Raw genomic sequence first — 137,973 nt, 5'->3', positions numbered from 1 at the left:
TGAGATAGGAGCCAACTCTGTAAATGCCAGCCACAGCATGGGAGGTTTGATAGGCCTTTGCTGTTGCTGACCACAAGTGACCAGAGACAGGCATACCTCAGGGGCTGTCTTCTCAGGAACTTTGTCATAGTCGATTTGTCTCTAGGAATGGGTTTAGCACGGACCTATCCAGGAATTTTGGGGAGAAGCTGCCACCTGGGATGGGAAGCTTCTTGGGCTGGCACCAGCCTAGTTTGTAGTCAGGACCTTAGCCTTGAAGATCCCAATCCAAACTGTCCGAAAAGTCTTACGCCCAGTCCTTCTTCACAATAGCAAATAATGAACAGACAGTACCACGATTGCGGTCAGCAGGAGAAGGGAGAGAAAGGCAGAGGGGCAAGTTATCCTATGGATTTCCAGTCCCCCACACCTCTGACCTGGGAAATCCTGCTGCCGGTGCTGCCCAAGTACAAGCCAGCCCCCTCCGCCGTCACGAAGGGCCTGCCCCTCACAGTCTGGCCTGCTGTTTTATTTCTATGGCAACATTTCTCCTGAAACATTTCAGAGAGAGCCTGGTGCGGTGTGAAAATGAAGGAGGCAGCATCCCCCCACTCTGTCCCCTGCGAAAGGAGTGGAGGGAAGACCCTGCCGCCTCGCCTTGCTCCCTCCATGGTGACCAGCGGCAGCGGCAGCATGATGGGCAGCTGACCCCCTAATACGCAATTCACTTAATGGAGCCATGACATTCCCAGCCCTGCTGGGAGGGTCGCCAGGGGCTCAGAGCAGAGCTGCGGCCAGCCAGGTGTCCTGGTGTGCTTTCTCTGCTCCTTTGCCCCCAAGCAACGTGAGCACAGCCCTCCCCTCTGCCTCTCTGCTGCCTTTTTTTTGCTCTTTTCCCTGACTTCATCTTTGTTTTCCCCTTTCTCTCCTCTGCTGCCCTCCTGCTCTGGGCCATGGCAGATGTCTGCAGCCTGCTTCTACACACACACAGAGGGGTCAGCGATGGGGCCACTCAGGATTTGTCTGGTTTTGGTCTCTTCTGTAACAACATGAGTGGTCATTTTTGAAATGAGAACTGGTGACAAGTGGTTGTTGAAGTTTGGTTACGTCACAGGTGTGAGGCTGACTGCACCATCATAGACAAGTTCTCTGTATCTTCCCCCATTCCCACAACAAGAGGCATTATCTCTTCCTTTCCCTGATCCATGCCCTTTCTCCAATTTGCTATGTAACTGCAGTGTGAGTATGGGGACTGGAAAGCAGACAGGAGCTGGCTAATACCATTTAGGACAGACAGGTGCTCAGATCCCTGGAGAATCTCGACGATGCTACGAAGATGCAGTGTCTGCAACAGGACTAGACTCGGTGGCCCCAAAAGTCCTCTCCTGTCTGTCCCCGTTGTTCCCATGACCAAAAAGCAGCCTCACGTCTGGGTTGAGGCGACCCAGCATGCAGCTCACTGCCAGACGCTGCCATCAGCGCTGAAGTTACGGGTAGCACAGGGTAACAGTGAGCGATACTTTTGGCAAAAGCAGGTAGGCAGGCAGCAAGTCAGTGGAAAACAGGAACACAGTCCAAAGTAGCAGCGCGATCATAATCACCCATAACAACGGAGAGAAATTGCAGGTGTAGAAGGAGGCTGTGTGTAAACACTGCTGCTGCGTGCCGTTTTGCACAGTCCTTCCCCTGCCGTGTTAACACGGCTGTGCCCAAGCCCGCCTGAACTCGCTGACAGGAAACGGCCTCGGCGCTGCTGCCTCCCTGGCATGCCAGCTCCCTGGGCCTGAGCAGGGCCTGAGCAGGGCTGCGTCCCATCCCAGGCGCAGCTGCCTCTCTGCAGTGCCACGTTGGGGAGCAGAGGGAAAAGGGGGGGGGTGGATGTGGTAATGGCCTGCCATAGCACATGTATCAGGTGGGGCTTAGCCTGGGGTGCGCCTGCGCTGCCCTCAAAAGACTTGGCATCGTTCAGGAGTGTTTGTTTAACTGGACTGAACAAGCTGTGATCATCAGGTGTTTGCCTGTTTCAAAATACTCAAGCCCCTTTCGAAAGAGTGCAGTTTTGCAGCTTACCTGGGACCCTGCTTAAGCTGTTTTCGGATGCCTAGTGAAAATGAATGGAAGCAACTTTCCCATTACTTGAAGAACAGGAAGAGGTTAGGATCATGTCAGGAGACCAGCAGCTCTGTTGGGGTCTGCGTTAGAGTAGTTACACTGCATTGTGGGGCTTTGGGGGGCCACATCTTTTTTTTTCTTATCGCCAATCCATTACCACTGAGCGGCCAGACCCAGCTTTGAGTTCAATCCCCTTGTGCAGTGTCTGAGTGCTGAGCAAAGATTGCATCCTCTCCTAGATGGTGGCTTGGCACAGAGAGGGTGTCGCTGTGGGGATTGCTCATTCAGCACCTTTGTTGCTGCTGTTGTTGTTATTATTATTATTATTATTATTATTATTATCATTCATAACCTATTTTTAGGACTCCGCTTTGCCAGGCACTTTGCATAGGCACAGGGAGAAAATCCCTGCCCTGTCAGGGTTGCAATCAAAGTGGACAGACAGATGACGTTAGCCCCCCATTAACCCCCCCTTTTCCTGTATACGAATAACGAACCTCATCCTGGACTAGCTGAAAGCCACCAAGCATCCCCGTGCAGATTGCCCTCATGGCCAGGCCAACACGGGCTTCAGGATGGGCTCTGCACCAGGGAGGAGCGACAGGCCGCCATGGCCCAGGAATGCTGCTGGCAGCACCTGCGCGTGGGCAAGGGGCTGCACCGAATCCCGCAGCGATGCGAACAGACAGCGATTCCCCAGAGCCGAGGAAATGGGGACTGACCCTGGTCTCTGCATGCCTTGACCACATGGTGTCTGTGTCCCTGTGAGACCCACAGTTCATTTCTGAGGGTACCCCCAGACTCCCTCCAGAGCCAGCAGGCTGCAAGCAAAGCTGGAGCACGGGGTGCCAGGCCAGACGCCGTCTCCGCAGTGTAAGGTGCGTCTGATGCTGGGCACAACTACGCTGGTGTTTCTGAGCTCCCCGGGGACACGGACGTGCAGGAACAGACATCTACCGTCCTGCACCTTGGCTTGGGGAGGCTAGGGGTGCGAGGGCAGGTCTCCGATGGCAGGGGGGTTAACCTCCTTCCCTTTTTGTGAGGCTCCTGGAAGGCAGGATGCTAAATAAAAGGAGTTGCTGAGCTTTCATCGACTTTTAGACGCCCTGCCCATGTTGTGCAGTCTCTTCTGTGGTTATAAAGAGAGCAAGTGAAGGGAACTATATATAGGTGTAAATGCAGATCTTACTTGAAAAGATTTAGTGCCTGTGACTGGCACCTCTTATCTGAGCCAGGAGCGTATGGTAATAGTGTGGTTCACTGTTGTGATTGTATGATGAGTTTTGTGTTATTATTTGGAGCATTTCTAATAGCCCCAGCTCTTGGGGTGGGGCGACTGGGTAAGGTGCCATTTTCGCTTTCATAGTGGTGCTGAAAAGCTAGAGGATGCGATCTGAGAGCACTCCAGTTGTCTGGGAAGTGGAAACCTAGAGGATGCTACATATGTTCAGTTTTTAAGATCTTGGAATTTTCCCACCCATCCTCTAGGGTCCAGTTCATGATTTTGGCAGGATGGCTGATGCTGTGTATCTCAGCCCTAGTGCTTTCTTTGGGGAGGAATGGGACATGCTCTGGGTTCTGGCTGCTACAAAACCCCTGCTCCTTTTTGGCCAAGAACAATATCCAGAAAAGGCCTTTAATCCTTTAATTTCCCTGTGATGCCGGCAATTAAGATAATACCCATCTATCTCACTCCATGGAAACAAGCGGGGACTTCTCCTGTCTGTCACCCCAGCAGCATCCTCTTCTTCCCTGCTCCCATCCCTACTCTGCATCCCCCAAGCCCCGGCCTCTTGCCCTCCCCATTTCAGAGGCAGGCCGGCGCGTGACGGCCAGCGCCAGCCCTGTGGTGGGTCCCTGTGCTCTCGCCGGGACGCTGTGGCCCCTCTCGGAGAAATCGTTGCGTGGCCTGGGCAAGCAGAGTGGCCGTCGACATGGGCTCTGTGTCATGCAGGGAGGCGTAGGAGCCGAGGTGGGGATGCTGTAACCTTTCTGTGTCTCTCTTACTGACTTTGTCATCCTGGGGATCTTTGTGTATGTCCCATTTTTATCTGTGTTTTCTCCCTTTCTTTCTTTCTCTCATTCTCTCTCTCTTTCTTCTCTCCCCCTCCCGTCAGTATGTGGGCTGATCACTGCTCAAACTTTTAATTCAGATGGTAATTGGAATAATAATACGGGCAGAATCCTTCTGGCTCTGTTGCTGCAGCTGGCTTCAGGGAGCTATGAATAGCTCTGAGTCACACACTGAGATGGTTTAACTTCAAATCATTTTGTTTTGTTTTCATATTATCCATCCTCAGGCTCCAGGGCTTCGCAGGGAAAAAAAAAAAAATCCCCCCTCTCACTCCACCCCAAAATACAAACTGGACCAAGGCACATTAATAAAATCCTTGTTTAGAGAACAGATCACCTAAAGAAACCGGTCAGCTAATCATGCCTTGCAGGGCAGATGGGGACTGTTGGCACTTACTTGATCTATTTATAATTATTGAACGAAAAGGCAGAAGTGTGTATATAAAAATGGTATAGAGTTGATTACAGCTTCCTCCCCTCACCTTCCATATGTCACTTTCCTTTTTATATGGTAAAACTCTCCTGCACAGTGACTGTGTCTTTGCGTGTGTTTGTACAGCACCTAGCACCAAGCCCTCCCGGGAGCTGTGACCATCGTGTGGTTTAACAATAACCGCAACAGTGATGAGAATTTGGGCGCTGCCTCTTGCAACTAGATAGACCAAAGGCACCACAGCAGCAGATATCTCATTGCATCAAGCTTATACTGCCCCATAAGCTCCGACATTGACCCCAGAAATATCTGGAAAGAAAGGAGGAGCTCTCTAGAGGTCAGACCGTAAGGCTGGAATTAGAGAAGGTGGAGAGGAAAAGCAACTGCAAGATGAACGTAGTTGGGTCTGCAAGGCCCTGCCCCAAGACCAGAACAGTCCCCTCTTTGCTGTGGGTGTTTCCATCCAGACTCCCCAAGAAGTGGGCAGGCATCTGCTATGCTGCAACCATGCCTGCACTCTGCATATGGATCTGTTGATCCGGATCGCAAAACAAAGTGACACCCTCCATGTGACTGTGACACAGAGCTGCTGAGAGGAATAAAGGTATGAAGTGTGGCACGACCAGTTTGGTGGTGCAACGCAGTGGCCGCTGCGAGAGCTGTATTGACCACAGACAAAAAAGAAGCATTTGCCAGACAAGGCCAGATAAAGCAAAGAATAAAAGTGTAAAAATATCATGGGATTTTTCCATCATTGTTGTTCATGGTGTATGTCCTAGAACATCAGATATGGTTGTTATAAAAAGAGAACTGGGGGAGTGCTTCAGCGTGGACATTTCTGTTCTGTTTGATGAGAATGTTCCATTGCAAATTTAAGAAAAGATTGACAAATATGATCCGTTCTGGCAGGAGTTGGAGAAAACCTGGGACGTGTAAAGCGCTGTACCAATAGAGTGGGGTGTACAGGGATCTAGTGATGGAGGCATTGCATCAGCACCATGCGCACTGCCTTTATTATTAGCCCGCAGATCCTTTGGAAAGCGACAGTGAGAGGCACCACTGACACAATGGCGCCGAGGACATCCTGATTGCACTCATGTGCTCAGGGTCAGAGCAGTGCCCGGGCTGCTGGCGTGGGCTGGCGAGTTTGCTTGTGCAGCTAAAGCATGGCACACAGTGTCAATTGAGGAGTCAGGAATGACTGCAGTATGGCTGTGCTGTTACTGGCATTGCTAAATATAGGGCACTGGGGGGAGAAAATTGTTTGGGAAGGAGGGAAGGGCAGTCCAGGCTGCAGCGTTGGACACGACTGATTTGTTGGCCCTGCAGTCTTGTGTTATGAGGGTAGGATAGCTGTGGTCTGCTGGTGAGTGGCGGGGGTGTGGGGGGGGAGGGAGTGTGTCAGGCATAGCTGGGCACTAAATAGCTTGGGGGTAGAAGCGTGTGTTCATAGGGCCCTGAAGACCCACAGTTTATACCTGGTTGATGGCTTAAACACTGCAAGATAGAGAATATGATGCCCAAGCTGCAGCTGCACCCAGCTGCCTCCCAAAATGCTGGGGGGCTTCCTCGGGCAAAGTAACATGTGGGCATTCAGGTACACCGGGTATGGGGGGGGCAGAGGGATGGAGATGAATCTGTCAGGACTGCAGTCTCCTCCCTAGCATCTCCCAGGGTGCTCTCACCTGCTGTGCCCTGCACTGCATCCGCCAGTAGGTTTTGTCCCATGTGCAAAGAGTTGCCACCAAACCCCCAACTTCCCCCCCTCCAAGTGTGGGGAAGAGCCATCTCCAAGAAAGGACCTTTGGCATGATCCCATAAGATGGGGATTTTCACCACTGTCCTCAGCCAGCCTCTCCTCCCCCTGGTCCGTGCAGCAGGCTGGGCCCCAGGCAGCCACCAGCATCCCACGCTAGGAGTGGCTGAGCATATCTGCTGGTTAAGGACAACATTATCATCCCTCTTTTGCTGGGGAACTCTTTGGGCCTTTCCTATTCAGCCTGTTTGTGTTTCACATTTCAGTGGAGGAAGGTTACCTGCTTCTTACCCATTTGCTATTTGGCATGAGCAATGAGGAAGATGCCAGAGAGTGTGGGCCCAGTTTGTACGTGTAAGATTCAGGCCAGCAGACAGGCTCTTGGCTCCTGGCATGGTCACTGGCCCCTGACATGGCCACCGGTCTTGGAGAGTTGTGGACCCAGTGTTGCAGGCAGGGATCCCCAAGAAACCAACCCCTAAGGAGGAAGCGTGGCTACGTCACTGCCTGGAGTAGCTTCTCCGAGGGGCTAAAGCCTGCCAGCGGCAGCCCCAAGCCCCAGGGCTCCTCGCTTGTTTCTCTCTCCCATGGCGGTACCGAGCATTGTGGGGGTGTGTTGGGGTGGAAGTGGTAAGTGGGTTTATTTTAGTTTGTCTCCTGGCTTGTGTCGTTCCTAGTTTGCGGCGCCCAGTATTAGTAATGCTTCCCTATGCCAGCTGGCAGCACAGGATGAATCAGATCAGCTGCACCACAGCATGGACCCATCCGCGGCCAGCCTGCTCCAGGGCGATGCCTCTATCCAAGGCGCTGGTGCTTTCCCATTGCTCTGGCTCGCACTCCTGTGACTCCTGTCCAGTGGGAAACACTCCCCACCCCCTCTCACAGTAGGCAACAAGGGCAATGCCTTTAGACCAGATGTCCCAAAAAAACCATGTGACTGTGAGAACATGCCTACTGCAGGATGGTCTAGGAGAAGAGGACTGCAGTGTGCTTGTGCAGTGACAACAAGCCACGGACACTGCCTCTGGGGTGGATTTTACAGGGTTAAAGGTTTGCTTTGACAGATTTCTGAAAAAAGTAAAAAGATGTCTGTCTTAAAATCAGATTCACGTTCTCTCACTGCCCTTGATCCTCTCATAGCATCAGTCTCCACTCCTCTGACTGTGCTTTATTAAGCACATTCCTGCTTCACTAGCCTTGTCCCCTTCTCCTATGTCTGACCAGTGCTAGCCTTGGCATGAAAATGCCAGCAGCGTTCTCTTTCCGCCAAAGACCTCTCTCTCCCCTCATCCTCCCCCCAGACAACCTGCAGTCTGCCAGTAGCCTGCTGGACATGATCCCCCTCCTGCCTCATGTTGCCTGTCCAGGATCTGGCCCAGTCCCTTTATTCCGTGAATGTGCTAGGTTTCAGGTTGCTTTGCAAATTCCTTTCTGCTCACTGACAGTATGAGTGAACAAGTGCCGGCTCTGCAATCACAAGAATTTGGCTCATCTCAGTGTTAGAAAGTACTGTTTTAATTGATCAGTTTCTCTCTCCCCTAGTCATGACATCACAACATGCAATGAAGTCACATGATGACATCATAGATCTTGGAGGACTGTGGAGATGCCTGGTCCTCCCCTCCCTGCAACCTCCCCTCTCTCTCCCACACACCTGAACACACTGGTGATCTAAATGGAGGATTTCTGTGCCTGCCTGTTCCCCCATGAGTGTTGCTGAGGCTAAAGGAGCTGCTGCAGAGATTGGCACAACAGTTGCCAGTGTCATCTGCCTGTGTGACCTGGGCTGAGGGTAATTTGGATCCTGATGTTTGCCACAGCCCACAGCATCCTGCAAATGCCACGACCGCTTGTCATCTCTGGGACACCGGAGAGGGCCTGCCCAGAGTCTCAAGGCCTGGATAATGATGATGATGATGATGACAACGAAGAACCAAGCTACCCCTGTCACTCCACACCTCCTACATCCCAGTGCAAGGGCCATGACAGCTCAGGCAACAGTCAGCTGGAGGATCCAGGTGAACCCATTCCATTTTCATTAAGGGGTTTTTTAAAACCCAGGCACTCTTGCACGGTGAAAGATGAAGGACTGAAAAATAGAATGTATGCCAAGAGGTTGGCCAGGCACGCACTGGAACTTGAAGAGGATGGTCAGGAGTTTCAGGAACCATTTTACAAAGACACGGGAATGTCTGGCAGCTTGTCTGAAGATGAGGACAACAGCTGGAACAGGAGCTACCACCTTCCTGTGCATGAAAGATCACATGGGTCCAGAGTCACCCATATGGCACCATCCAGCTCCTATGACTCTTTCCAACATAATCCAGGCAAGCACTTGGAGGCAGAAGCGTTTGCCCCGTGGGTCCATGCCAGCAACCCTTATCTTGCATACCCAGAGCACACCAGGGGAGCAGAGCCCCATGCGCTCCATGAAGAGTCCATCGGGGACAGGGAGTTCCCTTCCCTGCAGCTGACCTATGAAGAGCTCAGAGAGGAGAACTGCATGCTCAGGTGGAAGATCTGGAGCATGCAGAGCTTCTCAGAAAGCCAAGCACACACAGTGAGGAGCCTAGAGAGGCGTTTGAAAGCCAGTATGGTCAAAGAGGAGAGAGAAGCTCAAGGTTTAGAGTCCTTTGTCCACCAGACTGAACGGAGTCTCCAGCTGATGACCCAGAGGGCTTTGGAGGCAGAAAATAATGTGGAAAAGTTGAAGCGGGAGATGTTTCTTCTCCAGGGAGAGCTGGAGAGTTTCAAGGTGGAGAATGAAAACCTGAGAGCTGGCCAAACTACTGACCTGGGAACAATGAAGCAAAACATAGACATCGCCTTGCAGAATCTCCACAGGATAGTAACTGGTGCAAACTGGTCCATCAGACAGCTGGTGTCTGGAACAGAATTGCTGCATTTTGTTGCTGAACTCCTCAAATCTACAGGCAAGATTTCCGAAGTTGAACCAGAAGATGGTTTATGAACTAAATTCTCTGCTAGTCCTGTGGATGAATGTATGGACTGAGACCACAGGTCTCCCACATCAGCCTGTACTAAAAACACTTGCTTTCATATGCTGGAATGTGTGTGTGAATAGGCAGCCTTTATCCTTCATAGAAATACATTTTTTTGTGATTAAATATGAATTTCAGGTACTGATGTAGTTTTAGCTGCTGATGCTCTGTTCTGGCATTGCAGTGCTAGAAATTCCTCCCTCTCCTCCTGCCTAAATATATCTTAGGCTTTGGGCTACAATGTCCAGTCTACAGTGGGCTCTGCACTAGAGTCCATGCAACAGTTTTGGCTGACTTGATTTGAGTTTCTTTGTGGGATCCAGATTTATTGCATCCAGCACAGGATATATTACTCTTTAACAGTGTGCACATCCCTTAGCTTAATTGTACCAGCTGGTATAAGAGGTGATCAAAGCTCTTGCTGTACCTGCATTTCATCTATTTGCTGTAACTGCATTTCATCTATTTCCTTTGCCCCTTTCTGGTGAGCTGGGGGAGGTAAGGAGCAGAGATCTGGGTGCTGTTGCATACAATTACAATGAACAGAAGTTCCTTAGATCCTCTTTCCACTTCTTTTGGAGCCAGCCACTGTCCAGCCCTTAAACCTGAAGCCTTTTTGGAACTTTTGCCTCCATTCCTGCAGCCAGGGAGGGGGCAGGTTTGTTCAGGAACTTTTAAGAAATTGTGACATATCCAAATGTGAGTTGTGAAGATGCCTTTCCTCTAATACCAGTGTCCATGCTGGCTAAGGGTGCACTTGATTTATCAGGGCTGGTTAAGGATGACACTGGTTGGAGAGGATGCCCTTCTCTTGTCTGGAGCTGGCATAGAGGAGTGCACTTGAATTGCCTGCCTTTTGTCACTTGCTAAAGAAGTGCAGCAGGGCAGGACCTTGCAGTCCAAACTCCCCATGTTATCACTGAAGATACGTCAGCTTAATCCTAGCAGGGCCATCTCTGGGTACAAAGTAACCTTTCTTCATCACCTAGACATCCCTCAACTTTACTGATGAATTTAAGTTTACTGACTGCAATTCTGCTGTAGGCTGCCCAGCTGCACAACAGTATCTCCCACATTTGGCTGTACCAACCCTTCTTAAAGACTTGGATGCTGTAGGGTGGTGAGGGAGTGGGTGCTGACAGAGCTCCGTGTGGCTGTTTTCACTTGGACGTGCTTTTTCCTGAGGTGAATTTTTGGGCAGATGTTCACTTTTACCTGAATCCAGTGAGTGGTGAACTACAAAGTTACTGCCTTCTCATGGTCCCATAGTGTCCCTAGTCTGAACAACCACAGCTGAGTTGCCACAGGGCTTAAACTGCCCCAGTAACCTTGATCTATGGAGGAGAGACTGCTGTTTAAACTTCATCCTAGACATGACAACAGCAGTGCTTGTACATCAGAGGTGATGTCTGGAACTCCTTACTTGTTGCTTTCTAGTCTGTGTTTCTAATTTGGGGAAAGTGGTGGTCACCTGTAGCCACATGAAGCCGTGTTCTGCAACAGTGATGATGAGACAAGGACGGTTCTCATCAGCTTTTTCATCCTTGACAATATCACCTGCTGTTCCTTTCTCCTGTCCAGGCACAACCACTTGCAAGGAGCTCCAGACCTTGGATTTGACCTAGAAATCCTTTGATTTGACCCAAAGATGGCAACCACTAGTTGCTTGTTGGTGAGGCTGGGAGTGAGTGAACGAACTGGCTGTGTCTGTATTCTGTGCTCTGCATTGGCTGCTGTAATCCAAAGGATTATGCATGGGTGTACAAAGCCCTTCCTAATCTGTGAGTCATCACCCCCTCACTGCATTTCCTTTCCCAACAGCCCTGGCTAGGCGGGTTAGGTCATCTCTTGAGTCTTCGGTTTCCTAGTTCTTCAGTTCAGGAGGGACTGGGTCAGGACATAACATCTGCTGGACATTCTCCCAGGGCTCTACAGCGGAGCCCCTCCTTGGCTGCTGTATGCAGGGCACGTTGCAAGGTCTGTTTGCTCTAACTGGCTTCTCCTTGGCTACTTCTAAACTCTTCCTTTACGTTGGTTCTCCTTTTCGGCTCTACAAATTGCTTTTCTTCTCTTCTTTAGAATGGGGGGATGTTCTCTGCTCCTTGGAAATAAATCTCTTCTGGGTCAGGCTGGGCTGACAGTGATACCTGAGGGCTGCTGTGTTTGTCCGTGCTTCAATAGTCCATGTGTGTGTGTAGGTATTTATACTGGCTGAGCTCTTGTCCTAGTGTAAGCTATGATATTAATATAATGGCTCAGGGCAGGGGCCTTGCAAGCTGCTCAACTGTTGCATCCTTGATCTGGAGATTGGTGGCTGTCCTGCCCTGTGACTCTCCCTGGGTCAGATGCAAGGGGCTTCAGCAGGCTGGAGAGTGCAGGGGCTGAGGGCTGCCACGGTGTGTGTGTGAACCAGGTCTGTGTCTGTCAGCTCTTTACTTGCTGGAGCTAGGCCACGGTGTGGTGTCCCACAGAAACCACCATGCCCCTCCCCAGCAGAAAATAAAAGCCTGGGAGTTGTGTGCCCTCCAGTCCTGGCCTGGGATGGATCTTTTTGGGGGAGGCTTTGACAGGGTTTTCCTTTGTACTTCTTTGTAAGGCACATGCCCAGGAGCAATCGCAATGACAGCACAGGCCTCAGCTCACCAGAGGTGAAACCTAGATTCGCCTTGTCCCATATGAGTGCTGCTGCATGAGATCCCACGTTCACCCAGCTCCCACCGCCCCCTGACACCTGATGATAAAGCAGCCATGGGCAGCGTCCGAGTCAACCGGTGAGTAACCTTCATCTCAAGGACTGTTGCTGTCCCTGTTGGCCTGGGCCTCCTTGTCTGGTCCCTCCGACTCTTATCCGTGGCCTGTCTCATTATATTCCTCTCAAATTATCTGCCAGGGACTTTTCCACTCCAAGTTAAGGCTCCCTTCTTCTGCTCCAATCTGAAGGATGACATAGGTGTGGGGAATTCTCAGGTCTCAGCAGGGTCAGCTGCTATAGAGGAGGAAAAGCAAAGTATGGACATGGTGCTAGACACCAACCCTGGTCAAGAAATCATGGATTTCAGCAGCACTGCAGAAGCCTCATATTACCACAAGACACAATTCCAGCTGTGTATGTTTCCCCCACTTCCTTTTCCAATGAAAAGAGAAAGGTGGATGATTTTGGAGCTGTTAGGTTGCCCTGAAGAAACTGCCACATTTAAGCAAGAAGTAGCTGGCACCAGGTTGGAGGAGTCTGTGTTGGAGGACTTCAGCTGACACGCCAACACTGGTGTGGGGATGGGGGGTAGGGGCGGTCCTGCCAGCCCAAGGGGTCCTGGGAGGCCACAGCTTGATGATCACAAGGGGAGAGTCGTTTTGGTGAGTCCCTGCACTTGGGAGGCAGTCGCTTGATTTTCTCAGTGGTCAGAGCATCTACTGTGTCCACAACCTTTAGGAATATCTGTGACTTTAGACTGAGCTGTGTGTGAGCTCTCAGGAGCTGCTTTCTCCTTGTGGGGGAGAGGGGAAGGGATGATGCTGTCTGCAAAGGAGGGTAGCAGGAGGGGCAAGCAGCTCCCAGAAAGGGGGGAGTTGCTCCCAGCACTTTGACTGTTGATCTCCAAATTACACCTTTAGCTGTGGATGCGGGATGCTGGGAGCCACGCTCGTTGCTGTAGCAACAGAATTGTCCTGAATGCAGGAAGTGTATAAACATTGTCAGAGACACACAGTGAAATCAGTGGGGAGAGCAGAGGAGAAAATAGAAACTCCCAGCCTTATATAATCTCAGGGCCAAAATGTTGCTAGACCACAGGCACTTGCTCTCAGGCTTCTTAGCTGTTCCAGTTGCAGTCACGATTCGAAGCCTTGGTGTCCTTCCTTAGATCAAAGGCCAGAAAGTAGCACAGTGCTGCAAGTTTCTCTTACTTTACTGCCCTGTCAGGACTTAAGATTAGATTTAACCTCCTGGTAGCAACACAGCAAATATTGCAGCTGGGCTCCACCAGTTTGGTCAATGACGCATCCTCATGCAAGAACCAAGGAAATGCGCTGTCATGAACTTCCTCACCACAGTGTCATAGTGGGAACCCTGCTCTGTCAGCCATCCATGTTCCTCCTGCCCTCACTGTCTCGGTTATTGTTGTTCTTTACATATTTCTACATGAAATGTCTGTTTCTTCTCTTCCAGGTACAGCATTGTCTCAACTGAAGAGGATGGACACAAAGTCTCTGCGCTGGGCAGCATGAATGGGCACAGCCGGAACGGGAAGGGCCATGCCCCCCGGCGGAAGCACCGCAACCGCTTTGTGAAGAAGAACGGCCAGTGCAACGTCTATTTTGCCAACCTGAGCAACAAATCTCAGCGCTACATGGCTGACATCTTCACCACCTGTGTGGACACGCGCTGGCGGTACATGCTCATGATCTTCTCTGCCGCCTTCCTGGTCTCCTGGCTCTTCTTTGGCTTCCTCTTCTGGTGCATTGCTTTCTTCCACGGTGACCTCAACACACCAGCAGTGGCGGGGGGCCCCTCTCTCCTCAAGCCCTGCATCATGCATGTGAACAGCTTCTTAGGGGCTTTTCTTTTCTCAGTGGAGACCCAGACAACCATTGGATATGGCTTTCGCTGTGTGACTGAGGAGTGCCCACTGGCCATCATGGCAGTCGTGGTCCAGTCCATCGTGGGCTGCGTGATTGACTCCTTCATGATTGGCACCATCATGGCCAAGATGGCAAGGCCCAAGAAACGGGCCCAGACCCTCCTTTTCAGTCACCATGCGGTCATTTCCGTGCGGGATGGCAAACTGTGCCTCATGTGGCGAGTGGGCAACCTGAGGAGGAGTCACATTGTGGAGGCCCATGTCCGGGCCCAGCTCATCAAGCCCTACATGACAGAGGAAGGGGAATACCTACCCCTGGACCAGCGGGACCTCAATGTGGGCTACGATGTGGGCCTCGACCGTATATTTTTGGTTTCACCCATTATCATTGTTCATGAGATCGATGAGGAGAGCCCGCTCTATGGAATTGGGAAGGAGGAGCTGGAGACGGAGAATTTTGAGATCGTTGTTATCCTGGAAGGGATGGTAGAAGCCACAGCCATGACCACGCAGGCACGAAGCTCTTACCTCGCTAGTGAAATCCTTTGGGGTCACCGTTTTGAGCCAGTTGTGTTTGAGGAGAAGAACCACTACAAGGTGGATTATTCACGCTTTCACAAGACCTACGAGGTGGCTGGAACACCTTGCTGCTCAGCCCGGGAGCTGCAAGAAAGCAAGATGACTATCCTACCTTCTCCCCCACCTCCCAGTGCCTTCTGCTACGAGAACGAGTTGGCTCTTGTCAGTCAAGACGAAGATGAAGATGATGACGAAGTGGGTGTGGCATTAGGGGGCAGCACAAAGGAAGAGGGAGGTGTTATCCAGATGATGGATTTTGGAAGCCATCTGGATTTGGAGCGGCTCCAGGCGACTCTGCCCCTAGATACAATTTCATACCGCAGAGAGTCAGCCATCTAACTCCTCCTGCCTACCCGTTCCACACCTGTTGCCCACTATCTCCTCCTCTGTTCTGCACCCTTACATAGCTGAATAAGTCCCTTCCCCACCAAAAATGCCTCCCGTGACCACCTCTCAGCCCCTGAGTACAACGAGTCTTGGAGTTGCTCTGACGTACTCCCTTTCCCATGAAGACATACTACCTGGAAGGGGAGTGAGGATACACTACCCTCCTTCCAGTGTGCATAACTTGTGCTAGGACCCATTTCTTTACCAGAGACAGGAGAGTAGCACATCTGGTTTCTAATCTCTGGAGAGGTGACAGTCCATGCCCTCCACAGACAGACTGGGAGCCACGGCAATTGTTTCTGCTGCTTAGACAATGACAGACTTTCTGTCCCCTTTCAACATGGGTAGGCCCCATGGCTATCAAGAGTCATGACTGTCACTAGGAGAGGAGTGATACCTAAACGGTGACCAGATGAGGATGGACAGGAGAGTTTAGGAATCCTGGAGGGAGTGGGGAAGGATCTTGCGGGAGGGGTTTACTTGCATGTTTATTGCTTGTTGCACATGACTCTTTTTTGTATATACAACAGATCAAGAACTGAAATCCATATTCTTCCACTGTAAATGCCAAGCTAGGAGACAAGGACGCTGTACGTAGCCTACACTGCACTCTCCTTGGCTTTTGGCATCTGTCACTTCCAGAAACAGCTTGGCTCCACACACTCACACCCAGTTCTCCCAGTCCTTCTGAAAAATGCTTTCTGCTTCTCTCCCAAGATGCCTGGCAGAGGAGGCAGGGCCCTGTGTTTGCACACTCAAACTGTTCACTGGCACAGAACCACCGGGACGACAGACAACTGACCTGACTGGACAGCAGACACTCTACTTGTTCCTTTCACCTCCTCTGTTCTTCTCCCTGCCGCCATCAGCTGTAAAACTGAATTTGTAACTATTTATTTTTAATAAAGTCTAATATCCCAGGGGGAGGTTTGGAAGCAAAAGAGCAACCCCAAGGCTGCAGGCTGGTATAGTGACTGATGAGTGTTATCAGTGCTAGCATCTGCTGTTTGTACGGCATTAGTGCCTGGAAGTTCCAGTATGAGGGCTCCCTTGTTGTAAACCTTTCTGTTAAAGACCTACACAAAGAGGCTCAAAGAATTTGCCCTGGGAGAAGACATGTTGGATACAAAATGTATGGAGGGAGGGAAGCATTTGTGTTAAAATTATCAGTAGTGATGGGTCAAACATTTCCAGCCTGCTCACTTTGGAAGCAACAGGAATTTTGCCTAAGGAAGGACCAGCTGGGTTACAGATATGTTTGATGAAGAGGCAGAGACATACAAGACACTGCTCTAGACGAAGGGTTCAAAAACAAAACAAAACAAAACTTCTCTTCTGCCACAAGGCATATAAGAACCGGGGCAAATGAAGGGAGGGCAACAGCCAGAGCTAGAAATGTAGCATTGCTTTGCTATCATTTCACAGAAGACATGAAAACCTGATGATTCCTTTCCTTTGGGAGCAGCATAAACACTCCTTCAAAACTACAGAGGACATGAGGACAGAAAGATAAACAGGTAGCTAAAGAGCTGCTCTGAGCAACCGACAGTTGTGCTATAGGGGAACTGGCTGAAGGAATGACCTGCCACTTTAATTCCTGATCTACAAAGCATGAAATCAGCATCTTGGTATCATTTTGGAATTAGGAGAAGAAGCAAGAGAAGAGGGGAGGAAGCAGAAAAGAAAGGAAGGAAATAGAAGGAACAAGAGGGAAAAATAGACACAGCAGGCAGGCAAAGGAGGAGGAAGGAAAAAGAAGGGAAAATGAGGAAATATAGGAGAGTGTTTGAGAGAGAACAGGGATAGACTAACAGGATGGGTCTGGGCCCAGACTTGGCCATTTCTTTCCCGGCATGTAGGTTCTGCTGTGGAAAGCTGCCCTGCATGCACACAGTGACTCTGAATGTGCTTGTTTGATTTGCATCCTAAACAATGATCTGAAACCTCAGCAGACTGGCCGAATCCAGGCCTTTGGCAAGCCTTTCAAACAGAAAGAAAGAGAAACAAGCAGTAGGATGAAAGAAGAGCAGACAGGTGACAGCTGAAGAGAAGAGCATCAGGAGAGGGGGAGAGAATGGAAAGGAAACAGTTTCTGATGCCTCCCTGAGTGTGACAGCAATGATTCATTCATCCTTCTCCTGTTCTGCAGGGAGTGGGGACAGGAGCTCATGGATCCCAGCTTTTCCAATGTATGACTTGATACACAGCCTCATTTTCTACTTATCTTCCCATGTGTATCTCTGTCCCACCTCTCTCCTCCCCATTGCTAATTAATGAAGTCCCTCCTTCCATCTTTTTATTATTCATTTATTTTCCCTGGAGGGAATAAACAGGGGCTGGTATTGATCTGCCTTTTAATATAGCTTTTAGAGTCTGGAGCCTGTCACTGGACATGGCAGTGGAAACTAATGGACTGAGAAAGAAGGACTCTGTGTGCCAGGACATGGGAATACAGGACACAGCCTGGGATGGAGGCCCCAAGAAGAAGGGGAGGCCACACAGCTGGGCACCCACTCATCGAGCAACAGTGTCCTTCAGAGGCAAGCAGCCCTGGAGATGCTGAACGAACCTGGTGGGCATCAGGCTCAGGGAGTTTGAAGGCTGCACACACGTTCCACAGTTGTTGGTGCACAGCATTCCGCACCTGCACACACGTGCCCTTGGCAAGGTGGGCAGTGGTTTGCAGGGATTAAATGCTACAGCTGGCACAATGCACAGGGCTCGGCTTGCTTAAATGCCTTGGTTCAGGCGTGTGGGCATGCACCCAAATAGAGCTAGGAGCTGGGCACAAAGTTCACACTCACAAAGGATGTGTGCAAAGACATGGGGCTGGCAGGCAGAGGCGGCAGCTTTTGCAAGGCTGATCTTCAGGCCGAAACCTACCAAGAGAGCCAGGCAAAGACAGGGCAGCAGAAGTGTGCCCGGGGCCAGGTGCCAGCAAACACAGGGTGGCAGTGATGGCACACAAGCCAGTGCTGCCACCCTCCACGTTCAGGCAGCAGAACTCTTTCGCGAAAAATGGAAAAATGTCACCATAACATCAAGGGTATAAGTATCATATGATCACCTTTGTTTGCCAGACCCCCTCTGCAGCAACTGGTGAACCTGCTGGCCCTTTTCAGCCATGTTTGATATCAAGGTGAAGCAGACACTGAAAAAAGAAGCTGAGGCTTTAAGGAAAACCCAGCTAATACCTTGCCACTCTCAATAAAATTAAGAGAAAGCTGGCAACACCATTATGCCGTTAGAAAGGAGCGGAGAGAGAGCCAAGGAGAACCCAAGGGAAGAGCAGGAAAAGAAAAAAAAAGAGAAAGGGGATGAAAAGAGGAAGAGAGTGAGACCCTATTTTTAGTCTGGTTTCCTCAGGAAATGAGACTATTGCGTTCGCACTGTCTGCCTATCCATCTGTCAGTCTGTCAGGCCCTGCCTCGTCACTTTTGAACCTGTTGGCCCAATCTGAACGAATCCCACAGCCGTGCGGTGGCTCGGAGAGGATCAAAAGCTCTTGGAAATGTTGTGAGCGTCTGTGGCTGTGGCACTGGGGAGGAAAGACCTGGATGACTGGGTGTTACTGGCATGGGGCCATTGGGAGGGGATGCGGGACCTCAGTGCGGGGAGACCCGGGGAGGCGCGAGGTTTATTCGGCTCTTTGTGGTTCAGACGGTCACAGCGCAGCCATGTGGCATCATCCCCCACGGCCCTGGGAAATGGCGGGCCAGCTGAGGTGGAGTGAGTGCCCATCCTGCCACCAGGAAGCCGCTCGCCCCCGTCCCACGGCAGGCTGCCCTGGCCCCGGCACCACACAGCCTGCGAAAACGGGCCGGTGGCGCCCTGGGGCCTGGTGAAGAAGCGCAACCAACGGGCGGCCTACCGCGTCGCCATGGAAACCGCAGCCTGGCCGCACCGCGCTGAGGGCGCCCATTCCCAGGCCTCGCCCTGGCCCCGCGGCGTCGCCTCAGGTCAGAACGTGGCCGCTTCCCTCGAAACCCGGAGTCCCACGGCATTTTAAGGATTAAACCCATTTCCACCATCTGCTGCTGTAGAAAAACCTCGAAAATGTGACTCCCTAGGAACCACAAAGCTGGTCCAGTTGCTTGAACACTTGGGGTCTCCACATCATTTGCCCTGGCTGCTTTTAAGCAGAAGGGACCAGGTCTCTTAAATTTTTTAAATTTGGCGGGCTCCCTTTCGCGGTGTGGAAAAGCATGCCGAGCACTGCCGCAGGGGTGTGAGAGGCCTGGCTGCGGGGGCAACCCGGGAGGTGAGTTTTAAGCGCAATGCTGGAAGCTCGTGGAAACCGTTCAGCCCCCCATGGGAATATTGCACATGGCTGCCTTTCCCTTGCTGCTCCCACAAGGACTCCTGGGGGGATTTTCCCTCCCTTCCCTGCTGGGGCACGCGGAGTCCATGGCACAAAGATGGAGAGGAAAAACCAAAGTGCAGGGAAAGCACAGGTGATGGTTAAACCAGGGGCATCTGCCTGCCAAACGCTCTTCTGAGAGCTGTGTTGCCAAAATGGCATGTTTCTCAGGTAAACCCACGTGGCGGTGTGGTGCAGTCGCTCCTGATAAGAAGTACTCTTTTACCTCTGTAAGTGGCACTCATGCCCCAAGTGCTTTGCTGGTACATAGAGGTACTTAGATAATATATACTTCTTATACAGGTACCTCTGTACCCACATGCTCAAATTACAAAATACTGGCCCACAACTACATGCTGCACATGCCCACATGCATATGCCATATGTGCCAGCATAAACCACCCTATGCCACAGCTTCATCCTATAATCACCCAAGAACCTACACACAAACTGCATACAACAGCAACATTCACCTCGACTAGCAGCCCTCCGGCTGTGTCTTGGGGACTGCTTTTACACGGCCCGTGAAAGGCTGCTAGGACAATCCAGCTTGGAAGGCTTTGGTTGCTGTAAAGAAGAATGGAAAATTTTAAGGGGTCTGCAAATCAAATCTCACAGCCATTTACAACTAGAAATACACCCAGTGACGCACAGAAACACTTGATATTTTGGCCATGACACCGGTACATGTGAAACATGGAGCATCACCTTTCAAGCAGGTGACACTTGCTTACCCTGTGCTCTCCAGGGAAGACAGTCCTATTGCACGTCAGGGCACAGTATCTCGATGGCTCCCTCCTACAGTATCTGCTGGAGGGAACGCTTCCTCAAGACTTTCCCCCTAATCCTGAGGAGCTGGCAGCTTGCTTTTACGGAGGGAGACACTGCTTATCCACTCACAAGCTTTATTTCTTTCCTTGTCTTACTATTGAATTATTTCTTTGACTTTTTATTGAAAGCTATTCTAGGAGATGAAGAACTTTTTCCCCTATGAATAAGATCCAGGCAGGCACTGGTTCAGATCCTCCACGTCATGACAACTAACTGTGCTGCTGTCACTCTTGCCAGTTTTCAAATGAATGTTGTTGTTGTTTTAAATGGCATTTGAGAAACTTGTTTCATGTTTTATTTTTGGTGACACTTTTAGTCAACCCTTTTGAAAAGAAACCATCATTGGCACCTTTCAACTCATCCAAAACTTGCTCAGCAAAATATTTTGATACACACTGCAGCTAAAAATATTTTCCAGAAACATGATAATAATCTCAAACAAGGAGAGAATGAGTTTGGATTTCCATGATCAGGAAATGATTCTGAAAATGTTCTTGCTTCAGAACAAATCTGTTCTTTTTCAACCAGCTCTGTTTTGGTTGTGTCTAGGAGTGCAATGTAGCATTCTGCCTTGTATCTTGCATCCAGGCTTCTGATCCCAGTGTGGTAAAAATACCTCTTCTATTTACTTCAAGCTTCAGCAGGCCATCTACTTCTTTGCAGAAGTGCCTGAGGTGTCTCCCAGCTTTATATGGGAAATATAAAGTGGCCATGGTTTTAACTGTCACAGAATTAAAAAAAAAAAAAAAAAAAAAAGCCTTTCCTTCAGAAGCTATTAAGGGCTTGCTCTTGCTCCTGCTAAGTCAATGAGACTTTCGCCATTGACTGTGGTAAGAGCAGAATTGGGCCCCAATGGAGTGCCACTACTGGAAAACCCCTGAGGCACCAGCCGTGTGCTAAATCTGCAAAGTTGGGACAAACTATTCCAGGCTGTGGAAAAAGGGGAGAGGAAAAAATACAGGGTGCTGGGCCTCGGCAGAGCTGAATTCAGCACTCAGACATTGGGTGGTATTGGGCCAGGCTTGGAGGGCAATTGCAACAGGCCTTCAGGCAGGTAATGGCTATAGCATAAGGAAGGGGAGACAGGGTACGAAATCCGTAGATGCAGCAAACTGTGACGTGGAGTCCCACAGCCAGGTAATGCCAGGCTGGCCGCTGAAAAACAGGAGGAGCTCAGATGGTAGAAAGTTCCTGGAGGGGCTACACATCGGTTGTTTCCCCTTCTGCCAAGTTCAGCCCTCTCCAATGCCCTTACATGCCTGTCTGCAGGACCCAGCACAGTGAGGTTTAGTAGCAAGACTTAAACTGGGGGAACATGGCCATTGCCTGTCCTAAGAGCACCATCTAGAGAGGAAAGCAAGGCTTGCATCCCTGCAGGTCCCAACTCCGTGGAGTGTTTGAAGGCTGCACTCAGGGCTGAGTCTTCCCCTGGAGCAGTCCTTTGCACTGAGGTGGCAGGGGGTGCTGCAGGCCAAGCTGAAGTCACACTGGCAAAGCTGTGCTGGGGCTTAGGACGGGCTCAGCAGGAAGTATTAGGTGTCAGAGCTGGAGGTCAGAGATCAAAATGTTTCCTTTCTGATCCTGGAGACAACGCAGGCTCAGAAAGGACAGGCGCTGATTGCCAACATTTTCACAGCCGTGCAACTCTGTGTTGGACCTTTAACCTGTGGTAAAGATCAGTGTGTCTGACAAACAGGCCACAGCTTTCTGCTCCATGCTATCAACTATCAGCTCTGTAAAACCTCAGCAGCTTTCACAGAGCAGCCACTGACTTGAACAGCAGTTCAGATATGCACTACCTCTTTGATTTCTTCTCCAGGCAAGGTCTACAAGGCTATTCTGGCCCTGAGAAGTTAAGCAGAAAAAAGAGTTCAGAGTCAGGTCATTCTGCTACCAGCCTGCCCTTCAAGCACCACCTCACAAGCCCATCCGGTTGCACTTGCTCAACATGAGATTTGCTCCCCTTTCCCCATTATTCAGTCCCTTGAAGTGGCACTGACAACTTATGGCTGTAGCAGAGTGTTGCTGTCTTTCCCCTGCCACAAATAGTTGGCCAGTGCAATCCCATAGTGGGAGAGGGGCAGTAAAACTGCATGGAATTGGAGAGGTACACCATTTGATGTGTCCTCGCCAGCACAGGGGCTGGTACACAACTCTCAGGTAGAGGGTTCGCAATACCCTGAGAGTTTTTCCGGCAACCAGTCTTTTCCTAACCCTTCAGGACATTAGAAAATGACATCCTGGCTTGCAAACTGCCCAGAGTCCCTGCACTTTCTAGCTAATGTGTGTTCCTCAATCCTGGGCTTCTTCCAGTTCCCAGGGAAAGCAACAGCAGCACAGCAGTCAATGGGCCATTAGTATATATACTTACCTTTGAACACCTGCCCTCCTGGGAGGAAATATTTTGGGGGTAATCCTTCTACTCTCTGAGCAGCCTTAGTTCTAGACATATAGATCCCAAGACACTAGCTATTAAAATTAGGTCAGAATGGAAGGAGGAAATGTGTGTTGCTAAGTGGAATGATGTGATTTCAGTGCCCTGATGCCTGCGAAGAAATTCAGAATGGACACAAACACCATCCTGAAATAGTCTGTGAGACACTGGATATTTGAACTTTAAAAGTTTTTGGCCTCTGAAATTAGCAGGATTATTTTGGTGCTGGCCCCAGTTTTGAAATAGCACGTCTTGGAACCTGGGAGCTGGTAATATTTGAGTCTCTGACCATAGTGCATTGATAGAGTTGTTTGAATGTCCTAGCGCTACAGTCACTGAAGTTGTCAGCTGAAGCAATGAAGGCCTATAAGATATGAAGTCTAGTTACAGAAGCTGTGCAACTGAGAGAATAAGGAGCTTGAAACTGCGACTGACAGGTGATTAGGTACTCACCCAGCAACAGACTCCCTGTGTCTATCAGGGACCTAACAAAGGCCTGCACATCCCTCCTGGTGTATTGAACAGAGGAGGATGAGCTGATGCAGAAACTCCACAGAACACTCTGAAGATATACATAACATGACCTGCAGCCTGCATGTGCTTCTCGTACAGATAAAATGAGGAATCAGTTTGAAAGTGGGTGCAAGCACATGACAGGTGATGCCAACCTATAGCAGACTGCTTGATATGACAGAGAAGGAGTTGATTAAATGTATGCAAATGGAAGCCAAAATATAGCTATAAACTGCTGGATAGTTGGTTACACCCTGTGCCGTTTCCTCTCCAGGACACAGTGCTGTGCTCCCTAGCAATCGGGTTGCCCTGAATAAAGAAACTTGTGTGACCAATCCAGCGCCAAACAAGGCTGTGCAGAGAAACCGTGAAGAACTGTGATGAGAAACAGCTCTGGAGCAGAGTGTTGCAGCCATGGGGTGAGTGCTGCACCCTGGAGTGTCAGGAGTATTTGGAGGCCCTGCAGTGTCTGAAGAGCCAGCATTGTTTGGTGAGCTGGTAGCAGCCGATGGGACAGAGCAGTCCGGAGTCAGCGGAGGAGGGAAGTCATGGGAAGAGCAGCTGGTAGTGATTGCTGCAGAGGAGGTATGAGGTGCGTTGGTGGAGCTGTAATGCCTGGATGAAGCTGTATGCTCCCTGCTGCTCTGTTTGAGACACATCTCTCCTGCAGCAGTCGAATGGCCCCACAAGTTCCAAATGCACCATAGGAAAAAACAGAAGCAATTTGTGAAAAACACCGGATTTTCTGAGTTCTTGTAATTATTTGATGATGTGTCCCATGAAGAAGCCTTCAGAGCCCTGAGCTCTTTCGTGGCCCCATTGTGCTTGCTGCTGCACAGGCACAAGAGAAGAGGCAGTTCCTGTTCCAGAGAGCTTCCAGTCTCTGTCAGAAAGAAATAAAAGGGGGAAGGGAGCAGGCTGACAACAAGGCAAAGTGACTTGCCCTAGATCATGAAACAGACAGTGACATGAGGAGGAATTTAACCTGTTTCTGTGGGTTTAACCTGTCACCTCTCTGCACAGCTGGAGATGTCACAAGGGATAAACAAATTGGGACTAGTTCCTAAAATAGCCCTCCCTGCCCTCCCTGCATCCGCAGCTGCAGTGAAACTGTGTCCAAGATGCTGTGTTGTGAGGCTCTCTCTAGGTATGTGCACAAGTCCCATCGCCTTCATATCACTGCCTAGGACACCAAATGGCAGCTCTGATCGACCAAGGGCAGCGCATGTTCCAATCTTGGACAGCTGCTGCCTCCAAGCATCCAGCTGCAGGAACGAGGAACCATAGCATCACATTGCTTCCCCAAACTTTACCTGCATGGGGCCTTACAGATACAAATCAGCGCTTTGAAATCATACCCAGAAGTCAACAAGAGACTGTGGCAGGCTTGGATGAGCATGTCCTGGGGTTCCTGAGGAGTAACAGCACAAGGCAGGCAGGCAGGCAGGTGCTGGCTATGCCAGTTCCTGGGCAGCCCGTAAGCACAGCCTTTTGGAGAGAGACGGGTGAGCACTCTAAGCTGGTCCTGGAGCTGTAACAGGCTGCCTGGGTTGCTCTGCCTTTGGAGTGATCCTCCTACGAGAATCAGTAATCTGAAGTGAATTATGCCAGACCAAAAGCAGAAACAACCCCTCCCCCCCCAATCCTTAGTTCTTGCAGGGAATGAGTCCTCAGCTGCCTCTTGTCCTTCACTGTGTGGGACTTGCGGTGAGATGGCCTTCTGTTAATCGGTGCCCTGTGCCTGGTGTTCAGATAGCGAGGACAGGCTGTCCCTTCCAGAGAAACCCCTTGCATAAGAATTAAAGAGGAGCTGGGCTAAGATGCTGAACTAATCCACCAGGGCATGCTGGGAAGCTGCATTTTAAGCCATTCTCCCTGCCCTCCCATCTCCTCGTATGTTGTTTATCTCTCCTGTCCCTCCCACAGCAGTACGTGAATTATCCTGACTGGGCAAGCTGGTTTCATAACCGCCTGAGCTGCCTCCCCCCACTCCCTGAGTCTGCATGGGAGTTGCTCGTACATGGGAGGTTTTTTAGTTACCACTGGTTTGTGCCATTGTGAATAACAAGCCCACACAAATGCTGCTCCCCTCCCCGCCAGAATCTGCACACTGCACATGTATTTTGCTACTATGGCCACATGTTCACTCCCATGGCACACGAGCACACACTCCCAGCACACGCTTACATCGCAAGCTCCTTGCAAGCGCACTTCACACACATGTGACACTGTTCGATCTCACCAGTATGCGCCACACAGACAAAACCAATATGTGTGACATGCTGCCCCAACAGACCGTACAGGGGCTCCCCCTGTTACGACATGCTCATCACCGATAGCCAGGATGTGCGCATGACACCACGTCCTCCTTCAGCTGCACTTCACACAGGGCTTGCACCACAGGCTTGCAGTTCACACTTGCCACTGACACAAACAAATGCACGGCACATACATACCTGATGTGTTCTTGTCACACATGCCAAACGCGCACCACACACACATGGGCATCATGCAGTTTTTACACACAGATCATAGGATAATTCAGGTTGGAAGAGACCTTGGGACATCTCTAGTCCAGCCTCCTGCTCAAAGCAGGGTCAGCTAAGAGGTCAGACCAGGTTACTCAGGGCTTTATCCAGTCTGGTCTTGAAAATCTCCAAGGGTGGAAACCACACAGCCTCTCTGGGCGACTTTTCCCCATGCTTGACTGTCCTCATATGGAAAAAGATTTTCTTACACCCAGTTTGGACCTCTCTTGTTTCAACTTATGCCCTTTGTTTCTCATCCTCCTACCACATCCCGCTGTGAAGAGCCTGTCTCTATCTTCTACCAAGACCCCTAAAACCTTTTCTGCAGAGCTGCTCCCAAGGCAGTCAGTCCCCAGCCAGTCTTGTTGCCAGGTGCTCTTCCTTTCCAGGTTTAGGGCTTTGCACTTGTCCTTGTTGAATTTCATAAGGGTCCTGTAGGCCCACTCCTCCAGCCTGTCTAGGTCCCTCTGAATGGCAGCCCTGCCCTCAGACACGTTGACCGGTCCCCTTCCCGAATTTGGTGTCATCTGCAAACTTGACCAGAGTGCACTCCATCACCTCCTCCAGGTTATTGATAAAGTTGTTAAACAGGACAGTCCCAGGATAGACCCCTGTGGTACCTCACTTGTTACCATCCTCTAGGTAGAGTGCAACCCATTAACCACTATCCCATGAGCCTGACCTTCCAACCAGTTTTTTACCCATCTGGTTATCTAGCCATCCAGACCACAATGCCCTTACCTAGATAGATACAGCAATTTTATGGAAGACGGTGTTGACAGCCTGGCTGAAGTTGAGGTAGACAACTTCCACTGCTCTCCCCTCACCCACAAACTCAAGTCATTCTATCACAGAAGTCAATCAGGTTGGTCAGGCATGACTTATCCCTGGCAAATCCATCGTGACAGTTCCCAGTCACCATCTTCTCCTTCATGCATGCAGCAATGTGTTCCAAGAGGATTTGCTGAATGATTTTCCCTGGGACCAAATGGTGTCCGACCAGCCTATAGTTCCCAGAATCAACCTTTTGGCCTGTTTTGAAGATGGATGCAATATCTATCTTTCTCCAGTTGCCGGGGACCTCCTCTGATCTCCACGATTTGTACTTATGTATTCAGCCTCTCCTGCAGCCAGCTTCCCAGAAACGTGATTTCACAGTTGAATTGCCTCCCATCCAACCAGTCCTGTACTTTTGTCCGACCTGCAAATCTTCCTGAAGGGGCAAATGCAGCTTCTCAGATCTCAGCTGCATTGCTCCCACTGTTTCTAAGGGGGGGGAGGGGCTGTATTTCTGAGCCCCAGGGCCAGGTTTGGGGCTGCACATCCTCTCACTAGAGGTTTAGAGATATTCACACTGATGCCAAAAGCCATCCCTGCTGCCATGCAGGAAGGGAGAGGGGAGCAGAGCTGCCTTGATCTGCCATGTCCCTCCTGCTCCCACCCCTCCTGGGAGAAGGTATGGGGCTGTCCCAGCTAACAGCTCTGCCCCAAGTGGTGGTCATGGGGCAAAAAACAAAGCAGAGAGAAGGTCCAGCTCAGTCCCTTTTCTCCTTAAAATAAGAGGGCTGGAGTTTCTTACAGTATATGCTGCTTCCAAGACCTGCTGGTGGGGAGGAATCCAGGAGACTTGGTGAGGCAGAGGTGGTGCCTCCCCTGGATTGCCAAAGGGGGGCTGAGCTGGAGAGGAAGGAAAAGCAATGGGGGTGCAAAAAGGGACTGGAAGTCCTGCGGTTAAAACACTAGAGAGAAAATGTGAGCCCTATTCCCAGTCCTGCCACTGACTGCCTCCATGACACTCGGCAAGTTGTGGCAACTCTCCATCCCCTGTCCATGACACCGAGGCTGGGTGCTGGGCCAGAGTCTTCAACCATTCACTGGGTGCTCAGATGCCCGGATGCCTGGGGGTCACTCAGCAAGCCAGTGAAGAGAACAAGTTTGTGTATCTTTGAGCAAGATCCAGCCAATTCAGCCCTGAGTACAGCTCCCGCCAAGGAACCTTGGCCCTGTCCTGTAGCTCTCTGTTACATCTGCCCTGGCCTGACACAGCTTTGACGGTGCACCTGACTATTCCTGTTTGTTTTTCTCCATTAGGTCTTTAAAACAACAACAACAACAACAACAACAACAACAACAACAAAAACAAAGCAAGCCAGCGTAGGTGTAGTAAAGACAGTCAGTTGCAAACTGACAGAAGCTGGGAATACCACGAGGATAAAAAAGATGAGGTATATGGAAAAAAACAATAAAGGCCCTTAATTATAGGCGTGGCCAGGAGCAGCTCCTTCTATTAAGGTTGCTGATACTTCCCCTTTGAAGACCCTGTTTTTACTCGCTTATAACTTTGTCACAGTTTCACCTCTTGAGCAGAAATTTTCCGTAACAAGTGGCTGCCTCAGCTTGAATTGGGTGTATTTATTTAGTTCTTTCTGAAAATTTTGGCTGGGTGCTAGATTTCCTGGGCTGGAAGAAATATATATATGGTTTGGCCCAGGGTACTAAAGCCCCAGCTCTTCTGGGCTCTCAAGCAAGGGCTTGGCCTTGGGCAGGAAGTCAGGTTTTCTATCAGGGAGGCTATGTTTTGCCAGCTCTGTGAAACACCACTGCTTCCCCCCACAGTGTGAACAAATTATGTATCTTTGCAAAATGCAAGAGGAAGCCTTGTTCACAGCTACATAATACTGGCCTCTGTTTACTTGCCCAACACTCCCTCAGCTTCTAAGGCTGGCACAATGGCGTACAGGCCTTCCCACAGAAGAATAGGCCTAAAGGGACCCAGAAGGGCTTTCCCTTTTAGGGTTGCTTCCTGCTACTCTGAGTCAGGCACCAGACTGAACCCTCTGATGCCTCACTCTCCCAGTCACCTCTCTTTTGGCTTCTGGGAAGTCTGGTGGAGGAAGGCCCTCGATTTGAATAGGGAGGGGATGAAACCCAAAGGGAAAGGAAGAGGGAAAGGACCAAAAATCTGAGGAAAAGCAAATGAGACTGGGAGTTGAAGGGAGAAGCTGGGACTGGTTGGGCAAGGGGTTAGTGCCTGGGAACTCTCAGAGTGACTTGGACTGGCTGAGCAGGAGAATTAGGAGCCAGGGAGAAGAGAGCAGGGCTAGTCGGGACAGCGAGATGGGGAACAGGAACAGGAGAGGAAGGTGATAGGCAGAGGGTCGGGCAGGGGGAACAGGAAGAGGCAGGCAGTGCTCAAACCATTTAGCTGAGGAATGGGGGGCTCTGGTGGCAGACATGGACTGGGGATGGAGGGTGCTGAGCATAGGACTGACTGCCCAAGGAGACTTGGACTAACGATGGGGAGCAGGTTATGTGGAGGGGAGGCAGCATGTGGTGGGAAGATCGGGACTAACTGGCCAAGGACAGGAGAGCAAAGGCCCAAGGGATAAGGACTATGGATGTACGTGTGTGTTGGGGGGGGGGGTAATTTTGGATCAGCAATTTGGGAAGCAACACTGGGACTAAGATGCATTAAGAGGAGGGGAGAAACAGGCTGGGCACGCAGCTAGGCCTGACTGGTACTGTCTGGGAAGGAAACTGGGCCTGGCTGTGCACTAGGGAAGAGACTGTGAATGAGAGGTGAGATAGGATGCGGAAGGGGACAATGACTGAGCCTGAAGCCCAGGATTTGGTGAAAAGCCTAAAGAATGGAAGCCAAAAATGGGAAAGCTGGAAGAAATGGGACAGAGGGAGCAACAGATATAGGCTGAGCCAGAGACAGCTGGGAGTGGTCGAGGGGAGCAAGAAGGACAAGCCATATCAGCTTGTGTTTGTGCGACCACAGATTTCTCCAGCACCTGAACAAGATGCCATGATTCCCAAGTCTTACTACTCCTGTGCTGTCACCCCAAACACCTCCTGACAGCATGTCTTACCTCTCACCAGCTCTAGTCCTCACTGAGGACAACAGGCCACTGCTGCTATCTGTTATATCAGAATACACATTTCTCATCATTGAGAAATGGCAGCAGCAAGGCTGTCCATGCAACTGCCCTTCAATGTCCTCATGCATATGAATTACAACAGAGTCTTTAATTACACAGTCACAGACCTATTTTCCACAGAACACCTGCAGCACACAGGTTAGATGGTGCTCTGGGTGAGTCTGGGCTGTGTCACGAAGGAGGCTCTTTGCAGGGCCCCAGCATCTTTTTTTTTTTTTCCAAAAGTGTGAAGAAAAAGGGGTGACTCATTGCTGAGACAGTTGTGTTTTGGCCAGCATCCCTGCCTCTGCTGCAGATTTCCTACCTGATGCTGAGCGAGTCACTCAGAGCAACCTTTTCAGAGGTAGCTATTAGCTGTGTTTTATTTATTTTGGCATTTTGCTTTGTTTTTAGTAATGTACTATCCTGGGATCCTGATGTCTCATTTACAGGAGTGTTTATCGCTCCCTGCTGCAAGTGCATGGGGACTTACACTTGGCTATACAAAAGGCTGTAAAAGGCAGAGTGCTCTGGCAAAGCTCACAACTCAGTTCAGCATCCCCACATTACAGGCTACTTTTGACCTTACTTCCAGGAATGCTGGGTCCTCCTCTCTAAAATGCTACTCTCTTGCTTGGCATGAGTATTGAGAAGGCAAATCTATTATTATTTGTGAAGCACTGAGAAACTAGAGTGTGAGACCCTGTGAACATTAATCATTGTTTTTAGAGTAGGGGCTGAATAGTCTGAAGTTAATAATTGTGAGTTAATGCTTTGAACAACAAGAATAAAGCAGAATACTAAACAGCTGTCCCTTAAATAATCACCTGCCAACCTGAGCAGGAGTCCTGGGACAAGAAATGCATGTGGTCTCATATTGACTGGACCATAATCCATATTATTGCTATTTTGCCCTTGCCTAGGTTTTGAGGATTGTGCTGCATTAGTGCTGCCCTTGCACAGCATTTTGAATGTGATAAAGTAAATCTTGTGGTTCCTGTGACACACAGGTAATCCTGTGCCTCTGTTATACCAAGGGAGCAGAGAGTGGCTGAGGTGCAGCCCCACCGTAAGCTAGTGCGGGAGGCAGCCAGATCTATGCTCCCTAGGCCAAGAAAGCTTTCTGCGGGCACAGCTGACACATACATACAGCGCTGTATATATCAGCTCCACAAAAGCAGAAGTTCCCCCAGCCTGGTGAGAATTTGCCTCAGGGACTCTTGGGCTGCTGGGGGGGTCCACTCTGTTGGATGTGTCTCTTGCTGAGGGTGCCTGCCTCCTCAGGAATCTCTACTCTTGAATTCCAGGTGGAAATGTTGTTTTTTCTCACTTCATATCTTCTTGCTTTCACTGGCCTTGAAGAAGTGAAGCTTTGACCCAGAGCTGAGTTCTCCACTGTTTCCCTGATTCCCCACACTTTCCTAGCACTGGCAAATCTCTCTGTGGTCTTCAAAGAGGCATGTCTCTCTCTGGATAGTAGATGAAATAGGATTTTCCTCACTGCAGATAAGGCAGAGCTGCCAAATATGACCTGGCAGTTTTCTGATGTCTGCTAGGTTCCTTGGAGCTCAGCTTTCCTTGAGAGAGCTTCATTGTGCACAAGTTTTTCACTAGGTGCCATGAACCCAGCTGCCTGATCAAAGAAAATCATATATGGTGACTTTGGAAAGCCACCCAGCAGTGACAATGTCAATAAACAGGGCAACTCTGGTCCTCCTTCTCCTTTCCTATGCAAGGAATGAAATGGCCAACTGATGATGTTGGCTGGGTGCCCACTGAGATAAATCCCCCTTGGATATAGTAGCCAGCGAGCACCTTTCCAACTGCTCCAGGCACTCAGCAGAGCTGGGCAGTCTCTCCATCACTCAGCTCACAACGCATCACACTGGGTTCCCACTGTAGTACCGCAGCATGAGCACTGGGGACTGCCCAAGGACCTTCCCATGCTAACAGAGGGGCACCCAAGGGCCTGCCAGGACAGCCACCCTGTGCAGCCCATCTTCTGCCTACCAGCCTTCAGCAATAGCATTCCCTAGGTCACCTAGGGATGCTTTGGCCACGTTCGGACCCTGTGAAAGGCAAATGCCAGAAAATGTTCCAGGTCCAGGTGCCCCAGTCACTGAGCTAAGGGGCCTGACTGCAGCATGCCATGACTCCCTTCCATGCTCTGCACCCAAGATCCTTCCCAGGAAGCCAGGGAGAATGGGTGAGGCGAGGCTGCCCAGGGTCTCATCCTGGCAAGAAGTTAGAGCGCGGCTGGGGCTCACTGTTGGGTCTGGGATGTTAGACAGCCTTCCAGGTGCTGTATTTTAGGTAAAGCCTTAATGCACATTTGTCATCGTATTCTGGTGCCTAATACAGGGCTAGATACGGGGGGATGTTCACTTTTGGGGGGGCACAGAGAATAAGAGATGCTTGTGACTACTGCTGAGGGCCAGTTTGGTAACTGGAGAGGAATGGAGATGCCCCAGTAGAGACTGTGAGTGTGGATTCTGCCAGTCCCTCAAATTTCTTCCCTTCCCTTGCCATGCCCCACCTCTTTCCAGTCAGGGTCCAGCTGCTTGTGTCATAACACCTATCTTTTTTAGACATTGGGGCAGGAATTATCTGTTTATTACTGGAGCACTGAAAGCCCTGGTGGAGATAGGGTCTCCACTGGCTGCCACACACAAAACCAAACAGCAGTCCCTGACCCTGGGATAAGTCACTTCAGAAGAAGAGGTGTAACTAGGCAATGCTTGGAGAGAAGAAGGTGGGTGTTATTAGATCACATAGTTAACCAGGCTAACAGCACTAAAAGCTTGATTACAATTCAATTAAGGGAATGTTTCTAATTAAAGAGTTCTTATTTTAAGCCCTAAATGATTAAAATAAAGGTAGCAGAAGTGTCTGTACACACATTCTTATTTCACCCTCAAGGGCTGTGTCTACATTTGGGATTTCTTCAAATTCTCTCCTGCCACCTCAGCTCAGGCCTTATGCCATGACCGCCAGCAACAGTGGGAGAGCTAGTGTAGGTAACATCACCCTAAACTCTGCACCCACCTGCCATGCCAAGAGCTGACACAGCATCTCTCAAACTGGGGGAAGGTAGAAGAAGGTGCTGAAAGTATCCCAGAGGGGAGAAGAACAAACATATTGCTAGCTGTAGCTGGGAGAGAAAGGATGAGCAGTGAGAAGAGGGATAGGGAAAATATTCTGGGTTACATTGACAGTACCTTCTTTGGTGTAAATGCCAGTCAGTGAAACAAGCAACATCTCTACAGAAGACTCCTTCTCTCCTTGGCACTAGGGATAATTTGCTGTGGGCCTCACATGGCCCACTGGCCTGGGAGTTTGCCACCGAGCAGGAGCACCTTCAGACTTTCCCAGGATCTGATTTGGACCTATCCTTCCAGATGCCCAGTCTAACAGAACCTCCTTTGCTTATTGGTTGTGTGGGCCTATCTCAGGCCTTTTGGCAAAGGGGAAGTTGTGACTTGCGTTGAGCTCCAGCAAATTCCACCTCAGCTGATGTTCACCTGCCAGGGGTATGAGGGCAAGTCCTTGGCTGAATTCAGCTCCCAGCCTTTCGCAAGGAGCTGTATGTTTTATTACCTATCTTCCCATCTGTTCACTGTTATGTAAGCTGTGAAACTACAGAAGTTCAATGGAGCATGTGTAAGAAAATGTCATTACTATGAAAAACTCAATTAAATTTTAACTTCTAAGAATGGAGACAAAGTTCTGTGATAAAACTAGCCTGGCAGTGATAGAGAGCAATGGTGCAGATTTCCAAAGGCTTGTGTAAAACAGGACTATTCCCATATCTCAGTGGCCCATCAAATCAGTGTTCATGGTGACTGGTTACAGACTTGCTGGATGGGAGGGAGGAAGCAGGATTCAGAGGACTGTAGCCCATATTCTTGGCACAGCTTAAAGCAATGCATGCTTTCTGGGTTGCATGATGCTGGTGGAGCAGCACAGGACAGTGGAGTGCATCTAGTTGTGCTTCGTGATCTCAACAGCCTATGTTTAGTTGTGCATTTCAAAGTTGAGATAGACTCAGAAAGGGACACGTTGTGGGGGCTGCTGAGTACAGAGACACCCACCTCTGACCCAGGGGTGCCTCCGCTGCTGATTCCAAGAGGCCGGGAGAGTGTTCAGAGGGTGCTGCACTACATGCTCGTCCTACTCTTACACTCTCCCACTTGAGCTCTCCCCAGTCATGCTTATCTACTTCACCCTTGGCCTGACTAAAGGAATTGCAGTTCTTGACTTTACAATGACTCTGCCAATGCAGCTCCACCCTAATGAGGGCATCTTGGTGTCTGCAAAGCTTGGAAGTATCTGGCTCTTGCTCTACAGTGCCTACATCTGCTCCCTTACTTCTCACTTATGTTGACCTCCAAAGTCCTCCTGCACTCCTGGTCCTAGAGCTGCACTACTGCACCTCACTTCTGCATTGCCATCTGCAGCCTATTTGCCTACTTACCCTTTTTCTAAGCATCTTTTGGCTCTGCCTTTCCTACTGCCTCACTGGTGCCTCAGCAGCTCTGTGAGCGTCCCTGAGTGCTTACTGAAAAAATCCTCCTGCCTTTCCACTCCTGCCTCCTCAAGTGCCAGCTAGGTCCCCCCATCTGGACCTGGTACAGGTGCCCTTTCTGTCACCGGCACAGCTGTATGCATCCTGCTAAGTGCCCCACGGCAGAAGGGTGAGTGGGTCCCAGGGCTCACAATGAATTGCCGCAGTCCTGCTGGCTCAGGGAGGACTCAGAGATGACCTGGTATGTTGTTATGACATGTTCTTGTCTGCAGCTGCCTGTATCATTCACAGAGGCTGGATCTGCCTTCATTCGGAGGCAGAGCTGCAAAGGGAAAGGGAGGAAGGAGGCTGCAGACACTGTTCCTTCTCCTCAGGAGCCCGGCTGTGCGGGTTGAGCAGGGGTTAAGCCTTGTTAAGGAAATTGGAAAAAGCCCTTTTATGCTTTGTCAGTTGAACTGACCTAAGCCCTGGGTCGCAGCTTTCTTGCTCCTCCATTCATGCTGCTCTCAGGCAGGCTCTGCCAAGGCACCTGAATGCTCATCTGCAGGAGTTTTAACATTGCTGCCCACCAACTCCATGTGCTGCCTCTCCTCTCACCTGCACCAGCCTTTCCCATTTGAGTCCTGCCCCAGCATAGACCCTTCAGTCACTCTTTGCCAATTCAAACCTAACCTCCCACCTCCTCCAACCTCCCTCTAACCCTCAAATGCTTCCCCTGCCTCAGCTCTGCTGTTACACCTTAGTGCAGATCTGAAATACCCTGGCTGCTCCCCCCCCCCCCGCCCCAGCTTGCTTTCTCCATCCCCAAGTGCCACTTCTCCTGCCCCAGACCTGAGCATTCAGCTCCATCAGTGCTAACTGTAGCATGTGGTTCCTGTAGACAGAAGGTCTTCATCTTCAACCCCTTCTCGGTAAAACCTGCCCTCTGCTCTTCCCGTGTCTCCTTCTGTGTTTTCCAGAAGAATGATTGCCCTTTGGCACCCTATGGGGGTAACAATACTTTGGTGAGAATTCGGTAAAGGCCGGCACTGCACTGGTGTGTATGTTTCTGTGCATTTTCCAGAAGGCTTTCTTAATGTGTTTGTGGGAATGTAGCAATTTTGTACATGTTCTGTGTGTTTGTAGGTATAAATACTTTTTTATAAATACACCCTAACAAATCTGTGCCCTCACCAGGAATTCAGAGCGCTCCCTGTTTTGTTTGCAGCGATGACTTGGGCTTGCACAGCACCAGGAAGAGAACACAAATTTCTTTCCTCCAACAAAGCCCAAGGCTCCTGCCACTGAAGGGGGAGCCTCGGTCAGCCGGGGAGCACCCACGGCACAGCTCCGTAGGTCTGATTCCACATGGAAAGGGGCATCGTCATCCAAACACCTCAGGACCTGGGCAGTATCCCTCTGTTTGCGCTTATCTGTCAGTTGGCACCTTCCTGTTTCAGCATGTGCTGCTGCGTTGTGTTTATGTGTATGTGTGGACCTCTCTATGTGCACACATATGTGTACGTGTGTGTTTATGTGCATGTTGACATTTATAAGTACTTTGCCCAAGGGATGCCTGGTGTTTCCAAGAGGCTGGGGTTGCAAAGCACTGACCCTCTCTAGCAGACATAACAAACCAGGAATCGCTTTAACATCTCACAGACCCCATGGCCTTCTTGCTAACCCCCTGCTTCATGTTTGCATGCACCCACATGTCTGAAGAGGGCCATGGATGTCCTGGACCTGTCCTGGATGTCCACAGATCCTGTTGTGGGCACAGGCTGGCGGACAGGGCTGGACAAGCCAGCCGAGGAGACCCCACATCCTGGGGTGATGACCCCAGCACGCAGCCGTGAGGAGATGACGCCCCAGAAGTGCCCGAGGGCCCCATCCCGGGGCTGCCCCACTTCCCCACACTGCAGTGCCCGGGGCGGCCATGGACGGGCCCGTTGCCCCCCGGGGCACCCCATCCCGGGGCTGCCCCACTTCCCCACATGGCAGCACCCGGGGTGGCCACGGACAGGCCCGTTGCCCCCCGGGGCGCCCCGCCACCGCTGAGGGGACACCTTCCCCGGGGGAGCCCGGTGGCCACTGAGGGGAGACCTTCCCCGAAACCCCGTGTGTGGGGGCAAGGCCTCCCCGCCGCCCCTCGTCGGGTGGCCCCGGGAGCGAAATGGGCGGCGGGCGGGGAGAGCAGCGGGGAACGGCGGCGGAGCGCGGCGGGCGGTTGTGCCTTTAACGGCGGGCGGGCGGGAGGAGGGCTGGAGCTGCGCTGGGTGACATCAGTGGGTTTGGCTCCGGGGCTCAATGGAAACTGGGTGAGCGCCGGGCTGTGCCGAGCACACGCCGGCTGGAGGGGACGGCGAGCGGGCGGGAGGCGGCAGGCAGCGCCGCGCCGCGCCGAGCGAAGGAGGGACGCGCCGGGCACGGCCGCCACCAGCCCTCCCCAATCCTCCGTCATCCTTCCCGCCGCGGCCGCCTGGCCCCTTGACAGCCGGCGGAGCAGCAGCCCCACACGGCCCCCTTCCCGGCAGGGTGGGTATGGGGGGCGCCCGCCTCCATCTTGGGGCGCAAACCCCGGGGGAAAGGCGGCCCCTCCGGCTCTTTGTGTGCGCGGAGGGAGCGAGCGAGCGAGCGAGGGAGGCGCGCGGGGGGGGGGGGAGGGCAGGGCAGGGCAGGGCGCCGGGCCGCGCCGCGCCGCGCCGCGCCGGGGGACAAAAGCCCCTTTGTGGGGGGCGCCCCCTCGGCCACGGATTTTGGGGGTGCCCCCTCTGCCCTCGGCGGGGCTCTGCGTGCCGGGGGGCTTGGGGAGAGGGGGGTGGGCATGGCGGAGGAGGGGGGAGGCGGGTGGCGTGTTGTTTTTGACGAGGGGCCGTGGGGGCCGAGGGCTGAATATCCTCCGGTTTGGGGCAGGCGGCTGGGAGGCTGCTGGGATCTGCCTCTGTCGGCAGTGTCTCTTTGTAATTTTTAAACACACACACGCACAGATGCCTTCTGCCTCCCCTCCTCCCCAGCCTCCGGGAGTCGGCTGTTGTCGGGGGTCTTCCGCAAGGCAGCGCGGCGGCCCCCGCGTTGTGTATTTATAAAGTGTTATGCCTGACAAACAGGGTGTGTGTGTCGGTGTGTGAGGCTGGGGGGTGCTAGGGATCAGCCTTTTGGGGCGGGGGGGTGCGGGGGGGGGAGAAATCGGTATTTCCTTTTGTGCACGGCAGAGATTGGCGGGGAGGGAGGGGAAAGGGGATTTATCTTGAACGGTTTTCGCCTCCCGGGGTGACTGTGGCGAGGAAGGGGGAGGTAATCAGAAGTCCCGTGCCGTTTTCGGTGGTGGCTGCCTTTTTATTACCGATCAGGAAAAATAAAGACCGGAGTAAGGCTGTCTTCGGGTAGTGTTTCGCCTGTAAGGGCTGGGGGGTTATCAGGGATTTGTTTTGTTTTGTTTTGTTTCTTCCTAAAATGTAGTCTAAATGCACGTATTCGCTCTGTGAGTATGTGGGGCTTTTTTTTTCCCCCCTCGTATCTGCTGCTAGATCCTCTCCTTTTGTAACTGTGAAAGGGGCTGGGGGGGCTTGTGTTTGATGTTTTGCATTTGAATCAAAATGTTACTTTTCTCCTTTTTTTAGCCAGCTGAAATTATTTTTTTGCCTACCTCTTCCTTTATTCCCTTCACACACACACACACACACACACACACACAAAAGCCATGTAAAGCCTTTATGATCTATGGGCAAAGCAGCCCCCGCTCTACACACTTCCCCTTAAAGCCGGAGCTGTGTTCAGCTCGGCAGCCTCCATTATGTAGCTGCTGAACTCACTCTATATTTGGTTTTCTTTGGCCTTTGGTAGCCTAGGTATCTTCTCACTTCATACCTCTTCAGGTGGGGCTGAGATAACTCTCTTTTTATTTGAAATGGTTTGCGTGTCTTCCGTTGGAAACTGTGCTGACACACCAGGGTGAGATCAACTATATTGTGTGTTTATGTAATGGCCTTTGTGCATGTACATGGGTATTTTATATTATATAAAATGGGATTGGTGCAAAACTGTGTGTATGGAACCAACATGGGTGGCCACATAGTATTTTTGAGGCTGTATAGTATATTGTAGGTGTCTGTGTAATGTGGATATTAATGTATGCAAACACTCATGCAGAACACACACTTGCTTTAAGGTTGTATGTGTGTTAATCCCTTATGGAAAACTAAATGGTTTAACTAAATGATTGCCCTGCAGCCCCTGGGAACATTACCTTGGCTGGAGAGTACAAGAAAGATGGCAGGGCAGGGGGGAGTAAAGTCTGCTGGTGGTGGGGGGGTAATCTTCTTTAAATAATATATATGTATGTATATATTATTTTATATATAAATATATATATATTTTTTTCTTGTTCTTTTTGTAATAGTAGACCTGAAGATCATATGATAAAGGCAGAAACTGTAGATGGTGGGGGGTATGTGTGTGAAGTAGGAGGCAGTCAACAAATCTGGTAAATGTCTGAACTCCTAGAGCAGTTGTTGAGGGGTGTGCGTCCGTGTGTGTGTGTTCATGTGTGTCCTGCCCCCTTACCATGAATCCATACTGTTGCTATCTGGCTATTTTCCATGCAGGTTTTCTAAGAGTGTGTGTGTGGTGTTGGGGGGTGGGGTGGGGAGATGAGGCAAAATGACAGCTGTGTGTGACCATGATTTTTCACTCCATTGTCCTGCTGTCCCCCACTTCACCCTGGAGCATTTTTTAGATTCTCCTTCGGAGCCTGTTGCTTAATCAGCTAGAAGGGCTGCTGCCTGGGTGTGTGAGAAACCCTTCTTAACCTGGCTCCTGTCTGTCCCAGAAGGGTGGGACCAAATTTAGGCTTGGGACTGTAGCATTGCAGAGCACTAACCACTAGGCCGCTGTGCCCAGTGTGGAGTGGAGCCCACTGAGACCTACTGCCCAGCCTCTGCAGCCTGCTAGGCCCTACTTGCCCGACTGGGAATTGGACCTGAACAGAAATGCTAAGGGTAGCAGGCCTGGGCAAACACAGCTGTAAAGGAAGGAGGTTAGAGAGCTGTCTTTATGATGGTAGTGTGACAGGTTCCTGGGGACACAGACCTTTGATCGTTTATTGGAGTAGGAGTGTAAGTGAGTCGGATATATGCTAATGTGGTTATACGGAACAGCAGGCAGCGGATAAAAATCATGTCTGGTGCTGCGCCCTCACACAGGTACGCCCGCCTCCCTGGTTCAGTTCCCAAGGCTCTGCCTACATTCCTTGTAGTAAGAAAGTCAGAAATAGCCACAGGGTTTTGTAGTCTATAGACGTATAGAAACCCACATGCATAAGTAAATACTAGGTTAGGGGACTCCACCTCAAAGTGTTTTGTATGTGGTTTCTGGTGACAGGAGCTCTGCTTTCAGGATTCACAAATGTCCCTGAATGCCTTGATAGGATTATTTCCCTGTGTGTCTCTGCAGCTCGTCCATTCCTCTTTCTGTAATCCCATCTCCCAGGGCACAAGCAGCAGCTCTGGGTTTATAGTAGGCCCAGAATCCTATAGCTGTGATTATTTTGTGTGTGTGTGTGTGTGTGTGTGTGTGTGTATGTACACATGTGTATTTCACTCACAGTGACACAGAGCCATTCCTTCTGTCCATCTTTCCTTCAGTGGTGCTTCTTTCCCACTGTGTTCCAGCAAGGGAAAGTTCCTCTCACCTGCTTGTGAAAACATGAATCATTCCTCACCTTTCCTGTCCCCAACAGACTCTGTGTCTGCATTTTGTACGCTAATAATATGGCATTGCATAAATTAAGAGTGTGGCAGATTCTTCTAAAAGGAGCCACGTTCTCTGTGTTGGTGGCTGGTGGCTATGGAAGGGATGAGGGAAAAGGGGCTGTTAACAGGGGAAACTCTGGAGCTATGTTTGGCAGAGGCCTCTGCAGCAGCAGGGCATGGGTGAGGTTGGATGGTGGAACAAACTCTGTGGCTGTGGGCCTTTTACCTTGTCAGTTCTCTGTGGAAGGTGAGTAGGCCAAGTCTAGGCATGTTGATCAGGTATAGCAGGTCAAAGGGTTAGCTAATCACCTCAGGTAAAAGGAAGGGGAAAGACCTGAACTGCTAAAAAAAAGGTGTCAGCAGACCAGGGTAGATAACACAGAGAGGCTGTGCTAGAGCAACGGAGGCTGTGATCTCATCAACAGAAGTGTGTGGAGATGGTGTTTCTAGTCAGTGTGGGCCTCGCCAAGCTCAGTTTGCTGTGGTGTTTGTTCCTTTTCCGCTTTGCCAGCCCCCACCCAGGGACAGTGGAGTCACTAGCAGAGAGTTTGTCTCTCAAAGCCCTTGGTTCCAGTGTTTAACCACCCTGGGGCGCTGGTCCAGGCCTGGATCAGAGAGAAGCTCCTTCTTGTGGGGCTTATGCCCATCCCTTCTGGTGTCTCATGAGGTTAGAACTGTCCTGGTGCCAGTTATTTTAGGTTACTGTGGAGAGAGCTGGTACTGCTCCTCAGAGTGTGAAACAATTGCCCGCTGAAACCTCTTTAGGAAGGATTTCCTGCTCCCCCAGTCTCTGAAAAAAATGGTGGGAAAGAGGTTCAATCTTTCTGCATTCCCATAAAGGGAACATAATATTCCTGAAAGGGTCGTGTTCCTGCAGTATTTCTAAGCTCATGATGTCCCTAGACATCCATGAGATAAGGACAGGTGATAGAGGCCATATAGAAAATGAGGTATTTCAAGATAATAACTGTATCCAGACTCTGGAGTACTGGGTGACACTGGCCTAAGTGTCCAGGTCTCTTCTGTAGTCTTATATTGATTCAATTTCTGTTTCTGCTCTGACTCTGCATTTTCTTTGCTTCTTTTTTCAGCACGACTGAGCCATGGAGCTTCGAGTGGGGAACAAATACCGGCTGGGCAGAAAGATTGGCAGTGGTTCGTTTGGAGACATATACCTGGGTGAGTGTGTGCATCTCTGCCCATCTGCCTGTGAGGATATGTTTTTCTCAACTACAGCATTGTTCTTTATTGGTATTTGTAGACACCATGTAAGGTTGGAATAGTAGAGAGAAAAGCGAGCATCAAGGAATACTACCAATTGCTGTTGGTCTTTGATGGCAAAGAGTGGGATGAACTCAGCTTTGCCTGACAGATAGTGGAGACACACTGATGTTTGGTCAAACTGATTTAGAATTGGACTATTTAGGGCATATTTATCATATACTCTACGCAACTCTCTTGCTTCCTTTTCCTGAGCTTGGGTGTGTGTGGGTATAAACTCTTTACAGAGTTGGTGGTGGAAAGGGTGGAAAGGCTTCAGGGTAAAAGGAATAAACTGGTGGGGTGGTTGATAATGGGAAAAAGTGGTCCAGCAGTTGTGAGAGAGAGAGGTCTGAGACAAGGAGGTGTTTTTACAAGTCAAAGAGGCTGGCCCAGTGAAAGTGCTGAGGCCCAGGTCTATTGGGTCTGTAATGGGTAGGATGAGATTAAGAATTACTGCTTAGAGTGACCTAAGCTTGGAGCTGTATGGGGTCAGTGGATGGCGCTTCATGAAACCCCGGGTTTCCTCTTACCACAAGACTTGGGAAAAGTTCTCCCAAGCAAGCCTCCTGATGTGTAGATGGATTCCCTGATGGTTTGCCCACTGATGTTTCTATTGGCTCAAACCATGTGGGGCTGGATTGGTGAGACTATCCTACAGCCTAATTGATCCCTCCCTGAAAGCTGGAGAGCCTTTACTTATTGTCCAGTTCCCACCATTGCCTTTTCATCTGTAGTTCCTCAGGCCAGCTGAATAATTGCCCTGTCTACTTGGTGTTTACACCCTTTGGTTACTTACAGTGATTATCACGTGTTCCTTGACTGCTTCTTTGCTTGGTTGACTGGTATTTTGTTTTTCCCAGTATATCCACCATTCCTCATTCCTGCTGCTCTTTGATTTTTTTCTTTCCCCCAGTTTGTCCATCTGCTGAGCAGCATGGAGCCTACACAGCATTTTAGGTGTGGCATTTCCAGTGCTGGGCAGCAAAGGGCTACCCTTGTGTGAGTGACCTGTAATGTGATGCCATTGCATAGACTGCTTTGGGTCTCCTTGGCTTTCCCCATCCCCAAAACAGTGTCAGGTTGCAGAATTGGCCCTAATGTGCTGGCAGCTGTATTGTATGAGACCTCTTCTACGTTCTGCAACATCTCTCCATCCCTTTTTAAGTTCCTTTCAGTGAATACTTCAGGTTCAGATTAGTCTTCTCCATGTTTGTAAATCACCTTCTGTCTTCTACCTCTGGCTTTTATCTCTAGTTCTTTCTTGCTTTATTATTCTCTCCTGATTGGTGTTGGCAGCTCCTCTTGATTAAGTATCCTATGGGAATCATCACTAACAGGCTTTGTTGCCACCTTTATCCAGATCACGAACAAAGATGATAAATAACAGATCTGGGATCCCTACCCACTGTACGCTGCCTTCATTGCAGCCTACACCTGTATATCACTCCTTTCTGGCCCTTCAGCCAGCTAGTGTCTCAAGTGACAATGCTTTTAATACCCAGGTGCTGGGGAACAAGGGGTGATAATTTGTTAGCCTGGACTCAGCATTTTCCACCTATGCTGATGGGCTTGAAGCCTTCCAGACCCCCTGTGAGATAGTACAGAATGTCAGGATCTTGCAAAATGGGGAGAAAGAAGGGAGGTACTGAGTGGAAAAGCCTGACCCTCTGTTTCTCTACATCCCGTGATGGGTCATGCACCTGTATAAAGGGGGCATTAAAAAATATTGGCTCTGGTGTGGGTCTGTGCCTGCCTTGCCTGTGACCAGAAAACATGAGAAGCAGAGGAAGCTCCAGTGCTGCGCTGTGGTAAGCACAGCAGGATTCCTGAGTTCAAATTGCAGAGTTCAACCAAGTTACTTGAATACGGTATCAAAGCTCTTGTGATGCTCATTGAGGTGCAGGCCAGTGTGTTTTGAAGCAGCAATAGTGAGACTTCTTGGAGCCTGGGTGACTCCCCAGCCTGGAGGGATCAGGCATGTAGTCTCTGATGGTGTGTCTGCAGGACGCTTATGCTCATGTTATCCTCTTGCTGTCTGTTCCTCAAACAGAGAGACTCATTCACTAGAGTTTCTCTCTTGCACCAGATTCACCTCATAGTTTTCCTTTAATAATGGTGTGGAGATAGAACAGGGACAGACAAGCTTTGTATGGAATGGTGAGTGTGGACTGTATGGTTTATTCTTAACTTCTCTCTGAATACTAGTGTTTACCCCCACTCTATAACCAGTGAGTACTGTGCGCTGTGCTCCTTGGGATTCATTTTGGGGGTTTCCTGTCAGAAGGAAACTTGAGTTTCCATGTGGACACACACAAAGGATGGACTTTTGTTAATCCTAGGCTGGGTCTCAAATAGCAATGTCTTGCTTCATGTTCCACCTTGAAGCATATATGCACTGGGGGGCAGATTCCCCCTGCCTTGGCTGGGGAGGATCGGGAACAGGATCAGACTGTCCACAGGCCTTGGCTATCCTGTTTGCCTATAAAAATGCTCACTCGGAAGAGTGAAACTCAGTTTGTAGAGGAGTTGCTGAGAACTTTGGGCTGTCAGAGGAGAGGTGTGCTTTGTCGTACATGCTGGCAAAGAGGCAGGGCAGGAATATCTGGACTTACTGCAAATCATCAGGGTTGGGATCCACTGAAGGAGCCATTTGTGGTGCTGGGCTGCTTCAGCACGATGGTGGAGAGGAACTAGGGATGGTGCTGCAGACAAAGCATGCTGGGACGCTGTTGGCTTTGGACAGTTCCTGGTTGCAAGCTCCTCCCTTGTTGGGAGGGGAGTGTGTTTCCTTTGTTTCCTGGCCTGTTAACTCTCTCTCGCCCTATCTGACTTCTTCCATCTGTTCAGCAGCCGTCCTTTCTTCCCTTGCTAAGCTGGCAAGAGAGGAGTGGGGGGTGGGAAAGGCTGTGGGGAGAGTGGAGACCATGTCTGTTGTCTTGCCCGATGCGAAAGGAGGATGGTGTTTATTGTATCAGACATGCAGCAAGGCTTCTGCTCTAAAAAGATCCTGTTTAGCAGGTGACATCGTCTGTCCCCGGGGCCCCATTTCAAACAGCTCATGATGAATGACTTGAATTTGTGCAGCCCCCACAGCTGAGCGAGACTGGGGGTGGATGTTAGGAATTATCCCCAGTCCTACATACGTCTCTCGACTGGCTGAAGCTAGGCATTCTCTGCAGCATTTGTCTGAAGCGCAGTGCTTTCCTGTCTGAGAGCAGCTTCTGAAGAAAGAGCAGAGAACTGTTGCTTTTGTATTTATATCTTTAAAAAAGATGGTGGTTAAAGCACGGAACAAAGGATTGGAGACTCCTGCCCTTGAATTCCCTCCTGACTTTGGGTAGTCTGTGTCTAGGTAGATTGTGCATCTCCAGCCAAAGAACGGTAGAGGGAGGCACCCGAAGGCATAGAGGGGGCTGAGCTCAAAGTGCTCGGTCAGTGCCCCCTCAGCAAAGAACTGCTCCTTGTTATGTGTGCTCAGTCCTCGTTTTAGTATCCCAGGCTGCAGGGCTGTTTCTGCTTTCCTTAGGAGACTGACGCCAGTGTTTGGGCTGTGGAGGATGTGGGGCAGAAGGCCATGTTGACCATTTGAACGGTGTCGCAAAAGGAGTGGTGCACTTCCTTTGTAAGAGGGAAGCAGCACTACATTTATTGCAGTAAGACAGTGACTTAACAAAGTTCAATCGTAAATAAGAACGATTTAATGAGGTTCAATTGGCAAGATTCACTCAGTTATTTACTGCATGAAGGACAGGGTCAGATGCGTGTGCAACGGAGACCCTCCTGTTGAGTCACGAGGTTCAGACTGGAACCCCTTGCTTTCTAAACTCCTTTGGAGAGGAGCCTAGGTGCGGCTGGATCCAGTCCTAGTCTCAGACTTGGTCAACGGTTTATGTCTAAGGGATTATGTGCACAATTAGAGATATAACTCAGCAAAGTTTCATGAAGTTCGCAAAAGTTCAGCATGCTATTCATCACTTACTGAGGATCTGTTGCGGGTAAGGAATCCCTCAACCTCAAGGAGTAACCTTGAGAGGCGTCCCTGCTCAAGGGGAGGTTCTGCAGTGCAGCCTGCTGCCATGCAGGAGAGCTCAAGGGGCTCTGGGCTGCCCCTTATTTATGGGGGGGAGATGATTGACTCATAGTCATATTTGCATACTAGACAGGCTTTAGTTGGTGCATGCTCAACCAGCCCCTACATACGTGCAGTTTACAGGGAGGTCAGGTTGAGGGGGAGAGAGCACATCAGTGGGGGGGAAGGAGCACACCATCACAAACGGCGTATCCAAGTTTTGCAGAATCTAAGTTTTCATGATGTGTTTCCTCTCCCCCCCCTCCCGCCCCTTCCCTTTTCCTACTTTATGTCCTCACAGATAACATCCTCCACATGCAAACAGCCTAGTATAGGGATGCATTGTCATCTTCCTAAATGCGCAGGGCAACATGGAGATGAGAACACCTTCATCTTTCCTCTGTTCAACTTCCTTGGGGGTGTCACTCAAAAGGCTAATGCTGCTGCTGCCAAAAGTCAGCAAGACTCATCATTGCTTCTGTGTCAGCAGATGGAATAGGATAGGGACAAAACCCCCAGGGAAGGGACATGGGAGCTGCTGCAGAGGATTTGTAGAAAAGTTTCCACAGAGGCAGGCGAAAGAAAAGGGAAGGAAATACTCCTACCTTTTTGAGTATCCTGGGTGCTTCCATGCTGAATAACAGACGGTGATTGAACACAAATATAAAAAGTAGAGGCTAGTCCAGGGCCATATTCTTATAGTGATCTGAGCCCCTTTTCTAGTTCTTTTCCTCCTTCTGCTCCTGATCTGTGTAAGAAGGTCTTGTGGTGGAGCAAAGGGAATAAATATACAGACTTATTTTGCTGGCCAATAGTTTTTAAGTGGAAAATGTCAGTGTCTTTCCAAAAGTGACCCTTGGACAAATGACTAGCTCTCAAGAGGACTTTCCCCCTTCCCTTCTCCTGGATCTTGAGTAAAAACATTCATTAAGTTCATCCTGTTGCTCCTCCTTCCCCTCCCTCAGAGCACCCTAAATAATTCTTCTCCCTCCTTAGTGTTTACAGCCTTCAAATATTTGCAGGCTGTTGTCATGTCCCATTCTTCCTCCCCACCCTTCTTAGTTGTATCTCTTGTCTATGTTACATATTTAGCTCTTTTAATCTTTCTTAGTAAATCAATCCCTCTAGGCCCTGATCGTTTTTGTTCCTCTCTTAGAAATTCCTACCAGCTTGTCTGTCTCGACCTGATGCTGTAGCATCTAGCTGACGTCTTTTTGCCAGCGGGGAGCCCTTAACTAACTTTGTGTATGCATAGTACCAGATCTCTTCAACAGGAAATGGATCTTAGGATCCAGTGGAGAAGGAATCCAGTAGTGTGAAACTTTCCTTTGTCCCTTTGGTCCCCAGTTCTGGAGGTGGTGTGTGAAAGAGGACGGATAGATAGATCTCTCTGCGCCCATTTCTGTGGACTCTGAAATTCAAGGGTAGGAAATTCAAAGGGATCAAGAAGCATGAATTAACCTGACCTACCAAAACTAGCTATATGATATCCACAAAACATCATCTTCAGCTCCAGCTTTTGTTCAGCCTGCAAATTCCAGAGTGGTTTATTTTATGATGGTTTTCATAAGCTGTTACTTCTGATTTGTGTTTGAGTGCAACTTCTAATAATTCCTAATATGAGGAAGGGCTTGTGTGTGTATGAGAGAGAGAGTGAGGCATTTGGTGGGGGAAGAAACAAGTCTTGAGTGTCATTCCCGTGACCTGTGTACAGATCTTTCAGTTCTTTCCATTTTAGGATGATGTGAAACATCTGGAATCCTCTCAGCTAATACGAGAAAGACTAGCCTGTCCCTCCTTTGACAGTGTGCTCTGGGACCAGAGTGTTGGCTTCCATGTCTGGCAGCTCACTTGTTTTTTAGCAAGAAGCATGTGGGGAGGTGGCTTTGTGTCATCACAAACTATCTAGCAATACCTTCAACAAAGGCGTCTGAGTAGCTTAATTCAGTACTGGATTCAGTTTATTTCTTCACGCTTCTAATTTTGGATATAGCAAATGTTCTTGTGTTGGCAAAAGATAAAGGGTATTATTAAAGCCCTGAGGAGAAGGAGAAGATGGAGATTGGGAATTGTCTGTATTGAGCAGGTGAGGACTGTAGAGAAACCAGAGGTAACTGGGAATGTTAGCAATGTCTCCTCCTGAACTAATTGGCTCTGTTGAAGCTTCTGGGACCTGAGGTAACTAATAATTTTACTCAGGGAAGATGTACTCTATATCCCTGCCTGGGGGGCTGGCTTGGGTTCAGGGGCTAAGTATATGATCCGGGATAGCTAAAAATTCCACTCATTTTGGTTACTGCTGATACAGATTGTCCTCCCAAGGTTTGGCACTTAACCTGTTGAGTTAACAAGGTGGTTTACAGATTGTAGAACTGTTGTTCTAGCCTGTCTGCAGGATGAGAGCTGGTTTCCTCTTTGTGTGCCTTACTGTAGGCTTGTCTTTGCAAATGGCAGTTCTAGAAACTATGTGAAGTTGAAGTGGCTGATTCTCATTTCTGTCAGAGAGGATAAATTTCAGGGCAAATCTTAAGATTTTGGCATCTGCATGGGCCTTGTTAAATGTGTTCAACTTCAATGGAAGCTTGTATAATCTTCATTTCACCCTCATTTCTGTGCAGGAGCCAATATTGCGACTGGTGAAGAGGTGGCCATCAAATTAGAATGTGTCAAAACCAAGCATCCCCAGCTCCACATCGAAAGCAAGTTCTACAAGATGATGCAGGGAGGAGGTGAGAAGGGGAGGAAAGGATGGGGCCGGGGGAGTACTTGAAGAAGGAAATTATTTTGGAGGGTCTTGGAAAGGAAATGGCTTGGTATTACATATGATCTTCTCAGCAGGGGGTGCAGCAGTTTTCCTCTGTTCCCAGGGCTTAATTTTTCTCTTTCCCCAGTGGGTATCCCCTCCATTAAGTGGTGTGGAGCAGAGGGGGACTATAACGTGATGGTGATGGAGCTCTTGGGGCCCAGCCTGGAAGATCTCTTCAACTTCTGTTCCCGCAAATTTAGTCTCAAGACAGTTCTGCTCCTGGCAGACCAGATGGTGAGTTTCCTCTGAAAGCATTTGTGCCTCCTCTTCTTTTCTGTGCCTTTTTTTTTTTTTTTCATCCAATCCCCTCTGCTCAAGAGCTGTTATATCCCAGGCTTTTTCATTTAGCAGCAAGTGGCTTCCAGGTTTTTCCTTTTTGATGAAGCTGGGATCCCAGAAGCTAGGCATTGCTGACTTTTCCTGATCTCCATCCCTCCTCCCTTTCCCTTGCCTCTCATCCTGTGCTAGCATCACACACGTAGATGTTTTTGCCCATGAGGTAAATGATTGATACTGCTATCTGTATTGACTCAGCTGCTCATGCCCTGAGTTTAGACCCCTTATTTGTTCTGGTCCCTCTCCTTACCCAGTCTGGCTAAGTTTGAAAGTTGACCAGCATAAATCCTGTAGCTCAAGTTTTATTAGTTTGTACAAATTTGCTTCCTGTCCTTTCTTGTGATGCTAACAGTGACCTATTCTGCCTGAGCAGTGTGCTGATGTGCAGGGTTGTATACCATTTCTATATCCTTCTGCTTCTGGAGGGTAGGAAATGGCATTTTTTCTTGGCTGTCATCTCTGATGCTCTCTGCAATGTGTACCCTTCCTTGCTCTGACAGGCCGATGTTCTGGATAGGGTTGGTTTGTAATGGTGCAGCTATCATGAGCCTCTTTCTCACTCTCCCACTATTTTTTCACTTCCAGATCAGCCGTATTGAGTACATTCATTCCAAGAACTTCATCCACCGGGATGTGAAGCCAGACAACTTCCTCATGGGGCTTGGCAAAAAAGGCAACCTAGTGTACATCATTGATTTCGGCTTGGCCAAGAAATACCGAGACGCCCGGACCCACCAGCACATCCCTTACCGGGAAAACAAGAATCTGACTGGCACAGCCCGCTATGCCTCTATCAACACCCACCTGGGAATCGGTGAGCCCGCTGTCAGGTCTCGGTGAGGCTTTCTGTGGGAGGTTGTGCGTGCCCAGTGGGAGGAGTGGTGGCTCCTCTCCTGGAGGTTGCAAAACTCCTGTGTCTTGGATTTGACCACTTCTAGCACATGAGTGCGGGCATGGCCCAACAAGTGGGGTGCTGGCCTGAGACTCCATAAGGCTGTCAGATTCTGTTCCTGGCTCTGCTGCTGACCTGTGCTGAGATCACGGGCAAATAACTTAATGTTGCTATGACTCTGTTACCCCTCCTGCCTTTTGTGGCACTCGGAGCTCCTGAAGGCAGAAATTGTCTACTGGCATGTGTTTGTGCACTGCTTAATGCAGTGGGGCCCTATATCAGCAACAAGGATGTGATCTCCCCAACTTTACTGCTACTAACTCTGCCTTGTACAATTTTTGCAGGCTGATAGATGTGTAAAGGAGACATTCACAGGTACTAAGCCTTTAGGGGTAGGTGTAATTGAAACCTCTCTTTTGTTAGCTCTTGAGTGCCTTTGTCCGTGGTGTTTGCTTCTTGTTTGTTTTTTGTTTTTGTTTTTTTGTAACTATAAGAGTTGGAGGATAGAGGCCCATTACAATAAAGTGATAGTCCTGTCATCCACCACTGAGGACAGGGATAGCCATCTACTAGAAATGCACAAGAAGCTGAAGGTGAAGGGGGAGGGGGGAAGTTTCCTACCTCCCGGACATTCAGGTTTTGTGATAATGAGCACTGGCTTTCATGGGCCTTCAAAATGCATGGGTGTCTGTGAACCAAACTGCCCCATTCATCATTGAGAGAGACTGTGAAGCAGTTTGAGGAAAGTAGGTCTCTGCCCTTAGTTTTTATAACTAGTACCGTGGCAATAAAACCAGGCAGGAAAAGAGTGCTGAGAGTTCAGCCAGGTCTTCTACTGCTGATGGCCCAGGGCATCGTCCTGGGTTCTGTAGGTACCTCGCACAGGTCAGTATCCGGTATGCTAACCTCCCTTAAATCCCCCAAGCTCTTGTGCTGGGAGTGAGCCCTTGAATCAGAGACTCTTTCCCAAAGCATCTGGTTGCTGTGAGGAACAGAAATGAAGACCTCTCTTGCAGTTTTCTTCTCCATTCCCTGACTGAGTGCCTCTTTCCCATGCTGACCCTTTTTCCCCTGCTTAGGGTAAGCTTTGCCTGTCAGCGGCAGTGTGAGAGTTTCATAGTTGCCCACAGGGTCCTGATTAGCAGCAGGAACAAACTGACTTTGTTCTGCTGCTGGCTGGCAAATCTGAGCAGTAGAAGCTGAAACTGCCTTGCCTGCAGACTCAGGGAAGCAGCTGCTTGTACTTGCAGCTCAGTTCATGTTTGGGAGAGCTTTTTCTGAAAAATATAAGCTGGGAATTTGAAAATTGGAGTGGAGAACCCAAACCTTTTAAACATCTTCCACAGGATTTCACGTCCTCGTTCTTACTAGGGAAAGCTTCCTGTTCTTCCCTGTTGCAGATGGCTTCTCAGAAATCTGGAGCCATGACTTTACCTGCAGAAAATACAGCAGATTCCCACTGTTGTTTTCTGGTAATATGGCATAACTGTAGACTGAGAACACTTCATTTGCATTGAAATGGGGAGCATTGCATGTTGAGAGTGGGTTGTGATCTCCTGACCTCTTCCATGTAGTAAAAATAGTTCTTGTAGAGCTCTCTGAGTTGGCCTACTGTATTTTGGCCTGACCTGCTTATATATAACTGACTCTCCATTGAATTCTCAGTCAAGATTTCCACAGCCATGGTAACTACCACAAGGAGACATGCACAAAATAATTCCTACTACTATGTCTGTCGATCCTTTTGTGTGTGCCTGCTCTGTCTGAACTGAGCACGAGAGGCTAAACGTCTGGTTGTGGGTTTTTTTTTGTTTTTAGTTTTTTGAAGGCTTTTATTATTCATACTACCCCTAACTTAGTCCTTCAGTACTGACACTTGGCTGGTGTACCAGGATGAACAAACAATGTCTGAACACTAATCCGAGAGCAAATTGCATATGCCATCAGTCGGAGCACAGCAGTCGCTCTCTTCATCCCCTTTGCTTCCAAAATACTGGGTGTGAATTACTCTGTGCAACAGGTTTCAGACATATTATCTCCACGTTGCAGATAGTTCCCCTGAATCAGAGAGGTTACATGACTTGCCTGGAGGAAAGGGGATGGTGGTGTCAGAGTTGCAGCTGGAGTTCCTGTTTCTCCAGACCTTGCCACGGGGTAAATGACAGACATGTTTGTGAGTTAGCAGTATTGCCATGGGAACCGTCACTCTGAATTTTTTGACTTTTCAGTTACTAATTTCTCTGCCGTAATGTTACATTAATGCGATTTAGGGAGAGGGAAGGAACCAGGTGCTAGGGTGTTCATGTGACAAGAATAGCAAGCAGATAAATGCCTTTATTTGAATGTGCAAGCTAAGGATTGGGCATTCCGATGTCTGGAGGAAACACATTCTTTTTCCAGTGACCGGGGAAAAAGTAAGAGGCGAGATCGGGGAGGGTTTCCACAGCTGGAGACTTGCTGTTGGGGGAGTCACTGGATTGTGCAGGCTTTGGTTCATGCATTCCAGTCAATTTTCACATGCTCTAGGGATGAGAGTCCCTTGCACCCTCTGGAGCTTGTAAAGTCCGAAATAAATGCCCAGGGTGCCCAGGAGACAGTCTTGGAAGAAGCCTAGTGGATTCTGTCTGGATAAGAGGAGGCTGGGAGTGGGGGGCTGGTCCTCCCTGACTGCATGTCCTAGATGGCATCAATTAAGGCTGTGCAGGTCATGAAGTTCTTACGGTGGTCCTGCTCCCTGTCACCATTTTCAGCTTTTCGTGTGCTATTAAAGGCTTTTATGCAGTGGGGAGAGAAAGGGGAAGTGTAGTCCCAGCATGTACAAAATCAGATCTGAATATGTAATCAGGAGACCATTGCTTGGTTAAGACTGTCTGTAGCTGGACTGGCTCCAGTGAAGAGATCTGATTTCTAGGGAGTCCTGCATGGGAGCAACACTATTTTGGGAAGCACTGAAGGGAAACACCTTTCTGGGGGACCAGGAAGGGCTTCAGGCTGCAAATAAACAAGTTTGGTCTTGAACCTTATCTGAGGCAGCCAATCCTCAATCTCCTCTCTTTGCCTGAGCATGTTTTCACCAGGTAACTCACCTTCCTGCTACTCACCCCTGACTTGGTTCCTGCTGGGGACCCATTTGGGAAGGGAGTTACGGCATGGGCTGGCTGGGAGTCTCCCTGGGAGTGGGAGGAAACTGACACTGCATCTCCGTGCCACTCGTAACTATGATGGGGGGAATTGCTCGCAGGGTGGGTTGGACTTGAGATGCTGCACTGGGTTGTGTGGGAAGGCAGCCTTGGGTTTTGTATTGGAATGGTTTTTGTGAGAGAGGGAGGAAAGGATCAGTGTCTTATAAAAGAGGCAGTCCGCCATCTATTGTAGAAGAGCTGAGAAGCTGAAATAAAACAAGCGCAGCGTGGTGCCGCAGGTTAGGTACAGGTCGTGGCTGTAATGCTGCTTCTGAACTGACTTGCTCTGTACATGCATTCACGTCACTTGTGTTTCTGTTTTTCATCTCAATCAGTAAAGTGAGATGCTTTTGCCTGCTTCCCAGGGATGCTGTGAGAGTGAGTCAATGATAGTCAAGCCTCTGAAAGTGAAAAGTGGTGATGTTAAGTAACATTTCTCCAGTGCATAGAGGTGAAAGACTTTTTTTTTTTTGCTAACTCTAGACAGCAAAAGTGGAACAATTAATGTTATCTAGTGTTCTGTGGCTGTTGGCATATGAGGCAAGGCAAAAAAAAAATATATTTGGAGATAAGCTTGAGAATGTGTGACAGTAACGAAGGATGAAATAGAGAAACGAGATGTAGGAACTGTTGTGTTCCTCACCAGCACCCAGGATTTAACCCAGGATCTTGCAGTTAGGGTTACAGGTGAAAGAAATCTACATTGTTTTGAGGTCTGCACAAATATAATTAAGGTAACTTTGCAACTGTGACTTATCCTGCTGGTGCTTCAGGCTCCTCACAGACTTGAATCTCACTGAAATTGTTGAAGTGGGCTACAATGACCACATGTACCTGAGCAATGATACTTCGGGGATGCCACAGAATAAGACATTTAGCATTCAGCATTTAATAGCTGTGTATCCTGCTTACAGTTCTTTTTCCTTGTTCATGTTACTGCACTAGGAGACAGTAAAGGTGTGTTTGCGTGTATATAATGTATACTAGTGAGCCTTCCAGTTTGGTTTTGTAACCTGTCTCCTTGCCTCTAGTAAGGGCTATAGCACCCTCCACAGGCTTTAGTCTTAACCTCAACTCCCTAATTCTGATCTTTCTCAAATCACTAGGACTGTGCCCAGGAGTTCCTATAACTTCCCCTGTTCTGGACCGGATCAGCAGCTGTGGTCAAAGCTGCTGTGCTCCACGCGAGTGGAGACATGTGGTCCAGCCTAGCCCTAAGCAGTTTGGAGTGCAAGCAAGATTTTGGAGGCAGGATCCTGATTTATTCCTAAAAGGCAAATTCGTCTGTCAAGTCTGTTTCTCTAGTTCCTACCCTATCTCCCTACTCCTCTGAGAGGTGCCCCCACCCTCCAGACAGGGACCCCCAGAATTTCAGGCTGTTAAAGCTGCAATGTGGACAAGTCAAGGGCTGGCAGATTGCAGAAGTGAGGTTGCCCTGATTGCCTGTGCTTTCAGGCCTCTCTGGATGTGTGTTCTGACTCTATTTCTGCAGGCCTCCTGTCTCAGGCAGGAAGTGGGTTGTTATCAAATATTGTTCAGTTTTATTTATTTGCTATGCTTGGCGTGTAATTGCAGCCCTAAGTGGGCACATGTGTCCCAGCCTTAGGCCAAATGCAAAACCGTGGGTTTCTTTTCTGTGCTTTCTCCATAGTATCTAAGCATCTTCCAGACAGTTATGTAGCCTGATGAGATTAGGAAGTATTAGCCCCTTTAAAGTAGGGAACTTGAGACAAGTAAGTTAGTGAGGTCAAAAGATGCTGTTAGTTCTGCATGCTCAAATTAAGACATTTAGGGATCTGCAGGGCTTCTTTTTCCTCTACTCTTTCTTGGAGTACTCTGTCTTTTTATGGCATTTCATGTGCTTTGAGCCAGAGGTGCTCTCAGCTCAGTTCTGAAGTGATGAGACGCTTCTTTTCTTCTGCAACTGTAGTGCCCTTTTTTTTTCTTCTTCCTTTAGTTTATATTTAATTTGCCAGTCCCTCTAGCCCTCAAAGATGCTAGGAAGTTGAGAGGAATGCAGGAGGAAGAAATACCCATACTGATCCACAGCGTGAATTGGCATGTCTGGACATCTAGATCTGTGACCAACTACAGCTATTCCTTAGTCAGTGGTTCAGTTAAGCTAGCAGAGTAAGGAGTATTTGTAATACTCCTTTCCCTTTGGATGGGACAGGTTGTAGCACCTAACTGATACAGAGAATTAATATATGATCTGCAGCATCTTCCAGCACATGACACTGAATTCAGCAAAATGTGCTGTTGTAATAGATAAAGATTTAGCCTTTTCTCTACCCCTGTGCTTGCCCTCAAACCTTATTTTGCCTTTCTGTTAGCTATGTAGGGTGTCATTCTCTTCCTCCCTTTGCTGAATGCCATTGTGGTCCTTAGTCAAGAAGAGGAGTGATCCTGTTAAGCCTGGCCTTGCAGAGCCATAGCATGCTAACAGCAGACAGTGCTGTGCAAACTTAGCTGCCAGGTTCTAAGCAGCCCTCACTAACAGGTGTGCAACCTGCAGTTTTTAAGTCAATAATTTGACTGATTTTAAGGGTAACTTTGCACCTGTCTTTTGGCTAGTACTTTCGGCAGTATATATGTATATTTTTTAATAGGGTGAGGGGGAAGGGGAACAGGAGCAAGAGCTTCTTGGCAATTTTTGTAGATGAATTTGTATGCATGTTGGGGGAGGTGGGAAGAATGCCATACATTAATTACTCGTCAACATTTTCCATTGCTGACCTTCTGCCATCAACTCCTTTTTGGGGGAATTCGTGACTTAAAATGGCTTGCCCATTTCAGAGAATAAGTTCAGTGTGCGTGAAGTATTTTTGTTTGGGAAACTTTTAATAAGCATCTGAAGGTGGGCTCTTAAAATGGAATATTAAGGGCAACCTTTGCTCTGAGTAGAGTTGATCATGATGCCAGTCATACAGTCTTTCCCCATTTGGAAGAGAAACTCCTTTGATCAAACTATACCTCTGCCTTTGTGCCTTTTTCTTCCACAGCTTTAAAAATCCAACCAAATCAGGAAACAACTTTGCAGAGTATTACCTGTTATGCTTCTCTGAACTATCAATAAATTTGTTTAACTCAAGAAGGGATCGCTATTTCCTCATTTCTGCCCTGCATAATAAGTATCAGCAGGTTAACTGGAAGATGTGTTTGCAAAGGTTGTATTGGGCTTACCTCTGCTAGCTTTGTCTTTCTGTGACTACATCTGCCATGACTAATCTCCAGGGTTAAGTATTGTTCTGGGTGGAGAAATGAAGGTGCCCTTCCTCTATGACTGGGAAGAACAGGTAAGCAGTGTTACTGCGTCATTTTTTTTGAGCTATTGAATATTTGTGTGAATTAAGGCTTGTCCAAGTTGGGAGGTAGTCAGAGGAATTATTCATTTATGAAGTGGTTTGGGCCGTATGGGGAGAGGAGTGCTTTAACTCTGCAGTAGGAACATCCCATAGGAACTTATATTGGAATTTCTTCTACAAGTTTGTCTATCCTTTGGTTCCATGTGCACTTCCAGAGCTGTGCAATTGCCAAAACAGTTTTAGTTGCCTCTCACTTCTTGCCCCTGTGTAACTTTTTTCCACAGAACAAAGTCGCCGTGATGACCTGGAGAGCCTGGGCTATGTGCTCATGTATTTCAACCTGGGCTCGTTGCCCTGGCAGGGCCTCAAGGCTGCCACCAAGCGCCAAAAGTATGAGAGGATCAGCGAGAAGAAGATGTCAACGCCCATTGAGGTGCTCTGCAAAGGGTACCCTTGTAAGTGCTCTAATCTTGATGGCTGTCTTGTCTGGTGCATGGCGCTCTTCTGCTGGAACCCATGGAGTCTGAGACATGAAGGGCATGGCTCAATACCCCAAAAATTTGGCAAGGACCCACATGTGCTGCTGACGCCAGTGAAGAGAAAGGATAAGAGACCTATGATAATATAGTTCTGGTGCAGAAGTGGAGGATGTAGATGTTTGGGGTGGAGGGTCAGGCATTGTGTTACTAAGGGCATGAACATGCTGAGGAGGGTCTGTAGGACCTCAGAAACAGTCTGGAAAAGAGATAGGCAGTGAGGTGGAAGAGTATGCTGATAGTATTGAGTTACTCAGGATAGTAAGGATGCAGGCTGACTGTGAAGAATCCCAGAAATGACTGGGCAGTGCAGTGTCAAATGCAGTTCTGTGCAGGTAAACATGGAGTGATGTGTGTGAGGTGAGAGTAGGAGGATCAGTCCTCATGTCACAGGTAAAGTAATAGGCTCTGGGCTGACTATTACCACTCAAGAATGAGATCTTACAGTTGCAATGTATGGTTGTGTGAAAACATCAACTTCATGTTTAGTGGCTACTGAAAAATGCAAATCAGATATTAGGAATTATTAGGGGGGGGAAAAACACAAACAGTATGCATAAATCTGTGGCTCTCCCCCACCTTACATGCAGAGTGTAGTTCTGATCCTTCCCTCCATTTCAGAAAGGATACAGTAGAGCTGGAAAAGGTCCCAAAAACACAAAAAGATGATCAGAGGTGAGGTGATTTCTATATAAGAAGCAACTAAGTGGGCTGGGATTCTTCAGTCTGGAAAAGAGATAACTAGAGGGGAGATGGTAGAAGTTTGCACTCTTCTTGTGCCTCCAGAACGTTGAATGGGACTGTTTGTTTTTGTTTTTCTTTTCTATTCCAATACAAGAACACAAAAGGATGTGGTTTTTCATATAGCTGGTGGTAGACCTGTGGAACTCCTTCCCAGAGGATCTTACGGCTGCTTAAAGCTTACAGGAGTTCAAGGAGGTATTGGACAACTACATGGAAGAGATCCACTGAGGGTTATTAAATACTTATAAAACACATCCAGCTTAGGAAGTCTCTGAGCTGAAAATAGCTGGAAGCTGGGCAAATATAAATGGACGTTTCAGACGTGCTTGCCCTGGTCTTACTCTTCTATAGCTGTCCAATTCTGGCTACTGTTCAAGACAGGCTACTGGACCAGGAGGACCTCTGGCCTGAGCAAGTACAGCTCTTCTTACATAGCTTACCTCCACTCCTGTCTCTGCTGCTCTGGACTGCACTGGTCATCTTCACACCACGTAGGCCTGCCTTCCCAAATCTTAACTCCACCTATTCTTCAGGGATGTGTTCTTACTCTCCTTCAGCAGGCTCTGTGGCTTGCTACCTCTTGATTGAAAAAGCAGCCAGAAAAGGGAGATGTGCAAGCATATCTTTCAGTTAAAATAAGGATGGGCTCTTCTGTGGCCAGAGGTCTGCAACCAGCAGACTCCTTTTTCCTCCTTACACGGCTCTGTGTTTGTGTTGTTCTGATCTGGTAAACTGCTGTTGAAAGGCTGTGGTCCTCCCCAGTAGGAATGGGAGATAGACTGTGTTTAACAGCCAACTGTTTTCTCTGGTCTCTCCAGCCGAGTTCTCGACATACCTCAACTTCTGCCGCTCGCTGAGGTTTGATGACAAACCTGACTACTCATACCTGCGGCAGCTCTTCCGCAACCTCTTCCACCGCCAGGGCTTTTCCTACGACTACGTTTTTGACTGGAACATGCTTAAATTTGTGAGTGTGTGAGGAAAGGGCTGGAGTGGCAGGGGTTGATTCCTGACATGGGGATGGGGGAGGAAAGACGGAAGCTGTCTGTCCTTTGAGTGACTATACTTACCCATAGGGAGCAGCTTGAAAAGGGAGACCAGGCAGACGTGTTGAAAAGAGGTAGAGTTCTGTGGTCCTAACTTGGGATTATTTCTACTGTTGGATTAGTGAGTGTGTTTGATGCAGCATGTGTGTCAATATATACATAGACCTATAGCTATGTGTAGTTAGAGAGATTTTTTTCAGATGGAGAGAGCCATAGTCAGAGATGGGGCAGAGATGTGGATTGCAGAAACAACTATAATACCACATTATTTCTTTTGGGTTCATGGAGGAGACTGAAGCCCCTTTTGGGTGAAGTGGAAGGTGGTAGGGGAAAACTTGTTCTGGGGCTGGAGCTCTGCCCCATGTCATGCTTTCTTGGCATGAATTTTCTAGCTGGGGCTGCTGCTCTTTCTCTGTCCTGCCTTACAGCTGTGCATAACATGGAGTTTTCCTCTCTCTGCCTCAGGGAGCAGCCCGAAACCCTGAGGATATGGATCGGGAGCGGCGAGAACACGAGCGAGAAGAGCGGATGGGACAACTCCGGGGTTCGGCCACACGAGCGCTGCCCCCCGGCCCACCTGCTGGAGCCACTGCCAACCGTCTTCGCAATGTTGCCGAGCCCATGGCCTCCACCCCCACCTCCCGAATCCAACAGTCCGGTGAGTGGGGCAGGAGAGCTGGGGACTGGGGAGAGAGGGGTGCCACCCTTATTATTGACTGGAAACTGAGTATTGAATGATGTTCTTGCCTCATATTTCTCTGCCTCTGACAGGAAACACATCCCCCAGAGCAATCTCACGAGTGGACAGGGAGCGGAAGGTCAGCATGAGGTTACACCGAGGAGCTCCTGCCAACGTCTCCTCATCTGACCTCACAGGGCGGCAAGAAGTGTCACGGATTTCAGCATCACAGGTGAGTCCCTGCTGCGATATACATGGCCTTGGCTCACCTGTTCCAAAAAGACTTAAGGGCCCCAGAGTGGTTTTTACCACTGATTTGTTGGTGCTGATGTGAGCACAATGCCTGAAGCTTCTACAATGTGTTGAGGGGAGTGATACCAGGTGACGCCTTCATTATCCAGTTACAAATTTTCTGGACACCATGCTCAATGCAGTCTTCTTAGCTCTGCTTTGCTCAGAGTAAGCCTTCATGTGTTTGTCTTCCAGACCACAGTGGTTTGGAGAAGTGGAATGGTAAACCCTTGGGGGAGAGGCTGTCCCATAGAATGAGGCAAAGAAATAACACAGCCTCTGTGGTTTTGTGTCCTCTGTGTCCTTTGCTTTCTCTCCATTCCTTGACCATTCTTCCTCTCTCTTTTCTAGACGAGCGTGCCATTTGATCACCTTGGGAAGTGAGGAGCAATTGCCACTGGACCAGTGTTTGCTTAGGTGAGTCCATCCTCATGCCTGGGGTTCCCCCAAGGTGGGAATTTTTGGCGCTAGGCATCAGGTTGAAGCTTTGCTGCTGTAGGATATTGGTGCACTTCCTTTCCCCTTTGTCTTACCTTGACAGGATGATTTTTGGCTTCAGAGGGAAGAATAAGGTTTGCTGGCAAAGCCTTGAGGATGTATTATCTTGCATGTAAAAGTATCTTTCCTCCATTTCTCCCAGAGGGTAGGGAGAGCGGAGAAAGTGGTAGGCTGGGGAGCCATTTTGTTAGTTCCTAATGAATGCTTTTCTGGCAGCGTGATAGTGTTGGAGAGGAGGATGCTGAGCACAGTCACATGTGAGATTTTTGTGAGACTTTGCACAGCTAGTGAGTGCCTCTTCAAGAGGAAACAATAGTGGCTGGACAGGGTAGCTTTGAGGGGTGGCAGAAGTGTAAAAGAAAAGGGTAATTTGGTTTGTTAAATTCCAGTTGGCATTGCACATGCTGGAAGAGCCTTTTTTCTTCTAACTTTCTCTTCCCTTTTTCTCTCTCTTTTTTTTCTAGTGTCTTCACTGTATTTTTCTTTTAAAAAACAAAAACCCAAAAACAAACAAAAAATTAAAAAAGACAAAAGAACAAAAAAAACAGATTTTTTTTATTATTATTATTATTTTTTTTTTTTTTTTTGCCAACGACGAGGAGTTAAGCTGCGCCTCCGCGCTGGTGCGAGCTGTTTCTGAGATGGCCACCTGCGTCCCCCAATGCGAGCGCCTCCAAGAAGCTGACGACGCAGGAGCCATGCAGGAACACCTCTGCTGCCTCTGCGCAGCTGCCCCCCCAGCCCCACCCTGGCCCTACCACCGCCCCCACTGGCTTCCCCCAGCTTCCTCTCCTGCCTGTCTGCTCCTTGTTTAGTTTTTTATTTTTTTCAAACTTCCCCTGCTTTTTTTTTTTATTATTATTATTTTCAAATCAAATGGTTTCTAGACATCTAAATTTTAACTTTGCTCTCCTTTTTCTCTGAGGGCAGGGGGTGGATGTTTCTTTTTTTGCAGGAGTCTTATGGGCTGGGAGGGAATTGGATTCCAGCCATGCTTGATGGTAGAAGTCTGATTTTTATCATTATTAGCATTAAATGAATCTTAAGCTGTGGGAGGGGAATTGTAGCAATGGCCTAATCATAAGACTCAGGCTTCCTTTCCTCGGGTGGCTCCTCTGTGTTTTTTTGGGCTGTAAGGGGAAGTGCCAGACTTAGGATCTGAGTGGTCCCCACGCCAAAGGATGTGTGGAGAGGCACCTGGTTACAAGGAGGATGAGAAGGCTGAAGCTGAAAGACAGGAAGATGAGAACCCCCTTCCCCTCCCTGCAGCAGGGTCTTTTTTTGTCTAGTTGTGTGTCTTTTGTTTTTTTTCCCCCCTTTTTATTAAAACTTGTTTTAATTCCTGCGGAGAAAGTGTGGGACTCGAGAAGAGAGGGGCATGCAGAAACTGGAGTTGGGTGTTTTTACCAGAGCAATGGCTCTTCCTCTCTCCTTCCCTCTTGCAGCCCTGAGTAAGATCCAGCATACATGCACAACCCCTTCCTGCCCTCTTCTCCCCCCCCCCACTTTAGTTGTTTTTAAAATATAATTTAGGAATACTGAAGCTGCTTTGTGGCACTTGGGGCTTTGAAACACAATGATCACCACTGCGACCTATGGCCTGTAGCAGACACACTGTCACTGTAGTGTGGAGCCAATGGGTTGTTGGCAGGGCGGGGAGGGTGGGGTTAGTCTTTTTGTTTGTTCGTTTTTATCCTTTCTATTTAACACTTTATTTTTCCTCCCTATTTTTTTCCTAATTTATTTACCCCTCTTACTGTCTCTTTCTCTCTCTTTTTTTTTTTTTAATTAAAGAGCAAAACTTTTTATTACTTTGTAATTTAAAAAAACAAAAAAAAAACCTGAAGAACTTTGGGGGGGATTTTGTACTTTTTTCCTGTGTAAATATTGGACTTTTTTGAGCTTTATCGTGGTTGTTAATTTGAAGTAATAAAGTAGAAAATGATAAAGTGATGCTGGTATTTGTCATTTCTTTCTTTCCTGGCATCTTGCTTGGAGTGACGTCCTACAGGCTGGAAGTGCTTTCTTGTGGCCGAACCTGTTCCCAAGTTCCAGGAATGAGTTTGATCAGAATTAGCGGAGGGGAGGGGGAAAGCATAGGGCTGAAGCACCTAAAAATAAGTCTGAGCTGATGTCTGAAGTTGCACTTGGTCTGCACAGCAGCCTTGGAACTGTGAGAGCAATGTGACATACAATTTGGGATCTCCCAATTCCTGGATTTGAGCCGCTCGTGTCCCATGCATCTGGCCTCGAGGAAGAGAGCAACAGGAAGGTTTCCACACCGCTTGGTTTGTGCGCACACTGTGTGCCTGTCAGAGCTGGATTCCTCTGTGCTGCAGCAGCTACCGAAGGTAGATCCTGTGTTTTGTGGTCACTTGCTTTCTTCCTCTATCCTCAAAAATCCATGATTGAGGAAAGGGAAGGAGAGGAGGGAGAGCTGCAGCCGCAAGCACCTAAGGGCAGCGCTGTGCCTCATGCAAATGAGAGAAGCTCCCTATAATGTTACTTGCTGCTTTGGTGTCTGTTTGCGGCTCCTGGTGTGTGGGGTTTTTTGGTTTTGGTTGCCTGGTCTGTCTGGCAGTACATTCGTAAATTTTAAGTGATCTATTATCTTTCTAAATCTCTGCTCCAGTAGTTAAGCCTCTCATCCAGTTTATGCAGGGAAACATATTTCTTGAAGGCTGTAAAACTCCTGAAATTGATTTTTTTTTTTTTTTTTTTTTTTAACACCTGCAAATAAATGATGAGCTGGAAGAATCTGTGAAATCGTCGAAGCCTGTTCCTCTGTTAGCTAGGCAGGAAGAGCTACTCCTTCATTTGCTTACTGTGTGGGGGCTTCCAGCTTTTCAGATGAGAGGAGTAAGAGGGGAGGGAAGATGAAGGTAATTCACCCATGCATTGTGTTTGGCAGCTATGAGGTATTGTTCTGTCCCCTCCATCCTGCACTAATAAGTCTGTTTTAAGTGCCCATTACTGCCCATCTATATTTATATGTGTGTGTATGTATATATATATATATTTTTTTGAGGGAATAGAAAGAAATTAGACTTTTCTCAATCCTGTTTTTGAGGAAGAGGAGTTCCTGACAGCGTAAGCAGTGTTGTAACGTCTGCAAGTTAACTGTGCTTGAAGATAACGCCTGCCTCTGCATGGTGCATTTGCTCCATCCAGTGAATGACCTCACTGAAATGTAGCAGAGGCAGCGAGGCCTGGCTTTAGGAGATGGTGCTATGTTTTGGATAGGAGTCCCATTCTGGGCTGGGAGAACAAATGTTTTGGGAGCCACAGGGTAAAGGTCCATAGGGTGCATCTATGTTGCTAAAGAAGAGGTCAAGCCTCCCCCTAAGCAAGCAGCTTTGTCAAAGGCACCTCTGGCTGGCCAACAGCTGCTCTTGCTAAACTTGTCCCAAGTCTGAGCAATTTCCTTGCAAATAGTTTTTTGGGGGCTTGGGGTTTGTGTTGTGGGGTGTGTGGGTGTTTTTCGTGCCTTTTTTTTTTTTTTTTGATTGAAAAGCCATTGTTTTGGCTTGAATGGAGACATTGATGCACGCTTTTGCCTTGAGGATGCTTTCCTCCCTTGGCCCCATGCTGGGAAAAGGAAACCTGAAGCTGAAGTGGAAATCTGCCCCCAGAGGATCTTCCTGTTAGCATGGCTGGAGTCAAACGGTGTGGAAAAAGTTGCTCAGGCAATGGAAACATCTTCCAGAGGGAGCTACTCTGGAGGGTCTAGGTGCACATGCTGTCCGGCCTCTCTATGCTAGAGTGGAGGCTTGGCACCTGCGTGCCGCTGGCTATGCGCTGCCCGTTGGATGTGGCCACAGCCTTCATGTGGGCACCGGCCACGGGGTGAGAAGGGGCAGGAAGTGGTTTGGTCTCCTGGGGCTAAAAAAAGGTCCCCAAGGTGATTCAAAAGAGGTGTCGAATGAGGCACCTTCCCCTGCCAGGGAGGGAGTGGGTGCCCTGCGTGGGCCAAGGGGCTGGTCCTACTCCTGTCCCCCGCGGCAGAGGAGGGGCGATGGCGCAGGGCCGGGGGAAGGGGGGAACATGAGCTTCCCCACGCGTGGGTGGGTTGAAGCCTCTGGAGCTGCCTTAACGCTGTTCTTAGTCACAGGGCCACCTCATCCTTCCTGGAGTCCTGCCAAGCCGCTGCGGTGCGGTCTTTACTCGCTCAATGCGGCGGCAAGGCCCGTGGGACGCAGTCGCACGTGGGACGCAACCGCCGCCCCGGGAGCGCGGCGCGGCCCCTTTAAGAGGCCGCCGGTTACGTCACCCCACTCACACCGCCCCGCCCCTCCGTGGGGCGGGGGCGGGGCGAGGGCGGCGCAGGCGCGGAGCGCGCGGCGGCGGCGGCGGCGGCGGCGGCGGCGGCGGCGGCGGCGGCGGCGGCGGCGGCGGCGGGGCAGGGGGGCAGGGCCGAGCCGAGCCGGGGGCGCGGCGTCGCCATGGGCTCCTGAGGGCCGCGCGCGCCGCCCGCCCCAGCGCCGCTCCGCGCAGGGCCGCGGGGCAGGGCAGGGCCCACCGGCCGGAGCCCGCCGGGCCGGGCCGGGCCGGGCCGGGTCCCGCCCGCGGGGAGGCTGCGGGAGGTAAGACGTGGCGGCGGGGCCGGGCTGCGCGGGGGCTGGAGGCCGGCGCCGCTGTAGGGCGGGAGGGGCTGGGCTGGGCTGGGCTTGGGTGTGCCCCGACCCTGGTGAGGCCCCCAGCACCCAACAGCGTGGCCCCTACGGCGACCCCCCCCCACATATTCTCCTCCCCGGTAAGGCCCCCACAACCCCCCCATAAGGCACCCCCCCCGCATAAGGCTCCCATAACTCGCTCCCTTAACTCGCTCCCTTGCACACGCTTCCCCCTGCTCCGATAGGGCCCCGCTGCACACGCACGCGTTTCCCCCGGTAAGGCCCCCCCCATCCCCTCACAAGCTCCCCCCCAGTGCCCTTGATAAGGCCACCACAGCCCCCCCCCCCATTCCCCTAGTATGCCCCCCCATATACATTTCTTCTGGTTTGTCCCCCACAATCTGCTCCACCAAATATGTATTGCTCCAGTGTGCCCCCCTACCAACACATGCGTACGCATGTATGCACACACACACACATGCGCTCTCTCGCTCTCGAGCTGTGCCCTGTTGTGCCAGCCAGTGGCATTAGCTGCGTGTCATTTTGTACAAAGGTGGATTTGGGCCTGGGTTGGGGGCACAGCTGGTGAGGAGAGCACAGTGTGGCCCACCATGGTGGTGGGCACCGGGTGGTGTGTGCGCTTGGCCTTCCCTGGCTCCGGCTGCATGCTCTGCCTGGGGGCTGCTGGGCAGCATGTGTATGTACTGGTGTGGTAGGTACGTAAGGAAAATACTACTATGCCTGAGTGCTTCTTCGCTGCAGGTGAGTTACGATAAGTCTTGTTTGGATGCTCACAGTGGTTTGAGATCTCAATTGCTCTGTGAGGGGAAATTCAGTCTTGGCAACTGCAATGCGTAGTGGAAGGAGGAATTTGGAAGAATGCATGTGCTGCTGGGTTTTATGAATTGTAATCCAGGAAAGGGACCTGAGTGATTTCAGGGACAGCTCTGTGAAAGCTTCTTGGAACACAGTGAAGCTGTCAAGAGTGGGAGGAGGAGAAGTGGGAAATCTGGAGGAAATACTGAAGATGGAACCTCCTTGTACAAAGTCTGAAAACGATCTCCCATATAAAGATCTTGAACAGGAGTAATTGTTGAAGCCACAGACTAACTTCCCCAGAGGGAAGACTGTTTACTGCAATTGAACAGAAAAATAAAAGGAATATGATCAATAGAGAGAAAAGGTTAACAGGATGAATAGAAATATCTATTCTCTATCCTATAACAAAAAGAGAGCAATCAATGAAATTGTAATAAAATATACATCCTGATAACAAAGATTTGGCACTTTTTTTGACACAGAATTTTACTGTTCCACAGAACTTGTGTTGCTAGAAATTACCCTTAAGTCCAAGAGCTTAGCAGTGTCTGTAACGGGTATCAGAAATTTCTGTAGAAACATTCATGTTGTTCAGATTTGTTATATTAAAGGCTTGAATTTGTGCAGTAGTTTTGGGAAAAAAAAAAACTCTCCCACTTTTAGGATGTGGGCTAAGTACTAAACAATAGGGCTTTAGGGAGAGGTTTTCTCATGGTCAAGATATTCCACAATGGCCAACCTCAGGCTTTTTTTGCACCATTGTCCACAAGAAAATGAGGTGCGTGTCTGCTCTGGTTTAGTGGGGCAGTTTCTAAGTACTTAATACTGCCATTGTTATGGTTGTGATGTAAACCTTAAGTGGACTGTATGCAGCAGGTGGCTATCTCCACAGTTGAAGCAGAAGTGATTTGGTCTTGCTGAAAAACGATGGAGAAAGCATTGTTACCGAATTCAGCATTTCTAATCAGTTTGGTGGTATGGGAAGATGCTGCTCTTTGTATTTTGCTCAGTGCTGAACAAGTTGTATTTAGGAAATGTGGGGCAAGGGGAAGAATGCACTTCAAACACCCAGGTATCTTTTGAACTTCTATTTGTCAGTCTCTTTGGGACATGTAAAAGTTAGAAGGGGAAGGTTCCTAGATGTGTATGGGCTGGTCAGAAACTCAATTTCACTACAGTTAGCTGATTTGGCATAATAAAAGCATTCTGAGATGGTTTGCTTCTAAAGATTTGACAGAATCCTGCTAGAAATCTGCCTTATTCTCTGTCAGCTTGTTGGCCTGTTAACTGGTAGCGGACTGGGAGGTGGGCTTTTGGGGTGTGCAGTTGTGAGATTAGGACTTCCTTTCTTCTTGTGGAATAAAGAAAGTTGTTTGTTTGTTTGTTTTTCTCCCGCCAGAATCATCATTAAAATAACTTTCTTTATAATGCTCTTTTAAAAAAAAAAAAAAAAAAGTCAATCCCTTTCCCTATCCAATTTTACTGCTGAGTCTTAACTAAAACTTTTACTAATCACATTAAGACAACAGGCCCTTTAAATTCTGTGTGATGGATCTTACCCTTCACCCTGCCTCCCTCCTGTTTTGGGTCTGTGTTTGATTGGCTTATGTTTGCAATGATGGAGATGGGTTTTTACTTCCTCCTCCTAAGCAGAAGTGTCTGCTTCAGTTTCCAGCAGCTCAAAGGATATTTTTGAACTCTTCCAGCAGTGGCTGGTAGGAGTGGAAAATTGTTTGAGAGAGCTTTATTATTTGGCCATGGCTGCTTTGAGACTGCAGTGTTACACTGTACAAAGAGTTGAAAGTTGAAGTAAAATATTAAATTGAAAATCAGATTTGTCAATTCTTAAGGCGGCTGCTGTGGCTCCTTTTCACATGCTTTTCAGACGAATACTGAGGTAACCAAGGTTATAAAGCACTGGTGAATCTACAGGTTGGGTTGTCTCCAGAATGAAGTGTACAGTACTGCCTCAGAGAGAAATTGCACTTAACCTCTGTGCTACAGAGGTTTGTTAATGCACAACTGCTGCTATCTATCCTTGAAAAAAGCTGCTGCATATTGAATATCCAGGGCTAGGGGCAGAAACTTTTCTGCCTTCTAGAGATTGTAATGCATTATACTCTATGAGTTCCTGGAAAATTTGGGTGTTTTAGAGAACAGTGTTCTGTTTTGGTTTTGTGTGCTGATTTGCCCATCTGTTTGCTCAAAGTGGTGTGTGTACTGTTCTGACTTCTTCCCAAACTTCTGGTGGTTTGCTTGCTTGTGGTGGAAGAGCAGCTTCCTGCCAAGATGTTAAACCATGCCTAAATACTCAGGTTTCTGAAAGTGGCTTGAAACTGTGATAAGATGGATTAAAACATTCAGCTAAAGTAATGGTGCTTCCTGTTCAAACACTGTCATATTTTACCCTTTGCAAAAGCATTTGTTCTCGTGCACTAATTTTGGGACATATGTTTTCAGAGCAGCAATCCCCGGGAAGGTTTTGGAGGTGAAATTCTGCCAGCTAAAGCAGTCAGCTACAGCCGCCCTCCAGGAGTCTTGCCTCAGAGAGCCTTCCTTTTCTAGGAAGAGGCAGGAGACTGGAGTACAGGTTCTCCGTAGTCTTTAAAAATTAGCTTGGTGTCCACTGGATTTTTGTTTGTTGTAGTACAAGTAAAGTGGCTGGGAAGGCAACAGAACAAACTGTGCCCAGGGACAGTGCAACATATAGGCAAGCTGCCCAAGAGCCTTGCTGCAGCTGCGTGTGACATCGGCCTTTATAGCCCCTGAGGCGCATAATTTACAGGAAACTTGAAGAGGGAAATAACTGCCATGCTCTACCTGCAGCATTGAATGTCCTGTAACCCATGCAATGCCTGGATATTTATCTCCCCACCCTTTCAAGTCTTTGGATACTGCTTTTATTATTTTACAGTCACAGTGCCTGGGAATCTAATGGTCCTGAAAGGATCAGCCAGTTGAGGATGTTGTATCATGGAGAGTCACCAAGAACACAGAGAGATGGTGTCAATGTCTCAGCTTTTTGTTTCCAAACTAAAGCTGTTCCTCTTTGCCTGGGTATGTTGTACGTTTGGCCTCTGATCAAATCTGTTGCAAAGGGGGGGAGGGGGGGAAGGTCTCTGAGGTTCAGCAACGAAAATGACTGCAGCATGTTATCTAGTGCAGCAGTGAAGCTTTGAGAAGGGGATGAGATGAAATAATATCCTCAAAGCTGACTTTGCCTGCCCATTCTTCCCTCCCAAGGTTTTAAAAACATGACATTGATGCTATTGGAGGCTGCTGAGTTGATTGCTTGGGAGCCTGCGGTTGTTTTTTCATCTCCAGCACAGATTGCTGCTGCTTGAGCTCTATGTAAGCAGCGGCTCCTCTGTCCAGGTTACTTGAAACGAACCTGGACAAACTAGTCACCTAATGAGATAGATTAGAAGAGAGTATATTTCTCTTCATGGCTCACCACATCTTGTCTGCCTGTTTGTGACAGTTTTGGTAGGAGAGGGTGTTTAACAGTGGTTGAAGCTATTTGCAGCTCGTTGCCCTATGGGGGCTTGGAGTGACCCATTTCCCTCTCCAGGCTTTCCTGACTGTGAGACTTTCCCCTGTCCCAATGTCTGTGTGAGGGTACTGATATGACAGCAGAGTTTTGAGCTAAAGTTATTCACATAAATTCCTTTTTAGGCAGCTTCATCCAACAGGGTAATTTAATGTTACAGTGCTTGAAAAAATTGGGTTGAAGTTTTGTCTTTCTTTTTCTTTTTTAATGCATTCCCTTACTCAGCCTCTCAGGTGTATACTTGGTGTGCCCCACTCTGTATAGAACAAAGGCATTGGTGTTACTGATGTCCGGGATGGGGAGGGTGGATTTCAGAATCACTTTGAACTGTGTTTTAGTAACTGTTGGCGTCTGCCAGCTTCTATTGGTATTTGCAACTTCTCTGCAAACCTCTGGTCTTCAGTGCTGAGGCAGGAAAAGGTAAGCTGTTTTTAGCCACTCATGGTGTAACTCCTTCAGAAGAGGCATAAGGCTTTTCCCAGTGGTATTGTCTATAGTTGCTGTGCTTTAGCCAGCAAGAGTGAGAATGGTTTCCTTCTCCAAGAATCGCTTGCTGCCTCTGTGCTTCCAGAGGTAACCTTTAATTAAAGGCAGTGCTGTATCTGGGTTCATTCTTTAACTAGAAAAAGTGTAATGCTGATGCAGCTAGGGCTTGGCATTTTTTGTGGGAAGAACCTCTCTCCTTGCAGGAGTCCAGGAATACAAAGCTCCTAATTCTGCTTCTAGAAGTCTACATCTGTTGGATCTTTATTTTTCTTGATGGAGTAACCAAGGACGAGAATAGTGTTGGAGGAGGCAGTATCGAACAGGAGTAATGAAATTAAGACCCAGTGATTCTGGGAATTAACAAGAGGATGTGTGTGTCTTATTTCCTGAGTACAAAACAGATCAGATGTTATTTTAGCAATAACAGAATGGCTTTATGGTGAGTAATAGCTTTTTAGATTTTGCATGCTATGTTGAGAATCTGTTTTTTACTTTTGTAGTGCTCATCACTGCTGTATATTTGCATCAGAGAATCATTGCTGGAGAAGTCAGATGTGCTGTCTCCCTCATATGTATCACTGCATGATTGCCTAGGCTTGTGATAAGATGTCTGGCTTCTTCTGACATGCTTGCTTGCTAAATTTATATTTGCATCTGATCTGATAGGTTCTGTGTGGTGTTGGGTGGAAATGTATGCTCTGATGTGAAAAGAACCCAGTGACTAACTTCATGTGTGACCTCCACAAGTCCAATGCCTTTTGATCTTGCTGCATACTTTGACTTCTGCTGCTTCTTAGAGTAACTTTATACCCATGACAACTTTTAAACTTTTGTCTCCTCTGTCTCTGCACTCAGAAATAGGGAAGGATAAATGTGAGTGGTGATGGAATAAGTTCTGACTCAACTTTGTTCCTGAGAATTTGGAAAATTAAATACAAACTTCCTCTGTCATGCTTTACACAAGTGCTTATGAGACACATCCGTCTTCTTGTTGGCTCTTTCTCCTCTGCCCCTTGCAGAACATCTTGGTAGCCTTCCTGTGTTTCTACCCTGGGAGCAGTGGGCTTGACTGGTTCATGTTGTGTGCAGCTGCTGGGAATATGGGAAAGGAACACAGTGCATGGCCCAAGTGTATTTGATTCTGTTCTCACAGGAGAGGTTGGAAGTTTGGGGGACATTCCTTCTCTTCACCTCCCTCCCTTTTCCCTCTTTTTCCTGCCCCTTTCCAAAAAAAGGGACTGGATGCTGGATATTGACCTATTACAATGTGGGTCAGTCCACCAAAAAGAAGAAAAGAGGTGGAGGATGGGGGGAGGAGGGCTGTGTGAGAACAAAGAGACAACAGAAATTAATAGAGCAGAAAAAAAACTCTGGAAAGAAGAGTGCACGGCTCAGGGTAAAAGGGTTTTATTGTTGATACTGAGTTTTTAAAAGGGTGTGGAAAGCATCTCTCTTCTGATATGACTGTGTTGGTTAGCAAAAGGGGTGAGGAGAAGTCTGCTGGGCAAGTTGGAAGTAGATAAGATTTTTGTGGTATTCTCAGAGTTTAATTTCCTTGAAATGAGAACAGAAGTTGAATGGCCTTGTTGCAGGTTAAATTGTTTGTGTGTACAGTATGCTGTTATGTGTGCGTAGGCATCAGATCATCCCTCGAATATGGCTTAGTGGGTGTGTGCTTTTACCTGCGGTTTGGTCCTAGATCCCTTACTCCTCTACGTTTCCTCTTCTGAGCTAATAGTCTTCCTGCTCCTCTCATGCTCAAGTCATTGTTTTTATGTCCCAGTGATTTTTCTCTTGTTTTACTGTGTGTACTGACAGCTGCTTGAAAATGTTAACTGGATGAAATCTCTTCAATATTCAGACTAATGCTCCTCTGGAGAAATAACATTGTGAAGAACTGCTTTTGGGTCTGAATTTGCTGTGCAGAGAGAGAAATTATGCAGTAAGTTGATATGAAGTGCAGTGGCTCCAGACAGCTGCCATTTAATTGCTTCATGTTTGTGCAAATCTTGTAGTTAAGTGCCCTTCTTCTAGCTGAGCACAGTATTGCTCACATGTAAATACACTCACTCATGTTTGGACTTACATATGTGTGAATGTGTACGAAGTGTGTGATGTGGGGTGACTTTCACTGACTTGAGGTTAGAAAGGCTTTATCTATCATGAATTGCAAAATGTAAATGAGTTGCACTAGTGAAAGCTGGGTGCCAGGCCATACCCTTACCTCACAGATTGTTTTGGAAGTGTTTTTGGAAAGCACTATTTGGAATGCACTATTGGGACCTTTTTATATTTCACAACTAACTAAACTAGATGCCACCCCTGAGAGCAAAAGCAATTTAAGAAGTAATAAATTTAAAAGCATTTGATTTTCTTACGTTGTTATCACTGATTTGAGCAGCACCAATGGCTCTCTTGCACTGTGGCATCCTGTTGTTATTTTGACCTGACTCTCTCCGTCCTTCCTTCCTACCTTTTCTCAGATCAACTGATTGTGCTGTGTCTTTGGGGGTTAAAAGAGCTTAAATCAATTATGAATTTGCACTGTACCTAGCACAATGGAGGGAGCTGACCCAGTTGGCAATTTGAGGCATTCTTGTGTTAAAACAGAAGTCTAAAACCTTAAATCATTTTGTGTTGTGCATTTTTGTACTTCTTGTAAGTTTAGGGGATGCTCCAAAAATCATAAAGCTTCTGTTTTCACTAATATGAAGCTCTTGCTTGTATCCTAGTAAATGCAGAAAATTCAGACTTTTAATCATCCACCATATGCCACTTCAGCATCGGTCCTTTTGAGTTTAGACCCAGGGTGATTTTATGGAGAAATTCTTGGAGAGAGAAGAAGATTAAGAGGGGAGTGGAAAATAGTTTTGTGGCATCTTAACTGAAAGAAAGTTAAGCATGATAGATATTTGAAACTACTCTAAGTGTGGAGTAGATCTTAAGGAGGAGAAGTTTCTTGCCTCGTAGCTTTCCAAGAGAAACATGTTGCCAGGTTGTGTGTATTTTCTTAGATCGTATCTTGTACAACAGAAGGAAGCGTAGCTGCTAAGACTCTTTCACAGGATCGCTTTGTGTATCGTTCTTTGCTCTCTCAGCAGTTTAGAAATGAAATACTTTAGCCTCAGAGGAGATGATCTATTTTAAAAACACAGATCGCATTTGCAGATGGCGGAGAACTGTTTCAGAATTGTCACTCACTGTTCCTTTCCTACTGACAACAGGGCAAAGTTAGCACTCTGTCATGAACAGCGTGCAACTGCCTTGTAACGGAGCGGGGCTTACTCGGAGCAGGCAGCCCACTCCTTTCTTACTGGCATCCGATTCTGCTAGGCTGTGTGATCGAATACATACCTCTGACTTCAGAAGTACCCTTAGGGATTGAGGGACCAAGCTTGAATGTTCCCTCCCTCCTTTAATGCTGCTTTTGTTGCACCAGGAATGAGTTTTATGAATTTATGCTTGTTTATCTTAATGTAAAAATAACTTCTCCTCAGTGGTAACATTTTCCATGCATTGACACAGGCCAAAAATGAAGAGGTTTTTTTGTTTGTTTTCACTCATGCAGAATCCCTTCTGTTTATTGTTCTGAATGTATTTTTGGTGGAAGAAGCTGCCATGTTGATGTCGGAGACAGAAGGCCACTGTTTCCAAAAGATACAGGAATGACAGTCATCTCCTGTTAGAGAATTACTGTACTGGTGTTTTCCTGTGATGTAGACGTGTCCTAGTTACAGACACCATGCCAGTGTGACGCTAACAGAACTGATCCCCATGCAGGTAGGTGCCCCTTCCCTGTCAAGGATCTCAGTGACAGTGTTATGCATCTCTAGGTTTTTATCAGGATAGCTGTCTTGATATAAATAGCACATGCCTTTTTTTCCCCCCCCTCCTCCTTGCATTGAAAGCAGAGCCTAAATACTTCTAAAGTGCTTTCAGAAGATCCGTTAGATAATTTTAAGCTGGTACTAGATTGATGTTTAAGCTAATGCTCTAGCAGCAGCACAATGTCCTGTCTTGCTATAACATGTATACCTTGTAATGAGGTCTAGGCAGGAACACCTTTACAGCTTTTTGGGAGTGCGGGAGTCATCCCTGCCTTCTGCATTTGGAGTTGCCAGGTATATTCCTGATGCAAACCTAAGCGCTCTCTGAAATTCGTGTAACCCATGAAGAGGAATCATAATGGCTAATCTGAGTTTCCTGCAACCATGCTGAAGTATACCTAGGTCCACGTCTGCAAGCCCAGTTTATTTATGTAGGCACGTTTTTCTGTGTCTGTGTTCCATTTCTAAAGCTTAGTGCCTGTCCTGGCTATACATTCCCCTGCTCCTGTTTGTGACATGTTATGTTGCAGGTTACCTCCGGGGGGAGCAAGGTAGTGAGCTGGAGATGGGAATGTTAGGAGTGAAATTTAGAAGTGCTGAAATGCTTTCTTTTGAGACATTTAGGAGTGCATTCCAGAGAGCGAAAATAAGTGCGCAAGTAACTTTACTCTCCCTTGAAATGGAAACAGTGAGGTAGAGGTGAAAGAGATGGACAGAGAAAATAGTGTATGACTAGAAGAGTAAGGAACTCTTCAAAATGTACACGTTAAATTAGTTTATTTTGCATTGCATTAGTAATTTAGATTTCTAAATGCCCCTAATTTGGCTTATTGTAATGTGAAGTGCCTTCTTCATGGGTTGGTGTCTAACAGTAGTGGGGATTGTACAGGCAGAGAATAAAAAGATGATTGTCCCAAAGAGCTTAAAATGTGCAAGAAACAAGAGATAAACATAGCCGGCTGGGAGGAGTACACAATAAGAGAGAGTACAGCCAGCAGCCTTAACCATTGGCAAGCTGTTGCATAGCTGTAGTAGCAAAGGTGAGGAAAGGAAGACTCAGAGGAGGGTAGGAGACAGCTTTTTGAATGTTGGTAAGGACCTTTTCCCTGGATATGAGAGGAGGTAGGGAAGGTATGTGTTAGGGGCACTGGCCTGGTGTGATGGAGGTAGGTGGCCAGCTTCTTTACAGTGTGTGAGCCGGTTAGGAGACTGTAGGTCATGAGGAGTCCTGAAAATGCAAACAGGTAAAAAGAAAAAACCCTACACCTGCTGCATCAGGTATGAGGGAAGCTGCTTACACCAGGCTGTTCAATCTGTAGCTTGTCAAAGCAGCATGTATGCTGTGACTCACTCCCCGGCACCACCTTTTCTGGAAGCCTGTTTCTGATGATGTGCTGGGCTTGAGTCCCATTGTACAATGGGGAAGATGCATCTGGGAAATATGGTCTGTAAAGAGAGTTGCCAAAGCCTACCCTCATGATGCTCTCTTTTCTGAAGGGAGCCAACAGAGTCTGAGCCGGTCGTAGCGAATAAGCTGAAATCCACTCACTTAGTTAAGGCTTCACTGAGCCATGCTATTATTTATTTCTTAAATACAGTATGGAATATTTGTTACAACTTCAGATTCTTGCATACAGTAGTGCCTCATAATAATTTTGTGCACTGCTTGTACTCCTGTCATTTTCATAATGGTGTACGCAACGCAGGAAATTAGAAGGGATAATTGGTCTGGAAGGTATATGTTAATTTTGAAGAATCAGGAGTACAGTGTTCCTTCATGCTTCACTATGAAGGAGAACAAGCTTCAAGCTGATGCTTACGACTGATAAATGAACTGTATGTTTTGGTGGCCTGTATATATCTTAGTGTTTTACTGTTGCTTAATTTGTCATCTGTTTTGTTGGTAAATATTTATTTCATACTTTTCATGCAGTCTTTTCTTGACTATTCTGATGTGAAGAGCAGGTGTTCTCGAACTGGGGACCAGGCTCCTCAGACTGTCTTCATGGGGAAGGTAGCAGATGGGAGGGTTGCATGGAAACCATGTGAAAACCCTCCTCTGGCCATGGCTGCACTTTCACACAAGGTTTTCATGCAGGTGGCATTGTCAGAGGAAGCAGTCCTGTTCTCCTGTAATGCCAGTGTGTGTGCTCTCTCTTTCTCTCTTTCCCGAGAGAGAGAGAGAGAGATGGGAATATAGAGCGAATTAGGCTGAAAACTAAACAATGTCTCTTCCTTGCTTCCCTCCCCTGTTCTTAACCTGTATCCTTCCTAGCTCTGATTCACTGTGTGACACCGCAGACCCTACACTGGCAGAAGGGGAGATTGCTGAGAGGTGAGGACAAGAGACTAGGTGTAGGAGGGAAGGCAGATGTCCTCTCCCTCCCCGCCACTGTGATAGTTTGACTGAGCGTTCATGCCTTTTGTCTCCCCTGCCTGTATTTCTGTCTCTCCTCCCCTGTTCTCACCCCCCAGCAAAAAACATTTTCTGCTCTCTGGTAGCAATGTGAGGACTGTAACCCTTACTTTGAACCAACAGGGAGGAGAGGAGCAAGACTAAAGGCCGGGGTACATTCCCTGCACCTACCTTCTCATCCCCTCAGCCCTTCCTGGGCCACACTGGGCTGGCTCAGGAGGGATGAGCTTTGTGGCTGCCCTAGCAGCATGAGCAGGAGGAGGAGGGTCACTGGAGGACACTTAGGGGTCTATGATGAGGGTGCCGAAAGCTGTCTAACCAGTAAGAGGTGCAGAGGGCAGTTAGACTGGATGGCTTAGGGCCAGCTTTGCCAGAACGAGACGTTACTGTGAAGGAAGTGGGTGGCATAGTCGTTCTGGGGAGGGGTGAGGAGCAGAAAGTGGTAGTGCAGGGGCAACCCTGAGGAATATGGGATGCTCATGGATGACATGAGTTGGGGTGGGGGAAGAGAAGACGACCCCCAGTCAAGAAAGGTTGAATATCTTGGTTCAGAACACAGTGCTGGAAAGAATTATTAGTTTCAATGACTGTGTGAATTAAAGGGAATTAGCTGTGAAATGATACATAATCGTTTAATTAAAGACAGTTGATATATAATCACAAGGGGGCGGTATTAAGGTTATGTATGCAGCTTGAACTAAGTGTCCTTGCTTTGAATGCTTAACCCTTACCAGGTCAAAATGCTTGTTGATTCTTTTTTGCTGTTTCAATTTCTTCTACAAGTGAGGGGTGCAGAAAAGCAGAGGGTTTCACTTCCAGATCATCAGTTCTGCTGACATTATCAATGTTGCATTTTGGTGTGTGCTGTTAGTACAGTTTGATTAGCTTGAGAGTGGAGCTCCAGGTCCTGTTCCTCTTGCCACTGGCCGTTGAGATCTTTTCCCCTGTAAACTAAGGAAGCGCTTAGCAGCTTCCTCTCCTGCATAGCTCCTAAAGTGCACTGGGATGTGCATTATCGCAGCTGACTGGACTTAGAGCTAGGTTAACCACAGGTGCATCTGCTCTGATTTCATTTTAGATGTGCCCTTTGTCAACCTAGTGGAAGCACTGTCAGCACTGTGTGTGAGCATTCAGTCACTTCAGAACTTTCTTCTCAAAATAGCAAAAGCCTCGCTACCTTGTGACAGCTTCCATAGACATTACAGTATAGATGGTATCTAGGCTGTGTGTATGTGCTTTGAAACTCAAAACGTAGTGGTTATTTCCTTCGCCAATCAGGACTGGAAAGGAATTGCCCTTCAGTGCACTAGAAGAGCTGTAACTCTCAGCAGGAATATTTTGGAAAATGAGTGACTAGGAAGAAAAGGAAAAAAAAAAGCTAAGTTTGACAATTATTTTGTAAATTAGCCCATAGCAGTTGTCCAGCTGCCTCTGTAGTAAGAGAATATCTGCTTAAACAAACTCAGTTATTTCCCATGACTTGCATTTGTTCTCTTTCTCTTTGGAAGAAAGGAGAAATGAGGTGGAACATGTCATAAGTAACATCAGGTTGCTGCCTGCCACTGGGGCAAGCATGGGGTTTGGAACAGGGTGTACTGGAGAGGGCATTTGCACACCTTATCTTAGCATGCACATGGAAATGATTTGCTCTGGGCCCTTTGGTTTTACTGGGTGGCTATTCCTCATTTTGTGCTCTGACTTCAGGTGAAGCAAGGCCAGGACAGTTCATCTGCAGATTTATGTTCTTTTTCATGTTCTGTCATGACCTGGCAGTAAATGACAGGTATGTCCTTCCTTGCTGCAGTTGTAAATTGGAGTGATGGATCGTTGGCCTTTGTAAAGCCCTTTCCACCTAGTGATCTAAAAGGTCTGTGTAAGAACTATGTATTCGGCTTTTACAAAAAGGATATACCAAAAGCTATGAGGAGGTTATGAGAAAGAAGCAATATTATGCTGTTTCCCTTGATAGCAGAGTCTTTAGTATAACGTCATCAGAAGCAGCTCTTCTAGTTCATAGAACTACTGAGTTTCTGCTCGTGATCTTGGTTCTAGTGCGTTGTCTTCCTCCAATCCAGAGGTCATGCTGGAGCCTCTTTACAACCAAATAGAAAATAATAGTGGCTTTAAATCTTGGACCTTTAAGGTTTAGTTCCATTGAATGAAAATAGCTTTTCATCTAGGAAATGACCGAGAGTCACTCTGTACTGAAATCTTGTGTATCTTTGTGTTCTGGGTGTGTTTTCATGGGTCAGCTGGCTTTTAAAAGCCAAACATTTAAATTTAGTTAAGTTCACCTCATGTAGAAAACAATGCTAAGCTAGTAGAATTAATGAGAGGCTGGCTAAGTTTATGATGTCATGAGGTGTTTGGGGAAAGCATCATTTTCCTGATCTCCTTTCTGTCATCGAGAGCTTTCAGCACATATCCTCCCAATGAAGGCACTTTGGGCTGAGTACAGTTTTCAGAGTGGCACAATAGGAGAGACAAGGATTGCTTACTGGAGGAATAAGAGTGTTTTGCTTTCTTCCTTGCTGCACGATGACACTCTGTGATGCATGTCCCTTTTGGTACTGCCCTACTCTGGTCAGTGCTAACAGTGGATGTTTGGCTCTTCAAGTCCATCCTTGAACTGGATTTTCTGCTGTCTTTCAGCTGAAACTGTGAGACTAAGACTCTGGTTTTTCAGGACATAGAAGAATAGCAAGTGCTTTTGTGGAGAGTAGAGTTGTTAGCTCAGGTGTGCTGGCCTTCTTCCAGTATGGATGATTTAGATACTTCCCCTGATCTCTGGTGCATGCAGTATTCTTCTTGTCCTTAAATGCTTTTATTGCAGAAGGGTGCTGACAATGGTGATGTCAATGTTTCACGATCTCAGGGAGGCTGTGTTGTGAATGGTAAAGAGGTTCCCGAGTACCATATCATCAGTTGTACCACAGGGGGTGGCAGTGGCAGACTTATCCAGCTTCTGTACATAAAGCACTTGAACAGTCAGGTGAAAGACATGTTACTCTTAAGCACTTGAGCCCTTTCAGCTGATTTCAATCCTTTTTTGCTTCTCTTCCTCACCAGGTTTTGGCTTTTGGGTGTTTTTTCAGCAATCCCGGGTGGAATCTCACACCAAAAGGCACCATGATAGTGATGACTGACATCACAGCAGCCCCCAGGCTGGGGTCCACTGCCACCACTCCAGCTGTGGCTCCCAACTTCTCCTGGATGCCAGAGGATGGCAGACCCACAGCTGTGGAGCAGCCAATATTCCTCATGACCACTGCTGCTCAGGCCATCTCAGGTTTCTTCGTGTGGACAGCTTTGCTCATCACCTGCCATCAGGTAAAACCATGTAACTTTATTTCCCATCCTCCACCTTTCCCCACATGGAAGAATATGGATAATACCCTGGCGTATTTTTGCCAGACACAGCAGTATGAGATGGAGATTTGCAGACTCTGGAGTGGTACCAGAACCTCTTCTCTGGGGTCTCGTATATCATCTGTGCTGATCAGGGTGGCAACATTTTACTGAAGGCCTTTTTCTACCTGGGTTCAGACAAGTTTCTTAGTCTAACTGGAGAGGAAGCAAAATCTTTAAAGCCAGCAGGTGTAAAACATATGGCCATCTCTTGAGTGTTTGTAGAAAGGTGCTTTATCTCAAGCCATTTTTTCCCAGGTCTTGTTGTATCTTGCTGTTTTGTTGTTGTGTCAGCTGTTCACTAAATGATCGTGGTCATCTGTTGTTTGACATACCTTCTTTGATCTTTTGTGCCAGTGGATTCCACAGGCTGAACTCTGCTGCGGAAAGGAGTAGCAGGAAATGTTTTATTTTAATTTTTCTCCCCTCCCCTCTTTCTGGGGCAGGTGTCCTGGAAGCCAGAACAAGTCAAACCCTGCATCCTGTTCTGTGCCTCTCTCTCTCATGCAGTTGTCATGTGAACTGAAAAACACAGTGGGGAAATGCAAGCCCTGTTATTTATCAACCTGTGTTTTGTACCTGTGGGTCAATAGATTCCAGAGTGGTGACTAGGACTGAGAAGACTACAACCTTTTGGTGGAGTACAGGGGCCAGTGAAGTTCAAAAGTGAATTAGTCACTGATGAATAAGAGTGAATAAGAGTGACACCTGCAGTTATACCAGCTTGGGTAACAATTACAAGTGTCATCGATCCTCCAGTTTCAGAGCACAAATTGATTACCTACTGTGGATAGGAAGAAATCCTTCCTCTGCAGTATAGCATTGCACAGTTAGGCATTAATGCCTTTCTCTGAAGAAACCAGTGGGGTTCGGTACTAGAGAGGCAGTGTTGATTGAAACATGCTGTAGTCCTGTTAAAAGGCAGCAGTTCTTGTCTAAAGTGCTCTCTTAGGCATGTGGATTGCAGGGCTTGTGTGACATCCTAAGAGGAAAGCTTGGAGTCAACGAACTCTGGTGTCAACTATCCCTGTGCTGAGTGGGGTGTGTCACTGGGATTGTCACAAGGAAAAAAATATTGTTAAGTTTTATTAGTTTATTTTGATCTGTTTTCCTCATGAAATGAGGTTTTTGTGAGTTCCTCTTGTGTTAGGGAAAGGAGACAAATGTTTTGAGCCATTTACTTGATTTTGAACAAACCTGGCCAAGAGGCAGGGAGAGATGAAGAACAGGGAGCTGAGTAGAGACAGCCCCCCTCCTTTAGTAGGAAAAGGTGAGAGCACCACCGTGTGCTTTGTTAGACCCCAGAGAATCTACACAGCACTCCAAATGCAGGGTGAAGCTTCAAACAGTGCTTGTGCTGCTTCAGACAGCAAAATCAGTCAGCCATGAGACACATATGTAATAAACTAGGTGTTATTAATTCCAGGCAAAAGCCTTGATTAGGGTGCTCTCAGGAGGCTTTGCCCCTGAAGAATGTGCCCTCTGCTCTGCTAGCTTGGTGGCCGATAGAGAGTATCTGCAACTCGAACCAAAGCTGTCACGGCATCGTTAGGCCATTAACAGGAGTGGTGCTCATCTTCAGGGTATGCTTGTGGTAAATAACTTTCCCAGGAGGTGGATATTCTGTTAAAAAGCATCTTAGGTGTGGGATTTAGTAATGGATAACAAACTCGGAATGGTGGGAGGGGTAGGTGGGGACACTGTGCTCCCCTCAGCCAGTGACTTAGGGGGCTTGGCATGTGCACAGACAGTTGGACAAAACAACCTTTGTGGCGGCATGGTTCCTTTGAGCACAGTCCAGTGCATGTGCTTGGTGCTTTCTGAATGGCTGATGCTTCAGGGCTGGGATATCACAGACGTGGAGCGTGGCCATTTTTGTTTTTGAGCAGAGAGAGGCTTTGGCTTCTCAGCTCTTGGAAATACTGAGGATCTCTTCTAGGTTGGTTCACGTGAAAGTCTAGAAAGTGTCTAAAACTGCCTGGGGAGTGTTTGCACTAACGTGCATGTTCACTGTATACTCCTTCACCATTAAGAGAAAAAGAGCCTGAGGTGTTGGGGATCTTAGATACTTGAAACAGCATAGTAGAAATTTGGGACTGATGTTAGGAAAAAGAGAATGAACAGGAGAATATGAGGAAAGTGATGATAATGACAGTAAATTAACTACCTATGAGAACCTGGGTTAGAAATGCCTCCACTTCCTTCTCTTCCACTTTCTCTCTCCCTGCAAACTAAGGAATGCTATATGGATGCCATAAGATAACAGTGGGATTTAATGCTTATCACCTTGGGGCTTCAGGAGGCAATCAAGAGATGATTTAGTGACGAGTTTGTTTTTCCTAGTCGTGTTGACTTTCCAGTCCCACTATGTCCTCTCTGCTCAATATACCACTGATCTTGATCTTTCTTTTTCCTTCTTCTCAGATCTACATGCACCTCCGCTGCTATAGCTGCCCAAATGAACAGCGCTATATTGTTCGAATCCTCTTCATTGTGCCCATTTACGCCTTTGACTCATGGCTCAGTCTCCTGTTCTTCACCAATGACCAGTACTATGTTTACTTTGGCACAGTACGGGACTGCTATGAAGGTAAGGAGGGGTCAGACAGAGGGTGGAGGAGGTGGGAGCTCTCTACCATGAGACAGTGAGAGACGTTTTGCCCCTGGTTGGGAACATGGCAAAAGCCTCTCTGTCATCCACTGAAATGAAGTATTGATGTATGGTTGACTGTGGCTTTCTCAGAGACTGAAAAATGACCCCTTCTCTCTTGATGACCTCTGAGTATGACAGGATATGTTGAGCCTCCACTTCTATGCTCTCTGGAAACAAAACTTATGATTTTCTTGGGTCCTTTGCTTCAGGAAGGTATAAAGCCAAAAAATGGGATTCTGCCTGGATGTTGAAAGCAAGGTATTGGTTAGCTCCTGGCTCTTTGAACAGCACTTACTTAGTAGCCAGATGCTTTCTCTGTCCCATGTTTTCCCAATGCAGTTTGTTAGTTAAGTATTCTTCTGATCCCATCCTGTGGCCACTTGCATGATGGCGCAGCACAGCATGGCCACCATGTGTTAGTGTTGGTGATGTATAGAGTGCTTTGGAATCCTGCAGGATTGAGGGTGCTGTGTTCAGGATGAGTTACTGGTTGCTTCTTTTGGTTATCTGCCAGAGAGGATACCACTAACATTTTGTATGAGAGAAACAGTTACTCTCTGGTAAACACTATTGAAACTTCACTTTTGATGTCATCCAGAAAGGAGCCTTCCAGCCACTCAGCAGGAGAGACTGCACTCTGGCAGTATATTGTGAGGGCAGTTTCTCACACACATCCTCATTAAATTGTCTTGTTTGTGCAGTTGTTTCAGTGAGATCTGCATTGCAGAGAGGTGCCCCTGCGTATGTGAACAAGTTAATCTGCTCAAGGGACCAGCAGGCCGTTCTTCACATCCATGACAATACTTTGAGATGCAGCAGCAGATGGCACGCACGCACGTGTGATTCAGAAGGCATCTTTGTCTGGGCCTGTTTTTTTTTCCCTCCCTTCCCACCCTGTGCGTGTGTGTAGGTCTAGCAGGAAGCCTGCTGCTCTGTGAAACTCATCTCCTAGCAACAGCTATTATCCCTCTGCCTTGCTCAGGGAGTTTGCAAACATCAGCACATCTGCTCTGGAGGCTGAAGTTCACCAGCTTCCTCAGCATGTGTGCTGTGCAAAAAGACTACAGGTGGAGGTGAAAGTACCTTTGATTAGCAGATTCTCTCCCTTGCTTTTTCTGGGGATCATTTTAAAGCAGCCTTTTTGTTCTTTTCTCCCTTGCCAGCCATCCTATTATTTCTTTTTTGGGAAGATTTCAGGTTGGGAAGTGGGGGGAGCTCCATTAGAGAGTATGGGGAGAACACCCTTCTAATAAATTTGAAAGTTGTGTTGGGCCAGTTATGGGCTGCATTTCATGGTGTGTATTAGGAGGTGCATGTTTTGGTGCTGCTCTTTCACATGACTTTGTTTCTGTACAAGCCTGGGTGCCAGTAACTGACACAAGTAGATTTTTTTTTTGTTACGTTGACATCATGAGCATATCTGATGAATGTGGATCAGGAATGGGAGGAGAAGAGCTGCTGTGCTGGTGCAGTTAACTTTGATAATTTGCACTCATTTCTTTTGGAGATGTAGGGACAGATGTGTCCCCGTCCCCCCCCGTCCCCCCCATTTGATTTTTTTTGTTTGTTTTCTTTCTCTGATGTCATCTCTTCCCTAGTGCTTGTGGAATGGGCAGCTGGTATTGTCATGACCACATCAGAGGGCAGGGGTCACTGGAGGATATTAGGAAAAGCTCAGCTTTTCTGCCTCTGGGTGCTGGGAGCTACCAGCTAAATTAAAAGAGCTTGCAGGAAAACTGCAGGCAAAAGAGGTTACCAGAGTTATTTAAATAAGTTTTCCATGTTTGGTGTTTCCTAATTAAGGCTTTCACAGAATCATGTAGTGTGAACATACTTAACTCTGTTCAATAACAAGGATTACAGGCAGAATAACAATATCCCAATTACATAAATAAAAGCAGATATACTACAGTCTTTTATGTGCTGTAGCATTCTTGCCAGTTAGGCACGTCCAGAAGCCATTAATATGATGTTACAAGACTGTGAGCGTTTTGGGGAGTGTTGAGTACCTCTTTTCTAGGGCATAGTTTGGATGCTTGTAGAGCAAATTAAAGTTGGTGTCTGTCTCTGACTGCGATACTTCATCCACGTGGGAAAATTGACCTCAGGTCTAATAACTAGCTCCTTGGTGAGGTCAGCTTTTCAGTACTGTACATTAATCTTTTTTTCTTATTTCAGAATTCCTTGAGACTTATGTTTCCACCTCAAGTTATCATGCCTTCGTATCATGGCAATGCCGGGGAGCAAAACCAGGATTTGGGTAGTGACATTCCAGGGAATGTCCAGCTATCGACTATCATGGAAAATAAAGTTGGAAGAGACCTCAGGGGGTCACCTAATCCATCACCTTGCCTCAGGGCTGTGCGTGGAAACTTAGGAGTACAGTCCTTGCCCTAGAAATCTCACAGCTATATCAGGGTCCAACAACAAGTATAACAAGCCAAGAGTGTGACAGACAAGGCACATACATGCTAACTCTGTGCACAATTAAGTGGGTTTGGGTGTCTTGAAAAGGAAATGTGTCTATAGTTATGATAAGAGCCCTCCTCACAGTGTCTTTACCTCACTACATATGTATCAGCAAAACTGAGCCTTGAACAGAATTTAAATAGGGGAGAATATTAGCGGTCAGTCTGCGAAGGCTCTTCCTCATCTGTACCAAGTTGCTGTGGAAGGCAGAACAGAGGTAGCCCAAGGAGAAGGCTATTCAGTATGCAGGAACTTTCATCTTTCTGAGGAAATGAAACACAGGGCCTGTTTTTCCATAATCACCACCACACATAAAAACAGTGCTTCTGTGGTTGGCAAAACCCCTCTGTTTCTCCAAGTCTTAAGCCTGCAGACCCATCACTTCAGGAAGATTCTGTGCTCATTGCCTCAGAGAGGTGCAGGAGCACTAAGATATGGTTGACAGATCAAAGAGAACTTTTTTCATCTAAGTTAGTACCAGTTTAATGTCCTGGAATAATGTACAGGAGCTCTATAAAGAATGGCATCTTACAGATGCCAAGTAAAACAGAGACGGACCACAGTTGAAAATGGTCCTGTGATGCTTTTGGCGTGAATAGTGGAATTAGCCTGGACCTTGGCCAAACTCCACTTCAGATAGTCTTGTAAATGCTGAGGTAGAAAGATAAACGGAGTGAGAACAATCTGGAGTGCTTTGGAAGGAAAAAGGCTGCATAAGCAGGCCCTGCTGATGTTTGGTCTGTTGCCTGCACTCTGGATCCTTCCACCTGTTTTGAAGTTGATTGTCGTTTTGCTCTGTTTGATGTCTTTGCAGCCTTTGTAATATACAACTTTCTCAGCCTATGCTATGAGTACCTGGGAGGGGAGAGCTCCATCATGTCTGAGATCAGAGGGAAGCCAATTGAGTGAGTATTTATCCTTCTTGCAGTGTGACTCTCATCCTTCTGTGCCCATCTACAATACCTCTATCCCTGCCTCTAAAAACTGTGTCAGGTGGCAAATGTCTGCTGGAACTGGGCAAGATGGCTAGTGATGATTTACCAATATGCTACTCTGAGACAGATTGGACTGATCGCATCCTCTTTGGCAAGCTGGACTGATTCACAGCTTTTCTGGACACCTGCCTTCTCCTTTGTTTCTTTTCCTCTTCCCTTCTCCTCCTCCTTTAAATCTTTTCTGTCTTCAATGAATGTTGGTTGTATGTGCTTCCTCCAGGATTGATGTTTCTCTCTATGCTAGTCAGTTAAAAAAAAAAAAAAAGAGTTTGGAGTATGCATCCGGATGTTATTTTAAATGTGTGTTTAAAAGAGACTGTGACTGTAATCATGGCTGGAGGAAGCAAGAATCCTGTGACTTTGTTATGGAGAGGTAGACAAGCTAGGGTAGGAGTCTTGCACTCTAGCCCAAATCTTGTCTCTGAACGTGGTCATCTTGCATTGGCTCTTTCAGGTCCAGCTGTGTATATGGGACTTGCTGCCTGTGGGGAAAGACCTATTCTATTGGATTCCTGAGATTCTGCAAACAGGTATGGGCTGAAGGAACTCTGCTATCCTCCAGAAATGAGGTGTGCTGGGGAGGTGACAATGGTGTCTTTTTCTGCTGAACTCTTGAGAAGAGTACTGCTTTGAGCAGGTTTATAGTATTGCTTTGAGAGCAGCCCATGGACTGGCAAGAGAGAACTTTTTTTTATGGTCTTAACATTTTCTACTTGCTCCCAAAGCAGAAGGGCCTAGCAATAGGCCCAATTTCTCTCCTGAGTCTGACATTCAGTCTGGGAAGAGACTCTGGTTTCCTCTTCCCTTTCAGGAATACAGAGGTCTCAAGTTTAAGAAACTGATGCCTGTATTTGTTGCAGACGCCCCAGTTGTGTAACAGCCTCCTGAATTCCCAGTGCTGCTGTTGTGGTTAGGAGTTGAGGAGGGGGTGGAGAGTAAGCATGACACAACGTTTTGTAGGAGGAACCGAATATTGCTCACCGTGTGTGTGTCTGTGCGGCATTGGGTATGTTGAGGGGGAGGGAAGGAGAGAGATCTAAACCCCAGTGCAGCCCTAGTCTTTTCACCCCAGGAGTTCAAGTAGTTGTGACCTCTGGTTGCCATGAAATAGCAGGTGAGTTATGAGGTTTTGCTCGCTTGCTGAAATGAAAAGTGAGGTTTCTTTGGAGACAGCGTAGAGCAGGTCTGGCCCTTTGAAAAGGCTCAGTTCACTGTATTTCCAGTCATTGGCTCTACATATCTGCTCTGCCTTCTCTTCCACATCATGCCTCATCTCCTGTCTTTTGGAATATGCAGGAATGTCAAGGGTACAGTGCAGCCTCATTGTAATATCCAGTGTTAAACTGTATGGAATAATTGGCCTTTTTCAAAGGACCACATCTTTCTTTTCTCTCTTCTATTTGTTTCTGTCCCAAATTCTGGTCCTCATGGCTTTCCATTTTTCTTCCCTGATACTTTATTTCTGAAGCGACTCCCAGTATACTGCTTCTCCTTTTTCTTTTGGGCTTCATTCATATGCCCCATATTTGATTCCATTAGCAGTAGCTATTCCTCGAGATCCTAATTTTAATACTGACCTTTTAAAAATGTCATAAGTAGACATAACACCCCATCAAGGTGAACAAGTGCTGGAGAAATAATTTGCCTTAGACCTTTTGTTTCAGATGTCCCAGAGCCTCTGGCAAATATCTTTATACTGGTTGCGCTTGGCTGTGTTTGCAAAAGTTTTCACAACAGTGAAGACTAGAAACACTTTTTCTGGGTGATTCTGCTGACTTCCACAAATCCTTAGCTCATTTAGTAACTCTGACTTAACTGGATATTTTACTTTTGCTTTGCTGGGGCCCAACAGCAGTTCTAGTCTGGCCTGCCCTTTGCAAACTGCTAATTCTGCTGTGGAGGCTGTGAGGCAGATGTTTTGCAAAGGGATATGTAGCTACTGTCCTTCTTGGCTCAAGCTTTCATATTGCCTTGGTGAGAAATCTTTGACACCAGACTCGCTTTCTGGTACTTCTAGAATCCAGGATGGGCGAGTGGGAACTTGAAAAGCAAATTCCCAAGTAGTTTGGTGCAGAAGAGCAACAGAATAGATCTCAGTGCTGATCTGTGCAGTGCCCACCATTGTGATGATCAGGAAGAGGAACCTGCTGAAAAGGGCACCTTGCTCATTTCATTCCTATTCTCAACATTTTCAGTAGTGCAGCTGCCTTGCACCACCACTGCCCCAGTCTTCTGCTCTTTCCAGCCCCTTGCATCCTGAAGGAGTCTGCGTGTTACAACCATTCCTTCTTTCCATCCTCACCACCCCTGCACCCCTTCTCCCAGCCCTGAGCTGTTCTCAGGCAGGTGCCTACTGGGGGTCAATCAGTCTGCCTGTGTTGCCTGCAGTCCTCTGGCAGTCAGGTAGCATGGTGGCTGCTGTGGTGTAAAATCAGGACTGCTTGTTTTCTCAAAGATGTCTCACTCTGAGGTTCTTTGCTGGGTCTGTGTCTGGTGACCGTCACAGATGGGTCATACACCATCCATGTGCTTCCTGTATGCCTTAGCATTTTCTTCTGGGGAAGAGACTAAAAATAAAACACGGTGGTTTGGCTTGCAGGGAAATGGTTAAACCATCCCCAGATTGGAAGGAGGGGAAGCTCAGAGGACAGAGTTGTTTACCAATTAGCTTGACCTTTTCCAGTTCACATCTTTACAGTGACTCACTAACTGGCCTGTGCTGGGGTTTTTAATCTCCTTGAAGTCTTATGACCACTAACAAATTGCATCGTATCCAAAGCAGTTATTCCTCTCTGTCTTCTTTCCATACACAGCCCTCCCCACATGCATGCAGGTCAGCACCTGGCCAGGCTCTTTCAGCCCCCTTCAGGGAGACAAGGGTGGCATTTTTAGGCTCGCAAACTTTTGCTCTCTTAGGACATTGAAATTTGGCTTCTCTTTTCTCCAGATAGATGGAGCCTGGGAATGCTTTGAGAGAGAAGGAATCCTGATAGGAGCAGTGATTTATACCCATAGTATCTACTGGCAGAGTGGATAGAGCTGATTTCAAGTTCCATGGAGCCTTTGGAGAGATTCAGTAAAGATTACACTGGGGACAACAGGATAGCTCTAACTTCTGTCTGGCAGCACACATCACAGTGTTTATGACATGCCTTAATATGCTGTCAGTTGTCAAAATTCCTCCTGAGAGAGCTGGGTTCCCCTCTTATCCAGGGGATCTTCTTGCCTAGCTTTGTGAAAAGTGTGGATTAGAGTTTGCTTCCCTTCCTTTGTATCACTTTTTATTGTGTACATCACAAACTTACTGTGTCTGTACCATAGCACAGTGTGGGACTTTTTCATGCAGTTATCAGGTATAAATGTGTTGCAGCACAGTCTGTGAAACAGCTCTGAAAGAAAGCAGCTGAGCAGCTCCCAGTAGCAACCTATATAGTAGAGGCTTTTTTTCCTGTCCTGGACAGGTAGATAGCACACATGCTTCCTCTGAATCTCCATCTGCTGTTGGGAGCTGCAGTCCTCAAGAACAATCGACTAGCAAGTGGCAGGGCTAGACTCCTTGATGGGGCTGGATTGTGTTGCCCCGTTAAGCTGTCCCAGTGGACATCCTGCAGTGATACTTGTTTGGGAGCTTGGCCTTTGTACCTCCTGCCTTCTCATTCCCCCTTTCTCATTCCTGTAGGCTACCCTGCAGTTTTGCGTGGTGAAGCCCCTCATGGCGATCAGCACAGTCATTCTTCAGGCCTTCGGCAAGTACCAGGATGGTGACTTTGAGTAAGTTTGTCTAGCATGCAGGGCTCAGCTTCCTCTTCTCTGCCTAGCTGTGCTTATTGTCTGTGTGCATGCTGAGCCATGGGAAAAGGTGGTGGGACACACGGGCTGAATATGTATGTGAGAAAAGAGGGCAGGGGTAAACCTGTTGGTTTCAGTTTTTTTCTACCTCAGTTTTTGGGAGGGAGTGGGACCGGGAAGCAGAAAGGGAGCGGCGTCTTGTTACTCGTGGCAGAGGCAAGGGGAAAGATGGGATCACCCTGAGATTCCAGGCATTCATCTATCCGCTTGCTTCAGTGTAACCAGTGGCTACCTCTACGTGACGATCATCTACAACATCTCTGTCAGCCTGGCGCTGTATGCCCTCTTCCTTTTCTACTTTGCCACACGTGAGCTGCTCAGCCCTTATAGTCCGGTCCTCAAGTTCTTCATGGTGAAGTCTGTCATCTTCCTGTCCTTCTGGCAAGGTGAGCTGCTTTTCCCTTCCTTTTGTAGGCATAAAGGTCTCTTTGCAGGGGCTCATATGTTAGAGTTGGTGGAGCAGCTGCTAATTAATGGCTAATCTGTCTTTCTGGATTTTTTTAATTTGGTTGGTTTTATAGTCTTGGGTTGCTTTTCTCTGGGAAAGTTCTGTTTTGCTCATTTTTATCTTTGTTTCTCTGATCCTCGGTATCTCTCTGCGTGCATGTACATGCACACATCTGCCTGGCAAAATCAGTTGTTTGGCTGGAGAGTCCTTGCATTCCTGAAGCAATCATAAAGCGTAAGCTGCCAAGATCTTATCTGCATGCTGCCATTTTATTGATTGAAGTGGCACATCTGAAAAATTTTAGGACTTTTTTAGTGCTCTATAAATCAAATTTTAATCACACGTCTGTGATTCCTGTGAAGTGTCACACCAGCTGAATGCACCCTGTGCTGCCACAGAACCACTGCTGAGCCAAAGAATATGTAAGCATCAAGATGCATACAGAGGCATATTCAGAAAGCCTAAATTCCATATAAGCTTAGTGTTTCTTATTAGTAGGCTCTAAGCATTTCCCTGTTCAATGCCCTACTTAGACTTATTGAGTTGCACTTCAAAGACTAATTGAGTCGGAACTTAGGTGGAATTTAGGCTGTTGGAGTATGGCCCGTCCTTCTTACGTACAGGCAAACTAATAAACTGTCTAGTTTATCATCTTGAGCCATCTGGTCACATGCTCTCTGCCTTCTCTGGAATTCTTCAGCCACCTGGTTATGTACAGGGAGAAACATCTTGCAAGTGTGTGTCTCAAACTTTATACTTAAAGTGAAAAGCTCTGTTACCTCAGTTTTTGCTCTAGCTCTAATGGAGGTCCTGAGATCACTCACAGAAATACTTGGCTGCTTTTTACCCTTCTGGACCTGATTACTTCCTGTAGCAGGAGCTGGTTCCACAGATCATAGAAAAGAGTCAATATTTGAACATTCTTTGCTTGAACATATTTGTTTAGTTTATTCCTCCTTTCTCTGTAGTACAGGTTAGTGTGAATGGGAGTTACCCAGCCAGCCCTGTTTGTAGTTTCTGTGTTAAATGGTTTTGCAACCAGGAATACGCAGAGACAGCTGTTTCCGTTCCTAGCAGTTGGTATGCAAACATGTTTTCTGCACATTTACATAAACCTGTTGCTCTGTTCAGGGATGCTCTTGGCCATCCTGGAAAAGTGTGGTGCCATCCCCAAAATCCACTCTGCCAACGTGTCCGTGGGTGAAGGCACCGTAGCTGCTGGGTATCAGGACTTCATCATTTGTGTGGAGATGTTCTTTGCAGCCATCGCCCTGCGCCATGCCTTCACATACAAGGTGTATGCAGACAAGAGACTTGATGCACAAGGTAGGGAATATGCCAGCACAACAAGATGGCATGTCTGTTTGGTAGTGCAACTGGGTGGAGATTGGTCCCTCTAGCAGCCAACAGACTGATATGACTCTCAACTTGGGTGCCTGGAAAAACATCACATTCCCTCCTCCATGGTGTCTGAACAGACACGTTGTGCAAGGGCACTGCAAACCTTGCCTGAATTGCACTGTTCCCTTTTCAGTTCCTTAGTATGCCACCCACGATAGCTTGTTGCAGACCTCAAGGCTGCAAGACATCGCTTCCTTTTGGTAGAGTGGGCTTGTCCTTCCTGTCTCCCCAAAGGGGAACTCCATCGCTCCAGATTGTGCAACAGTCTGAAGGAAGAAGGGACAGGGCCTGAAGCAGGTCCTGTTTTGACTCCGGGTCAGGGAGATGAGGCTGTGCTTTGGCAATGTATTTGGCTTGGAGGAGAAGGATCTTCTTGTAATGACTGTGAGGGCAGAGGGACCGGAAATCTTATTCTGGGGAAGAGGGAGGTGGAAGTTACTTCTGGGAAAAGGGGGTTCTTGTGCCCAGTCTGTGCCAATTCATTTGGTGTTCTCCAGATAAAGGGTTTCCTTCCTGTTGGGGGGGGGGGGGGGGCTGTGCTGTGAGAAGACTGCAGCCCTTGAGCAGTGTTCTTGTAGATGGTCCCTCCATCCCAGCAAGCCCCAGAGTTTCTGGAAGAACAGTGGCTGCAGCTGGGGGGGGCAACATCTGTATGTGATGGAAGTGTGAACTGCTGGCCAGCACAACTGGGGAACTTCTGGTGGTGGGTCTTGTTCAGTTATTATTTCCTCCCTCTCCCTCTCCCTCTCTCTCTCTCTCTCTCTCTCTTTTTCTCTCTGTTTCTCTCCTCCCCCTTTTTTCTCTCCCTTGCTTTGGCCACTGGTCCCTGATGCAGCTGTTCCATCATATGGGCCGTACGGTAGGTGCAGCATGCTCTGTGTTTGTCTCAGTTGGTTTTAACTGGGATGCTGTTCTGTCCTGGTTCCCAGCCTGCCAACTACCTGCTCTGTCCCTTGATTCCCCTTCCTATAGGTCTGTAACTTGACTGCCTTACACAGCTGCTTTAAGGTATCTGGAGTGTAAGCTGTAAAACAGGCGCTTAGGCAGTGCCATAACCTAGTATTAGAGTGTTTATGCATTGGGACTGTATGCAACTCTCTCTCCAAAGAATTGCACAAGGTCTCAAAGTAACTGGTTTGCTCTCTCGCCTGACCTTCCCCCACTTTCATAATTGCCACAAATAAGCAGCACGCCTTCATGGTTTGGGGAGCTCATCCTCAGGACTGAGAGCAGAGCCAGAAGCCCATGCTGGAAATGGAACCCTAAAAGCCATGAGGAGTAGCTCCCCAAAAGACACACAACCTTCCTCTGCATGCAACACTTCTGTGTGGGACTGTCTCCAACTGCTGCTTCCTTCACTGTGTCACTATGATGCCCTCCAACCACTGAGAGGTTCTACCTCTAATACTGCCTGTTCCCTTCCTTTCCCTCCTTTATGCTGCTTTTCCATTTTATGATCTTTTCCTGTGGATGCTTTGATACTGCTTGTCAATCTAATTTCCAGTGAGTGGAAATGGCAAATGCCATTTCTCCTGTATTTTTAGAATTTCCTTAGTTTTTGTCCTCTGAATCCCTTTACAGCAGCACCTCCCCACATGTCTGTCCTCATTGCACCCCCAGGCCAGACCAGGTAGTGTATAGTGGAGGGTTGTTGCTGTGGGTATGTCTCATTCGCATGATGTGTCTCCCATTTGCTGTTGAAGTGGATCCACTTGGCTAGTGGTGGCTGGACCTTAGGAGCATTCCTTGTAAAACTTTTCACCATTTTTGTGATGGTGTTTCCTCAGCAACCACTTAAGGAGGTCTGTGCAATAACTTCTGCAGGACCTAGGAGTGCATGTTCACTGTTCTCCTTATCTCTGTGTTAGTGGCTGTGGGACATGGCAGTGGTATCCTTCACTTGTCCCTCCCCATCTTACCCCGGCAGGTCGCTGTGCTCCCATGAAAAGCATCTCCAGCAGCCTCAAGGAGACTATGAACCCTCATGACATTGTTCAAGATGCGATCCACAACTTCTCCCCGGCCTACCAGCAGTATACCCAGCAGTCAACACTGGAGCATGGCCCACCCTGGCGCAGTGGTGGTCACATCATCTCACGCTCTCACAGCTGCTCGGGTGCTCGTGACAATGAGAAGACCCTCCTGCTGAGCTCTGATGATGAGTTCTAGGAGGGGAAACAGCCAGTGCAGGCTGGAATTTTCCCTCTTTTTGTTGTTGTTGTTTTTTTTTCTTTCTTTTAATTTATTGAAGCAGAAACACACAAGTCATATCACTTCCTAGAGAGTGCAGATTGCAGAAGTGGGCACTTCCCATTAGCTTTTGTGGCTATGGACACGATGAACAGTGTGGAGGTGGGGGAATGGCCAGAAATCCTCTCTCACAGCCCATTTCTTACAGCAGTTGCCTGGAATTAGTTGAAGTGAAGGGCTGTGGCCTCTCATACCTGCCCAGCTCGTTGTGGAGCATGACTTACCAGAGCCCAGAGTTGTGGTGAAAAATGTTTTCTTTCCAACTGGACAACATGACTGCTTTGTATTCCTCTTTCTGAATGGTTGATGTGGGCACAGCTTGCTCCCCCAGCTCCCTGGTACTAACTTCACTGTGATCCTTGGGAAATGGGATTAGGATGCAGTGATAAGAATCCCTGAGGACCAGACCAGAGATTGGTCTCTGTGTAGCCAATAATGCCTTGAATACTTAATAAGAAACATCTGCCACTCCTTAAGCACCTGATTGTCCAGTCCTGTACTTGAGTGAATGAGGGGGCAAAGGACAGGAATTTCCTCCTGTTCCTCCCACCCTCATTCCCTGCCTGAAGCTGATGCTCATTGAAGCTCAGTGGGAGTGGAATTACTGTCTTAGGGTGTGGGGTTTTCTAATTACCAGGTGTCCAAGCTTCCCATCTTCCCTGTGTTCCTACAGCAAGATACCTCCCTGGAGTGTCTTTCTCCTGCTAAGGAGACTGAGGATTGGTCATGATAGGTGGTAGAAGTACAATATTAAGTTTGTACAACTCTGACCCTTTGGTCCCTCTTGGGGGAAGGAAGATATGAAACAATAAAATGTTCTCTCTTATTGTTTCCTGCCCCCCCCTCCCCAATACAGCTGCCCCTCTTTAAAGTTGTGGATTCCACTGCTACTGCCAGAGCATATCCCCATCTTTTTGCAGATAGCCCTCCTCAGGCTCGGCATCGCTGGCTTCCCATGTCAGCTGCTCAAGTGTTGCCCTTAGGCTGGAGTATTCAGAAAGGGATACTGCACACTCCCTCTTGCTTATCTCTGTTGTTGTTCCAGGCCAAACTGGAGCAGATTTGAAACCTGACACAACTTGGCTGGTTAAAATTGTCCCTTATAATTTCACAGGCAGTAGTTGCTGCTGCTGTACGCTTTACAGACCCAGCAGCCACTGTGATGCTATCAACGTTGGAGCCAGCATCCACTGAAGTGAGAAAAGAAGCTTCCCCTTGCTTTTTGGGGGTTTTGAATGGGCCCCTAGGTGTTTAGCAGAGCCAAATTAAAAATGATCCCTCTGTAGATCTATCCAAGCACCAAGAAATACCTCTTGCTTGTTTCAAATTGGCTAAAATGGGGCAAGGGGCATACACTCAAGTGCCGTAGGTGAGATTCCTCCCTGTAGGGGCAGAGGTTACATCAAGCTCCTTTCTTCTTGACTGTAGTTTCACTGTTCCTCTCCTGCTTGATGCCTACTCTGCCATCAGCAGACCTGCGTGTTTCCAGGTTGCCCCTAGTCCCTCTGCCAGAAATGGGGTCTGATTTACTGTATGGAGCTTACCTTTCCTCTTGTGTCTTAATTTCTGTGCATGCTCATTCATTTTCTCACAAGCTACTGTGAGCAAAGACCACCTCCTTTCCTCAGCACCCCTTCCAGGAATGTCTGGTCAGGAGTAGGGGGGAAACGGGCTCAAAGATGGGCAGGTTTGCTCTCTGCTGTGAGGATAAGGTGTGGGAAGGTGAGGAGGACTCTGGGCAGCGTCCTTTTCCATACTCACGTGTCTGAGGTGGGCGGAGAAGGGGATGGGAGAAATGGTGCCAACTCTGAGGGAGTTGGGGAAAGGATCAACAAATCCAGGAGCTTCTCTGCTCCTGGATTTCCTTGTTTGTACATACCCTGCAATGCCAGCAGTTAGTTGCTGTTTTTCCTAAAACTGTCACTACTTAAATGGACATGCAAATGCTATCTACCAGGCTTTTTGTGGGCTTGGTGTAAAACACTTTTTCCTCATCCTATAACTCACCCAGAAATCAGGACTGGAGATTGAATGGGCTTTCCTTCCATCTTCCATGTCTTTGATTAATAGTTCTTTAGTGCTCAGTATTTATTTTAAACTTCCCCTCTCTCTTAGGAAAGTGAGGGATGGGGCACAACCCCTTCCCCCTTCTTACTGCATTTGCAGGACTTGATGATGTCCCAGTGTCACTTAATTGGTGACTCTCCCTGATGTTTGTTGCATTGGGTGGCTGAGACCTGAAATCTCTGGGATTGTCCCATTGAGCTTGAAGATGATCCAGGTTTGGGGAAGCATTTTTTAAAGTTACTTTAAAATGTATACTGCATATAATTGTGCATAGGATCTGGATATTCTTGAAGCTTCATGTATGTAGTGGTTTAAAGTATAACCCTTTTGCACTAGCTACCTTCAGAGAAGCCTGGTGAAGATTAGCACCTGAACAAGTCAGCTGCCACACATAATTTTATATATATTTTTTTAACACTACACAAAATCATCTCTGAGCTTCCTGCTGTCCCTTAAGACAGGCAAGTGCCAGAACAAGGATTGGCTCTGTAGCCGCTCTGGCTTGGAGGAGCAAATATCTAATAAGACCAGAGCTTGAAACCAAGGCCAAGACACCCTGTGGTCTTGCAGATCTGTTAGTGGTAGCCCGGGGCCCTGACAAATATATCAGTTCCAAGAGTAGGCCCTTGGAGCTGTTCCACCTCACCTGCTACCCCTCTTCTTTCTTCTTTTTTGTTTACCATGTAACATACCCATGGGATTTGTTTATTATTTTTCCATATAGAGTAGTTCTTTGTATATAAATGACTGAAAAAATGTATGATAAATAAGACAGAGTCACCTAGTTTTGTACCTATTGTGTTTAACTGACGTGAGCTCAGCGACAAGCCGCTCTCTCTATTTTGGTCTTTGTGACGTTATACTCTGCAGAAATGAGCAAATATGATGACAAATAAAAATATAGAGATAATTTAGATTGTATTTAAACTGCCTCTGTGTAGTGGTGTCTGGATAACTTCTGTGAACTGATTTTGCGTTCTCTTCTTGCCCATTATAATGGGGCAAGACTTAGTATGTCTTGCCCCATTAGTCCTATTCTCAGGGGTAAAGCTTCACGCCATCTGTGTTGGCGGGCGTGGATGCTGACAGAGACGCAGTGCTACAGCAGCCTGATGGCAGGGCCTGGAGCTGAGGTATTACTGATGCTCCAAGGCAGGAGCAAAACCTGTTTTTAAAATATCTGGAATCGAAATGAGGCCGGAGCTGTTGGGTGGTGCTCAGTGTAAAACACCTGTTGGGGATAGAGCAGGCTTATTTCCTTGAAGCAGGCCCTAACGAATGGCAACTTTGAGCTTTTCTTCCTCAAGTGTGTGGCTGTGCTGCCCATGGCCTGAACTGGGGTAGTTTGCAGCGGTGGGTGGCAGATTGGAGCATGAACATAAAGCCCAGAACTAGCCTGTGCGCTGCAAGCTGCCCAGAGGCAGGAAACTTGCCTGTTTGTGTGTCAAGGGAATGCACTCATCGCTTCTACCTCAGCCCTGGAGAGCAGCAGTTGTCATGGAGGGACAGCTTTTCCTAGGGGATGGTGGTGGGGAGGAACGCAGAACAGGCGGGGCAGCTGTCGAATGGCTTCACCTCCAGGTAACATGCCGGCAATGCTTCCTCCTCTTGCCGCCGCGAGACTTGAGCTCCCCCCCTTTCTTCCTCTGAAGAGACAGCCTTTCCTCCCCAGGCCTGAGTAAGGTAGTGAGGTTGCTCAACAGGGAAGCTTTGCATAGACCACGGTGACTGTGTACAGCTGCAGTGACTTTGGGGTGCTGCGGGAAAGGACGTGCGATGGTCTGAGCACCTGCTCACGTCAGGTCTGGCTCCCTTCTGAGTGCAGCCTAGCTGAATTTTCCAGTGAAAAGCTTTATCTGTTTTGGGAAAAGTTGACTCAGCACAGCTGAAGTGCTCCTGAAAGAATGTGCTATGGGGGGATGGAAAGAAAGCATGTAATGATCTCAATGCTGGCAGCTTCTAGTGAGACGCGCAAAAGTGAAACCCAGCAACTCTGCATTAGCAGATGCCTTGGTGTGGGGGACCGCTCAGCCAACAGCAAAAGAGACTCTTGCTCATACCTAGCTTTAAAGCAGGAACCTGGCATTTGCCTGTTCCTGGGAGTCAGTGCCCAGAGGAGTGGCCTCCTTCTCTTGGAGCACTAATGCGGGGAATAAAGGAGAGTGAGGCCCAACAGAGTGGGGACCTGATGCTGTGTTGCCTCTTCTAGTTATTCTCCAGTGGAGTGGATCGCTGTTTCCCCACCTGGTTTGTCCCAGTAGGGAAGGGAAGCACTTTCTGAACTTGCCATGAAAAGAAAAAAGTTTGTGTGAGAGAAAACTGGCTCCTGCTCAGTTCTGCTCCCTGCTCGCTTCTGGCAGCCGTGCAGTACCACCAAACCTACAGCAACGCATGAACCTGCCCCTGCTCTGCTGCAGGGTCAGCCCCTGGTGGTGGTTTGCTTGTGAGAGAAGAGGAGGAGGAATGTTGAGGAGGCAACAGCCCCAGCAGGGAGCTCCCAGGCAGAGCAGACAACTGGGACAGTGAGCGACACGTAGCTCTGCAGCCACCACTGCAATCTGCCTAGCTGAGCCTGTTGCTGTGTTTAGCTCTATGATCTGGGATTTGCCAGGGAGGCATCTGCCATGGCCTTTTTGCCCTTTGAATTAATGGCTGGTCCAGGTCAGAGTTGGCTGGTTTGTCCTGGAGTTGTCTTGGCTAGATGCCAATACCTCGAAGGAGATGCTCAGTGTTAAACCTACTTTCTTAGCCCTTTCTTCCAAAGAATATAAATCCGTGCTGATTTGAAGAAATCATGAGCTGTGCCCCATCCTGAATCTTTTTTATGCACATTATCTTAATCATGTGCCCTGTGGAAATCTTTCTAGCTGAATGCTCTGATTTTCATGCAGGCTCACAATTTCAGCATGTTGGACATTGGAGGAAAAAAACCCCAAACCCAAACACCAAAACTCAGCTGTAAGCGTGAACAGGTGCTGGTTTTACAAAGACACAGCTCTATACTCTGTTCAAGAATGATTAAACACTCTCTCTGTGGAAAAAAAAAGAACTTGCTTTATTTGTAAAGTCTACAAAATACAGAGGAGTCAGGTAGGACACATACTGTAAGTCAGAAAATAAATAAGTATTTTTTGCTCTATATAAGTATAAGATAAAATGTGATTTGCATATATAAAATATAAAGTACGGCTCTGTACCAACATCCTGGCTGTGCCGAGAGGCAGAATGGCAAAGAGGACGTGAAAATAACTTATGTTCGTGCAATAAATAAACCCAAGAGGAGTTGGGGATGGGGTAGGGGGATGCTAACCATAGTGCCCTCTCCGTGGCACGGTGGGCACCTCTCTTCAGGGAGGGATGGAGGCTGCAGCCTAGTGTGGCTGGCGTGGCAATGTCTAGGCAAGGGCAGAAAGGGGCAATCAGATACTTGGCAGATGTCAAGAAGGGGCTGCCTCCTGTTACCTTCCCAAGTCTCCATGTTGCTGCCCGCATTTGTAAAACTCAACTCTTCTCCAGCACTTAAGCCTTCTGAAGAGAGAGCTATCCCAGGCTTGTGTCCAAACTATAGGAAAATCAAAGGGAGGTGCAACACTGCGCGAGGCAAGTCCTGCAACTCCCAGGAGCAGAAGCACTCTCTGTCCCTCAGTCTCTAGCCCAGCACTGCCCACCTTCAACACCTCCACCCCTCTCTCTGCCTCTCCTTTTTAGCCAGCCTCAACTCTCACTCCCTGGGGCCAGGACCACCTTTCCGCATGCTTTGTAGTCTCCCTGCAGCGGAGCGGAGGGGAACGTGTGCCTGGCTTTGTGGGGCCGTCCAAGCTGGCCTGTACTGAACAAAATAGTGTTTATTTCTGCTCCAGCTGCCTTCATTTCCTTCCTGCCGGTGTCTCTCTGTTTCAGAGCCACCCGGCCTGGCTGGGCTGCCACACCCCGTGGGCAGGAAGAGGTGTGAAGGATGTGCGTGATGGAGAGAGATAAAAGAGCACCTCTTGCTTCTCCCCTCAGCCCTCACCAGCAGCAGCCCAGGGCTACAGCGGAAGAAACAAGGCCAGGACTGACCCGCTCACCGTCTCACAGTTTTCCCTTCCCCAAGGTCCTCCCTTCCCTCACCACTGCTCCCTGTCACCTCCAGACTCCCCCAACCTCCAGTGTCACAGGCTGCCATGATGCTTTTCCATCTCCACTTACACTTACTCAGGCACCAACCCATGGCCACTTTCTCTCTCCCTCTGGCCTGCCACCTGCCTTTGCTGTCTCTGATCCCTTCTGCGCCAGAAAGCTCGAGGCTTCAGCCAGTGGAGAGCTGAGCCAAGCAGGCCCACAGCCTCTGCGCACCCATGGCCACACTGCCGCCTCTCCCATGTGCTGACAGCGGCAGTGGCCCACACAGGTCCAAGTCGTGAGGCTGACACTGAGCCAGACTCCAGCATTGATACACCCCTCCTCATCTTGTCCCTTCTGCAAAACTCTCTCCCCTCGTTTTCTCTCTGCCATGCTCCTGAGAGTGCCTGGCTTGCACTCAGCTCTCCTGCACCCTCTCCAAAAAAGAGGTGCCCAGGGTTTTCCTGCCAGCTTGGGGACATGGGACGCTTCCCCAGCTCCACTTGTGTGAGCATCCTCCTCTTCCACACGTACCTGCCTGGGCGAGAAGTGCCCAGCCAGGGGGAGGCTGCAGCAGGAGACAGGGAGGATGTTGGGGCTGGAGTTGGAGGCGAGGAGGGTTGCGGGGCACTGCCAGGCTTTGGGAGCCACTGCTTCCTCGAGGGGTCCCTGGCAGGGTCCTGTCATCCCTTCCCAGCACCCCTGCCGGGGCAGCCCTCCCTGCACAGGATGGCCGGCCCCAGGCAGTGAGAGGGCTCTGGGGAGAGGACAGGCTGCAAATCCAAGGGAGACCGCCATGTGGAGCAGGAAGGGATTTTTTGGGTCCTGGATCACAGGTCCCAGCAGCCACGGCAGGGGGTTGGGGAGGGGAGAGGGAGGCAACCTTCAAGTCGATTGGTGGGGGAAGGCGCCCCGGGGGGCCGCACCCGGCCGGGGGATGGGGGCTGGCACTAGGAGTAGGCAGCCTGGTTGGTGCCGGACTTGACGATGGTGATGACGCTGGCAGTGGCCACCTTGGCGGGGGGCCCGTGGGCAGCCACGGTGCGGGCGAAGCCCTGCAGGGCCTCGTACTTGCCGCGGAGGGTGTCGAGCTCCAGGCGCATGGCGGCGTTCTCCCGGGCCAGCTTGTCCACCTCCCACTCCAGCTCCATCTTCTGCTTCTGCAGCTCTTCCTTCTGGCAGACCCGCTTCACCCGGCAGCTGGCCGCGTAGCCCCGGTTCTTCAGTGTCCGCCGGCGCTGCTTCAGCCGCGCCACCTCCTCCTTGGAGAGGCCCCGCAGGTGGTGGTTGAGCTCCCGCACTGACAGCCCCATCAGCTCCTCGTCCGACAGCAGCGGCGTGTTCTCCCCCAGCTCCCGCTTCACCTGCCGGAGAGAGGGGTGGCCTCCTGAGACCCCTGCCACGGCACCCCCGCCGCTGCGGGAAGGGGAGCCAGCCCCCCCCGGGGATGCCCTCAGGCTCACCTTCAAGGCCTTGCTAGAGAGTCCATCCGTGGCCATCGTCTCCCCCCAGGCTGGCCCTGCCAAGGAGCAAGGAGAAAAGCTTGTTAGTCACAGCATGTTTCTGTCACTCCAGCATGGAGGACACCGATCTCCACCAGTCCGTGATGGCAAGGGGATGCTGACCCCTCTGTGCCCCCTGCCTGGCACCCATGTTTCCCCGGATTACCACAGGGCTGGGCATTTGGGAGCCAAATGACTCCTTGTTATTCCTTTTAAAAATACATAATAATAGCTATTACAAAAAAAGAGAGAGAGAGAGAAGAAATAATGCTAAACCTCCTGCACCTCCTTCGTGCTGCCCCGAGGTTGCCAGGTTGCCCTGCTCAGAGGTCTTCGAGGACCCAAAATGGCCCTGCCATGCTGCAAGGACATGGCAGCCAGGCCAAGCTTCCTCCTCTGGAGGGGAGGAAACACAGGCGAGAGTCTGCCTGGTGCTAAAATGAAAGTATAAGCCGCAACTCCATGGTTCTGGCTGCTGGAGTGAAACCAGCCACAAGCTCTGCCAGGCCTCAGCTGCCTTGTGCTGCCCAGGGCACCCACCTTCGCCACACACATGTGCCCGGTGTGCTGGCACGTGCCCACCTCAGCATGGGCACCTGCCCTGCCTGCGAAGTGAGAGCCCGGCAGTGCCCGAGCCCCCACCAAGCCGAGCCTCCGTGCCAGGACCTGCCGCGGTGTGCAGACACACCACCCCGCAGCCCTCACACCCCATCTGGCGAGCACACCCAAGGCTGCCGGAGGCTGAGGTCGAATTAATCAAGTGTCTGGAGAGGTCCCGAGGAGGGGAACAAAGGGTCTGGGCACAGCAGCATCATGTGGGTGGGAGAAAAGTCATCTCACCGTGACTCAGCACCGCAGGAGGAGAAGTCACCAAATCTGTGCCCATCCCCTTGCTGGTGAATTAATTTTTTTCCCTTGTCACTAAGTTATGAGGAGGGGGGTGGCAAGGGCTGGGAGCTTGAAATGCAGCCAAGTAGCATTTCCCTATCTCAGGCAGTCCCCCCCACAGAGGAGCAACCAGACCAAGTGAGAGCGAAAATGGGCAGAGGTGAGGGCTGGCTAGAAGGAGGAGATGAGGGGCGGATGGATGAGGCGAGTTTGAAGGTGAGAAGAGATAAGTCTCCACGCACGGGAAAGGGATTGAGGGACGGGCCCCCACCGAGTGCACTCCAAGCAGCAATAAGGTGAAGAGTTGGGAGGAGAGCAGAGAGGAAAGGTGGAGCTGGGAAAGCAGCGGGCTGAAATCTGATGCAATAAGAGCCGGGAAGCACGGGGAGCTGCACACAGAGGCGAGGGAACATGGTCTGCACAGCAGGGGCAGCCATGGCCTCCTCCACCGGCTGCCGGAACAGGCAAGCAAGGCTCAGGAGAGGGAAAGATTTCAGGAACTTACACAAGAGATGAACAAGATTTAGAAGGAAACAAATACAACCCAAAGCCTCCCATGCCTAAGTCAGTTCCAGCTGGGAGCAGAGCCGCCTTTCTCCCAGGTCCTTGCATCCTTGGCACGGCTGCAGGCCTTTTGCTTTGGACCAAAGACCCCGGAGGTGTGACCCCATGAGGGAGGCAGGGAGAGGAGACCCTCCCAGGTCTGTATCACTGCTGCCCTCACCCTGATTTGGACTCAGCATCAGAGATGGGGCTCAGAGACCATCTCAGGCTGGCTGCAGGCCCCAGAGCCTTTAGCTGGCTTTCAAAGGAGAGATCCTTCAGCAAAGTCAAAGCTCGATGTCGTATCAGGACCACTAGCACAGCTACACTGTGTCGAGGCACCGCAGCAAGCTATTTCAACTCCCTTTCCGTTGCCTGCTATTTCATTAATTTGCCCCTAATTCTGAATGGTTACAAATAACTTCTAGCCAGGGCTACTGAAGGCTGGGACAACCCACGAGCACTCAGGAAGGCAGCGGGTCTAATGGCACCTCCACAGGGCAGGACCCCATTGCCACCTGGTTTGTGGGCAAAAGCTTTCCCCAGCCCAAGGGGCCAGGATCTATCCCTCTGTACGGATGGTCAGCTATTATAATGCACCTGGATGCAGCTTCAAACAGAGAAGGAGAAGGACCTGCAGGGAAGAAGCAGATCCTTTACACAAGCAGGTCCCCTATCTACTGCTGTTCCTGAGAAGGGAGTGGGTGTGCTGCCAATGCTAACACACATGCCAGGCGATGGGGACACTTGGGCACCAGGGACAGCCTCTGGCACATCTGCACCACTGCACCGCTGGGACAGGGCACCCCACAGCCCTGCCAGCTCTGACCAAATCCAGCCTTCAAGAAACACAGCAAGCCCTGCTGACTTAAGCCACCTGACCCAACCGCAGGAGAAGGATTTATGTGCAGTCACGGTGGCACGACGGGCTGGATCCAGGATCCCATAGAGCACTCGAGGCACTGCTGGCAGCCTTCAGCACTCAAATGCACGAGCATGTGATGCTGATGGTACTTCTGCAGGGCTTGGGTACCTCAGCAGGACCTTTCCCTGCAGCTCCTATTTCTGATTGAAATGTGGGGCAGAGATGGCCAGCAGCATCCCGCTGAGCAGTGAGAAGTGCTCCTGCAGCTGCCTCCGGCACTGTGAGGAAGCAGAGGACTTCCCAGCTCAGCTCCTCGGCCAGGAGGTGTTACTCAGTGGGCAGCATCCCAGTGGGACCTGGCTCATGAGCCGGGGCTAGCAAAGGGGCCAGCTGAAGCTGAAGAGGGGAACATGGACGGGTGTAACACCAGCCAGGGAACGCCTGCGCTCCCGCTGGTCCCTGGCTTCATTTTCGCCCCGGTGAAATGGGACCTGCAGCCTCCCAACCTTTGCTCCCCACATTGATGTGGGCATTTGCTGCAGTGACTGTCATGTGACGTTCTGCTGAGCAGGAAAGAAAAAACAGTGTTAACCCTGAAGCTGTTTTCTGTGTTGCCGCGTAGGGCTGCTGCCTAGGTCCCTTCCTGGCCCAACTTCCTGCTACGGGTTTAAAGAAACAGCACTTGGCTCCCTACGGTACGACGCTTGCTATCAGTACTGCAGGAACTGCTAAAAATAATCCAGCTTTGGCCACCAAGTTGTCACCTCGTGGGAGGTAAGACACCACAGCATTTTCTATTTATATCCCCTTAGGATGGGAAAGACGCGTGAGAAGTGTAGGGCACCCACAGGCAAGTGTTAACCGCTGTTGCTGGCATCTTTCAGAAACAAAACATACGGTGCCACAAACAGATTTCCAAACTGTGCTATTTCCGGACAGAAGCAACCACCTGCCCTGGAAATGCAGCTACCTCGGGCGAAAAAGCAGCAGCGGCTTAGCGGGGAGCCAGAAAACGCAAGGCGAGAGAGGAGGTAAAGCAGAGCCTTGAGCTCTCCTGGGTGCGGAAAGGTCGGATTTCTCAACCCGAAACTCCCACTGAATTTAACCGGAGCCAAGAAAACAAAACTTGCGGGAGGCGAGATCTGCCCGGGGAAGGGAAGGGGGGGACGGGGTGGAAAATCCTGTGACGCCTGCTCCTCCCAGCCCCGCTCCCGGCGCGCCGGGGGCAGCCGCCCGCCTCCCTCGCGCCGTCAGCTCGGGCCTGGAGTAACTCGCGCGCCACGGGGAGGTTTCCTGCCCCGGCCGCCGGCGGCCGCAGACCCGCGCGCCGCTGCTCGCTCCCTCCCGCTGCCGCCCTCCTCTCCCGCCTCCGAAAACAGGGCCACAAAACCGCCCTGGGGCCCAGTAAAGCCGCCTGGGACCGGGACCCGGCGTCCGTCGCGGCGGGGAAGAAGCGCAAAGGCCGCGGCGGGCGGCCACGCGGCCCGGTCCCGGCGAGGCCAGCGGAGGCGGGCGGCGTTTCCGCACTTACCGCGCGGGGCTTCTCGGCGGGAGGCTTTGTGCCGGCTTCCCCCGGGCGAGCCTGGCCCAGCCGTGCGGCCCCCGGGGACGGCGGGGAGGCGAAAGCACGCGTGTCGGGGGGGGGCCTGGCGAGGGCAGCCGGAGAGAGGCGCGGGGCCGAGCGGGGCCCCGGGATCTGCTGAGTTGTAACGCGAGTTTCCTGGAATTACTCACTCGCAGGATTCTTTTCATTCATAAAAACACAGTCATGCGGTGACATCATTTTTTCCCCTCCCTTGTCCCCTCCCCGCCATGGCGAAGGCGATGCGGCCAGGGGAGCCCCTGCTGCCATCTTAGTGTCGGGAGGTGATTTTAAAGGGTCCCCTGAGCCCCCCCCCCCCACCGTGGGCAGGGGGACCTGCTGCAGGGGATTTGGGGTTTTGCTTGCCCCAGGAATTGGGGGGGGGAGGCGGGTGCCCCCCAGGGCAGTGCCGCCGGCTGCCCGGCCAGGGGGGGAGGCTGGGTGACCCTGTTTTTGCGCCCCTGGCTGCGAGACAGGGGCCGCGGCGTGCCCCGGCCGCAGAGGTGTGCTGTCGAGCTGAGCGCCTGGACTCCGGAGGAGCTGCGAGCTGCCGGGCCGCGGCGGAGAGGCTTGTGTTTATCATTAAATGTCCCGCCGCAGCAGCTCACGGAGCTGTTTATGGCTTTCCAGCAGAGCTATGAAGAGCTGCTCTTAAAATGTTTTACAGCTACTTTTTTATATTGGAAAAAGGAGAGGGAAAGGGCTTATTTTCCCGAGGTGGCTATCTGATGTCAAAACCGGTGCTAAAAGAGCGCTTGGAGGTAGCATCCCCCCTCCCAAGTGACTCCCTGGGGAAGGGGTGCTGTGCCAGGCCTTTCCCTGCCCACCGTGGGGGCACTGGCAGCGGCACCCTTGGGGGACCCTCGTGGCCTTTCTGGGCTGTCCCCCCTGGGGCTGGCCGTCACCCGGAGTCACCGGCTGGGGCAAGGGGGTTTGGGCCCTTTAGGGTTTTGCGGGGTGCAACGTTGCTCCTGGGGCTGCAGTGTGGGGGCAGCTCCCTGCCTCAAGAGCAGGGCCTGCACAGCCCCCGCCCACAGCCATATGCATGGATGAGTGTATGTGCTCGTATGCATATGTGTATGTATGCATACATAGGTATGTATGCATGTGTGCAGACTTGCATGTTTATGTGTATACATATGTATATATGTGTACATGTATATGTGTATGTGCTTATGCGTATGCATGTATGTATGCTCATATGGATACATATGTATAAGTATGTGTATGTTTGTATACAAATGTGTATATGCATGCATATATGTATGTACAAACAGCTACTGCTTGGGAAAAGCTTTCCTGCTGCCAGTTTATTACACAAGCTGTCTGGAACCAGGGCAAAGGAATGAATGCAGCCACCACCCCCTCCTCCAACACTAGAAATTTAGAATTTTTCCAAAATTTAGGAAAAATGCGAGTCTGGGAAAAGGGCTGTACCCGAGATGAGGAAGGGCCCACCTCACCTAGAGAAATGGCGCCCTTGCCCCTTTAAGAAAGGAAGGGTGATCCCCGCCCCTCACCAAAATGGCGGCCGTGCCGCACGCGGTGCGCACTTCCACCCCTCACCAAGATGGCCGCCGGCGGAACGGCCATTACGTAACGGCGCTCCCCTCCATCAATCACGCAGCAGCGAGCTGTGTTTTCCCCGCCCCCGCCCCCTCCCCGCGCTCGGCCGCCTCCGATTGGCCCGCTCCAGGGGCGGGGCGGCCATTGTGGGGGCGCTCGCCGGTGTCTGCGCACGCCGCGGGCCGTTGGCGGAAGTGCGAGTGCGGTAAGTGCGCTGGAATGCGAGGCGCACCCCCTTTTCCCCCTCCGTCCTTTTCTGTGGCCACGCGCTGAGGATTGTGGGAGCCCGCGGCGCTCGGCGGCGGGTGCGAGGCGGGAGGCGGGAGGCGCCGCCCCGGGGCCGAGGCAGCGCAGCGCCCCGGCGTCTCCTCCCTCTCCCCCTCGCTTCTCCCTCTTCGCCCCTCACCCCGGCGGCTGGCGGCTCTCCCAGGCGCAGGGGCGAGGGAGGCGGCGGGGCACCCTCCCCACCCCGGTGGCGAGACGGGGCGGGCTGGCTCTGGAGGGTGATTTCCGTCCCCGGCCGAGGTTGCTGTGTAAGACTGTGAGTAGGAGGTTAAGGGTGAGAAGTAGTTCTGGGGCACGGAGGAGAGTCTCGGACGCCCTTCCAGGAAGAGATAATAAATAAAAGCTCCTGTTCATACTGGATTTCCCTTCTGGTGGTTATTTGTTGTTTCGGTTCTTTTCTTGCACTGGGTTACTAAGTTCACGGAGTGGGAGGGGACAGTCTGGCCCGGGCTAAGTTTGCAATTGGATTTCCCTCAGGACTGACTCTCCAGAAAGATGCAGTTTCTTGGCCGGCTTGTGAATACCATCAACAGTGTCACCCAAATATTTACAAACCCTTACCGGGTAAAGGAGGTGACTGTTGCGGAATATGCTACTCATACCTGCTTGAGGGAAGAAGGCAGGGTGACCCTGTATAAGAATGGTCTTGCGCGCTCCTGGGATTGCCTGCTGGTGAATCCCCAGAGCCCACAGGTTGCTTTCCGGTAAGTGACAGACCGTCCTTTCCTGATTGCTATCCAAGTGGGAAATTAAAGATGTGAAATGGTCCAGTCTCAGGACCACAGTGCTTCGGGTCTGTGGGTGTGGGGTGAAGTGTTTCACCAGCAGGTGGGCTCACTAGAAATGGGAGGTTGTTGTGCATGCTGGTGAAAGAGTTGTCAAAACAGCCTGTGAGGATGAGGAAGGCATCACCTGACTGACTGAGTTTAAATGCTGTGGAGAACAGGCAACCACATAATAAGCACTCAGGTCTGAATGTCTACAGATGCATCCGCTTTTACTCATGCCCTTTACTATTTTAGGATCAGGAGCACAGGATACTTGAGCCCAAAAGTTAACATTCCTCAGGAAGAATGAGGCTACTCTGGTTCCCTAGCAGACTCTCTCCTTCACTTGGAATGAATCTGCCACATGACAGGGAAGAAGAGGAAGGTCCCTAGCACTAATGTTTGGAGAACTGTGTCTCTCTTTGAGTGGGACTTGCACTGCATTTGCCTTTGCCTTTCTTTCCTCTTGCCTTTCCCCCAGGCTCTTCCAGCTTGACAATGAAACAGATGCTGTTGTGCGTTTTGAGCAGTATGCCAGGCAGCTGCGTCCTTTCTACGAGAGCTCTCATCAGCCCTTGTCATTGGAGGTTCTCCAGCAGCTTAGTGACTGCTTCCGCAACCACCCCAGCTGGTCATCGGCACATGTTGCAGTGGAGATTGGCCATCGCGAGAGCTTCCGGCACAACCATGTTCTGAGGCAAGAGGCAGTGAGGGATCTCCTGTAGGCCTAGTGCTGGGAACAAACTCAGGAGGGGAGGCTAGGCAAAATTTGGGTACCCCAGTTTGCTGTACCAATGCAAAGTGAGCTGCTTCTTGGAGAAGCTTAAACCTGCAGTTACTGCAGTGGTTGAGTTTGCAAGTGCTGACCTTGGTATCTGTCTTGTGTGAATAACAGAAATAATAGCAAAGGGTATCTAATGGTCTCTGTGCAAGTTTACTGGCGGTCTTTGGACCTATTGACATTAAAGCCCAGACTGCTGGTGTTTGAGCTAAAGGAGCGAACAGATTTGCTAGAAGCACGAATAAAACTCTTAGAACCCTCATGGAGCTGCTCTTCAGAGGGTGTTGTGGCACTGTAAACCACAAGAGAGCAGGTAGGGTAGGACTGTCTTTGTGGAAATGCACAAGAAGAAGAAGGGCACAAGCCTTTCTTCTTTTTCCTTGGGGAAATCCATTTAGGAAAGGGCAGGAAGGAGTTAGTGGACTGGGAGATTTATCTCAGCACCTCTTGGTTGCTGACTGTAATCTTGTGTCTCCCTTTCATAAGGGCAGTGGGAGCTGCCTGGTGTCTCCATGATGGACAGGACAGGGGGCTGTGTGGCAGGAAGAGAGCCTCTGGCAGGGCTGGGACTGCTTGGTAGCACTTCCTTGTGCTCCTTCCCTGGCAGGAGAGTAGGCTTTTGTGAACCTCGATGGTTTGTACCAGCTGGGCCCATCACAGATGTTGAAGAAGGTATCTTTGAAGTGATGTCACATTGACTCCTCTCTTCTTGCAGCTGCGTGAACAACACAGACAGTGAAGAGGGCTGCACCCCACTGCACCTGGCATGCCGCAAGGGGGACATGATGTGCCTGCAGGAGCTGCTGGAGTGCCATGCACGGGTGGACATTACCGACAGGAACGGGGAGACGGTTTTCCACTACGCTGTGCGAGGGAGCAGCCCCCAGATCATCGAGGTGGGAGTGGTTTCAAAGCTGGGAGGAGTGGGACTAAAATGGATCCCCTCTATGCTGTGAGGGGAGAGAGAGGAAAGTAGCTCAGGGATGCACACTGGGGAGAAGAAAGCTAAACTGTTTCACTCTGCTGCAGCATCATGTGAGTACTTGAGGCTGACTTCAGCCCCTTTCTGCCCCCTTTACTGGTGCAGCTTCCCATGAGTGGACCCCAAATTCCAGCCTGCAATGGGGCAGGGATATAAAGCAACAGATTCTTCAGAAAGTGTCCTTTATTGGCATTTGCTTCAGGCCTTAGTCCTACTTTTCCTCAGGTCCTTGTCTGTCCCCTCTCTGTACCTTCCCAACAGAGCTTTTAGCTCTGGGTAGTGTGCTCCAAAAGGTACCTTTTGGCTCCCATAGGGCAGCACATATTGCCTGCCAGCTAGGAGAGCCTTCCTCAGCTCTCCTGAGCCTGAAGAGCTTGTTGACTGAACTGAGCGGTCTTGCACTGGGGACAGCCAACAGGGCCTTGAGGCAGAGGCAGTTTGAAGCCAGAGGCTTTCTCAATTGCTGTGAGGTGTTGGGCAGAGTGACAGGGTTCATAAGGGCGTGAGTGGCCTTTCACATTGGTTCCTTAGGTCTATCAGTTCTGAGCGCAGAATGCGAGACAGGCTCTTGCCTACACCTGCATCCCTCATGATTGCCCAATACCTGTTGTGACATCTCTCCCTCTGCCTGCCAGACTGTGATGGAGTTTCCTAATGTGTGACTGGGGAGGGATGACGATCAGGACTTGCCATGCTGTGGAGTAGGACAGTTAGGACCTTTGTGTTAAAAAGATATCCTCTTCCTGTGTTTTACTTTGGTGCCTGGCTTGTTTGTTCAGAGATGCTTTTAGTTCTGATCAGACTCTTGCCTGTTGCCTTTCTCTCTCAATTCTTCACTAAACCGGAGAAGGAAACTCTAAATTCTGGCTTTTCTTGTGCACAATGAGGCCTGCAGGGTTTCTTCAGTATGGCAGTGGAGTGTTTTTGTGTAACAAACCAGTCAGCAGGTAACACATCTGAAACTTACAGGGAGGAGAGGAAAATTCCTTCAAACATCTCTCCACATGTATATTTTAAACAGAATCCTGTTTGGGGCTGCAAGCAATGGTGGGGTTGCATGAGAGGCTAAGCTCCTGCTGTCGACTGGCCATGGTAATTGATGGGGCTACAGCCGCAGAGGAAGCTTCTGCTTTCATTTAGGGCTCATGTTCACTTTGGCCACCTTGGCTCCTGCAGTGTGACTGTTCTGCAGCTGGCAGGTGGGAGTCTGCTGGGCTGTGGTAACACAGTGTTCTGGGTTGTGTGAGCCCTTTCTCTGGCTGAGGGGTGTGTGTTCGGAAAGCACATGGGCCAAAGGAAAAGAGCGCAAAGCGTAGCAATCAACCTTTCGGGAGAGAAAACAAGGAGCACTTTAATAATTACCATGTTGGAAGTAGGGGTTAAGAGGACAGGCTGTGGTGTTGTCAGGAACCCAATGCTCCAGAGTCTGTCCTCGGACTTCAGGGAGAGAGACGGTGGGTGCTTTCTGTGTCTTTATCTGGGTGGGTGGGTGACTTTTTTTTTTTCCCTTTCTTTCTTTTTCTCAGCTCCTGGGAAAAACCCCAACTGTTGGCTTGGACCACCTGAGCCATGAAGGGCTGACCCCTCTGCATCTCGCTTGCCAGCTGGGCAAAGAGGATGTGGTTCACTCTCTGCTGAAATGCCGTGCCAGCTGCAGCATTATGGGGACACTGGGCTACCCCATTCATGTGGCTCTGAAGTACTCCCAGAAGGGGTAAGTAACCTCTGGGCCTGCTAGAACAGAGCTTTTCCTCTTTTTAGCGGACCTGTCTGCCTGCTCTGGGTTGCTCAAGGCTGGACCATTTTGGGGGCAGTGCTTGGTAGGCAGGTGTCCTGTGCTGTCCTCTGCTGCATCACCGGGCTGGCAGAAGAATAGAGATGTGCTGGTATGGGAGAAAAAGACACTCTTTCAGAAGAAAGTTATGTTTTTCCGTGCAGTCTTCTATTTTTTCTGTCTTTCTCCTGATGTCTGATATTAAAAATATATAGAGATAAACTTGGGGGAAAACTAAAAATAATGTTTGTGGAAAACCTTTTTTTGCAAAATGATCTGTGAGGGAATGATTTAGCAATGCTTAAACAATATTGGTACTGCTGTACCTCCATCTTTCAGAATGCTCTGTCACTGGTAAGCTTTCATTCCAAAGCCTTTCATTATTCCTGCCTCTTCTGGGCCTAAGTTACTGCTGATCCTTAATAACACACTCTGGAACTGAATCAAAAGACATATGTTGTTCACTGCCTGATTTCGTTTTTTCCTGGAGAAATTGGAGTCTCTTTTGGGTGCACTTTATAGCCCTTATTTTCATACAGTATCTCAGCCCTACAGATATTGCTCGTCTAGTTTGCAAGTCAACAATAACTGCTGCTAGCTGGGTTTTTTCAGCATTTTGAAAAGTGCTTTCCTGCAACAGAAATACAGTCACAAGCCAAAAATATGCTCAAGTCCCTTATTTTGCAGTGTGGCTTGATCTTTGATACATGATTTATTTGGTGAGTGTATACTTACTTGTTCCTTAAGTCTACCTAGCCATGCTTTCTAGGCGCTAGACACTAGTCTAGTTGCAATATATGTGATTTCTCACTCCTAGGGAAGTACACAGACTTTTAATTTGTGTAAGTATTTAACTATTTTAGTTTTCTCCCCAAGTTTTTGGGGGAACAGCGGGGAGAGGAGAATTTCCTCTCAGACCTTCAAAGCTTCCAGAAACACCACAGTCCTATATTGGAGAAAGACCCGGGTGTTCCCCCACAACTTGAAACTGGGAAGGGATTCTTCTGCTTTCTCTGCATGCTGTGCTGCTCATATGCTTCCTGTCGCTCCCTTCCTTTTTGAAGAGAGTGAAATTTGCTGCTGAGTAGCTTAAGGTGTCACAGAGTAGCCTGCTGCTGCCATAGGGTTATCTGAAAGGCTCTGGGTGGGAGGCAGGTGCTGACATGAACAGAGTTCTTGAATTGAGATGACTGCCACAGATCTCTTCATCTCATTGTCTTTGCCAGGTGTGCTCAGGCCATCCTTGAGGCAGATGCCAGCCAGGTTCACTCCAAGGACCCTTGCTATGAAGCCATTCCACTGCACTGGGCAAAGAAGGCGGAGGTAAGTAGAGCCAACTCCATGGCAAGAGCCTGTGTTGCCACCCAACACTCTGACAGCCGGTTAATTCCTTCCACTGCTGGCTTGTCCCTTTCCTGCATGCATGTTTAGAGCCTTGGAAGTGCCAAACTTCAGCAAACTGCCCAAAACGCAGTCCTGCTGTGGAGGTGATTGAAACTGTTTGATTCTCCTTGTCCTGGGCTGATCGGTGCTGTTTGCTGTGGGGGATGGAGTGGTGGAACCTTGCAGTGAAATGAACTGGCTGGCTCATCCTAGTACTTTATCCTTGGCTGTAAAACTGTCAGCTTGTTCCTTTTCCCTCTTTGCTGGGGGAATTGTAGCACTGTTGCTAGACTGTAGTTACTCCTGGGGGGAGCTCTGCTCTCCCTACCTGCCAATTTCAAGGAAAGCTACTGCAGACTGATGTCTTGGCAACTACAAGGGAAGTGTGAGGTAGGCACAGGGTGGTGACATGTGGGTTATTGTGCGTCTTTTGCCAGAGATGGCCTGATGAGTGATGTGATATGCTGTGCTGGAGCACTGGTATAGTACTCCTTTCAAGCAGAGAACGTCCCTATGGAAGGACCATTTTCCTCCTGCAGTATCAAATCCCTCTCAGAAGCCTCTGGTAGAGGGACTGAGCAGACATAAGTCTGCTTGGCTTATAAAGAGGAAAAGATCAAAAAGCAAAAATTTTCCTCCAGTCCGCAAGGATTTTGGCCCAGGTAGGGATTGCTTGTTGGTGGTTTCCCCCCACCCCCCCTTCTCTCCATTGAGCTTAGCTGTTTTTTATACTTGCATATAAGACCAAAAATATCCAGAAGCTTTAGCCAGATTGTGAAAACCACCAGGTAATTCTCTGCTAAGTGACAGAGGAAACCTGTCTCCAGTGCTTAGAATGATGCAGCTGGCTTCTGCCAGCAGTTGGGTCCAGGCTAAGGCTTGCTCCTCTTCACCTGCTTTGCTTGCCCCTGAGATCTCAACTGTTTGAGCTTCCAGGTGGTTGTCCTCACGATTTCTGTTTCTCTTCTCAACCTGGCGCATTCATGCCTGGGCACAGATGACGCAGCTGCTGCTCAAGTACGGCTCTGATGTGAATTTTATCAGCCGGACAGCTGACATGGCTCTGCACGTTGCAGTCAAGAGGGGCCGCTTTGACTGTGCCATGGTACTGCTCACAAATGGGGCCCGCACCAATGCCAAGGGTCAGGATGGCAACACTCCGCTGCATCTGGCCATGAAAGTGAGTTTTCTGCAGAGGCTGCTGGAGAGGAGAGGGTTTTTTCCTGAAGGGCTGAGGCAATGGCAGAGTTCTTTGAAGTCCTGGCTGTTGAGTGGGGGGATGCATTTCATGGGGTGATTCCCTATGAGTGCTTTAGCTAATGAAAAGAGGAGGGAGGGATGGAACAATATAGCTGAGGGGAGCATGGCCCTTGACTGAGCTTTCTCTTGTCCCCTAGCATGACCATCTGGACATGATCAAAGCCCTTGTTGTGTTTGGAGGGGATGTTGAAATCCCCAATGACTTCGGGGAGACTCCAGGGCTGTTGGCAGCCAGGAGCAGCAAAGGTGAGAGAGCCCTGCAGAGTGAGCCTGGCATCCTGTCTCCCTTGTTGGCCAAAACAGTGTCTTGGGATAGTGAAAACAGGCCAAGTGTGGGCAATGCTTCTCCAAGATACTCTCTCAGCTTCCAGTTGCTTGTAGTGTAGGCACTTTCTGAGCTAGTGGCATAGGCTTTGTATTAAGTCCTTGATGAATTTCTCTTCTGTGAGACAGAGATGCAAGAGGAAAAGCTGGCACACATTCCTCCTCTTCAAGCTGTGGTGTTGGGCACTGCAGGCTCACAGCAGGATGATGCAGTGCTGCTAAACTCCCAGGCATAAGCAGACATGGGCTGTTCTTCAACAGCAAGAAGTGTGTGGTGCACGCCCCTGAAGCTGCACAACACTGGGTACCCCTGCTGTGCTCAAGTCCTGCTGGGTAGTGATAGGGGAGGGATATCCAGGGCATATTTTTCCCTTTCCTCAGGTCATTCCAGAGGTTTTTTTGAGGGCCAGGGCTGCTGTGGATTTGGCAGCACACCCTCCCTCCCTGCAATGTGTGCCTACACTGATTCTCTTTCTGATCTCTGTGACTCCCCCTTCGTCACCTAAGGTGCGAACCGGAAAGTGCTCTTAGACCTGCTGCAAACTGTAGGGACTGAACGCTGCCACCCACCCAACACTGACTCCCCATGTCTGGCACCATCTGCTGCCTCCTTCTTCCTGGAAGGGCAACCTCCCGCACGGAGCAGCTTCAACAGCTTAGGTAATGCCTTCCCTGGTCCTCCCTTGCTCTCCTCCCTTCTTGCTTCACAGTCCTCTCAGATCTCTTCTCCAGACTGCCTACACTCTGGAGGCTGTCTCCTAGCTCTGTTTCTTGTGACTATCCTCATTCAGCTGTTGCAGGATCCAGGCTCTTCTTTCTTTTCCCCTGTCTAAACTCGTAAACTCTCCTTTTGTTTTATAGACCTGACACAATGCAGCTGTGTAAAGAGGAAAGGGAAAACTGATTTCCTCACCCCACTAGAAGCGGTGTAGGCCTTATTTGCCTATATGCACTTTGCCCACTGGGTCATGTACAGATAGGGAAGTACTTGCTGGTCTGCCTTGAGGACATCACAGTGTCATGTCAGCTGGCACAAGGAAACTAGAAGTGCGTCTCATTCAGGTTCTGGAGATCAGCTAGGAGAGGGAAGGGATGAAGCCTGAGGAGCAGTGATCCTCGGCACTGAGTTCACATTATGCATAGGAAGAGTCGAGCTCAGGACATGTGGCTGTGTCCTAGCTTGTACTCTGTACTGCCCATCCAGTCCGTGTGAATAAGCCCATGGGTCTATACTAGGTGTTTGGGCTTTCCTCCTCCAGGAAGCTCCATAGCTCAGGCTGAGGCAGTGTGAGCAGTTACGGAGTGGGTGGTGGGTGAATCAAGGTGGGACACATGAGAAAATAACAGCCTCTTCTGGTCCAATTCCTCTCTCAGCTTGGTGCTCTCTGGTGCAAAGGGCCCTTCCTTGAGGCTAGAGGAGAATGTCCCCCTTGGCCCTGGAGTGTGTCTATGTCTCCACAAGTCTCACCAGGACTGTCTTCTGACTGGTTTTATGAAGGTGTCTCCCCTAACTCTGATGCACTGACAAAGTGAGGCCCTTTTCAGCGTGGACTCTGGCCCCTGAAGAAACTCCTGACCATGTTCCTCTGCTATTCACGGCCACCTTCTCGGCCTGGGCACTGGCAGCAGTATTTGACTTCTTTTCCCCTGTTCTTTCTTCTTTTTGGTTTCACAGGCTGGCTTCTCACCTAGGCCGGATTGGTCCCCTGCACCCAGGGTGGCTTGGGCTTACATCAACAGAGGGGTAATGACAAGCCACCCTGTCCCCAGAGCTCTCCTGCCTAGGTTACCTTGCAGGAGTAGATTTAGGTTTTTATCTCATGGCTTGCAGTAACCTGTATAGTGGTCATGCTGCTAGACTCTGCCTTCTCTCTCGCCTACTTTGTTCATCATCTGCTTTTGCAAGTTCTGCCTCTTTGCCAGTATGCCTCCAGCTGTCTGCTCTCAAGGATGGGATTTCTTCTCTTTGGTGTGGGGTTTAATTTGGGGGGGAGGGGGGAGAGTGGGGTATCTGGTGGCTATGGGTGAGACAACTTTCGTCTCCTGCAGGAGAGGTTTTATTTGATGGCGAAGGGAGTTGGATATTCCATGTGATTATGGTAGAAGTCATTTACTGCAGGGGTGGGAAGTTCAGGTACCCCAGCCAGCTTTCTGGGGGCAAAGGAGAGAAAGTAAGAAAAATAACAGAGTTTTCTAATTGATTATAACTTGGACTAATATCTCTCGGAAGGGCTTGCAAGAGGATTCAGGTAGCAAAACAGTATCACTAGGATAAAACCAATTCTTATGTCAGCAGTTGGGGAATGTTATGTTGTAGTCTGCCTGGTGGTGGAATGGGTTTCCAAGGAGCATCTGGAACATTAGGAATAAAGTAGGGGAGGTCAGGAGGAGGCCCTCTTCTGCTCTTTGTGGTCCTACTGCTGCAGATGAAGTGAAAACCAGTTTTGAGTCCCTTTCCTCTGTAGCAGCTGTAAAGATGCCTGCATCTCTCTCTTTCGCTCACTTTTTCTTTGAATTTTTATTTATTTCAATTTATTTTTCCTCCTGCATATTCATGGCCCTCTAGGGTACAAGGACCTTCTCTATGTTTCCACGGCGGTCGGACAGTTGTTGAAGACACCAGATGTTGTGGACTCACCTAGTGAGGGTGGGAGAAAGTAAGTGAGAAACAGCTTGTGTCTGGACTCCTGCGCAGCTTGAAGGTGAAAGCTGTGTATATGAATTCCTCCCCACCCACACCTTCCAGAAGACTCGGCATCCTCAGAGCTGACATTATTTAGCGTCCTTAGATACTGCATTTTTTGTCAGAAATTCCCCCTTCTCCCTGTTGTGGTAAAGCTCTGTTCTTATAAGTGAACTTCTGTTCCTGCCCACAGCTCTGGAGCTGCGGTGAAGCCTGGACTCAGCAGGTGAAACCCCTGCTCCATCCCTCCCCTGTGCTACTGGTCACCAAACACTGTTTTGTCTTAGTGATTCCCCATCTCCCTGCACTGCCCTGATGGTTATCCAGCTCCTTTGCAAGCTTGAGTACTGCCTTGGCAGCATCTGCACCTCACCTTGGATGGAGCAGAAGGAGGGTTGGCACTGAGGTGGTCAGAGACCAGAAGTGCTGCTAGTATGGATTTCAGGTTCTCTTTTTGTTCACAAGGCAATATTCATTGCTGTGCAGTAAGGGACTTGCACATGTTTCTAGCTTGTGAATGTCTCCCTAATGCAGGGGAAAGTTAGAGATGGCTAAAAAGACCAAACAGTGTTGTGCCGGATTTGATGCTTATTTGGCCTTGTTCAGGGTGGGACAGAACAGTCTTACCTGTATCTGAGAAAGCACTGCTGGGTTTATTCATGAGCTGATTTTATTGTCCACAGCGGTGTTCTTGTTACTGGTCTGTTTTCCCATCCCCGTAGGTCGTGTTCTCATGTGGTGTACTGTAATTTGCAAGCAGTCCCATAGTTCCCCGTCAGCCTTGTCTGTCTCTCTCTCCAGTCAAGACCGCCTCCTGTGCCTGGATGGAGGGGGCATCCGGGGCCTGGTGCTCATCCAGCTCCTCCTGGCTATCGAAAAGGCTGCGGGCCGTCCCATTCGTGAGATTTTTGACTGGATCGCAGGCACCAGCACTGGGGGAATCTTGGCCCTGGCCATTGTACATGGTGAGGACAGTGCAAGTAATGGGTCCGTTCTCACTCCTGTGTGTCCAAGTGTTCCTCTGCATGTGGGGAGCAGAAGATGTGGGTTGGAAGCAGTCCCAAGAATGCACGCTGAGACTTCTTGTCCTGCCTAAGAAGGGAAGGGATGTTCACTAATGAATGAAAGCCTGAGACCTGTTTTTTGTGCATGCTTCTCATGTCAACTGGTCTTGAGCAGCTTTCTGGATTTCAGGAAGGCGTGTGGAAGGAGTGGAGGAGTGCAGTGTTCTGTTTTTCCCCCTCTCTCCAAGGTGGCTTTGCAGCAGGGTCATTGGCACTTTCTGGCAGTGGAAAACTAAGCTCCAAACTTGTGCTTTTTGTTTAATCTTCCCAATGCTGCTGAAGTCCAGGAATGTGATGGGCAGCCAGGGGAGGGGATGGGACTGGGACACCTCCCATTGCCCACTGGTCCTGGAAGGTCCAAGCTCTGACACTCTGTTTGTTCTGCCTGCCCTTCCTTCCACCCTGTGCTCCTGCTGACGCTGTTGCCTGTCTCAGGGAAGTCCATGGACTACATGCGCTGCCTGTACTTCCGCATGAAGGACATGGTGTTCCGGGGGTCTCGGCCCTACGAGTCAGAGCCCCTGGACGAGTTCTTGAAGAAGGAATTTGGGGAAAACACCAGAATGACAGATGTCCAAAAACCCAAGTAAGTCCTGCCTGGGGTGGCATTGATTGATGCTCTCCCAAGAGTACTGTGGATCAGATGTTCAGACTGTCCTTAGAGCAGATCTGGAGCAGCGTGATGTGCAGACAATTGGAGCCATAAGTATGTTTTCCATATTATCCTTACTCTGTCATGTTTTGTCCCCCAGGGTCATGGTGACAGGGACACTGTGTGACCGGCAGCCAGCTGAGCTCCACCTCTTCCGGAATTACCCTGTACCAGAGACAAAAACCTCCACAGAGTACAAGACAACTGCATCTTTCAAACCACTGACTCAGCCAGAAGGTAAGTGCTGACATAGTGCAGTCCAGGCGGCTGACTGATTAGGGGTCCTTCCCTCAAAGACAGGAGATTGCTGATTTCTCCTCCCCTTGCTCTGAAAGTTAGGATCTCTCTGGAATGGCTCATTCTTGATCTTGACTTAGTAGCTTGGTCCTAGAGGTGATTCCCTCTTCTCCCCTTCCCTCCTACCTTTGCTTCTCTTGTATCATGAATGGGGCAGGCTGTTGAGATTTGCTGGAGATGGGGGTTGCTAGAGGAGGCCTGAGCACAGTCAGTACATTTTCCTGGGTCCTCAGGAGCTGGGTAACCTGAAAAGGCTACATAACTCTGAAGCATGCAGCTGCCTCCAGCTTGCTTCTTTTTGTCTAGCAAATGTAACTGGTTCACCCTCATAGTAGCAGCAATGAAGCTGGTAGAGAGTAAATTTGGCCCAGAATACATGGGAAGTGATGAGAACAACTTTTTAAACCAAAATAACCCCCAGACTTGCATATCCAAGCAGAGCCCCTACTGTTGGAAGGAAGAGGCACAACTATCTGGGGCAGAGTCTTCTGGGATCGCAAGCATCTCCCTCCTGGCTGGTTTGCCTTGCGCAAGTGAAGAGGGGGTACTCATTGCCCTAAGTGACACAGGAAAGATGCTGAAAGAGGCCCATCTGCTCCTTTCTCTCTCTCTGCAGACCAACTGGTGTGGCGCGCTGCCCGCTGCAGCGGTGCAGCTCCCACTTATTTCCGGCCGATAGGGCGCTTTCTGGATGGTGGGCTGCTAGCAAACAACCCAACCCTCGATGCCATGACGGAAATCCATGAGTACAACAAGACGCTGATCAAGAAGGTGAGGGAAATCCTGGCCCTGGCTGGTGGTATCTGAGACTTTATTGGCTCCACTGAGCCTTCCTTGAAGGAGGAGATGGTTTGGAAATGGATGCTTCTCTAGTGGAAAAACAAGCTAGCATTGCAGTAGCCTGGAGGGGTGTGTGGAGGGGGATCTGTGTTGGGAATGGTGACTTGGAGGTGAAATACCTCTTGTAGTAAGGTGTATGAGATGGGGAGGCAGAAATCATGGGGGAAGTCTTTGTCTGTTTGTGCTACTTTAACCAAGGAGGGTTCAGTTGATGGTTTTTGTGGTTCATGACACAGCTCTGTGGGTCCTTTTTCTGCCCCCAAATAGATGGAGGAGATGATAGGACACTCTGCACGGCTAAAGAGTGAATGCCTCCTGTGGTTTGACCAGATGCTCAGAAAGATGACTAACTACAGGCAGTAACTGCTTCCTGTAGCCAGGAGGGGAGGTTTTTCCCAAAACAGATACTGAGCCCTTGGCACTGGAAGAGTTGGACCATTTCACAGCCATCTGCCCCCAGGATTTATCTGTGGGGTGATCCCATGGGGTTAGATGTAGCAAGAGGTGTAAGGGACAGAAAGGTGCAACTGTTACCTTGTGAAGCCACCTAGGTTATGCCTGTCTTACCAGGCAGTACTAAAGGGAGGAGATTAGGGAGGGGTAAGGGAAGAGAAAAGGCTTTTGAGCCTTTTGCCATGTCTTATGGAACAGTCTTGGGGAGGCTCTACCTTAATTGTTGGTCCTTACAAACAAACCTTTTATTTGCCTGCAGGGGCAGAGGCAGAAAGTAAGAAAACTGGGGTTGGTGGTTTCCCTGGGGACGGGGAAGCCTCCGCAGGTCCCGGTGAGCTCTGTGGATGTTTTCCGCCCCTCTAACCCCTGGGAGCTGGCAAAGACTGTCTTCGGGGCCAGGGAACTTGGCAAGATGGTGGTGGATTGTGTGAGTACTGGGAGGCAGGGGACGGTGGGAAGGAGCCCTGGGCTTGCTTGTGAGAAGGGAGCAAAGGTTTCCCATGTTCAGCTCCTTCCTTTTGGAAGGAAACTGTTTCCCTGGAACTACTCTGACCATGGCCAGTTCAAGGCACAGATGTAGTAGTGGGTGACCTGAGAATTGCTGGAGCAGAGCAGGTCTGAAGCCATGCCTGCCTGTTCCTTGTTTCAAGCGCCAAGGGAGGATGCAGTTCTTGCAGCAGCTAATGTGTGCGAAGGGCTGTCGTCAGTGACTCCTAGGAAAGTGAATTCATGAAACTCCTGAGTACTGCTTCCTGGAGGTGTTGAATGTCATCTGAGCAACCTGGACAAAAAAAATAAAATCAAGCCTCAGAAAATAAAATCATTTGCTTTAAGGAAAGCTTTGCTACTGCCATTGTGAGAATTAGCAAATGTTTGAAAAGTGGGAATATCACTAATAAAGAGCAGTAGTTCAGAGCTGTGGTTAGGTGTGTAATAGGCATATGTTCTTGCATGCTTCAGAAAGAAGCTCATTAAGAGGTTACAAATGAAAACAATTCAAGTGAATGAAAGCCAGAAAGATCAGAATTAAGGTTCTGGATGTAGTTTTAATTCTGTTGCTTTATCTTCTTTCATCTTCCTAAAGCCAGAGAATACCTGGGAGGGTCCCTCTGCCTCCCTTGTCTTTTATGTCAGGCCTCCGTGGGAAATTGTCCAAGGATAACCCAGATGACCTGCAGTGGTTGCAGACTCTACTGTTGTTGAGCCTGTGGGATGTAAATGGATAGAGATAGACCAAGGAAGTTGTGATTTGGAGCCTCCCAGAGGTTTCTTTAGGGGAATCCACTCTTTGCTGTGATGGAGGGCATCTTTGCCAACCAGGAGGCACTTGCTTCTGGTTCTCTCTTTCCCTCTGTGGCTTGTGCAGTTCAAGTTGGTGCCAGGGGAGCGGCTTGCAGGCAGGCAGAGGGAGAGGAGCGTGACAGTCAGATTCTAACTGTGGGCCTGTTCTCCTGCAGTGCACTGACGCAGATGGCCCGGCTGTGGATCATGCCAGGGCCTGGTGTGAGATGACAGACGTCCCATATTTTCGGTAAGAGCTTCCTTTCCACTTTCTGCACAGAGCTTTTTTTTTTTTTTTTTTTTTTTTTTTTTTTTTTTTTTTTTTTTAGCCCTCTCCCTTCAGACCTGGCTGCAGCATGCATCATCCCAAATTGTGCTCCCACCAGAGGATTGCCTGCCCAGACCTGTCTCCCTGCCCCCTCGCCTCATGCCTCTGGCATACTGGAGAGTGCTGTAGCCCACTACGTGACCTGACACACTGGTCATACTTTGTCCGGGATCACTCACAGGGGGCTATGAGGGTGCGGTCTAACAGGGTCCTTTGAGGATGTGCATCCTGCCCTATTCCACCTCAGGGTACCACACAGCATGCTTTGAGACTCCTGTCTTAGATACTGTCAGTTGCTGAGTCAAGGCTCGCCATGAGTGGCATCTTGGGCCTTGAAGGAGAGGCAAGGCCACGGCTCTACTCTGCAAGCCTCCTGGATAAAGGGGAAGTGAGTGCCTGGGACAGCGGGAGCCAGTTTGCACAAGTCTCGTGCTGAGCGTGTTTTGCTGCCTTGTTGTGTTGGTGTCTGCCCAGCTGGTGATATTGTCCTGGTATACACAGGCTGAGTCCTCAGCTGCACACAGACGTGACGTTGGATGAGGTGAACGACACAGTGCTGGTGAACGCCCTCTGGGACACCCAGCTTTACATCTACCAGCAGCGGGAGCAGTTTGAGCAGCTGGTGCAGCACCTTCTTGCCCGATGACTCACCTGGAGCTGCCTGTTCTGCATCCCGATGGCAATGAGCAGCAGTCACTGAAATGGCTGTGATTTGTCTTGAACCAAGATGTTGGGGTGAGGGAAGGGACTACTACTAATAATAAATAGGAATTAATAATATTTAATAGACAACAGGACACATACACATGTATTCCAGGACAGCTGTGAAATGCTCATGTGTGGAGGACTATTCTCTTTGTACTGTAGCCCAATCTCTGGTATTTGAGCTTGAAGCCCCCCCCTTGGTGTTGCTGCCCTGATATGTGACTGTACATCCCTTCCCAGCAGCTGGAGCTCCCACCTATCTTGTGCTTCAGCAGTCAGAGACTGTCTCCTGTCTGTGCAGCACCTCTAATGGCAAAGCACCATGCACCTTCCCACATCACAAAACAGGCCAATGCCAGGTAAAGCTTCTAGGATTAGCTTCCCTGCTTGGGCCAAGGTGTTTCAATGTGTGTAGTGTGAGGAAAGGAATTCTTCTTCCCTCAACACACCCTATTTGAAGGGGTGTAGGAATTTTGCAACTTTCTCCAGTAGATCTGGACACAGAATAGTGCAGTTGGCCTTGGGAGAAGGGGAAAACTTTTGTGAATCACTTATTCTGTAGCCCTTTCCCCTTTTCCCTCAGAGACAGGTTGGCAGCCCAGGTTCTGACTGTGCTTTGTGGGGAGCAGGCCCCAACAGAGGTGATGAGGCTGGGAGGTGTGTTCTGATGGCTGTTTTGTTCCCTCTAACTTGCTGTGATACTCTTTGCACAGGCTTAAGATAAGGGACAATATCCTTGGCTCAGTAGGGAGATTACACTGAGTTAATTGGGAGAGTCATCAATTAGTTGATTATTTGTCTTTATTCTTAATGTGCAATTGAAATGCTCTGAGATCAATTCCTACCAAATAAGCTGACTGTGTGAGAAGTTGGATTTCTTTTACTTTTTTTTACTGCTGAAAATCTCATCATGATTTCTTCGCTACTCAAAGTTTCTGCAGTATGTTTTGCAGTATTTATAAATGACTTATGTATCTGTTTAGAGGAGTTTTGAGGAAGGAACTGGAAAAACTGGAACTGTGAATTCTTAATATTTTGTCTTTGACTGGAGGGACTACTGCTGTGAACAGTGCTTCTATGCAAAGCTAACGTGACCTGAAATAAAGAGAGGCTTGGATTCAGTTCCACTGTAATGCAGCCCATGGTTGTCTTGTGTCTCTCATCCTGCAAGGTCCCAAAGGGACTCTGAGCTTGTAGTCTGTGCATTTCCTACAGGTAGAAAGTAGGAAATTGGGGACCTTGAGACATGGAATTGTGCCCTTTATGTGGATTGAAGAAATGAATGGCCTGTTTCTTAAGCCAGGCCTTGGGGGTGTTTGTGTGGTGTGGGTGCATTGGCTGTCCTACAAAATACAGCACTACAAAGTTTGGCTTATCAGTTGCAGCCAGTGGAGATGCTTTGGGCCAGCTCTGATGTGAGGATCCACCTGGACTTTGGCCAGGCATACGAAGAAACACTGAAATCCCTCAGGATACAAATGACTAGAGATAGAGCTTTAGTTTGTGTTATCCCCAAAATGATTGCTGGAAGAGGTAACTGCTTCAAGATTGATTGGCCTGGTGCCCACTGGTACCTAGGGGGCATGGCTGACAGGAGTATGGGTGCTGATTGAGCCATGAATAGGGCTAAAAACTGATTACCTGCCTTCTGATCTTTATTTTCACAAATGAGGTTGTGGACTAAGGGGGTTATTAATATGGAGCAAAGGTTTTATTTTCCTCACATGATGGAGGGGCTTATCTTCCTGAGGAAGGTGTCTCAGCTGGAATATTGAGTACAAAACCTTGCATCTCAGGATGGAGAGAACAAATGCTCCCTTCTGCTCTTGGCCTGCGACTTGCGCTCTCCCCCTCTCTTTATAGGTCTGCACCATCTGCAAGAACTTCCCAGGGTGATGCTGTGCTTGGGATCCTGGCAGGCATGGTTCAGGCACAGGCTTGTGCCTGAAATTAGGGAGCCTCAGTGAGACCAGGAGTGGGAGGGAGGCTTGGGACCCAGAAGGTTGAGACTTGGGGTGGGGGAAATACTGGGCAGGGAAGGAGTTAAACCTATTTTGAGCTTTACTTACTTTTTTTTCCCACTGCTATCTCATTGCTGCCTGCAATCACAAGCTGACAGGCATCTCCTGACTTGCAGTACCTGTGGGTGAGGTACCTGAAGATGCTCTGCTAGCAGAGCGAGGCTGAGCAAGTGATCTCATAGCAGTGGGAGTGGTGGAGGCAGCAAGCCATAAGGAGGTTATTCTGGCAGGTGGCTGGCTCTGCAGGTGTTGGGATGGGACGGAGGGGGGGACTGGTACTGAACCAGCAATCAATAATTAAAGGAGACGGTCACATGCCCTTGCTGGCTGTTGCAGGATTCCTCTCTCCATAGAGTCTGGTTACATCCAGAGATCAAGTTCCAACCTCCTGGCTGGTGAATTATTAACTCCAGCAGTGCTCTCTTCCCTTTGTAGCATGTATGTGTCTTCCTGCTGTTGTGCCTTGCCAGTGACTGACTCTTTCCATCCAGCTGGCACTGCGGAAGCAGGGTCCTCTGTGCCAGTATAACACCTCACGCTCTCCTTCGCTCCCCACTTCTGTGCGGGAGAGGAAAAAGGCTCAGGAGATGGAGCTGTCCTACAGATCCACCATTTCCATCTATAAGGTGAGTCCTGGCACCAAAGGCTGCTCCTGGCTGCCAAGGGGAGATGCGCAGTCAGGAGGAGGAGAACAGTTTTCTGCGGAAGGCTCCTATGGATGGATGGATGAGGGCTGGATGCCTCCTTGGGCAGAACTGGAGCAGCTCCTGCAGACTGCATTTGAGAACAGATCACTGGCAGAAGGGAAGTGTGGTGTAGGTCTTAGGGCAGATCCAGGAAGAAGCTGGGCAACCTGGATGGTTTGGACACAGAGCATGTTTAGAAAGGGTAATATGCCTGCATTGCCTGTACTAAGCAGGAGTTAAGTCGGCTGTTTTCCCCTGTGCTGGAAGGAGCAGTCGGATCTCACTGATGCTTCCCTGTGCACATTTGTGCTCCAGCAAGGTGGTGAGGTCAGGGAGAAGGCGGAATTCCTTATTTCAGCCTCTAATCTGTTTTGTGCAGCAAATAGCTGCTGTGTTGTGGGCAATAAACACCTTTGACAAATATGGCAGATAAAAGCTGAGATACTTGTTTAAAACAGTCCATCCCTTCTTTTATCAAGCTCTTGAATCTGGTGGTGCAGCAAACCCTGTGCAGGAAGAAGGCACTTTCATCCCTAGATAACAAGTGTGGGCCATTGCCCAAGCAGACTCAGGGGGGAAAGGTTGCTCTCACAGGTCCCCTTGCAGTTAACCCCCATCTGTAGTGAGCATGGGGAGATGGAGTGGGCCTTGGAAGAAAGGCATCTTCAGGTGATGACTTGGCTCTTCAGCGAGTTACCTTGCCCTCTGGCATTGCTTTGCTCCTGGCTGTCTGGAGAGGACTTGGGGCAGCCAAAGGTCTTAGTTATTTCCAACACAGGGGTTGAATTTGCATGCGGCCATCCATCGTCATGGCTGAGGGAGCTCCCTGGGTTCCTGCTGGACCCAGCTGAACCACAGCAGGAGAGCATCAGCCTGCTGAGGTCTCTGGAGCATGGGTAAGACTGATATTAACCTGCTTCTGCTTGGCCAGAGTATCCTGGAACAGTTCAACCCTGCACTGGAGAACCTGGTATATCTGGGGAACAACTACCTGCGTGCCTTCCATGGTGAGTGGTGTCCTGCACGGCCCAGGCCCAAGACCGTGCTCCTATGTCTGTCCTGGGCATCCTCTGTGCATCAGGAGGGGCCACCGTCACCTGGGGCAAGGCCACCGGTCTCCCCTTGCAGCATGTCCTGGGCTGCTCTGATGCACTTCTCTCCTGCTCCAGGACCTATTGCCACTGTTAGGTGCGGAGGGGGAGAGATGGGGTGGCCCCTGTGCACTGCTTGTTGGGACTGGTGATGCTGAGAGGCAAGCCATATCCTTACCTCCCCGCTCCTCTCCTTGCAGTGTTATCTGAAGCAGCTGAAGTCTATTTTAAAGCAATTGAGAAGATTGGGGAGCAAGCGCTGCAGAGCTCTACCTCGCACGTGCTGGGTAAGGCTCTCCCAGCTTGCCATCCCCTGCCCTGTGATGGGCTACAGTTAAATTCTTTGGCATTGCCCCTTAGCTTCTCCCTTTCCAGGTGTGTGTGTGTGGGAGGAAGACAGATCCTTTGCATGGTGGCCCACAGTGCCAGGCCCTGTCCAGGCAGTGAGAGTCAGGTTTATTGTGTGGCCTTGAAAATCCCCCTAAAGCCCAGCACTCCTCCCATGAGATCAGTGACCGGGCCCAGCTCCTGGGAAAGGACCTCAGTGATGGACCTGCTGCAGAAACCAGTCCTTGCCAAATCAGCCTGCCCTGAAAGTTGAAGTTTTCTCAGAGGAACCATTTTCCTCCTCCTTGCAGCTGTGAGGGAAAATTTTGAGAGTATGGACTGGCAATAGCTGATAGAGTACTGTCTTTTTCTGAGCCTGCAGCCAGCTGAAACGGCAACTCAGATTTGAGGCACTTACATTCAGTGGTGCCATCTCATTCTGAAGCCTAACGATGGCTGCTAAAAATATGTTTGGGGGAACTGTTTACTGCTGAGCATTTTAGCAAAAAGCTTCTGGCAAGATACATTCCTCCTGCAATCTCTTACATCATCTACACCATCCAAGTTGTTCCTCTGCTTCCTGTCATGAGTGTCTTCCTTTCACAATTTCAAATACTAACACTGGTGAATCAGGGCCAAACATAGCCTCGGCAATGAGGAGAAGCACAGGCAGGTGCAGTGCTGCACCTGCTCTCTGTAGTAAGGCCAGAACTGTGCATTGCATCTGAGGTACCAGTGGGGGCAGAAAGGGGATCTGTGGAGGCCGCGGCAGTGGGGAAATACAGCACAGCCTGCCCAGGTATCCAGAGACCATGGCAGAGCCTAGTTTGCATGTTGGCACCTTGGCCTGCAGCAGAGCACTGGTCTGGGAACTCCCTGGGCTATAGTATTCCCATGTTGGCAGTAACTGAGGCCTGGAGATCAGTGCCAGAGCCAAGCCCCAGGAAGGATGGCTACAAGCCTCTCTCAGGGAGCAGAGAGCAACGTGCTGCAGTATCTGTTGGACTTTCACACCTGTGTATCAGTCTGCTGAATCTCATGCTGCTGGCAGGGCCCCATAATCAGCCACTTTGCTCTACCTCTGTGGGAGCACAAGGAAGTGGCTGTGGTATTTTTCCACCCTTTCCTCTCTCTTTCCCTGAAGGTGAAATTCTGATGCAGATGTCCAACACGCAGAGACTCCTGAATTCCGATTTAGAAGTTGTGGTGAGTGTCTTTCCTGGGGGCTAATGCAGGTGGGGGAGAGAAAAACATCCTGTCCCACAGATTGCCAGCTTGTGCCCAGATTGCCCCATCTCCTGCCCTCTCACATGCCTGCCAGCAGGTGCCTGCCTCCCCACCATCCCTGATGTACCTGACAGAGGTGTGCTATGGAGGTGGCATGTACAGAGCCTGGCTGTTGTTCAATTTTGGGGCTGTCTGGGAACTGTCTCCACCTCTCCATGGGCAAGAGGTGGTGGGTGCGCAGCAGACTGAGTAATGTCTGGCTCTGAGGATGAAACATGGCTGTCTGCTCTTTCTTTTGGTGGCACTGGTGGGACAAATAATGGATGCTAACCTTTCCTGACAGCTGCTGTTTGCTGCTTGTGTTGAAGCTCAGGGACTAGTGGTCTGGTGGGTACTGAAATGGCATTGCATGGCATGCTGTGCAACCCCAGGCTGCAGAGCTGCTCCACTGGAGCCATAATGGTAGGAGATGCACATGTCTGGCCTCTACCTGGGGACTGGAGTTGGGCAGCGAGAGTGTCGCTGGCTCTGTGGGATTTGCAGAGCCACCCCATGCTGTGGTGCATGTAAGACCATACAGCAAAGGGATGAGCTTGATGGCTCTTTTGCCTCTTCCAGGCTCAGACCTTCCACGTGGACTTGCTGCAGCACATGGAGAAGAACACCAAAATGGATGTGCAGTTCATCAGTGTGAGTGATGAACTCCCTGCCTCAACTCTGCTCATTTCCCTCTCCCCTCAATCCAACAGCTCTCGCTTGAGCTCCTGAGGTGTTTCCCCGGCTTTCTAGGACAGGAGTTAGGGGGAACTTCTCTCCATCTCCCCTCGTGGGCCATACACCCCTGGTCTGGCTGAGGATGGAGGGCTAAAGAGGGCAGGTAACTGTTTGTGCAGTGGGACTTTGTGGAGTGCTTCAATGGGGCTGAGGCACTTGGCATCCTGATACCAGAGCTCCCGACTTTTCCAATCTCTGCATGGGTTTGGGTCCTGTATGTTGGCCTATGCCATTGTGGCCAGACTGGCCATACTGGCACATGGTATCACAGAGGGAGAGAAAGGCCTGGGGGCTTGCTCCCAGTGTGGCAGGAACTGAGAGCTGGTTCTTGCTCCTTCATCTTGAGGCTCATCAACACTGTAAGACCCTTGAAAATAAAGAGGAAAGAAAAGAAAGAAAGGGGGCTGGACTTTTTTTCAAGAGATCCAGGTGATGCCTGCTTTTGGGGGGGCACCAAATGTTTAATCACCCATCGGAGTGGGGCTCATGCTGTGTCACAGTGTGCCTGGGACTCTGGTTCCTCACTGTGCCTGGTTTCTCTGTGGCAGGAGAGCCAAAAGCAGTATGAGCTGGAGTACCGGCGTAGAGCCACCAACCTGGATAAGTGCATGGCAGAGCTGTGGAGAATGGAGAGGGCCCGTGATAAAAATGTACGGGAAATGAAGGTGAGCTGTGATTGCAGCAGGTGGAGTGGAAAATGAATTTGATGATTCCTCTGGAGCTAGGGCTGATTTCTGAGCAGCCTCGTCCTTCCTTGGAAGCCAATGGGTTTTGTCCTGAAGTTCAAAAGACAGTGGGTTTATTTGAAAAGGAGGAAACTCCTTTTCTGCAGCATGTGGCTGACCTGTGGAACTCATTTGTGCAGGATCTGCCAAGCCTTTACCTCATTTAGCAAACTTCAATGTGCAAGGACCTGGTCCCTGAGACTCTACCCTGGCCCCTCTGTGCTGCTCCAGCACTGCAAGTAGACTGGGAAGCTGGTAGACGTGACCACCCCTTTCAATCCTTCCCCTCCCGCATGCCTAGATGAGTTCACTGCCGGATTTATGCTGACCCCTCCCTTCCTCCCTCTTTCCCTTGCGGCCCAGGAGAACGTGATACAATTGCGCTCAGAGATGCAGGCGTTCATCTCTGAGAGCCAGAGAGCTGCTGAGCTGGAAGAGAAACGCCGATACCGCTTCCTGGCTGAAAAGCACCAGCTGCTCTCCAACACCCTCCTCCAGTTCTACAGCAGGGTATGGCCTTGGTGTTTGGGGGGCTGAAGGGGGCACGCAGGCAGGAGGACCTTGGGGCTGGGCAGCCCTGTGGGCAAAGGCAGCGTCTAAGCATGGTCTGGGCAGAAAACTATTTCATTTCTTGCTGTGGAGTGCAGGCTGACTGTACTAGGCTGGGGGAGAACACCCTGGGGCTGGGGTGGAGGGCAATGATAGGGCTTACATGGGGTTAGTTGAGTGTGTGAGTGATGGGAGAGGGAAGGGTGATGTAGGCGCCTGTGGCAGCAAGCCATCTTTGGGACCACAGGGTCTTTACTGGAGGGTAGCGTGCTAGACACTCACTCCTGTGGGGTTTTGCTGAGCCGCTCCCACAAACCTAATTGTAGAAAGGCATGGTCCCTAATTTAATGCATGTGTCAGCCCTTGGTTCCCTCTGTAGCTGTTCTTCCCCAGACCTTCAATCACTGCCTTTTTCTCCCTCTCTTCCCAGGCCCGGGGCATGATCCAGAGCAAGGCGCCACAGTGGAAGGAGCAGCTGGAGGCCAGCCGCAACCCCTTGAGCAGCCATGCACAGGGCCTCCTCACTGCCTCCCATGGCCAGGGCTATCCGTTGGGCCGGCTCACCCCCACCCACCTCGAGATGGTGAGTGTGCAGACAGCCCCCACCTTACGGGTGATGAGGCTGGAGCTCCCCCTTCCTAGCTGCAGGGCAGAGGCCAGGCCCAGTCCTTGGGACAGGAGGTACTTGGTGCTTGCAGCCTTTCCTGGACAAGAATCAGGGAAGCGTGTGTCTGGGCTGCAATGAGGGAATGTGCTGGGTTTTGTTTTCTGAGAAGGACTAGGTATATCTCAGAGCCTCTCTCTCTGAGGATGACATATCCTCTATGGAATTTGCATTTGACTTCCTCTCCTTCCAGCAGCCCCAGAGACCCCTTGAGGATTTTGTTTCTCCCATGACTGGGAGTAGATCCAGTGTCTTCTCTCAGGAGCCTTCAGAAATGAGACTGTCTCCTCAACCAGAGCCCCCCAGGCAGCCCTTGCAAAGGACACCATCAGCCGGTATGACCCAAGTTCAGCAGGAGTAGCACTGGGGGGAAACGGTGCTTGGGTCTCTCTGTGAACTGCCTGGGTTGGGTTTGAGAGGGATCACAACTCTCCATCAGACCACCGAGAGGCTGACCGAACTGGGGGGTGCTGAGCTCAACCCTTCAGAGCAGAGTCCATCCGTGACAAGGCCAGGTTCCCCGGCTGGGTGTGTGAGAGGTGGAGAACCCACAGATGTGCAGCCTTCAAGGCTCCCTGGACCAGGATGGCTGGTTCTCAGTGGAGTTTCTTTTTGGAAATGTGTATTGCCTCAGTGCTACTAGATTAAACGTTATTTTGCCCTACAAAACCCATCCAGTTACCTCATATCTTACCTGCTTTTTATTCATGACAAATTTCAGTTTGAAGTGTTAAAAAACAAAAAAGGGAATGGGGATGGGAGAGGAGGAGAGGAAAAAATGACCCAAATTCCCAGCTGCTCTAGCAGGACCGGGAAGCAGGCCATCAGCCAGTCACTGTAGCAGGCAGTGCCTGTGCCCTGGATGTTCAGCCAAAGAGGGCATAATGCAAAGCAAGTGGTTTTCAGCATGAGTTGCTTTTCTTCTCAAGATGAATGTTTAACCCTGTCCCATGCTGTGCCCTATTTTCTCCCCCAAGAGAAGACCTATAGAATACCCAGTAGATTAATTACTAGATTGGGGAAGTGCTGGTCCTTTCCAGGCAGTGTGAGTCTTGCAGGAGGATGCTGGACTTCAGCCAGACCCCTCTGATACTTCCCCCCAGGTTTGCTCCCTACTGGCCGTACTTCCCGTTCTGGTTCCTTTGGTGAAGGCAGCAGCAGTGAAGGCAGGAGAAGAAGCAACATGGTGAGAGTACAGGCTATCGTACCCCATGGAACGGGTACCAACCGGACCCTGCTACGGTTTGACCTTGGAGATGTCGTCACAGTGCTGATCCCGGAAGCACAGAATGGCTGGCTGTACGGCAAGCTGGAGGGCTCATCCATGTAAGTGACTTCTGTGCTGTAAATTGGTCCAGCAGGCTGATACAGACTTGTCAGGTCTAGAGCCTGGGGACTTAAACATGAAATGGTCTCCCTCCTCCTCTCCCAGTGAGACCTGTGTTGCTGTGTCATGCTCAGCATTTCTGCCATGCCATGACCAGCCTGAGTTGGTTGTACTTAGCATGGGGGCTCTCTGAGCTGAGGAGAGGTGGTGGGACAGGGTGAAATCAGGATGTGCTGTCTGAGAAGGCCCTACGAAGGCTAGGTAGAAAAGCCAGGGACCCAGTGACCCCCTCCAGTCTTGCATGACTGAGTGACTCCTGTCATGGGACCCAGCTCAGGGCCGTGACCTGCTGGAGTTACCTGAGAGGCATGCTGTTTCTCAGTTCACTTGGCAGCTGCTGCTGTACCCTCCAGCACAGACAGTATACGGAAACTACTGCACCCAGCATTTACTGAATTACTCCCCAGCTGTGCTGCTGGCCAACACCTCTTTGCCAATCCTGCTGTTTCACATGGGATTTATGCATCATGCTCTGCAGTGAAGTTCACGCTTGGATGCAAGATGAACAAGAGCAGCCTTTCTTTTGGAGGGTTTCTGGGGTGAAGCTGCCTTGCCCTTGGGAGAAGGGGATTTTTCGAACCTTCCTTGTGTTCTGGGCTTGGGTCCCTTGTGATTGCTTACAGTCAGATTGTCTCTCCCTGGACTGTGCTAATGTTGCTTCCAGAAACAGTGATCTTGCCCAACCCTTGAGATAAGCAAGCCCTGCTCCAAGCACGCATAGAAAACCCCAAAGGAGGCTAGAGGAAGGCCAGGCTATCAATCAGCAGGGCATTTTCCTTATCTGCCTTGGTGAGCAAATATCTCTGTGTTTGGTTATTAGTATTCCAAGTGCTGAAAGAGATGCTATCTGCTAGACACAGGACAAAGGTCTTGTTGGCTTCTCTAGAACTGTCTTGCAATGACCCTGAACCCTATCTAGGGGTGAAATGCATGCTGAAACACTATCACATGTTGTAGCTGCTGCAGCAGCAGCACAGTTGATGTGTGGGATGGGTGCAGATCAGTTGTGCTGGGCAGCTGGATTTGAAGAACCACAAACTGTGGTTGCCTGGAGCTCATTATCTTCTCTGTTTCCATGGCCTAGATGCGGTTGGTTCCCTGAAACTTATGTCAAGCCTCTGGAGGATATGAGGGGCTTGGAAGAGCCAGCCACCAGGTAATGAGAGCAATTGGCCAGGCAGGAGCTGAAATGCCTCCTTGTTGGTCTGTCACACCAGTGGAGTGCCTGTGGGGGGTGTGCCTGGTGGAGAGCTACAGCTCCATGCTGGAGCATTTGCAGATGGCCTCACAGGCCATGCCCTAGAGATCTCACAGGCTTACCCTAGATGACTCCACCGACGTGGGCAGTATCCTCTCAAACGCTTTTGCAGCTGGGTCAGTCCAAGCTGTGTGCATTTTCTTCTGAGAGGTCCCATGGAGACAAGCCATGGCTAGCACCTGTGCTGACTGTCATTCCCTGCTCTACTTTGACTCTCACCCCACTGTCTTCTCTTCTTGTTCAGGTCCTTCCCGCTCCGAAGCAGTCACAGTATGGATGACATCCTGGACCGTCCCAGCACTCCTTCCTCTAGCAATTACTGGTCTGCCACGGCCCAGGCCTGTTTGCCGAGCCCACCTCCCACCTCGGTGGGTATCAGCAGTCACCAGAGCAGGGTGGCGCCCCCAGTTGGTTCAGATTCGAAGGTGAGTGTGGGAAGGGTGACCAGTATGTGTGGAGGCAGACATATCTTTCCATCAGTGCTGACTTTCATCCTTCAAGGCACACCTCTTCTGTGTAAGCCTGTTGAGAAAGAAAAATGCCTTCCAAATGTTGGTGTGTGCCCCTCCTCCCTTCCTGAGCTGAGGGGTTCTGTTAGTCCTACTCTCACTGGCCTTTCTTGCCCAATCTGTGTCCTTGTTCTGGTGGCCCCTGACAATCAGCATCATGTTGGCAGATCCTCTGTGCCTGGCTACCCTCCCCTGAGGACTGCTTTTGTGGCTGTGCCCCTCTTATTTCTCTCTCTTTTTGCTCACCAGGGGCCCTTCAGTTCACTCCTTTTCTCCATGATCTCCCAGCCTGATTTCTGGTGGCTCCGGGGCAGCAGCTCTTTCTGCTAATAGTAGGACCATGGAATGATCAGGCTGGACTGGGGGAGGGTGACCAGCTAACAGAGATGCCATCCTTCTCCCCTCAGAGAATGGAGAGAGGCCTTGCAGGGCACCTCTTCCAAGTTCAAACAAGGGTCGGGTTGGGTGAGGGCAACCAAGGATGGGAAGGACTGACTCTGAGCTATGCCAATATGTGAACCTCCAAGAGAGGAGGAGTGATTATCAAAGCTGCTTTGAGGTCATAGGTGGGATAGAGAAAGAGCTAGGGGCAAAGACTGAGAGCACAGCCATATTAGAGTCTTGGAACAGGCAGTCTCCAGTCCATGACTTACGCATGGCATAATGGGTAGGAAACCCTCCACCTATCACTGCTCCCAGCCATGGGGAATTAACTGGTTAAAGCTGAGGACGTGAGGGAGAGCAAAGATGGTGCTGCCCACAGGATGTTACTTGCTCAGTCTCATAGAAGGCTGGAAACCCTCCATCCCTGGTCACTGGTTCCAAGTCAGTGCGAGGCTGGAAGCAACCGGATGTCTCAAAGGACTGAGAAATGCAACATTTAATTGTTCTCTTTTTTCCCTTCACGTCTTGCACTGCAGCTTCAGGAGGCTTTGGGCTGTACATTTTGGAGGCCCTTTAGGTCAATAGTGACCCTCTAGGTCACTGGTTGCCATCTGGCCCCCGGAGTAGGGTGTGGGGACAGATCTAGGGTGGAGCAATGAGATGTGTGGAGCCTGCAGAATACAGTGGCAGAGCAATTTAGCCTCATTAGAGGTTTGGAAAGTCTGAGCCTTGCTCTACACTTCTGCCCAAGACATCCTCCAGTCGAGCTAGGAACAAATAGGTCTATGTTTGACTTCCCAGATGGAATAAAGGTAGCCACACATGGCCTTCTGGTGTGCCACCAGCTACAGAAACTGCTATGCTTTAAAAGGCCATCACAACTGTCAGTGATCCCTCACTACATACTGGCCAAGGATAAGGACCGCAGGGCTCAGCTCTGTCTTTCTCTGGCAGGTTGGTCCACGTTTGAGCAATGTGTGGTGTAGAGTAAGGTGTTTGTGCAGTGTAGCACTACAGTTCTTAGATCTCTGTGGATGAAGGAAGCCTGTGAGGGCACTGAAGATAAATGCGTTACCAGGGTGTGCGTGCAGTCAGGGGGGCATCTCTGGCTGTGCTGGCAGGGTGAAATGTAGATCAGACTGCCTTTGTTTGCCGTGCTCTTCAGACATGACACTTTTGTGATCTGAAGCATCTCCTTTCTTCTCCAAGACAGAGGGGTGGTGTCCTAGGGGAAGAGGGAAACTGTGGTGTAGGGACCACCCCCCACCACAGAACTCAAGGTATTTGTTATATCCAGCTGTGAATTGTGGGATTATGCAAAGTGTGAGTGAATAAGGAGTCAGAGCCCTGTTAACAGGACTTGGGCTCCTAACTCACTCAGGTGTTTTGTAAAATCTTCCTTCATGTGTGTGGTGTCTCCTGTCCAATTTTTATCTCTCCCTTCTCTTCCCCACCCCAGATACCCCAGATCACTCACTGTTGCCTTTCTTTTCACTGTAGAAATCAGGAGTGTGGGACCAGCCTCCTGAACTCTTCCCACGGTAAGTCAGGCATGGGACTGAACTCTGGGAGCAGTAGATAGGGTGGCATCATTACTATTATTATTTAATCTGTTGGATTACCAAATGTGGGAGGAGCAGGGAAGTGTCTGGAGGAAAGCCAGTTCCCATCTTCCAGGACAGAAGGGAAAGGTGGGCCATTCTAGCCTCTGCTGGCTATTAAGGTGTTCTCCCACCTCTGGTACTAAGAGGTAGGAAAATCCTGAGATGGCCAGACCTGCAAGTTCCTTCCTGCCCTTTCTGGAAGAGCCAGAATAGCAGCTCACAGCCTGAACATAGACCAAATTGATTTATACAGCTCTGCCTACTTGGAAAGGGCTGAGGAGACCTGAGGCTTTTAGCCTTGATGTGTCACGTCTATGGATGAGACTTGCCATAAATTTCTGCTTTCCTTTCCCCCTGCAGCCAGGCTGGAGTCTTCATATGTTTCCAAAATGGTTCTGTGGCCTTTTTCTGCTCCCTGGCTTCTCGCTTGGAGGATCAGGGGCCAGAAGTGTAGAGAGTGCTGCTGCAAGGGACAGCCTTATGCTATTGTCCCTTCCTCATGACATGACCACCCCAGAGAAAGGACAAGGAGCCCAAGGAACAACCCTGGAACTTGCATCAGGGTGTGTTAATGAGGAAGAAAACACACTCGGCAACCAGCTTTACCTCACCTTCTTGGCATGGAGGTGGCAGGCTGGCAGCACTAAATAGCCTTTGCTTGGTTGGCAGGTCCCCTGCATGGTCTTTCCAGATTTTCTGATGGTTGCCTATTTCCTTTTCTCTTTCAGAGGCACCAACCCATTTGCCACAGTCAAGCTGCGCCCCACAATCACCAATGACCGCTCGGCACCCATCATCCGATGAAGCAGGGCTGCAGAAAGCAGAGAATTGAGCAGGGAAGGGGAAGGCGTAGAAGTGACCTTTGTGAACCCAACTGGGCAGCAGCTTAGTGCTGTCACTCATGGAGTAACCTCTTTCTTCACCTCCCTTCCCTCTCGGATACAGGGATCCGCCTCGCCTGACTGTCTGGCATGCTTTAGCCAGCAATAAGCCCTTGCTGCTCTCTTTGGATTGCCCTCCTCTGTGTGATATTATTGTACCTGAGTGGAAGAAATCTGATGGTGCTGGTGGCCCAAGAGAGGGGATGCTGGAGGTCTGGGAGCTGGAGGGATAGATGAGTAAGATCACCTGTTGCATGGGGCAGCGCATGCAGGAAGACAGAGACAAAGCTTTGCTAGCCCTGCTGTGGCCAGAGAAGGGCACTCATGGGATAGTCCTTTTGCTATTAGAAAATAAACCCTAGGGTGAGGTGATTGCTAGAAAGGAGCCAGAGATTGGGTCTAGCTGAATGGATCTGCAAGCCCAGCTCTTTGCTCTTGGCCCATTTAGTAGCTAAGTCATTTTATAAAGGCATCTACCCCCTTCTCATCTGCTGCTTGACCCCATTTCTGTCTGGGCAGCCTCAGGGGCAAGGCGGTGGGCAGTGACAGGGAGCCCAGCTTCCTTGCCTTGCTTTCGTTTGGCTGTAAAGAAGGCCTTCTTGAAATAAAATGAGGAATGCTGCTTCTGTAAGTGTCCCAGCGACTGCAGCCATCGCCTTGGCTGCCGTAGCAGGAGGAAAACCAAGCCCACAGCCGCTGTCAGAATAACCCCCAGTGGTGAGACCGCAGCCCCCATTGGCGTGAGCTGAGTTTTAGCAGAGATGCGTGTGGCTATTGTGCAGCCCAGCCCTGAGGGCAGGTGACCCGCTGAAGGACCATGCTTTAATTTCAGCGAGCCCAGGCCTTTTGCCCCTCTGCTCCTTTACTTGGGGACTGGGAGCCTGTGCTGGCCCCAGCCCCCACCATGGTGGCCCTCAGCCCTCCTGCACAGGGGCTTTTGCCTTCTCCAGGGGCTGCCGGCATGGATGTGGCAGATGCTGAGAGGCCTACGTGACCCGCAGCTGGCTGCCACCCTGTGCTGTCCTGCCACTGGAGGGCAGCAAAAGCTCATTTCTTGGCGTAAAAGGTGCCCCCCCCCCCCCCCCCCCATGTCTGGACTGCTGGTAGGCCTCAGGCAGGAGGGCAAGGCCTGGCAGCCATCTTCTCCTCACCGCTCCACAGGGCTGCGTGCTTCAGGGGTGCCCCAGGCTGGCTCCTGGTGTGGCGGGGAGGTAATCATCAGGGAGGAAAGCGCTCCCCAGACTGGGCACCCATGGAGTCCCCTCTGGCCAGGCCATGGCACTGGGGGGCTGCCCCACAAATGCCATGTTGGGGTAGTGGGAGCCCTCACGAGAGAGGTGGTGTAGGGGCTGCAGTGACTGCTTTAGCCCATTAGCCTTATTAATAGAAATTAAACCCCAGATGCCAGCTCTCCAAAGCCCGCACATGCTCCCCTCCCTGCGCTGCGTGCACCCCTTTCCCGCCACCAGGAATGCATGGTGGGGTGCACGGGGCAATGTGGGGGCTGCTGGCGCTAAGAGGCTTAGGGGATTATAGTGGGGACCTTTCACTTCTGGGACTTGCGCACACTTGGGGTTAGATCCTACCTGTGGGCACAGCTAGGAGGAGTCCCGATCCATCTGAGTCCTGAAAAGAAAACAGGTTTCTGCATGTGTGGCGGGTGACTGACTCATCCCTGGCCAAACACGGACCCTGACCTGGGGCTGTTGCCTGGCAGCTGCTGAGGATTTTTTTTTATTATTATTTTTTTTTTAATGGGGAAGGTTTAGTGAGTGTGTTGAACCCTGCTGATTGCCGTGGGGCAGGCTGTTGGGGGAGGAGGGCCGTGATCCGACTGATGCTCCTGAATGCAGCGAGGGAGTCCTGGGAATGCCATGCTGTCTGCCCCCAAAAGCAGATCAGCTGCATCTAACCCCGGCTGGCCCTACAAGCCACCCATGATGGCACTTCCTCAGCCAATCTGCCTTTCATCTCAGTTTTGCTGCCTGCTGGGCACACATACTGCAGCCTTGACCGAGCTGCCTTCTAGCAGCCAGCTAGGGAAATGACTTGAGAGTTTCAGGTGTGCCTTAAAAGCAGAGAGCTTGAGGAGACCGTAAAAAACCAGCTGCCTTCCTCCTTTTTTCCTCTTACTAATGTAGAGGCCTGTTTTGCACTCAGGACTGTGATATTAAAGCAGTGATTCCCTGCTGCAGGCGCAGCTCCTTGCTGCGTGCTACCTCGTGTCCTCTGCTGCAGCTCTTCCTCGACGTGCCCTTGTCCGCTGCTACTCCTGCCCTGCCACCTCCTTCCCTGTGCCCCTCGATCCCAGCTTGACAGTGGCTTTGATTCATCACGGACA

General features: G+C 49.4%; 6 protein-coding genes and 1 pseudogene across 25 annotated transcripts; 6 read left to right on the top strand and 1 right to left on the bottom strand.

Moving 5' to 3' along the window:
- The first annotated feature begins 8,160 nt into the window (after positions 1-8,160).
- On the top strand, positions 8,161-9,324 carry LOC106488235 (endosome-associated-trafficking regulator 1 pseudogene; annotated as a pseudogene).
- A 2,779-nt stretch (positions 9,325-12,103) lies between these two features.
- On the top strand, positions 12,104-14,850 carry KCNJ4 (potassium inwardly rectifying channel subfamily J member 4). The gene is made up of 2 exons (XM_013947291.2): positions 12,104-12,126; positions 13,521-14,850. Exons 1-2 carry the CDS (start codon positions 12,104-12,106, stop codon positions 14,848-14,850), a joined length of 1,353 nt encoding a protein of 450 aa, XP_013802745.2.
- A 21,465-nt stretch (positions 14,851-36,315) lies between these two features.
- CSNK1E (casein kinase 1 epsilon) lies at positions 36,316-61,341 on the top strand. 3 transcript variants are annotated; one of them, XM_067309891.1, is made up of 11 exons: positions 36,316-36,526; positions 40,833-40,920; positions 47,692-47,802; positions 47,965-48,113; positions 48,801-49,029; positions 55,879-56,049; positions 57,693-57,841; positions 58,386-58,578; positions 58,692-58,831; positions 59,242-59,307; positions 59,853-61,341. In XM_067309891.1, the coding sequence occupies exons 2-10, from the start codon at positions 40,845-40,847 to the stop codon at positions 59,272-59,274; spliced, it is 1,251 nt and encodes a 416-aa protein (XP_067165992.1). In that variant the 5' UTR covers positions 36,316-36,526; positions 40,833-40,844; the 3' UTR covers positions 59,275-59,307; positions 59,853-61,341. The 3 variants fall into 3 exon arrangements, with proteins under 3 accessions (XP_067165992.1, XP_067166005.1, XP_013803192.1); XM_013947738.2 differs by lacking the exon at positions 36,316-36,526 and adding an exon at positions 37,885-37,942; XM_067309904.1 differs by lacking the exon at positions 55,879-56,049.
- A 2,566-nt stretch (positions 61,342-63,907) lies between these two features.
- TMEM184B (transmembrane protein 184B) lies at positions 63,908-95,560 on the top strand. Of its 6 annotated transcripts, XM_067309831.1 has the most exons (12): positions 63,911-63,971; positions 72,425-72,636; positions 74,959-75,018; positions 78,169-78,429; positions 80,932-81,097; positions 84,444-84,534; positions 85,079-85,154; positions 88,304-88,395; positions 88,690-88,859; positions 90,053-90,247; positions 91,158-91,181; positions 92,250-95,560. In XM_067309831.1, exons 4-12 carry the CDS (start codon positions 78,229-78,231, stop codon positions 92,489-92,491), a joined length of 1,257 nt encoding a protein of 418 aa, XP_067165932.1. In that variant the 5' UTR covers positions 63,911-63,971; positions 72,425-72,636; positions 74,959-75,018; positions 78,169-78,228; the 3' UTR covers positions 92,492-95,560. The 6 variants fall into 6 exon arrangements, with proteins under 6 accessions (XP_067165938.1, XP_067165956.1, XP_067165920.1 ...); XM_067309819.1 differs by lacking the exon at positions 74,959-75,018 and having other exon boundaries at positions 63,910-63,971; XM_067309846.1 differs by lacking the exon at positions 72,425-72,636 and having other exon boundaries at positions 63,913-63,971.
- Positions 95,561-97,671: 2,111 nt separating this feature from the next.
- On the bottom strand, positions 97,672-104,254 carry MAFF (MAF bZIP transcription factor F). Of its 2 annotated transcripts, XM_067309878.1 has the most exons (3): positions 104,070-104,254; positions 100,204-100,259; positions 97,672-100,104 (listed from the first exon to the last, which is right to left on the bottom strand). In XM_067309878.1, exons 2-3 carry the CDS (start codon positions 100,237-100,239, stop codon positions 99,691-99,693), a joined length of 450 nt encoding a protein of 149 aa, XP_067165979.1. In that variant the 5' UTR covers positions 100,240-100,259; positions 104,070-104,254; the 3' UTR covers positions 97,672-99,690. The 2 variants fall into 2 exon arrangements, with proteins under 2 accessions (XP_067165979.1, XP_067165969.1); XM_067309868.1 differs by having other exon boundaries at positions 97,672-100,259.
- On the top strand, positions 103,162-122,678 carry PLA2G6 (phospholipase A2 group VI). Of its 6 annotated transcripts, none has more exons than XM_067309777.1 (18): positions 103,162-103,233; positions 103,351-103,569; positions 106,449-106,675; positions 107,220-107,435; positions 108,235-108,415; positions 110,028-110,215; positions 111,502-111,598; positions 112,656-112,838; positions 113,056-113,164; positions 113,750-113,902; positions 115,809-115,899; positions 116,727-116,890; positions 117,425-117,575; positions 117,742-117,878; positions 118,555-118,709; positions 119,491-119,658; positions 120,689-120,762; positions 121,342-122,678. In XM_067309777.1, exons 3-18 carry the CDS (start codon positions 106,467-106,469, stop codon positions 121,484-121,486), a joined length of 2,421 nt encoding a protein of 806 aa, XP_067165878.1. In that variant the 5' UTR covers positions 103,162-103,233; positions 103,351-103,569; positions 106,449-106,466; the 3' UTR covers positions 121,487-122,678. The 6 variants fall into 6 exon arrangements, with proteins under 6 accessions (XP_067165878.1, XP_067165886.1, XP_067165900.1 ...); XM_067309785.1 differs by having other exon boundaries at positions 103,232-103,312; positions 103,478-103,569; XM_067309799.1 differs by lacking the exon at positions 103,351-103,569 and having other exon boundaries at positions 103,232-103,312.
- A 1,306-nt stretch (positions 122,679-123,984) lies between these two features.
- On the top strand, positions 123,985-136,258 carry BAIAP2L2 (BAR/IMD domain containing adaptor protein 2 like 2). Of its 7 annotated transcripts, none has more exons than XM_067309739.1 (14): positions 123,985-124,192; positions 125,184-125,259; positions 125,544-125,630; positions 126,815-126,876; positions 127,516-127,587; positions 128,220-128,336; positions 128,760-128,906; positions 129,376-129,528; positions 129,806-129,944; positions 130,713-130,935; positions 132,081-132,152; positions 132,499-132,679; positions 134,648-134,688; positions 135,480-136,258. In XM_067309739.1, exons 1-14 carry the CDS (start codon positions 124,154-124,156, stop codon positions 135,553-135,555), a joined length of 1,485 nt encoding a protein of 494 aa, XP_067165840.1. In that variant the 5' UTR covers positions 123,985-124,153; the 3' UTR covers positions 135,556-136,258. The 7 variants fall into 7 exon arrangements, with proteins under 7 accessions (XP_067165840.1, XP_013803370.2, XP_067165856.1 ...); XM_013947916.2 differs by having other exon boundaries at positions 129,803-129,944; XM_067309755.1 differs by lacking the exon at positions 125,544-125,630 and having other exon boundaries at positions 123,986-124,192; positions 129,803-129,944.
- Positions 136,259-137,973: the final 1,715 nt, after the last annotated feature.

Source organism: Apteryx mantelli, chromosome 1 (genome assembly GCF_036417845.1).
Source record: "Apteryx mantelli isolate bAptMan1 chromosome 1, bAptMan1.hap1, whole genome shotgun sequence".
In the NCBI taxonomy this organism is placed as follows: domain Eukaryota; kingdom Metazoa; phylum Chordata; class Aves; order Apterygiformes; family Apterygidae; genus Apteryx; species Apteryx mantelli.
The sequence above is the reverse complement of the archived record's forward strand: the minus strand, read 5'-3'. Positions and strand labels throughout refer to the sequence as shown.

Excerpts from the sequence above, each read along its gene's own strand:
- KCNJ4 (XM_013947291.2), top strand. The coding sequence starts at position 12,104 with ATGGGCAGCGTCCGAGTCAACCG. Across the intron at positions 12,127-13,520 it reads GGCAGCGTCCGAGTCAACCG|GTACAGCATTGTCTCAACTG; the intron begins GTGAGTAACCTT and ends CTTCTCTTCCAG.
- CSNK1E (XM_067309891.1), top strand. The coding sequence starts at position 40,845 with ATGGAGCTTCGAGTGGGGAACAAATACCGGCTGGGCAGAAAGATTGGC. Across the intron at positions 40,921-47,691 it reads GTTTGGAGACATATACCTGG|GAGCCAATATTGCGACTGGT; the intron begins GTGAGTGTGTGC and ends ATTTCTGTGCAG. Across the intron at positions 47,803-47,964 it reads CAAGATGATGCAGGGAGGAG|TGGGTATCCCCTCCATTAAG; the intron begins GTGAGAAGGGGA and ends CTCTTTCCCCAG.
- TMEM184B (XM_067309819.1), top strand. Across the intron at positions 88,396-88,689 it reads TACCAGGATGGTGACTTTGA|TGTAACCAGTGGCTACCTCT; the intron begins GTAAGTTTGTCT and ends CGCTTGCTTCAG. Across the intron at positions 91,182-92,249 it reads TCCATCATATGGGCCGTACG|GTCGCTGTGCTCCCATGAAA; the intron begins GTAGGTGCAGCA and ends TTACCCCGGCAG.
- MAFF (XM_067309868.1), bottom strand. The coding sequence starts at position 100,239 with ATGGCCACGGATGGACTCTCTAGCAAGGCCTTGAAGGTGAGCCTGAGG.
- PLA2G6 (XM_067309777.1), top strand. The coding sequence starts at position 106,467 with ATGCAGTTTCTTGGCCGGCTTGTGAATACCATCAACAGTGTCACCCAA. Across the intron at positions 110,216-111,501 it reads CTGAAGTACTCCCAGAAGGG|GTGTGCTCAGGCCATCCTTG; the intron begins GTAAGTAACCTC and ends TGTCTTTGCCAG. Across the intron at positions 118,710-119,490 it reads ACAAGACGCTGATCAAGAAG|GGGCAGAGGCAGAAAGTAAG; the intron begins GTGAGGGAAATC and ends ATTTGCCTGCAG.
- BAIAP2L2 (XM_067309717.1), top strand. The coding sequence starts at position 126,502 with ATGTTGGCACCTTGGCCTGCAGCAGAGCACTGGTCTGGGAACTCCCTG. Across the intron at positions 127,588-128,219 it reads TGGATGTGCAGTTCATCAGT|GAGAGCCAAAAGCAGTATGA; the intron begins GTGAGTGATGAA and ends TCTCTGTGGCAG. Across the intron at positions 132,153-132,498 it reads TTGGAAGAGCCAGCCACCAG|GTCCTTCCCGCTCCGAAGCA; the intron begins GTAATGAGAGCA and ends CTTCTTGTTCAG.